Raw genomic sequence first — 144,179 nt, 5'->3', positions numbered from 1 at the left:
CTGGTAATGGTGTTACCTTTAAGGAAATGGTGCAGTTAAGGATGTCCTAAAGCTGTAACTCCTGAGCAGCATTTCTGGGAGGTGATGGCAGAAACAATGCACGCGCGTGTGCGCGCGCGCGCGCACACACACACACACACACAGGGTTCCAAAGAGAAATAAGTTGAGAAGTCCATCTTTACTGAGTACTTAGTAAATATCACCCCCCTCGGATATTTACTAAATACATTTACGTATGAAAGACTCTGAGAAGTCCACCTAGCTGACTTGCTCCGCAAAGTCATCGGCAACCTCTCATCCTACTTGACACTAGTTTCTTCCATAACTCTATTTCTTGGTCTGTTCGTTTAACAAATTTGCATTGACTGAGACTGTGCTAGACACCAAGGTGTAGGTCACAGCCCCTGTCTTCAGCAGCTTGTGGTCTTTTGGGGAAGGAGATAAGTAAATGGTGGATATGCAAGATTGACAGAAGCACCCACTGGGAGCTGTGAAACAGCCACCCTCTGCAAGGAGGTGGGGGAGGAGGAACTCTGAGCCAAGTTCTTCAAAATTGGTGGTGGAGAAAAGGAGATTCATTCCAGGCAACAGGAGGCACGTGAGAGCCATCACATCAGGATAAACAAGAAGCTTGGCCTGGTCAGGATCCTGGGTTTACATAGGGGGCTAGAGGGAGATGACATGAAAGAAGCAAGATGAGAGTGTGAAAAACTTTATTTCTTACCTGGTTTTGTGTCTTGTTTTTCCAGAACTGGGCCTGGCAGTGTTACTTTGGCTTTGCAAACCCTCTTCCCAGCAGCAGGGAGGGGAAGTGCATTGGGATGATTCAGAATATGGGAAACCGGGTTGCAGACTTGTAGGAGTTGGTCAGAAGAGGAGGCAGCTATAGATGGCTCTGGAAACTCCCCAAAGAATGATGAGCACCCTTGATAACACATTTTTCCCCTTTATCGGTGATTTGTTACATAACAAAACAATACACATTCTTATTCCTATAACACCCTGTTTTCCTTCAGATGTGGGCTTTATGCTCATCGTGACTCTGCTTGGAAATTATTGTGTAAAATGATTCCGTATCATTGACTGTCATTATTGACAAGTGGTGAAGTTGTACCCCAGGTTCTTTTTCTCATTTTAGATCCTGGCTGCATAACAATATTTCTTCCAAAATAATTTTAATTTTTTTCCCTCAGCTATGTGTGTATGTATGTATTTTTAGATTATTAGTGAAATGAACTATTATTTGTAAATAGTATTATGTCTTCTCAAGTCCAGAAAAGAACATACCATAGAAAAATGATCTGGAAAAAAGAAAATTTCTACAAGTTCTTTCTTTCCTTCATCTGTAAAATGATGGGGCTGGACTAGTTGGTCTCTGAGGTCCCTCTAGCATTAATGTAATGTTCTGGGGTTCTGTGGGAGTTGTAGACAATTGCAGACAACAGATGTGGAGTGTAATTGCCTCAATAGGGTATTTGTCTCTCACTGGCTCTTTGGGAGATGGTGGGTATGTATTATATTTGTTATTATGACTGGAAAATGTGAGCAATAATTATAGTAACATCCATAGAATTTCCCCTGTGGTGTAAAATAGAGATAAGGCTCTTATAATGTTATCCCTTGGTAACTCATATTCATGATGGCTGGAATTGTCTACAGGGTGACTGAAATTGGGACTATGCTTCTTGCCCTACTTATCTGTGGGCTGCCCAAGCCTTGGGGCTGATTCCAACAATCAGTTCATTCATCCATCTGACAAATATTTATTGAGTACCAGTCATAAGCTGAGCAGTAGCTAGGGGCTGGGGACACAGATACCTAGTCCATTCAGCAGATATGTATTAGGTGCCTAGAATGTGCTTGGTTCTTAACAAACAGACAAATAGGAATGAGAAAAATGACAGCTGGAGCATGTGCTCAAGTTCTGAAGTTACTAATCCATGGTATCCAAGACCCAGAAACTTCACAGGGGAGAAAGCATTTATTTGAGTAAGAGATGACCAAGTAGCTAAGAAGGTCATTCCAAGCAGGCAGGATGGCATTCCTGAAACACAGGGGCATGAAGAACACGGTGTGGTGAGGGAGTTGCAGGTTGCTGTGGTGGCCTCAGTGTGGCTGGAGAGATGACTTAGAGGCTGGAGTGAGCCTCATATGCCAGTGAAAGAAATCTGGAGGAGATCGAAAGGGTGTGGCAGGAGAATGACTGCTCCAGATGATCACCAGTAACGCAGGGATCATATTGCCAGCACTTGTGCACTGGCTATGAGCATGGATAATAATAGGAGAAACTGCTTCAAGGGTGCCTGTTAACCAGGTATTGCTTGAAACACTGTACATGTCTTACCACATTTCAATGTGCAATATTCATGTGAAGTAGGGAGTATTTTTGTCCCCTGGTTACAGATGAGGAAACAGAGAAATCAAGCACATAAGTATTAAAGTAATTGACTACAAGAGTCCAGAATTGAGTCCAGAATCCTGCCCTTTTTCACAGTTTGTTCATTACATTTTAAACTTTAAAAAATTAAACAGTGAAATGCATGGGAAGAAGTGCACAAATCATAAATATGTAGTTCAATAAATTATCACAGGGGTCGGCAAACTTATGGCCCACAGGCTGATTTCAACCTGCCACCTGCTTTTGTAAATGATGTTATATTAAAATATAGAAATACCTGTCATTTATGAATTGTTGATAGCTGCTTTCACACTTTGACACGAGACTTGAGTAGTTGAGACACACATTATGGACCCCCAAACCTGAAATACTTCCTATGTGGTCCTTTATGGAATAAACTTGCTTATCCCTGTGTTACCACATTGTAAGGAGAGTTGTGACCCAGGTCAGGAAATAGAACATAACCAGGACTCAGAGCCACCACATGTCTCTCCCAAACCTACTGCTCCCTGAAGATAACCCCCACTCTGACTTCTGACATCATGGATTAGTTTTACCTGTTTTAACTATAAATGCAATCATATACTATAGGAGTTGTCCACTCAACTATTGTGCTATGCTTAAGTGCCTAGCATAAAACCACAAAAATTGGGAGACCAGTCTCATTTTCTTTGACTGCACAGTACGGGCACCTCTAGGAGAGAAGGCATGCTGCCTTTGCCCTGCTTCTTCTGGGAAGAGGAATTTGGGGTTCATTTTTAGTTCCGACTTGAATTATTGTCCTCTGTGACTACCTGTATTAGTTGCTGCTGTAACAAACTATCACAAACTTAGTGCCTTAAATAACACAAATTTATTCTCTCATAATTCTGGAGGTGAGACATCTGAAGAAGTCTCACTGAGCTAAATTCGGTGTGTCAGTAGGGTTGTGTTCCTCTGGAGGGTCCCTAATTTCTCATTCTCCTCTCTTTCCCTGGATGATACCTTTTACTATCATGACCTCAGTTACCATCTCTATGCCAGTGACTTCAAATCTCTACCTCTGGCCTTCGCCCTCTTCTGAACCTTAGACCTGCCTCTCCAACACCTCACTAGCTGATCTGACATCTCCTCTGGAATAGTCCCACACTCTTACACCTGTATTCACCCATCTCACACCACTTTCTAATTAATTGGTGAAAGTTAATTTATTAAAATCTCTCTTGGTTTTTATTTCTTATTTAACCTTTCCATTCAATCATTTATCTCATTCTGTCCTTCTGTATCTTAGTATTTTCTCAGGGTCTCTACTTCTCCCCATCTCCACTGCCATTGCTCTAGATCAGGCTGGCTGATTTTTGCCTAGATGACTCTACCTATGTACCAGGCATGGTTTTGCCCCTTCCACGTGGTAGCCAGAATGGTCTTTTCTAAAGCAAAATCTGATCCTCTCTTCCCCAACACAGAGTTAATGCTTAGAGGACAGGCTTGGGACTTTATTCACTATTATGTTCCTCACTCCTAACAAAGAGCCCATAACAGGAAGGTCTCAAAAACACATGTAATTAAATGCAAGGCTTACCTCTCTACCTGTTGCAGACTCTTCTTTCACAGCCATCTACCTCCTCAGGATTTCTCCAAATCTAAAACCCTCAGTCCTGAGCTGGGCTTGTCTTCTCTTCTCTCTCCATGATTTAAGATCATCTTCTTTTCAAGAGAGCAGATCTCTGCCTTAATCACAGTGCCTGGACCACAGCAGATTTCTAATACATGTTTGATGAATAAATGAGTCCTTACATGAGTAAGTTAATGGAGTTGCAAGGCTGTCAGAGAGCATTTCCCAGAGTATGCAAACATGCTCAAGCCTATTTGTAGCTCCAGATTGAATTTTGTCAGGCAAAAAAAGGAACAGGTGATTTGGGCCAGAGGGATTTGGAATATTTATCGAGTCCATTCCCCTGACTTCAGGTAACATTTCTCAAAGTCTGGCAAGTTCTATAAGATACTCTAGAAATCCAGTGAATTTGGGCTCTGGCTCACCGTTGTTACAGACCAACGATGCATGGGAGTATATTAAGGATGAAAGAACAGTAAAAAGAGCCTTCAACTTTTGCTATACTTGCTAGTTTCACTGTAACCTTTCCCAAACCTAAGTGCCATGGAGCTCTTTAGTCCTGGGGACATCTACTGACATCCTGCAGATTCAGTGTGCCAATCAATATACCTTGGGAAATGTTAGCTTAAGGAAACCTTTACTTTTTGTGTGATTCAGCTTTTCCAAGGTGAAGATAATTTATTTCAATGACTATTCCCCCATGCTGTATGAAATGATTGTGTTCATAGGAACCTTAAAATGACATATTTTTTTTAACCAGCTGGAGCAGAAGCAGGTTTTAATATTCCCTTTGTCAAAGTAACCCTTGCCTTTAGGAGGAAGAAAACAGAGCTAATTACACAGTGACGGGAACTGTTCTTTCTTCATTTGAGCACCAATGTCAGTCTTCTCACACAAAGGTACTATTGAAATTGTGAACCATAAAAATTGATTTTTCCAGCTTCTGGACACCATCTGGGCTCAGTAGGAAGGGGTCTCTAGTACAGGGGAAGGCATTTTACCTAGAGGTCCCTGTTGTGTTCTTCAAGGACTTCATGCAGCTATTCTGCATGCCATTTGTTCATTCTGCAAACCTACATAGAGCCTCCATTCTGCTAGGTGCCCGGTAGCATCCAAATGAACAAAAACCCTTTGTGGCCTCCCTGAGTTAGTAAAGATTGAATCAACATACGCCATTCTTGCCCTCATTAGGGCACTCATTATGTACTATGCATCATGCTATGTGCTTTCATTGTCTTGGTAAATCCTCACAGTTACCTGGAAGATGGTTATCACAACCATATTACAATTCTGGAAACTGAGGCTAAAGGACTTGGTCACTTGCAACACTTATTAGGGGTCAGGGTCAAAGTTCAAAACCAGGGCATATCCAGTCTGTGGCTCACTGCTCTCACAATCGTACAGTGTGATGTCATGGTAGAAAGTTAGAGGTTCAATTTTTGCTAAGGGTCCAGGGTGGGCTGGTATGGAGTGAACTACCGCCAAATCCTTTGTGTCTGTTTCTGAGGAGCTATCACTCAGCTGCAGGAGCCGCAGAGGGACTTTTCCACCCTATCTCAGGCCTCGTGCAGATTCCCTCATAGCAACATCGGCTTTGTGAAGAATTACATTTCCTGCTGCACTGATTAGATAGACAGGCTCATTTAAGTCCTATCAGCCAGAACTTAGCCCTGTGTTTTGCTGGTTAGTTTGTGAATAAGCTCTTCATGCCAGCCTTCTCCCTTTCTGCGCTGGGATAATGACTCAGAGTTCTTTGTTTTCATTCCCCCATCTGCGTCATTTCTGCTGGATTGTGTCTACTGCCCCGTGGACAAGACAGGTGGTGGTACTGCCACTGGTGAATGGCAGAACTGAGGGCCGGGAGGGTCTAAGGGCATTGTTGAAGGTCACACAGGTCAGCAATCCCTAAGCACGTCCATCCTAGTACCCACCAAACGGTATGATATCCTTTTCTGTTCATCTGTCTCTTTTTCCCATGGCAGTGAAAGTATTTTGTGGGCAGAGGCTGTGTCTTTCACCTGCACTTTCCTGAGATGCAGCCAAGAATCTGGAGCCTATCAATGTGGAATACATTTAAGACATGGATCCTTGAATCAAATCTGGGATTCTGATTATTCCTTAATTTTTACCTCCAGCCCTGAATACACCCTGGAACTCACATCTAAATGCCAACTTGATTCCTCCACATGGATGCTGTATCATCACAGGACCAACACGGCCAAAGCAGAAGTCTTCATCTCCCTTTATAAGCCTGTTTCCTTGGATTTTGCCACCCCAGTAAGTAGCTTTATAGTTTTTCAGATCAGAAATCTGAGTTATCCTTGATTCTTTTCTTTCTTCCACCCTCCAGGTATAATTGGTTGCCAAGTCCTCTTGACTTTACATTCAAAACACACCCAAACTTGTCTACTTCTTCCAACTCTCTCATTTCTACTCTGGTTCAAGCCACCATTTTCTCTTACTAGAACCATTTCAAGGGTCAGAATTTGAGCTCTTTTCTTTGAACTCTGAAACTCATGCTGGCTTCCCCAACAGTGTTTTGAACTTTCAGTCTCTTTCCTTCTATGTAACTAGGGTGTTCCATGTAAGTAATTTTCCATGCAACCTAGAGAGGTGGTGGGTCATGCATTTCTGCAGTCTGGAGATAAGGAAGATAATATTCCAACTAGGAAGTGTAAGTGATACCCCTTAAAAGGAAGCCAAAGAGGCAGTTTGCTTTGTACTCTGACAGCTGATAAATGGGGCCTTTGAAAGTTCAGGGGAAGAAATGAATTTCATGGTCAGAGTGGGAAAGAGAGTATCCAGGAAGGGCAACCTTCTCCTGTGCTCAAGCCTCTGATGATAATGTGACCCTTTAATGTGGACAGAGGTTTACAGCTTCCCAAGCATTTCACATAGCTTTTCATATGTGAACCCCACCAAACCTGCAAGATGGATGTTTTATTCCTGATAAACAAAAGAGAGAACTGAGGATCAAGAGAATTTTTTGGTTGTCCAAGGTTATAGAGTTATAGGTGAGATGGGACACAATTTTAAAAAGTCTTCAAGCTAAAGGTCCGGGCTTCACATGCGAATCCTCTCACAGAAACCCTGTGGCCACCCTTCTCAGCACCCTGCCGAGGACCGTTTCTCTCTCTCTCCTTTCTACTTATCTCTATCTGGCGTCCACCTCAGTTCTGGAGTTCACTTTCTTGCCAAACTAGCTGCAAAGTTGAGTTTATAAAGCTCTGGGACTTTTGTTGAAGACTTAGCTGCTAGTCAGCTTCCTGAAAGGTTACAGAGAATGGGAATCTGTGGGGGTGGTCTAAAGACAACCTCTAGTAGCTCTGTTCTAAAGCCAGACCTGCTGCCTGTGTAGGTCAGGTGAGGTAGATAATCTCAGATGGTGTTGGTAGAAGATTGGTACAAACTTTCTGGGGGAGCAATTAGCAATTCTAATTAAAATCTCAAAAGTATGCTTTGATCAACAGGTCTGCTTCTGGGAACTTTATGTTAAAGAAGTAGCTAAGAATACAAGCAAAAATTTAGGCACAATGTGCCTGGTATTGTAGAACAACCTTTACCTGCACTCAGGTCTTTGATAACAATGTGACCCCTAATGTGGACAGCGCTTTACAGTTTCCCAAGAATTTTACATAGCTTTTTGTATGTGAACCTTACAACAAGTAATATACACACAACATACAAGTTTGATGAAAGGATGTTTATTGCTAAAGCGTTTATAATAGGGAAACACTGGAAACAATCTAATGTATAAACATCAAAAGGGATTGATTGATAACCTTAACATACATCCATTTAGTTGGAAACCAGGCAGCTTAGAATGTTAGAAAGGATGATGATGATATAACAATATGTGAAGAATATTAGTACAACTTGATTTTGTTATAGATTTTCTAAGACATTAATAATGATGGGCTATCAGTTCATTCTTGTTTGCGATGAATGATGTTTTCTATTTACTGTTTGTAAAAAAATACATTATTCATGTAATTTAAAAATTTGTTTTTATCTTTATCTGAAAGCTCTTTAACTGAAAGCTCAATTCTCTGATTCAGGAACGTTTTCTGGGTCTACCATCTTGGACGATGCAGGAGTTTTTAGGTGTGGAGGGAGGAATGCCCTCACCCTTGAAAAGGCTATTGCAGTCCTAGTTAATGGAAACCAGATGTGTTTGAACCTCAGGTTTCTGGCTGGGTTACTCTTTATCTTGGAGCCCACCTCTAACTCTGGCATGAGCTGTCCTTCCCTGTGAGGCTGATGTGCAAGGCTGGTTTTGAGTGGAGGTGAGCACCTGAGGATGTAAACATTAACTGAATTAAGCATCGTTTCGAAGCCAACTTGGGCAATTATATACATCTCTGAAACTTTTAAATTAACTGGTCAATATTAACCAGCAATGGTTGTTTGATAAACATTTCAAGGGACGTTATTGATTGCTGTTTGATGATTAAAAAAAATAGCAAGTACATTGCTCCCTACATTTTCTATTAAAAGAAATGTTACTACCAATAACCTTGACATTATAAGCAGGAAAATTTATTCATCTGGATGGTTAATATGAATGATGCTGCCTTAGCTGGTTGAATTTTGGGTTAATACATCTTTTCATTTTGCATGTATTTTCATGGAATAGGGATTGATTTTCTACTTGCTAAAAATGTAAAAAGATGTTACTAAGGGAAAGAGGCAATTGGGTAGGTGGAAAACTAAGAATCTTGAGGTGGGCATGTAGAACCTGGCAGTTATTGATAAATTGCTTCAAGGATTTGCCTTAGTCTCTAAATATTTGAACTGTAAGGATTCTGAAGTCAGACATGTAAGTTAGTGTTAACATTTATCGGCCATGTAACCAGAGGAGGGTGGAATCCTCTATCTTGGACTGCAGTTACCTTACTGCAAAAAGAGAACTGGATACTTACATTAAATAGGTGCTTGGTCAGCAAATAGTGTTTATAATAATGATACTGACAGTAATGCAAGATATCAGCAAGCCTGTCACCTGTCACACACATTCAACCTTCTTTACTAACCGACAGGAGTGGAAAATGCATTCATATACATTATTTTCATCACAAGAGTAATAAAATGCCAACCAATTAGAAAGTAGTTGAAAAGAACAAAATAACGCTCTTAATTCCACCATTTTAACAGAATTAGTTAGCAGATACTTTTTATAATGAGTGTCAGCAAGTTAAGAAAAATGAAAAACCTCCAGTTTCAGGCTAGAGGTTGGATAGGAAGACTTTTAATTTGCCTTCAACTCTGAATTGCTTGATTCCCAGGACCTAGAAAATTCAATTTGGAGAGTCCCTATTTTTCAACTATTTTTGAAGTTTAGCTGAAAAAATATGAAATATTAAGACATTCAACCATAGCACTGATTTTTACTAGAAGCCATTGAAGATATAACTTCATTCATTCATTCATATAACAATTCCACAAATACTGAATGACACATGTGTTTGGAACTCAGTACTGGACATAGACACAGTGGTGAACAACAACATGAAATACAATCCCTGCCCTGTGGGCATTATAATCTGATTCGGGAGACAAACTTTAAACAAGCAACCACATATATAAACACAGAGTTCCAAATGGCAATAGAGGATGTAACTGGGAGCTTAATTTAATTGGGGCATCAGAGAAAATCTTCTGTGAGATAGTTGTGATGGAGGATGCATGGAAATTAATCTGTCTAAGGGATGAGATGGTTAGGGGTTAAATTGGAGGACTAGGGGCCATTGGAATGAAGATTCTGAAGTGAGAAATAACTTGGTGTAGTCAAGAATAGGAGGAAGAACAGCACGGTTAGGATGCAGGGAGCTAGAGGGAGTTTAGTATAAGATGAAGCCAGGAACTTTGGCCAGGGTCACGGTCTAGAGGGCTTTGCTGGTTTGGTGAACTATTTGGATTGTATCTGAAGCACAAAGGGAACACTGAAGGGTGTTGCGTGGGCAACTGGCGTGACCCAATTCACATGTTCCAAAACTCTGCTGCAGAATGCAGGGGGGGCAGGATTAAAGAAGCGGGAGGCAGTGGGGAGAAGCAGGGAGGACAGTGCAAAGGCCCTGGAGTGGCCAAGGAAAATGATGTCTGATCTCAGGCTGGGATCAATGGAGATTTGAACAGCACGTGTTTCAAATATTTTGAACCAACTTGATAGGAACTGGTCAAAATTACATATGAAGGTCAGGGACAAGGAGGGTCAAGAAATTCTCTCAGACTTACAGCTTAAGCAACTCAGTTGAGAAAATTGAGGGACAGAGAAATTAAATATTTGAGATAAGGCACAGATTTTGAAACTAGGTAAAATCTTCTAATTACCAGTGGAACAAGGATTCAAACCCAAGTTTCATTCTTTTCTAGATCTATATCTTGTTATGTCATTTTGCTATAGCCTCCCCGTCCCTCCCTCCCTTCCTTCCTTCCTTCCTTCTTTCCCTCTTTCCTTACTTCTGCTGTCTGTCTGTCTATCACCTATCATCCATCTATATCACCTTTATTATCATATAGCATCTGTCTGTGTAACTTGGTTTTTTGTTTTTGCATCTATCCATCCATCCATCTCCCCAGAAATAGATAAATCCCCAAGAACTGAAGTGTACTTAAAAGATTATTAATCTCTTCACTGTATGGATGAGGACGTTGAGGCCCCGTGGAGAGAAATCTCAGTCCAGCATTGCTTGGTGCTGGTCAACATCCCACTTCTGCTCACTGCCACTACCCCTGGTTGTTTTGACCAATACTTTCCATTGAATGACTCTGGAGATGCCTCTGCCAGAAGTTGAAAGAGAACATGTCCAGGCCTCTCTAGGTAGGGTCTGCACCTCTTTCCAGCATTTCTCCCCCATGGTGTTAAGGGGTGTGGGGCTCCCCTCTGAAGTCCTGCAGAGTGAAAGCATCAGTAGGCGGCTTCTTCTGAGGGATCCTCAGTAAGTCTGCCCACATGCAGCTGGTCTCCCCTGGACGGCGACTGGGTTTATAGCAGGGGACAAGATAGCCGTCAAAGGGAGATGCCGAGTAGGGTTTCAGGAAAGCTTGTGTGACTGACGTGGAGGTAGGGAAGGAGGAAGCCGCTGGCCTTGACGCCAGGCAGGTTTGGCCTCCTGGCGGGGTTAACCCTGTGGGGGCTGCTGTGCCGCGCTGCCTCAGAACGGGAGGGAAAGAGCGTCTCCAGGCAGCTGTCAGCAGGCTGATTCCTTCGAACCAGGGCTGCCCATTCCTGACTCATCTCTGCCCTGAATTCACCCCAAACCTCAGTGGTATAGAATGAAGGAGAAAAGAAGGAAAGGGAAAGAAACATCACAGGGACCCTAGGGAATCAGTGATGGAAAAGACAAGGTTCTCTGTGAGGTGGCTCTGGGCTCTGGGTTTGGTCTTAACTTTTCCTATATTTAGGGCCATTCTCCCCGTCACCCGACCATGGCTGGTCTCCTTCTGGGGCCTTGGCACATGCCCTTGCAAGGCCGAGAAGGTCCTGCTGCTCCCTGGTCTGCCATTTGGACCTTCCCCTTGGAAACTTGACCAGAGCTGTCCAGCGCTGCAAAGAGCAGTTCACGGCCCAGGCAGAAGCAGTGCTGGGGGCTCCGGCGGCCTGTGGGCACTGAAAGAAGGCACTTTCGGTGACAGAATGCAGCTCCTTCGCTACCAGCCTTGTGACTGAGGGGAAACCGCTCAGGGCCACCACGCTTACTTTCTTCCTCTGTAAAGCGGGAGTAAAACGCTCCTCCCCTGGTTGCTAGGGTAATAGAATCAGGTGATGATTCTAGGCAGAAGTATTCAGTCGGCGCCCTCTCCCCGCACGCTGTGTCAGCTGGGTTTTCTGGAAAGCAGCCGACAAGACAGAATTAAATGGGCAAGAGGCTTGTTGGGGGAAATGCTGGCATGGAAGAAAAATAAGAGGAGCGGGGTAGGTGGAGGGAGGCAGACTGTGATGTGGGTCTGACTCCTGGGGAGCAGACAGGGCGGAGGAGGGGGCAGGAAGGGCCTGCGGAAGTCCCTGCCGACAGGTGGGGAAGCCCTGAGCACAGCCTGTCTGCCAGAGGTGTCCTGCGCTGGAGGGAAGGGCCTGGCTCCAGCCTGCAGGCTGTGCTCAGTCAGGAGCTGGGAGCAGCCTGCAGAGTGCCGCCCCCGGTGTGGGCACTCGCCAGACGCTCAAGGTGTGGCCGCTGGAGGCTTCTCTGCCCTTCCCAGCAGGTTGTCTGTGGAAGGGACACTGAGCAGCATACTGTCACCATCCATAGCTGTCACCCCACCCGCCTTCTTCCCTTGTCCGTGCTATGGGGCTAAAGATCTCTATTATATGTTGTATTTGTCTGCTAGGACTGCCATAACCCAATACTACAATGTGGTGTCTTAAACACCAGAAATTTATTTTATCACAGTTCTGGAAGCTGTGAAGTCCAAGATCAAGGTGTCAGCAGAGTTGCTTTCTCCTGAGGCGTCCCTCCTTGGCTTGCAGACAGCCATCTTCTCCCCGTGTCCTGGCAAGGTCTTTGCTCTGTGCACATGCACCCCTGGCATCGGTTCCTCTTCTTAGAAGGACACCAGGCCTATTGGATCAGGATCCCACCAGCGGCTCACTTATCCTTGATTCCCTCTGTGAAGGCTCGTCTCCCAGGACAGTCACACTGGGGGTTAGGTTTCAACATATGAACTGGGAGGGACACATTTCCACCCAGAACACTCATACGCTTCATCAGCAGATGTTTCTTTCCTCTCTCTCTCTCTCCTATCTTTCCTTCTCTCCCTCCTTCCTACTTTTCTTAAATTAAGGGTCTGTCCTAATCCACCCAATGTGCTAGGGATGGAGAAATAGAAGATACAATTTCCTCCCTCAAATTGCTGGCATCTGCTAGGAGGGAGATAGCTGGGACTTGGTACCATATTGTAAGAGGTGCTGTGATGAGAGTGAGCCTGCATGTTGCAAGAACCCAAAGGAGAGATCCCTAATCCAGCCTAGGCTTGCTGGGGTGGTCAAAGAGTGCTTCCTGAAGGAGGCGGCATCAAGTGAGCATTAGAGAATAGGTAGAATTTAGCAAGAGAGAAGATGGGACAAAAGTGCATACAGATACAAGGGGTCTTGAGAGATTATAGCCTGTTCTGGCCACTGCTGGTCCAGCATGCCTGGGGCCCGGGGCAAGCCGTGAGGGAATTAGAATATGTGCTATGCACCTGTTACACACAAACACAGTCCAGCCATGCATGCCCCTCTCACCAGGTCTTCACCTCCAGGGGCTGCTGGCCCTGGTCGTGCTGCAGGTGGAGAGCAGATTCTAGAAGTTCTGATGCCCTGCTTGGAGTTTGGGTTTATCCTGAAGGCTTGTGGCAGCATCTCTTTCCCCTCCTCCCTTCTCTCTGGTGATTATTTCAGCAAACCAGCCTCCCAAGCATTCAGGGTGCCTGGACTGGATCTAAGTTCCTAGTGCTTCTCTTGTCTTCACAAAACCACAGATGTAAAGGACATTTGTGTGGAGGGGCACTTTCCCTGTGTTCCTGTGCCCTCCTCTCCCCACCTGCACCCTCCTAAGCAGAGCCTGCAGCTCGCAGAGGCACTGCTGTCCCTGTGCCATGAACAGTGACATGTCCCCATCCCCCTGCTATTAGTGTAGCTGCTGAGCACACCAAGCAAATGCCTTCCTCTTCGGAGTGGCATGTGAAATGGACTAGAAACATATTAAGACCAAAAAGATGCAATTTAAATTTCCTGTGGCTCTGGAGGTGCCACTGACATGGTGATTACATGTGACCAGCAAGTGTGATGTGGCAGGGATCTCAGTCCACGGGCTACAGATGGAGGTGAAGACCTGGTGAGAGAGGCATGCATGGCTGGACTGTGTTTGTGTATAACAGGTGCATAGCACATATTCTAAGGGCTGTTCTTCTGTAGGTGGAAGGGTCTAGGCACGCTGTGAGTCCACAGAGGTTGTTGCTCTGGTGAAGAAGGTTAGGCTTGGACAGAATCTGTGATATGGTCACTGTCAAACTGCTAGTTAGTGCCAAAGTCAGAACTAGAATTCAGGACACCTAGGTGCAAGTCCAAATTCCACTCATTTGTTCATGGGGCATATTTTGATTGCCTATGAAGTTTCAGACTCTGGGCAAGGAAATTGGATACACAAGAAATAAGAAAATGGAAATTTATAATCTGACTATATTGGAGAAGCATCCTGGTATTTAATAAAAACATACCAAAGCCTGGTCATAGCCTCAGAAATTCTGATTTAATGGATCTCAGGAGGGGCCCGGGTATCAGGGTTTTCTAAATGTGCCATGATGTGGGGCTGTTCACCTAGAGCTATGCCGCCTAACTGGTAGCCACGGAGCAGTTGAAGTGTGGCTGTTCCCTGCAGTGATGTGCAGAGAGGCCTGGTGTGAGCAGGGGGGTTGCTGCACCAGCACGAGTAGTGGTCTCATGTGAAATGCATCACGTGGCTGTGCTAGATTCCTGTGTGGGCTGCCCACTGGCTTATGAATGGTTGGAACATGTTGGACACTTCAGGCCTGGGTTACATATAAACATCTTCTAGAGTTTCTTTTCTGGCCTCTGGCTTTTTGGAGCCAGGACATCCTTCATCCGCCATGCATCTTTTATAACGTGCTTTGTCATATTGACATGTGGCCGAGAAGTCAGTTGGATTTAGACATGTTCCTGATTCCAAAGGTGAGGTGAAGTAGTGGAGTAGCAAAGAGAAGTGTGTGTGCTTATGTGTGTGTAAGAGGGAGAGGGACAGAGAGATTGAGTAAGCAGAAAAGTATGAAAGATAGAGAAAAGCAAAGGAAGACAGGAAGAGAGAGAAACACAGAAAGAAAATCAGGGACACAACATGAAGAACGGATGGGGAAAAAGAGAAGACAGAAAGAAAGAGGGAGAGAAACAGAAAAGGTTGCTTGAATGGCAGAGACAGAGTGGATGCAGGGGAGACAGAAACAGTCCTTACTACTGAATGATTAATACAGGATCTAAATGAAATATTCATGAAAGGAAACTGGAGCTATAGACAAATCCAAATGCCGCTTTCCTGATGCCCTCCTCCCCCTTTCCACTGCACCCCAAGCTCTTTGGAGATTCTTGCCCTCTATTGTCATTACATGGAAATGATGTAACCGGGAGGGAAGCTTGTCCCTTTGATGGTATTTGGCTCCATTAAGAACATGTCCGCTGGTCTGCTTGGGTGGTTTCTGGGCTTCAGGGAGAGTGAGGCATGTTAGAGGAGGCTCTTGGCACCTTGGGGCTGACCCAGACAGTTTCTTCCTTCTTCTGTTTTTGATCTGTGGTCAGATTCCAAGTGTTCCCTGAACCAGGGTCTTCCCCTCCTAAGTGGGACAGCCAGAAACATCCTCCAGGTTAGCGGCCGCCCCCCATGTGGCCTTACAGAGCTCAGGACTGTAAGTAACAGAAACAGGAAGTCAGGGGAACTGCTACGGCCATCTGCCCAGCCCAGGGCAAACAAGGAAGCCATGCCGCGTCTCCAAGCCTCCACTGTCTCATCCCTATGTGTGTCCTAATGCCTGTCATGCTGATAGTAATACCCACGGGGTCAGAAGTGATGTGAGGGCACTTCCCGGGGCTTGGCATGGGACAGAGGACTGATGCGCGCTTCCTCCCACCGCCCTTGTCTCTCGTCAGCACCGGTGCATTTCGTCCCTGGGGAAGGTGTGTGGGTGCCCTGCTTTGCACACTTCCCCCCACACCTTCACCAACTGCCAGAAGAACTTTTTGTTTCCATGCTGGATTTAGGTACAGGACACATTGCTGCTTTTCTGGGTTTTAGAATACCGTATTTTCCCAGTGCCAGAGGGACTGGGAGGCCAATACTTTTACTCAACAAATAACTTGAGCTGTCAATTTCCCATTACTGTGATGTTTTAACTGGTTTTCCTTACCTTCTGTCTTTCCTTACTTAGTCTCTGGAACTCAGTTTCTTCATTTAAAATGGCGATGACATTATTTATTTCTATGGGGCCACTGAGCATGAGATGAGGCTTTCTGAAGTGCTGAAGCCCTTCAAATGTGAAACATCGTTGCAACAGTAGATGTCATCCGGCCTCAGTCCCAAAGCTATGGAAAGATTGGAAGCATCTCCTTATTCCCACTGCTGCATGCTCAGTGCCTGTGCAAACTGCCAGCAGCATAGATGGGGCTCAGTTAATATTTTCTGAACAAATAATTGACGTTAAATCTTCGGAGTTGAACCTTTACTGCCTCATACCTGTTCTCATTTCCCTGTTTTTATATTAGAGGTTGTGGCTGCTGACATTCATGCTCCAGATCCTCAACCCACAGCTCCCAGAGCCCAACCTAGGTTTAGGGGTAGAGTTCAAGGGTAGTTCACAGCTCAGGGGATAATGTGGGTCAGTCAACACTGAACCATTGGACTTCAAGAGACAAACACAATGAGATTGGACCACTGCAGGCTGATCCAATGCAGATGAAACACCTGTGCTGCCCACAGGAACAGGAGGTTTCTATCTAGGTTTAAGGAAAAGATAAGAGGTGATTCCAAAGCACCATGGTCTAAAAATGGCATCCATATCTATAGGAAGATGCATGTGTGACAGGCCATGGATGGCTGGGCGTAGTTTGACCTTTCTAGGCACAACCTCAGATGATTCAACCACTGCTGGTCCCATCTTAACACAGTGGTGCTGTGCACATGATGACATACATTTTTGTTTAAAAAGCCAGGACAGGCCTGTCTTCACAAGGGTGATTAGTAGGGTTGATTGAGGAAATGATTGCATTCAGGAGCTGTCCTGTCCCCTGTCCTTGCATTGCCTTTTCTGTCTGGCCCTTACTACTGTCTAACATGACACCCATTTCCTTACTGATCTTGGTTATTCCATGTTCTCCCCCAAACTTGAAAGCTCCGTGAGAGCAGAGATGTTTATCTTTTTGTTTGTTCCTTTATCTTTGATTTTTCTTTCGCTGTATGCTCAGGCTCAAAACACTGTGTGGCACATATTGAACATGGGTATTGTTATTTTCTGATTGACACACGGATCACTGGGTACTGTAGTTTTCTCATTGACATTCCTTCTCTTTCACTGTTAGCTGTTACTGGGTGATGTAATCAGGACTTTTCTGGGTGTCCTGCTGCAATGATGCTTCTGGTCTGCTATATCCAAGGAGAAACCAGATCATGAAGGCCTTGTCTTACATCCCAAGGGGATTAACCTACTAAATTCTACTCTATAAATTATAGAAAAATCAATAACCTCTGAAGTGCAACCTGTCCACAGACTGAAGCTATTGCGAAGCTGGTCCCCACAGCCTCGGAGGATAGAAGTGTCCTAGTGTTGGGAGGCAAGTGGCCTCCTTAACACTGATATCGTGGCACATGGCCCTTTATCCGGCAGCTGTGCTAATGTGTGTCTGGTGAACATTGACTGTGTGCCTTAATCATCACTGCTCCTCTAGTCACACTGTGTTCCAAAAGGAAAGTGCTAGGTCAGAGCAAATTGGGGCAACACTTGCATCTTATTTATGAGGCACAAAGCCCTCTGCACCCCCTTGGTGAACCAGAAGAGAATTTTCCATCTTGGAGATATGTCACATCCTAAGAATGCTGTAAGTGTGAATTCTTCTGTACTAAAGCAATAATATAGACATTGAAGCACTCGGTACAGTTTGTTGATGTGAATTAAAGGTGGTAATGTGTGGGCTCTGTGACAGCCGGGAAGCATTATCCCTGCATCTGAGTTTGTGGCTGGGGGTGGCGGAAGCCTGTCATTTCTATACTTTATGCGAGTTTGTGTGAACCTGTTCACTGTCTTGACTTTATAAAGTCCATTCTCCAGTCAACAAGTAAAGGACCAACTACATAAAATCTAGGTCAAAACAGATATAGGGCCATATATTCCTCTCCTAAGCATAGGTTTTTTTCCTTGTAAGAAATGAGTATTGACCATAAAGGAAGAATTCGGTGATCATCAGTATTTTCATTAGTCAGAATCAAAGATCCATCCTGTGGGTAACATTTTTCACATTGGCTGTAGTACTAAATGCTTGATTGGATTGACACATTGAATCCTCCCCATATGGATATGGAAACCCTTTAAGATAATCTTCTTCCTTATTCAGTATTGGAGAGGCCAGCCTTGGGGAAACCTATGAATGTCCCGTCTGAGTGGGAATCTCACTCCTGATTGCCACTTTAAGCCCTCTAGTTCATCAAACACTTCCTTTTCCGTGAGTCTTTCTGATTTCTCCTAGAACTTGTGATTTCCCCCCTCATTCACATCCAAAAGCCACCTGGCTTCATTTTCCTGTGTCACTGAGCCTACTCTGCTAGGCACTGTGGTTCTCAGATGATGTGCAGTGTGCTATGAGCAAGAGATTTGGAGTCAAAAGACATCACTTTGGCTTCTCCCAGGCTCACTGACAAGTGGTACTATAGAGGCATTGTGTTCCTCAGGGATCTTATGAGACCAAGAAGAAATGATACAGACAGTACTTTTTTAACAGGATATAGTTATTATCATCAGTGTGTAAACACACTGAAACAAATGCTGGGCTGGCATCACTTTTGTGTGTTCTATGGCATCTTGAGCATTGCCTGCCAGCTAGTCTTGCTTGATTTGTATTGAAGGAATATTTTTAGGGAACAATGAAATGCTTCTGAGTCACCAAAGAGCTCTGAAACATCTCAGGAACACCTTCCCCCAGACTCAGAAGCAAGCTGGACAGGTCCTTAGCTGGGGCTTTGTTTTTCTGAGGCCTATGAAGTACCATGCATCCTTGTGAAGGCTGAGAGAACACAAGACCAATGGAGATGCTTTTAGGGGAATTGCTTTTTAAAAAAAAATGTATGCCTTAGTATGACAAAATCCTTCATCATGAGGCCAGAAGACTCAAAGTCAGAGATGTGAGAGGTATAGTCTATATGAGACAGAATGACAACCCTTGGCCAAGTTTGATTCTCAAATAAGACTCGGTTGGAGTTTCTGCACTTCGGGAAAGGACCCTATATTTGTGAAGTGACAGAACAATTTCCATAGCAACAGACTGTGTTGTCAGAAGAGTAGAAATAAAAGCTCCATGTGTCAACTCTGTGTTTATGTGATGCTTATCTCATAAGCCCTGCAATGCAAAGAAGGCTTGATCCCTCATAGACATCCTTCTCTGTCCAAATGATGCAGTGTAGAAATCATGCCATTTATATCAGTATTTTCACGTCTGAAGGTTGAATGTACTATTTTTATCTTGCAAAGTTCTTAGTAGTCTGAATGGAGCTGTCCAGGTCCTTGTAACAGATCATGCTGGACCTTCAGGGAGTCCAGAAAAAGGGATGCTGAAGGAGGCAGCTAGGGTTTGGGTCTTGATCTCTAAGGAATATGACACTAACACCTACCCAGCACCTTGCTTCAGGATGAGGAGAGTGAGGAAGTGCAGGCACAGGACTTGAATGGACCCTACACTCTAGAAGGCAGGCCAGACAGGGCGGGCCTGAGCATGAAACCTGAGCTGCCCTGCTTGAGTCTTTTGTTCCCAGAAGATGCTACTATAGGCATCTTCCTGCCACTGATAGCCCCTCAGAGAAGCTCTGCTCTTACCATTGGGTCCTAACCTCTGAGGCTTCCCAAAACTTTCTCACCACGATCTGTGTGCTGGAGATCTCAAACCAAAGACTTTGCTCTCATCTCCTTTCCTTACCTAGGCTTCTCCACAAACCACAAACCCTATGCTGTTGCTCCTCAGGACTTAGTCCTTTCTTACTCATTCCTGTCTGGTCCAAGTACATCAGGAGAAGCCTGAGCACCCCCACCTTGTTCTCTACCTCAGATACTGGGTGTTAAACAGTGTGTCCAAAAGGGAGGTACTTTCTAGCACTGTTGGTCAGCAAGATGCCCTCATGGCGCATGTAGATGAGCATCTTTAAAAGTGAGTTAGCAGTGATTAGAATATTCTTAACTTGCCTATCGTAATGGTTGCATATATTTGTGATACACTAAAAACTGTTCAATTGCACACTTTAAATGGGTGAATTGTATGGTATCTGAATTACTTCTTAATAAAGCTGTTTTAAAAAAAGTGAGTCCCAGGGGAAAAAAGTCATAAAATAGCAAGATCAAAAAATTTAAATAAATGTATTTAGAGTCAAACCTGAGTGGATAAAGAAAAAAATATCATATGTATCATAGAAGAGTCAGTATGTGGACATGAAAATGAAAGTTTAAGGAAGACTGGAATGATGAGAAAAGCTGGGGTGTCCCCCCCAGTAATCTTTATTATTGGGTTGTGTACATATTCTCAGGGTTCCATTTACTGTGGACCTACCCTAGGTAAGTCACTTATCACACACAGTGGTCCCTGTCTGTTTATACTGTCTTCTCTGTGTCAAGCACTGACCAGTCCTGTGGGATCCTTGGTCTTCCATATGGCATCTGGTAGGCAACTGATGGGCTGAAAGCCATTTTCTCAACCTCAACACCATGGGTGTTTCCAGTTCAATCATTCCTCATTGTTCTGCATGTTGTGAGATGTTTAGCAGCATCCCTGGTCTCTTCTCACTAGATGCCAATAGTACCCACCTCAGATGTGACAATATAAAATATCTCTAGACACTGATGACTATCTTGCGGGGGAAAAATTACTCCCATTGGAGAACTTCTGCTCTAAGTCAATGCTCACTGAACCCTCAATAGATGTTTATGGTGACCTTCCATGGGCCAGGTGCTATTCTAGGCCGTGGGGACAGAGCGGTGAACAAGACGGACGGAAGTGCTCTTCTCAAGAAGTCTACATTCAACAGAGAGACAGACAGAAACCATGTGAGCAAGTGAGTAAACATGCCATTCAGACAGTGATGAGCCCTTAGAAGAAACTTAAACAGGGTGATGGCATTGAAAGCACCTGATGGTCAAAGACAGGCTTTCTGAGGAGGTGACATCTGAGAGTGCAGAAGGGGCCAGAGGAAGTGGGAGGGCTTGCCTCGTAGGCAGAGGGGCTGCCTGAAGGGGAGTCCCAGAGGCAGGAATGAGCCGAGTGTGTCTGGGAGCATAAAGGAGGCCCGTGTGACAGAGCCTGAGGACAGAGGAGGGAGGGGGCCCAGGCCATGTTAGGCTTTCAGAGGCCAGGGCAAGATACATGGGTTTTGTTCCCAGTGAGGTGGGAAGTCACTGGGGGACTTTGAGTGGACCTGGAATAATTTATGTTTTTAGAAGTTCATTCATCTTGGCTGCTGCATGCAAATGTTCTCCAGGGGTGCACAGCTGGGGAGAATAAGGTCAGTGAGGACACTGCAGCTATCATCCGGGGTGGAGTGTTGGGGGGCCGGAACTGGACGGTTGTGGCGGAAATGAGAGAGAAATGACAATGGGTGGTACTCGTGGAAGGAGGGAGCAGGAGAGGAATGTAGGCCCTGAGAGGTGGAGAGGAAGAAAGAGGGGGTGGGTTTCCCCCCGACATCGGAAGGTCTTAACCAATGGCGGGCTGAGCTAGACTAGCGCTTACTAAGAAACATGACCGGCTCATCCAATTAGACTCTGTTCTCACTGGATTTTCCAGCTTGTGGCTCAAGTGGGGTTTCTTTTATGGAAAGGCCATTGGTTTGTTCCTATAAAGGGAGTTAATAGACTGTAACACCAGCTTAATTACACCTGTTTCCTTGACCACTTTCTTTAGTTTAAGATTTACTCAGCTTCGCATTTATCCTTCCACCTCAGTGTATGGGGAGGACATTGAAAAACATCCCTGAATGCAAACTTTCAGTAGTTCAAATCCTGCATCAAAAACAGGCCCTTCTTTCATAGCACAGAAAATAGTCCCCAAGTCCTCCCAGGCCTCTGATTATTACTTCCCTTCCATTTTTGTAAAACTGGTAGCATTAATGACAATCATGTGATCACTACAGCTACTGTTTATTGAGCACCTGTTAAGCATCAGGTTGCTTCTCCTTTTTGCCCTGTGTCTTTTATAAGGACACTTGTCGCTGGACGTAAAGCTGATCTAGATAATCCAGGATGGTATCATCTTGCAATATTTAAGTTAATTACATCTGCAGAGACCCCTTTTCCAGCTAAGGTCACATTCACAGGCTCCAGGAGTGAGGACACGGACATATCTTTTGGCAGGAGGCACTGTTCCATCCACTCCAGCTGGTTACTTAGAAACAGCTGGCTTCCCCCTATGCTGAAGAGCCTTGAACACATGAAACTGCATCATAAAAGAAATTGATGTTCCCAGCCTTTTCTTCTTTAGTCTCCATAGCCTCATACATTCTTACAGCCTGTTTTGAGGCACTATGACCAAAGAGCCAAAGGGTGTTTCACCTAAAATAAATGTAGCAGCCCTATTACAGTAAAACTTCTAATTACAGGTTTCACAGGGGTGGAAGCCTTCAAGATGGTGGCAGCTATTTAAAGAACACTCTCGTGTTAAAAGATGCCAGTCTTGCTAACTCTAATTACAAAGGAGGGTAAATAATGTCAAAATACTTCTTGGGAGTTTTCAGGGCAATAAAAAGTAAGTTTTAACAACTAAACAGCAACTGACATCTGGATGGATTGATGATACAGCTTTTTCCTTTCTTTCTTTCTTTTTTTCCTAGTGTTAATTAAAAGTTAGTTGTCACCATTAGAAAGTCAGGCCAAATTTTTAATCCTTGACAACTTCTCAACCTGCCCCCCAATTCACGTTAAATCTTGTCTGATGAAAACCTACAGCAACTGGACGTGTGCATCGTGGAGGGAGGCAGAGAACAAATGAGTCACTTTGTGAAATGGTGGGGCATCTGGGCATTGCCACCCATTTGTGGGGGTGGAAACTCCAGGCAGTTGGTTGCATAAAGCTGGCTGGATCAATTTATCCATAGTTTGAGTTGGTAATCTCTAAGAGAGTTGCTTGCTCTGCAGGACTCTGCTCTCTCTCTCGGCAATGTGAGCAGGTCTGTCTTGGATGATGGATGGCCTGGAATTTTCAGGCAGGGGAGAACCATCCTCCCCTTGACAGCATCCCCTGTCCTGTGTAATGTTCAAATGAGAAAGGAAGGGAGGCACTGAGCACGGGTAAGAGAAACCTAAACTCTAGAAGTGAGTGATCTCCAAGCCCAATGGTCCAAACTAGTTCCTGATTGGGGGAAAAAATTACACACACACACACACACATACACACATATGTGTCATTATGAAACACGTTAGAGAATAAGAGGATATCTGGAAGATGTAGAAAACTAAGGAGAAATCTGGCTTCCTGACCATATGACTTGTTCAATTTTATAGTCCGCTTAAAAAATGTAACTTTGTATTATAAGTATCTTTTTAAAAAATGATGCTACATAACCCTAAAATGCATCATTTATATTGCTCTCCACACTTCTGTAGAGGAGATCTGCCCCAATTTTATTTTACTTATCTAAGTATAATATGTTGGTTGTTTGGATTGTTTGCTCTTTGCTCTTTTAAGTGGCGTCAGCATGAACATCTTTGTGCCTGAAACCTTAAAAGAAACCTATCTGTTCATCCATACATCCATCCATTAATCTACCCATCCATCTTCTATTATCTATCATCTATCTATCTATCATCTATCTATCTATCTATATCTATCTATCTATCTATCTATCTATCTATCTATCTATCTATCTATCTATCTATATCTATCTATCTATATCTATCTCTTATCTATCTATCTATCTATATCTATCTCTTATCTATCTATTATCTATCCACCTATCATCTATCTATATATCATCTATCATCCATCTATCATCTATCATCTATCTATCTATCTATCTATCCATCTATATCTATCTATCTATCTATCTATCTATCTATCTATCTATCTATCTATCTATTATCTATCTATCTATCTATCAATCATCTATCTATCTGTCTATCTATCTATCTATTGTCTAGCTATCCATCCACCTATCATCCATCTTCTGTTATCTAGGTAGCTGTCCTCTATCTCCCTATGGTAGATTCCCAGGTCAAAGGGGACAAATCGACCTTACAGGGCCAGCTGGATAGAGCTGGCTCCATCCCTCTCCTTCCTCCATTCTTCTCTTCCTTCTCTCTCCCTTTCCTTCTCTTTCCTTATCACTTCCTTTTCTCTCACTTCACAAATTATGGAGACAGTCTCTCCCCAGAATCGTGGAGCTTTGACTGTTAGGAACTTTCTAGGAGATGAATGTAAAAATCACGAGAAGGATTTATTTTTCTGTATCAGCACCCAAGAACTTACGCATGCAAGTGATTCAAAGAGCCTTAGAGCTGGATCTAGTTCTGTGCTTTCTTCTCTTTTTCAGAAGGTAAGTGAAGACAGGGGGTAAAGAAACGTTACCTGGGGCACACCTGGATGTGGACTCACAGTCCCAGGCCAGCATCCTCTCCTGCAGGACCGCCTCTGTCCCAGGCACACCCTCTGCTCTGAGTTTTGAGTGCATCAATGCATTTACCCTCTCAGGGCCTTCCAGTAGGGGTTCTGTTAGTATACCCACTTTCCACAGTGACAGGGAGATTAAGTTGAGTCACGTGCCCGGTAGGCCAGGCCTTTATCTATCACACTGCATGTCTGTCTTGGGACCTGGATGAAAATCAGATGGTCAGGAGAGGAGAGGGGTGAAGTGTTCCTAAGGGGGCAGGTGAGTGTGCTCTGGCTTCCCAGGACAAACAACACTTCTAAGCAAGTATGTGCAATTTTTCATGAGAACAGGAAACAACCCTTTCCCACACCCTACAAAAATCCATGTCCCCTGTTTAGGTCTGTAGGTAGGGGTGGTAACACTTGATCTAATTTCTCCTCCAAACAAATGAACATCCAGACAGTTGGGAACCAGTCCCACTTCCTGGTTCTCCAAACAAGCCAGGGCCACTACACACAGCAAGGTCCTCACTCCTGTTCTCTGTGCAGAGTCTGTCACACTTCTCCTCCAGAGCCCTCTTCATTCTCATAGCTTCTCAGTTCCCACATGGGTTTTAGGATCTACTAAGTAGTGTCTTCTCTTCAGGACTTGCCAGTTCTTGCTCCCTCCCAGCCAACAGGATCTATTTGCTCAGCCAGTGGAGCATGGTGCCTGCTGTGTGGCAGACCCTGCATGTGGCCCCGGGGCTCAGCAGGGAACAAGCCATGCCTGCACCCCCTCTGATACCGCTGTTCTCCTGCACCAGCGGGATGGAGGAGGAGGATTGTAGGATGTATCCCTGCCTTATGTGGCGAAGCAACTCATTTAGAGGGAATACAGCATCAAACTTGGAAAATAACTTTGGAACAGCTACAGTCAAGCCAATGCCAGGGTGCTAGCTATTGAGGGGAGGCTCCTATATACAGCTTTGCTTCCATTGTCTCACTTAATCCTTCCAATAACCTTCATGGCCATTCTGCAGAAGAGAAAAACAAGGTGCTAAGAAGGACCACAGAGCTGATGTTCACAGGAGCTCTGTGTGGCACTATAGCCCAGGCCCCTCCACTACAGAATTCTCCATTCCTCTGTCACTCATTCATATATTCTAAAGTTCCGTGTGTGTGTGTGTGTGTGTGTGTGTAGGAACAAGCATACTAACAGGCATTAGGGTCTGTGCCAAGACTTGAGAATAAAGAGATGAATAAAAAGAGTTCCTGGTATCATGAAACTCATGCTGAGAGGGAAGATAGACACGAAACAGAAGGATTAATAAGTGTGTGATTTCACAGGGAAAATTCAGGCAAATAGGGGCTAGAGAGCAAGGGGACAGGGCAGGAGGACTCCGTTAACACAGGGGCACCATGGGGAGGCATCCGGAAAGGCGGCTGCCGTTGTGTGTGTGCACGGTATTCTCAGGTCCCAAGATTCACGGCCCAGTAAAATTACAGAAAAAATGGATGGGCAGACAGAGGGCTGACAACAGTTTAATTTGGCAATTAGAAAATACATAAACACATTAAAGAACCCAAACTGCCAGATCCCATCACCGCGAATTCATAAAGGAAAGTATAATGTCAAGAAAAGTCTATATATTTAACTTCATGAAAAATTAACTACACGGAACTGATGTTTCTCATTTTGCTGCAGATTGGCAAATGCTTGATCAGAGCCTGGCACTGGGAGAGCATTAGTTTGCCAGTAGGTGTTCTGTGTTCAGAGGAGGGACTGCAATTATGTCCTAGCAGTTTAGTGGTAGTAGGTAGCCCTGGTAGGCATAGGAACAGCAGGTATTTATGGAGCTCTTGTAATGCTGTGCATGCTGTGCTGAAAGTTCTTCCTGTATATACGGAACCGAATCCTTGCAGCAAGCCTGTAAGCTAGCTGTGTGGCTGGGTGCAAGACCTTTTTACTAGAGGAGAAACTAGGACTTTAAGAGGTATAGGAAATTCCTAAAGACACCCAGCTAATACACAGGAGAACAAGATGCTAATGCCAATCCAAGCCAGAACCAGTCTCATTTAACAAAGGAGGGGCTTGAGTTGGGGCTTAGCTGAGTGCAGTGAAGAGATACAAACCCATTTTGGCATTGTGTTCGACCTATAGCTCTTGGTAGATTGGGAGTAAGCCATACGTTCCTGATCATTCTGCTGCAGGGGAATCTGTGGTTCAGTCTTTCCGGTGCCCATTCCACTATTTCTAGTAACAGCACCCTCATTTTCACCTTGGGGAACACCACTATAGTTTTGATGGGACTATGACTCGCGGTGCCCCACTACCCCCAGCCAAGGAGTGGGTAGGTGTCATGAGGGAGGCTGGTCAGAGTCTTGCATCAGAATCTGACTCCTGAGCACAGTAACGCAGATGCTGAAACACATGGAGGTGGCGCATCTCAGTTTTAATGCCCTCTCTGAACAGGCTGTTTGCCATTCCTCACTTCCTGGATTCAAGGATCTGCTTTAATCTCTGGCTGCTCATTTTTAGCTCTTTGTTTTTCTGTTTTTCTCTTACACTCATCTTTAATCCTCCTAATACATTTCTTTTTGTACTTCAGTTAATCAGACAGAGTCTGTCTGTTGCTTGCAACCAGGTGGCAGAGCCTGGAGATTAGAAACCCAGGCTCTTAAACCGTAGACCTCTGGTCTTATCCCAACTCTGCTATTTACCAAGTGTGTGACATTGGACGAGCTGCTTAATCTCTCTAAGTATGTTTTCTTACCTATGAAATGGGGGTAATAGGGTTTTGAAAAAAATGAGCCACTGCATGTAATTTGCTTAGCAGAGTGCCTGGATATAATCATGCAATTTGCTTAGTAGAGTGCCTTTTCTTATCAACTCCTCAGTAAATATTAGCTGCTCTGATTTGTCTTGGCAAACCAAAGAGAAGTATGTTCTCCCCATCTCAAACCAGGACCAGATAGTTTGTACAACACTAAATATAGATATCAGGGGAAAAAAACCACAAGAATGGAATTTTACAAAATCAGAGCCAAGGATAAACAGAAAACATACCAAAGCAGAATAAGGAGGACTTATTGAACTAGAGATTTTACACATTTAAGAGCATTAAGAACTCAAAAAATCATATTATTCAATATCTTGATTTCAAGTATTTAAAAGATTCTGATATCCAGTTTACAGCTGAGGTAACTGTTAACCTTTCATTCAATGTGTAGTTATTGAATGCCCACCACAGTCTGGCTTTGTGCTAGTTCTTGGGATACAGGAGGGAAAGATAAAGCCAAGAGTAGAATCCAAGTTGTATCCAGAGACACAAGGATGCGTGAATGCTGTTAACATATATGAATAATGGCATGAATACTGGATGGGCAATCAGGAAATCTTATTTTTAGTTTGGGATCTGGTACTCATGATCTGCATTATTTAAGGTAACACTAGTAGCCACAGAAGCAAGCAATATCCCCAGCTTTTCAGTGGTTCAGCGTAAAGTTGGTTTCTTGTGCACAGTGTGGGTATTTCTGGTTCAGAGTGAGTGTTTTTCATCTGGTTATTCAGTGATGCGTGCTTTCTCCACGTTGTGGCATCACCATCCTCAAGGACCTCCAGATCCTCTGTGAGAGGACAGCTGTTTCTTACCTAAGACGCTTAAGGAGGCTGAAATGTCGGGAAGCACACGCATGTCTTGCCCGGCCGGCCCATTGATGTGTTTGCATGGCTTGAGATGCAGAAGCACTGAGAAATGTGTAGCCCCTTCCCAGCAACACTCCCTGGTGTGAAGGGGAGTGGAAACTGTTGCTGAAGGCTGAGCTCTCTCCGCCCCTCTGAAGACAGAGTTCTCTGGGCTTCAGTTCTCTGATACTAAAATGATGGCTTTGACCTCATGATGACACATTCTATGATTCTAAAAGTCTCTGAGAATTAAGGTATTGTAAGTCTTTATTTGACTCACCAAATTTATAGTTCTTTTTACCCATGAATGTAGACACACACACACACACACACACACACATTTGAAAGCTCTATGCGAATCATATTACATTAGTTCGGTCATTCTTTGCAGCCTTTATCTAAGAAAGCTGTATGTGCCTTAGTTCGGTAGGATGCACACCATACCTTGAAAGACAAATATCTTAATTTTTTATACATTAGTATGTGTTGGAGGATGTTTAAATTTTGTTGTATCTAAGGAAATTCCAGCCTTATTAATATTGAGGAACAAAAGATTCAGATATGTTTTCTATCATTAAAATTGTAACAATTCTGAGGTTAATTTTTCCCCTTTCTTCCATTTCCTATTCTCATTCTCTTTTCCTCCTCTTATTTCTCCTCCTCTTCTCCTTTATTTTCTCCAGTAGCTGAAGAGAGACCTGAATTAACGGGTTTTGTGAAGATCAGTTCACACAATGTAAATCAAGAGAAGATGTGGATTTTAATTGTGGGTCTTCCACTGTGAAAATGAACCTGCTTTTCAGATAATGTCAAATATCTAGCAAAAATATTAAAGAGAAATTAAATCTTATTTCCAAAATCTACTTCTGACATTTATCTATGTTTGTCCTTTTATGAACTGGAACTGAACACTTTGGTTTTTACTAGTGTTTTTTGTGCTCTGTGGACTTGACCTCTGTATCCTGCCAATATGTTCAACCACAGTTTGTATAAACCTTGCATTGCCCCCCGTCTTAGTCCACATCAAACTTGAATGAAAAATCATGATGGTGAGCAGTTACTCCCTCCTATGGCAGCTGGTTCATTCAGTCATTGACCCAAAGGTTAAAGAAAGAGCTGACAGTACTACCTCTGAGTCCTTAAGTCTCTATCTCTATCACTACCCTCTCTCTATCTTTATCTATCTCTGCTTATCGATACCTATCTATCAATCAACTAGGATTGTTTCATAAAATAATACACAATGACTTGGTAAAATCTGCAAACCAATTTCCTTTCCATCTCACCACCATGCCTACCAGGTACAAAACACTGTAGGCACTAGGCAGTTAAACAGTAATATGTCAGTTCTCTTTCCAGTAGTGGAGACAGACATCAAAACTGCGGTACCAAGAAGTTAAGTAACATCCAAGATATCATGTTGCTTGGAAGTCAAATTCAAGACTTCAGAGTCTGCAATTAATGACTACTCTGTATTGTCATTTACTCCATTGAGACAGAAATGATGAGAAGCAGGCTGCCTCAACAGGCAGAGGCACAGTGAGTGAAGTCCTCTGTTGGCATCACAGAACACAAACATCTAATCTTTGGAGGGCTTCTGAGTCCAGTCACCCATTGCTTTTATTTAATAGATGAAGTGACTGAGGTCAAAGGGCAGGTCACCCATCTAGACACTAGAATTCAGTTCTCCTGGTCCTCAAGGTAGTGCATGCTCTATTATTCCAGAATTAACTCATGACACAGGAGGTAAGAGATTCTACCAAATTTTAGGTTTTATTTATTAGCTCTTCACCTTCTTTTGAACACATGACAATGTGGGTTTCAGTCTCAATCTGTTTATATCCCCACTCAGATCTCTGTTTCCTTCCCTGGGCAGAATCATTCGTTCATTCAGTTTTTACTGAATAGCTGTCAGCCTCATCCTGGGCCCAGGACAGGGGGTGGGGAGGTTCTAGCCTGTAGTTGACAGGGCTGGCTCTGTGTTTTACCAGCTATTTGATCATGGGAGAATCAGCTAGTTTATCTTTTGTTTCTCCCACTTCTAAAATGGGCTGAGAATACTCATCCGCTAGTAGTGTTGTAATAATAAAATGAGTTATATATGGGAAGAGCTTAGAACAGTGACTGGTGAGTATAAAGAATATAATCCCTTTTTGAGGAAGTTATAATCTAATAGAGGAAGCTGACATTAAAGGTATTTACCACACTAAGGGATGAGTGTTATGTTAGAGGGAAGCCCAGGGTCCTGGGACCAGGCAGCCACTTTATCCAGGCTGCAGGACAGGGGGTTCCCACTTCTAGGATGGTAACTCATCTGAACCAAATCCTGGGGAGGGCATCTGGAGTGGGAAGGCCTGCAGGTGAGAAGAGCATGACACTTTCTGAGCACAGGTAATTCCATAGGCTCACCTAGAAGCAGAGTAATGAGTAGGGAAAAGGGCAGGGGCTGGATGAGGCAGGAGACACATAGAGGTTAGATCACATGACGCCTTATGGGTCATGTTAAGGAGTTCAGACTTGGTCTTCAAGCCAAGACAGTCCAATTATCTGCAAAATCATTCTAGACAACTGTTGTGAAGGGAGCATGGGAAAAAGAATCAAGATCCACTGAATGCTGGCTATGTCCTATGTACTTTCTCAAAGTTGTCTAACTTAATCTTCTTGACAGCCCTACATAGGAAGTATTATTACAGACAAGTAAACTGAGGCTCAGAAAGATCAGCTTCCAGGAGGTTATGTGATTGGTGGCAGAGCTGTGATATGTTTAATTATGCCAGACTGTGGGCATTTCTTCTGCCCTGCAAAATAAATTAACCTTTGAAAAAATGGAAAAGAAGAATGAATAGAACTGAAAAAAACAAAGCAAAACAAGACTTTGTGATATGGAGGAGTTATGTTCCATGGAATCCAAAAGCAGAACTGGAATTTTTAATTATGAAATGATTATTTAAAACCTTCAAGTTATTTTGAACATCAAATGCAAATACTAGAAATCATGCTCTTACGTAATTTCTTATTTCAAAAACCTTATTTTTAAGCTTCTTTAAAGTGACATTTGGTAAGTGGAAGAAATTTATTTAAAATGTAGGCGAATGACTGGCTAATAGTGATTCTGCAAGAGACTGGTTAAGGAATTCAGCATCGGACTGCAAGGGTGGCTTCAGTAGGATTTTACAGGATTTCTTGAAACGCTCCTCAGATGAGGCTTGAGTAGAGGAAGGACCATTTCGCCTCTTGACAAGGGAATACAAAGCACACTCGTCCCTGAGAACTGCTCTTTGGTTCCAGGAACCTCCCTGCCTTTGGAATTCTGAAGGGTTTTTGGTGCCAATTTTCATAATTCCCATACTTTCAAAAATCTCTCCATATCTTTCAATAAGGGTCATCTTCCAATACAGATCAGATCATCTATTTCCAGAATTTACTAGATATTCTTTACTTTGGTACTTGTTCTTTACAATTGAACACACAGATGACCAGCTCAGTCCACTGAGCATTCCGATATAACCCCAAATTCCTCGCTTTCAGCACACCAAGTGGTTTTTAGCTTTGTCTCAATTATTGAACTGTTAATGCCAGCGTTTCCACTTTTCCATCCCCCCCCCAATATCTTTATAAGACATTAGGACAAATTGCAATAAAACGTTGAAATAATTGCATAAACATGGCTGCAAAAGCCAGTGATGAGGTTGGTTAAGGGTGTCAATGTGAAAAGCAAATGTGTGGAAATCAAGAATTGCTTTAGTGAATGTATTCAGCACATGAGCTGTCTTAGGGTGACTTCCCTAGAAACAGATTCTAACACAAGGACTTGTATGAAAGTAATTTATTAGGAATTGTTCCTGTAAAAACCTGCAGGGGATTGGGGGTGTGGGTGGAATAGGGAAGGTAGGAAACCAGTCAAGTTTACAACACACTTACCCAGGACGCAATGAAGAAAATAAGCAAAAAAGACACCAGAAAGGCAAAGGAACCTTGCTTGCTGCAGCAGGTGAGCACTGCAGACAGTGCGGACCACATCTCAGAGCTGTCCTGAGGAGCAGAAAGGGCACTAGAGTGTCTATACTCACCGCCCTGCTCCTTGGTCACAGCTGTGCAAATTACCAGGCTTTTGTTCTCTGTGTTTGGGTGCAGGCAGCTCCATCTAGGCTCCAGCAGTGTGGGGACAGCCCCCCGAAAAGAGAAGCAAGTGTTGGAGGTTGGGAGAGAGAACCCTGGGGCAGAGCGATGCATAAAAATTGTTAAGGGATCCAAACGGATGTGGATGGGACCCTCTGTAATGCACTGTCGTATGATGCGATGGAGCAGAGGACACACATTGGCTCTACCTGCTGTCGTGGAGCTTACATTTGGGTAGGAGGAAGGCAGGAGATAACAAACGAAGTCAGGATTGTTATATGTGCAGTGAAAATAATAGGCAAGGGCTGATGTGGAAAATAATAAATCTACTATATGTATATCATCAGTAAAGGATTCTCTTTGGAGGTGACTTTTACACTGTGGCCTGAATGATGAAAGGAATAAACCATTTGACAAGTCAGGAGGGGGACATTTTCCATGCATAGGGCACACATATGCAGAGTCCCTGAGGTGAAAAAGAGAGAGGTGTGTTCCACAAACTGACAGAAGATTGGAGAGGCTGGGGCCCAGGGCCTGGAGGGGGAAGGGGTGTTTCAGTTATCTCTTGCTGTCCCTCAAACCAGCCCCAAACCTAGTGGCTTAAAACACAAGTCCTACAAGGGTAGTCCTTCTGGCGACTGAAGTGGGACTGCAAGGTCAAAGAGGACCTCACCCTGGCAGCTGCTGCTGGTTCTTAGATGGGCTGCATCTCCCACAGGCTCGTTTGGGGTCCTTCACATGGAGACAATATCTGAGGCAGTGGAGACAGAAGCTACAAGGCCCCTTGAGACCTTGTTTCTGGAGGCACACAGGATCATTCCCACCAAATCTTACCGGTCCAAGCTAATCACAAGACCAGCTGAGATTCAGGGGGTCAGGAAAATGACTTCACGTCAGTAGGAGGCACTGAAAAGTATTTGTAGCCATTTTTTAAAAACTCTACCACAGGAAGAGGCTATGGTTTGGTACGTGCCAGGGGTCAGATTAATCAAGTCATTGTGGACCATGGTAAGGTGTTTGGATCTGTGTCTAGTAACCAGTATCCATAGTCATCCTTGATCAAGGTCTTAACCAACATAGAATAAGCTAAACATACAAGATGAGTAGAAATAAAATTTGTCCTTTATTTCATAGGATGTGGTTTATATCTGTGGACAGGTATAATAGGGAACCACAGCGTTAGGCAGAATTACCCACCCCGTCACCAGCCAGGCTCCTCAATAACTAGGTGCATAGTCTTGAGCAAAATGCTTAACTTCCTTGTGCAACTGAGAATAAAATGAAACCATGCTTGCTAAGTGTTTAGTCCAACTCATGGCAGGGAATGGGTGTGCAATAAGGTTTGCAATTATTAATAAAGGCGAGTAGCTCTGGGTGACTGATTTTTGCATAGAGTCCACAGAGGATAGCATACTCTCTGTTTTCTTCTCTTATCCCTTTTTGGAGAGAGCACCCACATTCCTCCTTTTCTCAAAACTTCTCTTTCCTTTTGCCCCAACCTTTTTGGCATTTGTCTACAGCATAAGAATGAAGGGAACAGCAGCAGAGAAGAAAGTTGCAGACCTTGACAACGAATAGACCTTCAGGGTTTATTATCTTAGTGAAATCTCAAGTGACTTTCAATAGCAATAACCAACAAATCTCTTTTATGCCATTGTGATGTAAAAACTATGCGCAGTGGTTCTTGGTGTCATCTAGTCTGACTGTTTCTAAGGAGACAGACAATGAAATATTTCCTTTCAGGAAGCCTCCATTAAAACACACATATGCATGTAAGTGCAGGCTCTCACACTCACACATCTAAACAGCTAATTGTTTCTGTCTTTAGCACTTTGTCTAGAGTCGCAGGCAATTCCATAATTTATCCACAAAGTCCATAATTTATTGGATGTCACTGTTCATACAGAAAGCATGGTCATTATCGCAGACATATTTATGGACCTGGTTAACACTAAGTATTAAAAACGTTATTGGAGATTTAAATCTAAGCAAGTGACTTCCACCCAGCACCCAGGGATATGCAGTTTGCTGGCCCCACTACTAGAGTGAGCTTGTCAGATATGGAAAGATTATCACATGGTTGAACGAAAAGGAAACAGGATAGCAGAAATAGCCTCCATCCCTAAAGAGCAATGGCCTATGAAACAGCTACAGGGAGTTGACGAAATGAAGTTTCTCAGTTGAAAATGAGAATGAGAGAGAAAGCATACAAAGAGAGGCAGGTGGCAGACCTAGGCATGGAGAGACTCCCCCAGCACTCCTGGAATTCAGCTTCCCTTGGACACTTGCTCCATTTACATCTCATGCTTAATATCCTCGAACTGCTTCCTGTGAGAATAATCGCTTACTTTAAAGTATCCTTTTATATTGTACAGAATACCTTCACATTATTTGATTTGATGTCCAAAGTCTCATTAGTTTGGCCCTATTTGAAGCTCCAGCTTGTGTATAAAGACCCTGAGACTCTGAATAGGTAAATGACTGGCCTCTGCCATGTGACTGCTAACAGGCAAAGCTCGGACTCCATTTCAGAGCATCCAACTCAAGACCTGGTATACTTCTTACTAAGCCAAAGTGCCTGTACATCAATTGCTCCCCTTCAACGACAGATCATATGTTCTTTGGTGGAAGATCTGTGTCTTACACTTTCACTAGTATTCTTGGGAGAATCTTGCATCCTCTGAGCTCTGGTGAGGAACTCAATATATGTTGATTAATGGAAAGTTTTGTTGGCTTGAGTATAAAAGGACCCTCTTTCCTGCTTTCCTCCTCCTAGGTCTACAGTTTTTCGTACCCTCATCTTAATCTTAGAAAATCTCTTCTTAAAAAGTGAGCTTGTAGCTCGTGTTGTAGCAGGGCCATTATTCACTTCCAGGTAGGCTGGGTGCAAAGCCCCTGCTTTCACCACTTTGTTCATGCTGTATGCTCTTAGTCACTAAACCTCTCTGAGCTGCAGAGCTGTTCATTCTTTTAACTTGTGGCCACTTTGTTTATCTCAAAGATTGTTGTTGTAAGGTTGACAACCAATGATAATCTAGCCGCTTAGGAAAATCCCAGGAATGTGGTGGGCACTACACTCAAAGGTAGCCTACTCTAATTGTTGACATTGTTTGCCCCTAGCTTTGGGCTTCTTCAGAAACCCCCTTGTTTGGGAAATTCACAAAATAATGTGTTGTGGGTAAAATTGTAATATTTCCAGAATATCTCACCTGGTTTTGGTACATCTGCATACCAACAGGCATGCAGAGGTGAAAAGAAGTATGGCTTTAGTGCATTTACATTTTCCTCAGGCGTAGAGAGAAGTTCATCTCCATATCAATGGGTAGTTACCTGGGCAAAGGAGGGCTTATCTGTATCTGAGAGGTGAGGGGGAGGGCCGGGTTTGCTTCTGCTGGAGCTGGAGAGAGAGAAGGCTCTGGACTGAAGATTGTGAGCAATAAACGGGTTTTAAACTGTATTTCTCCCTTTGACTGATTTTGGTTTTTAGAGCTATTTTGCCCCGTGTTTCCTCTCGCTGGACTTACATGCGTCAAACAGCTTCCTTCCCGGACTCTCTCGCTTTAGACCATTTCTGCTTTCATCTGTCTTGTCCATGCCCATTTGATCGTGTCAAGGCATAAGCATGTGGCTCAGAATTCACGTCTTTCCTCACTTCTCATTCTTAGTCATTGTCTCCTACCTTTCTGCTGGCCAGACAACACTTAGAGCTAGTTCAGCCACAATTTTTATCATCCAAGCCATGACATTTTTGAGGCTGAAACGAAAATCCAGACTGCGGAGCAAACCAGATCATGTGATCACCCTACCCATAATCCTTGTAGGACTTGGAACTCAGAGATTGCCTCCTTTAGATTTCCCTATTGATTCCTTGTGGGAAGCACATGTCAATCCAAATGATGCCTTGCAGTTACAAAATTTTTTTAAGTCTATAAAAAAATAAATAAAATGAAAAAAAACCCCAGCACAAAACAGGATTTCTAGCCATTCCCTCTGGAAGGTCTTACATCACTGAATTGAGCCTTTATCTTCAAAATCTGTTGTCCTTTATAGCCAAGGTGGGTTGCTGTGTACAGCTTTAATGATTATTCAAGTTTTAAAATATGTGCATGCTGTTCGGTAAGTGGCTGCTGGCCTGAGCACCCCACATGCCCACCCCACACCCCTAGGTGCTCTCCCCACTCCTGCAGGATTCTTAGACTTCTTGCTATCTAGCAGCTAAAGAACTGATACCCTTCCCAGCCCAACACAGTTACACAAAGTGTTCATCATAATTGGTTGATGCTCATGCCAGTGAGCCCCTCAAAACTTAGTTTCACAAGCACTGCCATTGGCCTCTCCAGGTTCTTGGGAGGTCAGGCCTGTTACCCCACCAGGGCTCCAGGAGGGTAGATCTGTTGCCCACTTCCCTCCAACCTGCCAATCAGTGGGCAACAGCTCTCACACACCATCCTTCATCCCACTGGGCTCCTCGTCCAAAGGATGCCCAGATATTAGCAGAGAAAATGGTCCCTGTTGTATGTTTGTTACCCTGCTAGAAAAATACTCCTCCATCCCTTCTTAAACACCATTCTTCAGTCCTGGTTTTGCAGTTAACCTGCCATGGAATTTCATACCAGTCTTTGCACATTCCTTGGATTTCAATTTCCCCAATATTTTCCTTAGCTCATAGGGCTGTTATAAAAATTAGAAGACAAAATAGGCACCAAAGTGATTGGCAAGTGGTTGTCATGTGTATTTAAGATGTTAATGTAACCACTGCAATTTTTACCACTCAGTGCTCCTCATGATCTAATACTTATCTGTTTTCAGCCAGTACTCCTATAACAATGTGCATCTTATAGCATCTTAGAATGTCAAAGCAGTAAAAGAAGTTACAGATCATCTAGTCCAAAGGTGGAAAGCTGCCAGATATTTAGACTAGACCCAATATTTTTTAATCACCCAGAGTTTTATCTCAATTTTTTTAGTTAGCATTTAAAAATGAATATTCTTTTTTTTATATGACAATACATATTTTGAGCATCTTTTACAGAAAATGGCCTCTGTTGTGCACAAATTGTTCAGGGCAGATATCAGCAGGAGCTGAGTACACATGGACCTCAGTGTGCTGGCTCTCCCCTCATGCCACCACACAGGCCCCCCATTTCCTGACGTCACATGGCTTCTCAGGACAGGTATCCTGTGGGTACTTGAGCTGACGTCCTTGCTTCTTCTGCCTTTTCTTCCCCAACTAAGTTTGACTTCTCATATACTGATGAGGAAAGTGAGACCTTTAGTCTCACTTTTACGTTATATATCCTTTTGTACTCCATTGCATCTTGTTAGTTTTCACTCACTTTTACGTTATATATCCTTATGTACTCCATTACATCTTGTTAGTTTTCTGGGCCCAAATCTATATTGTCAACCACATAAGAGAGACCATATCTTATTTTATTTTATTTCACTTCCTTGAATTTTATCTTATTTTAATCTGAGTCAACTCTATGAAGAACAATTTGAAATAAAGCACTGACAGACTTTTCTGCCTCTTCTTTTACCTTAGCCTGTCTTCTAGCAAAAGGCTTTTAACCACTCTTGAAATCAGGCTGTCAGGTCTATGGAAAAATAGTATCAGTGCAGAGGGCAGTTGATTCTACTATATTGCTGCAATTGGTAATTGCCGGAGTTCTTACATATTCATGATCTCATTTGATCTGCAAAAGACCTGTAAGATAGGGCAGACAGATAGCTTGCACTGCCTTTTATTTGTTTGTGTATTTATTTCCTCCCCTGGGTAGACATGCAATATAAAGGAAGGCCTCAAATACCAAAGCTTTATTCAAATGTTATGCATTTTATTTCAACTTATAAGAGCAGGAAATAAGGAAGAGAGACAAAAGAGGTGAGCCCAAAGTTAAGACAAAGAGTTGGGAGCAGAACCAGGTCTCCTGTTTTTGTCTAGAACCCTGGAAATATAGAAAGAGCCTTAAGAAGAACTGATCCCAAATTTTTCCCATGATGCCAGCGGAACCTGAAGCCCTGAGGAAGGGGAGTCACTGCCTCACCTTTCTGTTTCAGATTAAAGAAGTAAGTGTAGAATATGGAATTTCTAGAACTTTGCCAAGAGTTCTTTCTGGTTCTCAAACCAATTTCTGAAATGCACACTGAGATTTTTGTGTGAGAAAATGTGAAGGAAAAAGAAAGAGCTAAAACTAGTAAATTTTTGAAAGACTAAGGCCATTGGTCTTTCTCAATGCATTTTAATGATGCATTGATTAATGCACAGCAGTTTTTCTCTGTTGCTGAAATCTGGTTTTTTTTTTTTAAGGGAATCAATAAGCATTTGTGTATTCTGACTTTCCACCTTCCTCTGTCCTTCCTTTGTTTTCTAAACCTCTTATTCTCTCTTTATCCAGATATTTTCTTAGATTTCCTGGCTGACTTCATCTCTGCAGTGAGGTGTGGGGGAAAGCATACAGACCTGGAATGAGAGGGAGTTGGATTTAAACACCTTACTAGCCTCTTACAGGGTGTGTCCAATCGGACAAATCACTCATCTTTGGCATGCTGACTTTTCCAGAAGTATCACTCTTACCTTAATAATTGCAGTCCCCTTTTTTGTTTGTGGGCTGATATATACTCACTGATCCACTCTTCATGCCTTCTTTGCCTAGTTTCAGTATTTGTATGATGTGACTATCTGAGCAGGTTACCCCCAATGTCTAGGGGACGCAAATGGAAGTGGAATAGTTGTACAATTTAGAAGCTGTGCAAAATAAACACTTTTTAAAACCTCACTGAGCCTCCTTCATTCACTCATTCATGCCTGTAATGTGGCAAGCAGTGTGCTGGGCAGAGGGGATACAGCACAGGATAGCAGGTTTCTTGAAGCTTACATTCTAGAAAGGGAAGATAGACAAACAAGCTAGGAAAATATCAGATTGCCATGAGCATTATACAGATATGATGGAGTGTGTCCTCCTGATATTCTTCCACTGGGTCTTGTACATTGTTTCCAGTTTTCTCTGCTGCCTTGTAATTATTTGATTGTGTATTTATTTCCTCCACTAGAATCTGAGCTTATGAAGAGAAGAGATCCTGTCATTTTATATCTAAATTCCCAATTCCTATATGGTGTTAGATGAAGTGAATGTACTCAGTAAAAGCTTATTAACATTTTGAATGCTAACTTCATCTTTGGCTTCATCTTATTTTTCCCTATTCTTCTTTCCTTTCTTCCTAATTTTTTAATACATCTTTAAAAAATGCATGCATTTTTATAAACTACTGTAAATTTTTCTGGAATGAGATGAGTTTGTATAAGTAAACAGTAAATAAATAAATACATATATGAAACACCTAACGGGTGTTCATTGGATAACTGAATAAGTTAACAAGCATGTAAACCTCCATTAGACAAAGCATTTCAACTTTTCTTCAGCTAACACTAATGTAGGATTTACAACATGAGGCAGTAAAAACAGTTGAGTGAGGTCTTCTGTCAGATGACTTTGAATACAAAGTTTCCAACTTCTAATAGTTCCGTGACCTCAGGAAAGTAGTTTGTCTTTGCTTAGTCTCAGTGTTCTCATCTAAAAAGTTGAGTTAATGATGCTTGCTTCTTCCAGCTCCTCAAAGGATTAGACGCAGTTATGATGTAGAGAACTCTGCATACAATGGGAGTAATTCACCCCTTTTGAGAGAGCTACCTTGTACAGGTGCTTTCTGTTTATTAAAGCCTGAGGAACAGAGTGGCGATGATCCTACCAGATTGTCATAAGCAATCCAGTGTTCTTAATCATTACTCTAGACCTGTAGGGTCACAGACTAGGCACCCAAGAAAAGGTGGCCACTGAAAGTATTAAGTGTATTACCTTTTATTGCATTATCTCTTTGGCAATATTGAGCAAAACACAGAAAAGCATTTTATGAGGTGGAAGAGAAGACCGGGCACCCCTGATACACGGCAAAAGTAGGATAAACTTGTGCCATTGTTTGCCAGGGACTGTCTCTGTTTGGTCTAATTGTTCTAGTGTAAGAGAACCCCCTTTCACAGCAATGTCCTGATTTATGTAGTCACCGTATTCTAAGTGATTCATATCCACAGCCAAGAGTGCACAGGAGGCAAAAAGACAGAGAGGAAGGATGAGAAGCACATTCTGTGAACATGTCTTCTCCCCATGAACATAGCCTCAAAAGAGGCTCTGATTTATGTGTTCTGATTTATGGCAGTTGGAGGCATGGAAGATTTGTCACCTTAGATTTTGAGGGTCTAATTATTTATACGCTAAAACTATGTTTCACCTCTAAGTAATGATAGAGGGATGGTATGTGAAGTATCGTGTTAATGGGAGGGCTACAAAAATCAATGGCAGGATTGGAGACAGGAGCCATTTAATCTCATTTCTGCAGCTCGAGATGCCAGCACATTCGTCTTTCTCAAGAGTGTGCACACAACTCTATTAGGTTCTCGGCGTGCCATAATTCTACTGTAATTGCAATAGCATTATAAATTATTGTCATAACACAATGGAATGAGTGTGCCAGAGCTCTAGTTCATGGCTCTGTGTTTTCTCTATGTGTGACCATTTATTTCTGGAGATGGTACAAGAAGCTATGAGCATAAATATGCCTGCATCCTCATGCCACATGATTAGTCTGTTGTCTGCTTGTCTGATCAACTTTGTCAGGTCCTGCAGTGAACTGAGAGCAGGTAGCTCTGTGTTCTGTACTTAGCATTACTACTAACTAGCTATGTGACCTTGTGAAAATCGTGTTCCCTTCTTCACCTTTATGGTATGTAAACTAAGTGCATTGAATTGAGTCAGAGATTTCCAATTTCTTGCCTCCTCATTTTCTGGGCCCTTTTTGCATATGACATGCATTATTAAAAAAAAGAAAAGTTTGCCTATGTACAATGCAAAATCAATGCAATCACAGGGTTATGCAAACAGCATGCATGTTGGTATCTGGAGGGAAAGTACTTTTCTCCAGTTTTGATTATTTGGGTAATAGATGGAGACAGAAAACACAAGTCTTTCTTTTTATCAGATGTAGTTGAGTCTTTTCTTTGGGTTTCCAAAATGCCTGTTCTGGCTTATTTTCCCTGTTGTGAGGTTTGGTGCCATGCCTGGGTAGACATGCAGTTACTGTCAAGAAAGTTCCTCTGATATCTTCTCCTCCTTGTGTCCATCTCCATACACATCTCCCTACAGAAATCAGTTCATATCACTTCTCTAATTCAAACTCTTCAACATCTCTGTTTTAGAGGCTCCTGGGAGAACCTCCAACACCACCGCCAACCCCTGGTTTCTTTTACCTTCCATGGTTAACTCTTGAGACTGCAGGCATGCTTGGGATTCAACTTCCCTACCTTTTGAAACTAGTTTAGAAACAGAGCTGTCTTGTGTCCCTCGTCAACTCCTGACTAGGTTCCCTCTTCCCATTCCTCTATTCCTCCTTTCTGGTAGTACAAGGGAAATTCTAGAAGCCTACAGTTAGGCAGGTACAAATCAGAGAATGGAAAACTCTACTTCAAAGTATCCCCTCCCTGTTGTTTGTACAACAATGTTGAAGTCTTCCTCCCTTGACTTTGAGGAAGGGTGACATACCTTCTCATCATAACCACTATACTTCCCAAAGACAATCTCCTTCTATTTGAGTCTCCTCTTTGTATTGACAGCATTGGGGTGGCAGGGAGTAGAGAGGCTTGATTTTGGAGGGACCAATTGTCTAAACTTTGAACTTGGCATAAACTTTTGAGACTGTGGCAAGCCCCAACCACTAGTGGTTACCTTAATGTAAAGCATTTAGCACTTTTGGTGTTATGTTAAGTAGTAGCTAACTTAGCACAGCACCCAGAATGATGCTTTAAAATAAAATAGAAATCAGTTCAGTTCATATCACTTCTGTGCTATAAACTCTTCAACATCTCATCTCACTCAGAGAAAAAGAGAAAATCCTTAAAATGATATGCAAAGCCATATATACACTGGCCTCGGCTACCTCTCTGTTTCAATTTCCTCCCACTCCCTCTGTCTTCCTGCAGTCTGGCCATTCTGGAAGCCATACAGTTTCTGAACAGCCAAGACATTTCTGCCCCAAGGCTTTGAGTACTGCCTGGGATATTTGAAAGTTTCTCTCCCTCACTTCCTCTAGGTCTCTGCCCAAATGTAACCTCAGCTGGGAGGCCTTTCCTGACTTCCCTAACCAACTAGCAAGTCTTCTTTTCTTTGGCATGCTCTATCTCTGTACTGTGTTTTATTCTTCTCCACTTATTAACTTTTAATATACAGTATATTCTCATTTGTTTATTTCCCATTTCCCCTTTAGAATGAAAGTTCACTAGATCAGAAATTTCTGTCTGCTTTCTTTATTGTCACGTGCTCAGTACCCAGAGCAGTACCTGACATATAAAGGCATTCATTAAGTATTTGCTGAGTACATCTGAATACATAAATGGTTAAATTAAACCTGTTGAATCAAACCTGTTACTTTTCCCTCCTTCCTCTACCTTGTATCTCTATCTTGTTCTCTTTTATTCTATGCTTTTAAAAAAATTTACAAGCAATAATCAATGTTGTCCAACCACTTTTAAATAAATATATAAAATGCTATATGGTGAAGTCTTCCTTCAAATCTTACGACTCTTACCCAAATTTCTTTATACATATACAAGCATTATATGTATGTTGGCTCTTCTTTGCCCTTTCTCTAGTGCTACGGATTTCTCAGATTTTTAAAAATTCTTCCTTTTCTTTTCTTCCTCCCTCCCTCTGTCCCTTTCTTTCTCTTCCTTTCACTTCCTTTCTTTTTCTTTGTTTTACTTCTTTTTTTGCTTTCCTTATTTTTATCCTTTATGACTCCTGTTCAGTTTTCTTTAATACCTAGTTCCTTTATTTTCCTTCCAATTTTATCTCTCTGTGTATGTAAGACGGCTTTGCTTTTTCTACATCTCTCCTCAACTATGTCAGCTCATCTTTAATCTCTCCCTGTTGTCTTGTTTTATCTTTCCAAGCCACTGTATTTCTGCTTGTGGTCTTCTTTAATAACAGCAATTGCTCTGTTAATGTGTTTTGATTCATAACATGCTTGTTCACAGTTTTCTTCTGATGAGAAGTCTTCATTTCATGGTAGATTTCGCTTCTTTTCTATTTGTCAATAAAATATGTGAGTGATTTTCCTGTTCCTGTTTTTTTACTCATCTCTTAATGAAATGAGATTTTTGAGACCAGCTCTTTTCAGCAGATTTATGTGGGTGGGAGAATAGCTTCAAAGGTTTCACACCCCAGAGGCTCTCTCCATATCTGTTGTTAGAATAAGCCTGCAATATTGCTGATGTGTGTGATTCTTTGTCAGTGGAGTTTTCTATGCCTCTTCACCAGAGCTGCTCACTTAGTTCTTTTACCTGTTGTCAGTTGTCTTACCTGGGTGAGAGCTTTTGTACCTTAAGTCCTGAACCTCACATTTAGGAAGTGTATTTTTGCTGATGCTTCCTGAGATTTGATAGGGTCCAAGACTCTTTCTCATCTTTTATTCCTATTTTCCTTCTACCAATTTCAGTTTTGGTTAGTCTTTTATGTATATTTTGGATTTTATAGATCATAGGGGCCCCAATGTCAGCTCTGCCTTTTATTGGGAATGCAGGTGGCAGGGTTTAAAACATTGTTCTTAAAATGTTAAAACATGATTTCATGGAAAAGAAGTGAAAAAATGCTGCCATCCCATTATGTTCACATGGGAAATTCTTGTCCCTTGTTTTTGACTACTTTGATTCTCATTAGAATTGTCTAGAGAACTGACTGGTTAAATTTCCTAATTTTTTACACACTGAGCTTTCTTAAATAGGGCATTTGGGAGCTTTTATTCCAGGAGTGGGGATAGATTGTTTGTGAAGTCAATCACCTTTTCTCATTCAGTCTCCTACAAAAGAGTTGCTTAGGGATCAGAGTGTAAAAGCTATGAAAATGAAATTTACATCCAAAAGAAATTCATTTGCTATTGGGAGAAGTGCTGGATTTCACAAATCCTCTTGGTTTATAAAAGGCAATGTTTATTATGGTCTTATAACCTTACACCAGAGCTGGGAAGAACCACAGATGCATCTTGCATAACACATTACTTGAGAAATTATGTGTCTAGAGTCTAGAAAGGACTTGTTCTATGGCTTCAAGGACAGAGAGTTGACTTAGAATGTCATATATAAAAGTAAGTTGGAGAGTATGGGAAAGTGGAATTCTGGAACACTATCAAGACTACATATTCTATCGAACAGGGTAACTGTGTTATAAATATGTGTTGCTCACATAGCTGTGATCCTCTCTCTTGGTCTTATGCTTGTTAAAGTCAAAAGCACCAACCTGAGTGAGGTATTAATTCTACTGGGAGGAGCTCCACATGTCTTGGCTGTTTGGAAACTGTATGGCTTCCAGAATGGCCAGACTGCAGGAAGATAGAAAGAGTGGGAGGAAATTGAAACAGAGAGGTAACAGAGGCCAGTTATTTATGGCTTTGCATAACATTTTAAGGATTTTCTCTTTTTCTCTGAGTGAGACGAGATGTTGAAGAGTTTATAGCACAGAAGTGATATGAACTGAACTGATTTCTATTTTATTTTAAAGCATCATTCTGGGTGCTGTGCTAAGTTAGCTACTACTTAACATAACGCCAAAAGATCTAAATGCTTTACATTAAGGTAACCACTAGTGGTTGGGGCTTGCCACAGTCTCAAAAGTTTATGCCGAGTTCAAAGTTTAGACAATTGACCCCTCCAAAAACAAGCCTCTCTACTCCCTGCCACCCCAACGCTGTCAATACAAAGAGGAGACTCAAATAGGAGATTATCTTGGGGACGTATAGTGGTTATGATGAGAAGGTATGTCACCCTTCCTCTATGCTTCTCAAATTCCTGCCCTAGTGTATTAATCTCTTAAATCTTTTTACCTTGGGGCCACCCAGAGGACCACAGATTTGATTTGTCTCTGGGCCTGGAGGGTAAGAAAAGCTCCTTAGGCTTTTGTGTAGACTGTGTGTCTCAAGCCATGTCTCCAGTGCAGCTAACCACAGAACTTGTAACTGCAGTCTTAAGTGAAAGCCCACCTAATCAGATTGAAGTGGCCCTTGATTTATTATTTGTCATTTTCTCTTGTGCATATATCTCCCTCAGGGACTTTATAAGAGGAAGGGGTGGCTGAACTTTGGCAGGGTGAGGTATTTATAAGTCATATTAACACCATCTGCAATGTCCCCAATTTTACCATAATCAAGAACAGAAACTGTCATTCCATTTCAGCTGTCTGTTCTTTTCCTCACTTACCAAAGCTAATTGAGAAGTAGCTATCTAATTGCCTATGTGTACAAATACAGTTTAGCAGGGCACTAGGAGAAATTATCTTCAACTTTAATTGCAGCCATGTAACTACTTACGCAGAATCATATGTTTATCATTTCCCAATATTCTTTAAGTGTTGGTTCAGTGTGTGCTGCAGATGTTTTTTAAGATGTATTGTAAATTGGTCAGGCTGACTTTGGGACTGCTTGAATTACGACTACATTAACAGTGCAAGCAAATAGGCCACAGTAGGAATGAGCAGAGAGCAGAGCTCATGAGTTCATAGTGGGTCCTCTCTTTGGTAAACAAATTGACGCCTGCTCTTCTTTGAGCATTATTGGAGCCGATTCCTTTCCCCTTCTTCTGTGCCTGGGTAAAACTGGGGTTTCTTGCTTTAAGAAAGAAAACCCTGCATTGAACTAAACTTTTGATAAGAAAGGAAAGAAAATTCTAGGCAGAGAAGTACAAACACAAGGGTGCAAGTAAATGGAAGGAAATTTTCAGGATTATCAAATGGTTCTGTGTGGCTGGAGGTTCAGAGCAGGGACAGGAAATAGGGAGACGGAGGGGAGGGATGAGAGAAGATGCTAGAGAGGGAAGCAAGAGCTTTGAAAGACTGGGCTGTCACTTTAGGGATCATGGACACTATTGTATGGACAATGGGACAACATTACATGATGTTACATGTGGAAGTGATATGATCAAGTTTATATTTTAGAAAATTCATTCTAGCTGCAATTTGGAAATGGATTTAAGGAGGCCAGAATGGACAAATGGTTAATTTTGAAGCTTTTGTGGTAAAAGATGACAGCATTGATAGGAATAGCATGGCCGACCCTGTGCTAAGCACTGTCATACATTATGTGACTTACTTCTCATCACAACTCAGAGGTAGAGAATGTAAGTTCCCTGTTTTTATGAATGAGGGAATAGAGGAAACAGAAACAGGAACAGTGGGATTCCACCCTGGAGGTCCTCCTCTAGAAGTTGAATCTATTATGCAGTGCAAAACATTGAGCATCTGAAACAAGCCAGTCCTGTAGATCACAGATCATAGATTACCAGATTAAAAAGGCACCTATTCATTGGATTATTTTATTTCATCTATGGACTCTTCCCAAATTTATGAGCTTGAAGAGTATCATTTTTTTTTTTTTTTTACAAGGATAGTGTAGAGATGAATGCGACATGCGATTTACTTGGTGCTAAAACTTTTCTCATCTGTCCCTGGGAGGTTTCCTGTGGGGCTATAAAGGAGAAGGTGAAAATTTAATCCAGTATTTATAAAGTTTTTCAAATGAAGGGAGTTATTCCTTTTATTTTTGTAGACTTATGGGGAGTATTGTCCCAGAAGTGCTCTGAAATCCTTGAAGGCAAATGTAAGTGAAGCAAATTATGCTTAATAGTAGGGCTGACATTCTACAAATAAATGAAATTTGGCCTGTTTTCCATTTCCATCAGAAAAAAGCAGTGCCCTGTGCTAGATCTATTATCTAAAAATAAGTCTCCTACATGTTAGGTTCAGAAAGAGACACACTTTAGATTATGAAATTGGAATAACAGTTAGGCATCCAATTACATAAAAATTGAATTTTTTAAACCTTTCAAAAACTCTAAGTTTATGCTTTAAGATGAAAATAAGGAATGGATTAATTTCCCAAAACATCTTAAAATAAATTTAGTAGCTCTTTTCCCTCCTTCTCTTTCTCCCTCCCTCCCTTCATCTCCTCCCTACTTCTAACCTTCCTTCCCCCCTCCCCTTCTCTTTTTAATTAAGCATTAACCAAAAGCCAGGGAAATCCATTTGAAGGAAAAATGAGCTCTTCTTTCTTCCTCCTTACATTGTCAAATCTGCACATCGTTGACAGAATGTTGATTTAGAATTACACTAACTGACAGTGAAAGACTTCATATAATCCTGTTTATATGACCTCCAATAATGTTGAAAGATCAAATAAAAAACCTACCCTGGCAATTTTCAGAAGCCGTCATAGACTATAACAGCAGTGATTTAGATGAATGAACTTCCAGTTTCCACAAAATGTGAATTTGCATTTTACACAAAACCCACTTCATCAGTCACCAGGTCTGCTCCAAAAGGCCGACTTCCCATGGGGACCAAGTGCCTGCTTTTCTTTATAGGCACATTCAAAAAACCCTTACTCACTGTTCTTAATAAACTGCAAATACTGGTAATTTCTCCAGAAGAATTATCACCAGGTTTTTTTGTGTCCTTGCTCCAGAGGGACATTGGTTTTCAATATCTGTGCCAAGGTCCATCAATAACATAATAAGCAATAGCTCTTGATTTTAGCAAGGGTCATCATAACCATTTAACATGAGATATTAAGAGAAAGGATAAAATAGACAAAGAATGGACAAAAAAATACTTAACACAATTTGAGAGCATTCATTCTTTCCTAAAGGCACATCTTTTTTTCATTTTGCTAAAAAATAGTGACTTAACTATTTCTCATGTAACCTTCAACATACTATGTTTTCTTTATAACCCTCAACATTTTTTTCTCACCTACTCTTGAAACATGGTTTTGAGGGACAACTAGAACCCACTGTGTCATCAGTTAAGAAGTACTCTGTCCACCAGGGACTGGGATCTGGTCAGCAAGGCACTAACATTGCTAAGAATGAACAGCAAAATATGTGAGTTAGAGAAGAATGGAGGCTGGTGATGTGCATGGCAGAGGAGCGTTGTTTTGACAGTGTTGCCAGCAACGTGAACAAACCTAGGGTTTGAGCCCTTCAGATCTCTGGAGCAAGAGCATTCCTGGAAGAATGTGAGCTCCCGGAGGTGGGAGTGGGCATGTTTGGAATAATAGTTATCTCACACTCTTATAGGGCTAATGTCAGGATAGCATGTGGCAACAGATGTAATAGTACCTAGAACAATGTCTGGAGCTGAGTAATCACTTAACAAAAGAATGTTTGAACTCCCCTCCATTGCTGATTTTTGACAAATTAAAATGCTATGGACATAGCTAGATTATGAGGACCACAGTTAAATTTTTCAGTGATTCACAACTGAAGGCTTCAGAATCTGATGGTGTCTCTCATCAGAGTTGCATTTTGCCATCAGTGTATTGTGAAAAGAAGTCTAATTATAAGAAACTGTAGCTTGTGTAGATTCTGAATAAAGTGAAATTATGCCATTTATAATAGCTGTCATTTAATGAGTGTTTATTAGTCAGAATAAGCAACAATAGCTACTATGACAACTCTCCAAAATATAGTTTAACACAAAAAATGATTCTTCTCTCTCACAGAATTCAATGCTTTGATCGGTCAGGTGACTGTCTTCCACATGGTGACTCAAGGATCCAACCCCTTGATATTCTGTGATGCTGTTGTCTTCAACGTACAATTATTGTAGAAAGAGAGCAGAAAGTGTTGCATATGGGACTTCTGGGAGCAGACACATCACTTCTGGCTACATTCCACCCAGAACTAGTCAATGGTCCTGCCCAGGTCCAAAGAGCCTGGAAAACATTGTTGGCCTCAATATCCAGAAGGAGGCAAAATATTTGATGAACACATAGGCACACAACTTCTGTGCACAAACTTTGTAATCATTATCTCAATCATATCTACAAGACCGGTGCTATTATTCCCACTTACTTCCTGTGAAGAAGCCTATAAAGGTCATAGATCTGGTGAATCTTGCAGAGATTCCATCCCAAGTCTGTATGATGATCAGATGTCCTTAACCACTATCTTATAAGTAATGACAAGGTATGGTATTAGAAAAAGGATGAACAGAGTGGAGTCTGGTTACCTGGGGCGTCTCTCTACGGTGTCTTTTAATAGCTTGCTAAATCGAAAAGTCACTCCAGATCTTTGTCTGTTGGCTTCCTCGTAAGAAATGGGGCTATTCAATTACTAAGTTCTCTTCTAGCTCTAAATTCATTTAATTTTATTGCTTTTACACTTTTATAAGTATGCTATTGGAGAATTACTTCTATGTCCCTTTCAATGGTCCTTACAAGGGTCACAGGGTATTGGGAGGCATGCTCTGCTGGAATCATATCCATCTGGAATACTCAGAGCCTTCTTAGGTCCCTCTATCTCCGTTCCTCTTGAAGAATTTTCCATCTGTTAGCAGACCCCACTGTCAAAGAGCAGCTGATTCCTGTTGGTTTAGGAAAGTGTCCAGCATGGCTTGTGTTCAATAGCCCCTGGTCCCTTTTCTGGAGCACCCTGGGAATGGAACCTGCCAAATGGCTTTCACCCTAAACTCGGCATGAAATGCGTCTGTCTGGGCTTCAGAGCAGCTTAGCTAATAAAGCAGGAGATGGCTGAGGAAAAGCGGATGTTTGTGCTGCTCAGGAGCTCTGTGTGCCAAGAGCCCGCCCCTACTGGCTCCCCTGGGGATGCTGAGGTTTCACAGGTTTGAAGTCAAGACTACAAATATGGCCAACAGCCAGCTTCCTGAAAAGGGGATGAAAGTCCCCATCAGAATTCCTGCCCCTTCCCGTTTCTGGTTGGAGCAGAACCTGCATTTTTTTTTTTTTGCCAAAAACAGGAGGCTGTTTTCTGTTCATAGATATGAAGAACAGTGGCAAGAAATGATGTCAAACTTGATAAAATGTTACAAGGACAAGATGGTGATTTTTGCAGGCCTGAGATGGGAAATCTGGGCCTGAGATGAATAAGGAATTTCCAGAATATTCTTTTTAAACATTTTCAGAATAAGTCACATGCCATGGGTGATAAGGGGGAGGGGACACATAATCACAGCCAGCTGGGAAAGCACTGGCAGCTCACAATTCTTCTGTAAGCCCTACAGTGATCTAACCCACTCATTCATTCTCTTGAGCACCTCTGCCATATCACACACTGTAGTTGGCATAAAACAGCACCCCCCCCACCCCGGCCTGTCCATTTCTTTTCTTGCTCCTGCTAAGTTCTCAATCCATCTTCTTCCCATACAGAAGTCAGAGGGCCCTATAAAAAACATTAATCAAATAATACCCCTTCTGCACTAACTGTATTTTAATAGCTTCCCACTGCATTCAGAATGACCAAAACTCTTTCCTGTGGCCCGCACAGTCTAGCCTGATCTGGCCCGGCCCCGCGTCTCTTCTGTACTTACTTACCTCTTTCCTGTCTCCTGGTTTCCTTCCTTCTTTCCATCACACTGGCCTCCGGTTCCTCACATACATCAAGCTCTTGCTAGGCCTCCTGTGGAATTGTTCCTGGCCCAGTTCTCTGTGGGCCTCCATCTTCCTTTTCCTTCAGGTCTTAGCTTACATTCTACCTCTTCTGAGAGCCCTTTCCTGTTCATCCAAAATTGGTAGACACTCCCCTTTATTTTCTACTGTCTCACCCATTTATTTTCCTTCACAGAAGTTATCTCAATCTGTAATATTTTGCTTCTTTATTTGTTTGATTTGTCATTCATTGACTGTCTCCCCTACTAGAATGTGCAGTTTTTTTTTTTAACCTGTAAATAGGGCAACAAAAAAGATCTAGATAAATCCCTGTTTGTAAGACTGCTGACTTAGTGGGAGAGAGAAATGTTCCAGACACGACCCAAATAGGTGTGATAATGGCTATGTCAGAGGGGGGCAGGGCACAAGGAGAGAAGTCCATATGAGCCTCCCAGACCAGGTCAAGGGAGGTTTCACCAATAAGGTGAATTCTGAGCTGGACCTTGAACTTGACCTTGAAGTGGTTTGCCGGTGGGGAATATGGGATAGAGCTTTTCAGCATTTTGAATAAAGAAGGGATCTTTTTTGGCAGTTGAAGTACAGTGTGTATAAGATGAAGGAGGGAGACATGAATTCCTAGGGAGCTGTGGCCAGATCTGAGAGAGTTTAGGAAGACGGAAGGTGGATAAAGTGTCAACCACCACAAATGCCTTAAGTCCAGTGAAAATAAATATCCCTCCCATGCTGACTCTCAGCAAGAGTGTGATGCTTCTGCTAAGAAGCATCTCCTTGCTGTGCTTTTGAGGGGGAAGAAGCCATTTAACTACAGTTGATTTCCTGCCTGCAATATTGTCCCCAGTTATATCCTTCTCTTGACTTCAAGACTATCTGTGTTTGGCTTGGATATCTAGAAGCAGCGTGGAAGCACAGGATGAGAGTGACATGACATTACTATTTTCTTCTTCATTAATGTCTTTCAAATATCTCTTTAGAAGAATCAAATTATCACTATTGTTTGATTCAGGGCCGTTTAAAGTGATAGGAGGGCAGATCTGTTTTTAGGTGGGAAGGACCTCATCTGTTGTCACAGAATGGGCTGGAATAAGTTGCAAGTACAAAGGCTTGTGGGAGCTGCAGAGGGAACGTGGAGCTGCTGATGCAAGATGTTCAGGACCAGACACAGTAAGTAGGCTCTCATGAACATGTGCCAAAATAGGAAACTGGAAGGTCCAAAAGGCAGTCACAGGATTTTGCTTGGGATTTTTCCCTATAAGCACTAATGGGTATAATTCTGCTTTTTATTAAAGCCACTTAGTCAAACTAGTTTGTTTTTTCAGTTGCAAATAGAGAGACCAGTTAGGGAGTGAGTATAGCACAGTAATTTGGGGGTGAATTTGGGTCAGACAAACCTGGGTCGGCTTCTTGGTTCTGTCCCACTTCCAAATTATATAATTTTGGTCACATTACACAACCTCTCTGAGCTTGGGTCTCTCCTCCATACAACTGAAGTAATAATTCCCATCACAGAGGATTATTTAAAATGTTAAAGAGCCGATGCATGCAGGATGCTGATTACCATGTCTGCAATATAGTACTCATCAATACAGGCTAGGATATTATTTTATTGCTATCATTATTATGATTATTATTTGTTATTCCTGCTATCATTAGAGTGATTTCTTCATGTTTGCTGGACTATAAAGTAGGCAGGCAGAATTTGTATCTATTTTCTTTTTATCTTTCATAGCAGCACAATAACTAGCACATAAATAGCCCTTGATAAATATTTATGGAATGATTTCTAATTATTAATACATGATTTTGATTTATTAATAACTTCTTAATAATTTCAATCATCATTAAATTATTTGTTCAAGAAACATGTGACTAAATTCTTTCTTCCTCCTGTACTCTTTTTTCAGCTAACCCTATGGAAGAAGGAAGACACAAGCAAGCACTATTTTGACAGAACTAAGAAGAGGGGCTCCGGAGCCAGGCAGGGCTGGGATAAAATACTTGCTATACAGCTTCTGAGACTCAGGTTTCTCATCTATGAAGAGCTAATAGTCACAGTGATGATAGTTCTGACAATAGAACCTCAAGGTTCGTGGTGCCAGGCATTTATCTACATTATTTGATTGATCTCACAACCACATCAGGAGGGAGGTGTTATGGTCACATGTTCAACAGCCTTCCCGGCCACTAATGAGGATGGAGCCCAAGGAGGTGAGTGAAGCTAGAGGTCGTACAAGAGGTCCGGAGGCAATCTGCTCCCTCTGCTTCTCCGTCCTCCACACCACAGGGCGCTGAGGTGCAGACAGTCCCCAGCCGGCCATACAGCTGGTAAAGGGGCGTGTTGGCTTCTGAGTCCAACCAGCTGGTTCTTAAGCCCTTGCCCTTCCAGCTGGGCCCAGAGGCACTTGGAAGCAGTCTTCGCATTTACAGGACACCCTCCCTCCATCTCAGCTCAAAGCCATCTTCACTGAGCTGTTAGGGGTCAAGCGGAATGAGTTATCCGGTTACATGCCCGCTCCCAGGGACACCTTCCAGGTTACAGAGAGAAATGCTTTATTTGACCAGGACATAAAGCCTTGCTGAGACCAGCAGGCCTTATGCTCACACCTGTGGAAGCCCTCTGCCATTCGCCCATAAAGAGCCAGCACTGTCTGCCCGCAGCTCCTCAGCAGGCAGAGGCACACTGCGGAATCAGTCTGAGGTCTCCTTGAAGCTGCCTGTGTCTTTCTGAATAGCTGACAGCACGCCGCTGTCACATTGCTGAGAAGGCCGGAGTTGAATCACCCTTGACACGAGCTTCTTTTGTGTGTGCTGCCAAGTGCCAGAGAGGCCCTCTGCTTTGCTGATGCAAGGAACAGCAAGCTTCCATCGCTGCCCCGACGTTACCCTGCCAGTTGGCTCTGTTCACAGTTCAGCAAAACGGGTCAGCCTGGAGCAGGTGGGGCAGAAAGACTGACAGAGACAGAGGTGGGGGCAGTGGGGAGAGGGAGAAGTAGGCAAGGAGAGACTCTTTAGGCTCTGCCACGAAACCTGAGTCCTCCGGGTCACAGAGCTGGCACATCTCATGCGGGATCAACCTCTGTGCCTTCTGAGCTTGCTGTTGCCACCCATGAACCCTGCCTCAAGGAAGTCTGACTCCTTATCCTAAGCCTTTGTTTCTGCACCTGGTAAAAGATGGCCAATATTGCCTATCTCAGAAGACTGAAGGGGGACTGACTTACCTAATATGAAAGAGAAACTACCCCCACCCTGACCGCAGCTCCAGACTGTGGGACTGTCCTGTTCGCCACTTTCACAGGTCACTAAATACCTCCTGTCTTCATTCTAATGATGTTATTAATTGTGCCTACTAGTTAATATCTGTCACCCTACTGCAGCAGGAGCTCTACGCCTGCAGGGACAGTGTGCGGCTTGTCGCCACTCCAGTATGGCTGTCTAGCTGAGTGTCTGGCAGAAAGGGGAGGTGCTAAATTAATATTTGCTGAATGATTAAACTGAACAAATTCCTACCGAGTTGCTACCCATCCTTTGCATTCAGTTTTGTCTCCCTCTAAACCGTACTGCTCAGAGATACAGAGTAACGCCTGTGAAGTACAAATCCAACTTTAACTGCCTTTCCTGAAAGCCCTGCTCATTCCTTTACCACAGCTCTCCAACCTCGATCCCTGGTCTTTCCACTTTGAAATTCATCCTCTTGTCATCCCTGGTATATCTGGGGTCAGGACACTGCTGCGCCTATAAGAGCACCTCTTGTCTTCTCACATAAGGCCCTGAAGTGTCCTCTCCTGCATGAAAATCCTCTTCCTGCTTGTCCTTGGAGAACCTGCACATGTCTGCCTCCTCTGTGAAGCCTTCCTTGACTGGTCACCCATGCTTCCAGGTAGAATCAGCCACTCCCTCGTTTGCATCTCCAGCTCTGTTCTGCCCTTTACTTCCTAAATGCCAGCTGCATATGCATCTCTCCCCACCAAGAGATGTAAATTCAGAAGGGGACAGGGTGGGTGAGGATAGTAGGCTGTTGGAAATGGGGCAGGGAGGCAAAAGTCATAATGGCACCTGGCAAAAAGAAGAAGGGGGCAAGGGCAAGTGTGGCCCAGAAGCAGTGGCGGCCCTAACTGAGGACGAATGCAGGGCATGCATCTGTTAGGGCACCTGCAGCCGCGGCAGCTGACAACGTGCCTGGAAACAGACTGCACACCAGGTGAGAGAGTGTGGGCCCAGTTAGTGTGCCCAAACCTGGCACACAGCCCAGAGTCAGGCGTGGATCCAAATTAGGCTTGACTTCCCTCTATAAGCAAGCAACAGGGCAGGCCACAGAGGCGCCCGTGAATTTTGAGCGGAACAATGCTTTCCATGCCGTTGATGGCCTAGCTCAGCCCAGGGATGGAGACAGCAGATCCCTTGCTGAATCAGCGGGGCCTCGGGGTGCCAGAGCTATGTGATGGCACTTTTGCCTCTGACTTCAGGAAACTGGTGATTTGGCCCAGGATGTCTATCTAGATTTTGGACATCTTGAAATAGAAAATAGAAATCAAGGGCATGGTAGGCTTTGCAGTCAGACAAATCTGGGTTTTTTCTACTGAGTGACCATGGGAAATCATTTAATTCTCTGAGCCTCAGTTTACGTATCTATAAAATGAAATGATTATAGTGCCCGCCTTATGCCCTACTGAGGATTTTAGATATACTATGCTATATACCAGTGTTTAGTGCTTAGCATAGAGCAGCAGTTCTCAGCTGGGGGCCGTTTGGTCCTCCAGGGGACATGTGGCAATCTTAGGAGACATTTTTGATGGCCACAACTAGGGGTTGTGCCACTGGCATGAGGAAGTCAAGATGCTGCTCAACATTCTATAGGATACAGGACAGCACCCTCCCCCCAATAAGGAGTCATCCAGTCCAAACAGCGCTAAGGTTGAGAAAATCTCCCTTTGAAAAAGCTTGGCCATCTGGAGGCCGTAAAAATGGTAGCTATTAAAATGTAATTATTATCTCTTTCCACTTACATTTATGGGATATACATTTAGCAAATCTGGAAGGAGCTGTGGCACATTAAGAAGGGTTATACTTTTTTGGCACTCCCCCTTTGAGAGCTGGGATCTCTGTCGCCTCCCTTTGAACCTAGACAGACCCTGTAACTGCTTTGAAAACATCTTATGGTGTTAGTGATGATGTCCCTGCTTGGGAAACTAGCAGCTTTTCCTTCCTGCCTCTTAGAAACATCCTCTTTGGGAATCCTGAAATATAATGTAGGAAGACTGACTTCTGCAGATTACCATACTGGAATGTCCAAGGCAGGTAAGCCTGTAGCGAAGGCCAGGCTTTCTCTACAAGCTATAGTAAAATGGTTATTGTTTTAAGCTACAGTGTGTTGGGGTAATCTGTTTTGCACCAATATATGACCAAACATAAGGACGGGGTGTCCTTTGGTATTTTATAATATGTTGATAAGAAAAGGCCCTAGAAATTAAAAAGAAAAATGCAAAACCAAATATTTCTAAATATGTTCATTAAATGGAAACCACTGGACTGACCTTGAAGATCATTGGATTTGAATCATAAAGATCAAAAGTCTTACCACCTGAATGACTTTGGGACACTTTCTTAAACTCTTAAGTATCAGGGTCTTTAACAGCATATGTGAATAATAATAATGCCTATGATATGGAATTTTTCTGAATATTCGATGGGGAAGAATATATGAAGATGTCTAATACAGTTATTGTCATAAAACAGATGCTTGCTAATGTTTGTTGGACTTTAATGTTTGTAGAAGTTAGGATGGAAAAGATTAGCAAGAACTGTGTTATGGGGAATAATTCATGGGAGTCATGAATTTTGAGGAAAATAAAAAATATTATAATTTCAAAAGGCTTCCTGAAATAAAATAGGTAACTTTTTGACTTGCCATTGTTTATAGGTGGGATGGAGATGAGCTCTATACATAGTTGTCTGGCAAGTGGCTTCAGGTGATTATTCCTAAGAATCCAGGTGAGTATGTGTCAGAAGCATTCTGAGAAAGAACTCCATTAACTTGCATATTGGACTTCAGTCACAGAGAGTCATGAAGAGAGGGTAACTGGGAAATGCAAAAGAAACTAAATCTCAAAGACAAACTATTGGTTTCCTGGGGGAAGGTCTCTTATACATAAGTAGCAAAGCCCAGTAAGCGGGATTTAGGAACTCCACCCAAGGCTGGAGGGGAGTGGGCCTTGGTGCTGGCTTCAGTGCCGTGACTATACTGTTTAAGACGCTGGTGGCAAATCATGCTCAGAATCTGAGCAATGCTGCTGTGGGATCCCTTTTGAAAAGGAGAACATAAATGTGAAAAGAGACAGAAAATGAGCCCGGAGCCTGGAGCAGAGGGTGAGCAGCGTTGTCTGATCGGAAGCAGCAGGGCCGTGTGTACATGGAGCATGGAGGCCTGAGGCGATCATTGAGAATGGCCTCCCCAGAAGAATTAGACAGCTGGAAGTCCATCTTAGGAACTCCCAGGGAGCCAAAACTCAAGGCAGAGGGACCCCGGAAGGTAGTGATAATGTCATGAACTTAACAAAATGAATGCAACGGGGGCAGCAAAATTTAGGTTTAAATTTGAGCCCATTGGTTAATGTAGCTTGGAGATATTTGGTTTACAAGCCATAATGAGAAAATAAGCTTGAATTGTGCATCTCTTTACCTTGCAGGACTTCCATTTGCATAGTCAAAATCTGTCAAAAGGAGTGGTTTGAAAGGGATTCTTCAGAGAACTCATACTCTTTCCACTCTCCCTATCACTCCAGCTGCACGGTTTGTATATTTTATTTCTCTAAGGGTAATAACTTGTCTGTGAAATGGGGCAGGTGGTGGCTCCATGGGTCTCCAGAAAGTTCTAGAATAGGTCATGAAACTGTCACCAAGCAAGACACAATCATTGTAGGGACACAGATAGAACACACCAACCAAGTCATGGCTCCATGAAAGGTGGGCTCTGCTGCGAGCTGGTTTTACGCCCCGCCTCATGCGTTCCTCAGAGAGGAGCTCCTTGCCCTGACTGTGCCTGTACTTTAGCCTCTGCTCCTCTCTCCCCACCTGGCAGGCAGCTCTCTCCTTCATGCTTCACCTGGATGCTCATATCATTTCTATTCTCCCACAGGAGCAAGGGGCAGTGTGTTTTAGGGATCAAACGTAGGCTTTGTAACAAACAAACTTTCTTAGTGCAACGATTGAACTACTCTGTGACTTGAGGGGGTCTGTAAATCTTTCTGAACCTCGCTCCTTCCATCTGTGGAATACGAATCACGAAGCAGCCTTCCCCGCAGGCATGCTGAGGAGATGGGTGTTAAGTGCTCCGCAGCGTCATTTGGATGGTCTTTCCATGATTGCCTCATTATCTGCTCATCAGTCCAAACCGGAATGGTCTTGTTTAGAGCTAAACACATCCACAGAAGTCAACTGTCAATTGCACTTGAAGTTATACCCTTCGGTTGATGAATTGTGTTAGGTTACCTCAGGGCTGAGAAACTTCAAGATTTTGAGGAGCATAAATAAAGAAGATGAATATGAAACACGATGGTTGGATTACATGGTCTTTCTCGACACCTACCAGGGACTGCCAAATGGGAGTGAAAATAAGAGTACAGGGAGCTCTTTACTTCTTTCCAAAGCATCATTATCTGATATGAGCCTTAAAACTACTCTGTGAAGTAGGAACAGAAGAGATGATTGTTGTTAGCCTCAGATCACAGGTGAAGGCACTAAGCCTCAGACAAGTCCTGTGTTCAGCATCTGCTTAATACAGAAACTTTGAGGCATAACTCTTGCTAGTATGTACTCGATTTGTCTTTGTCTCCTGATTTTTATTGTATTGACACAAGTGTAGGATTGGAGGACAGGGCTAATATTTTCGAAAATGATAAATATGTTCCATGGAAACAAAAATGTTTCCATGTAATCCTTACAACAACTTCAAAGAAGCGATTGCCGTCTCCATTTTATTGACAATAAACATGAGGCTCGGTGAAACTGAGGAACTGTACCCAGTGATGCAACAAGAAAGTGGCAAAGTCAGGATCTGAATTCAGCTCTTCTGATTCAAAATAAGAAGCTCCTTCCTCCCAGTGGGCCTCCTCTGTGTCCAATATTTCATGGCAACAGAGTGTTATTGCATATCTAAAATGACCTCCCAGAAAGAATTCTCTCCACTAAAATGACAAGTCTCCTGCTCTGCAGAAAGAGGTTTCACTTACTGGCAAGTTACATATCCACTGGCATTTTTCTGTTAACTTAGTTCTTGCCAAAAAAAAATTGTACTCTCAGCAATTTTGCCACAAGAATGGAACTGACACCTATGACCAAAGGGTCCATGATTCACACAGCACCCTGACTCCCTCATTCCTCACTGCCCCTCTTGCCTGCAATGCTCTTCTTTCCACCAGTCCTTTCAGAATATTTTCTAATTGTGTCCGTGCAGAGCAAGCCCATCAGTCTAGTTACAACCAGTTACACTAGCTTCACCAGAAGAAAAAAAAAGCTTGTCTATTTCAATGTCATATAAAAAAAATTGATTGCTGCTGTTATTAACTGAAGACATTTCTCCCTGTAACCCACAGAGTATTCTTTGGCGTAGTTTTAAGCAGTACATAAGCAAGTAACAGTAGAAGAAGACACCTTAGCAAGGGAGCAAGTGACTGTTCTAAATTCCAGCCATGTGTCAGAGACGACTTGTTGAGGCACACATGTAGGGACTCTAGAGAGAAGGTCTTCTCACAAAAGGAGAATTTTGTAAGTAACATTAAGTATGGAAGTTGTTCTTTTTCTGCCTACAGCCATGGAAATGTACAAAATCTTATTGTGTAGCCTCAAGCAAACAACAACAATAACAGACTATTTACTGAGTATGTATTATTTATAAGATTCTGAGTTTGGGCTGTCTGTACATGCCTTCCTCTTTAATTCCACAACAATTCTTTTCTAAAGATTAGATGGGTGAAGTGATTTGATTGAGGTCTCACAGCTAAAAAATGGGGAGAGCCTGGAATCTATACTGAAACTTCCTGCTCCAAGTCTAGTGCACTTTTTGCTACACAAAGTGGGTTCACCGACACTCACAGCAGGTCTGAAGAGCTGTTATGCAGAAAGTACTGGCAGCACCTGTTAGCACTGGAGGATGATAATATCCTGGGCACCTGTCAGAGTAGCGCAGGCCAGGGTGCTGAGTAATTAAAAATAGTAAGAACTGGAACAACAAAAATAAAGTCTGTTTAGTTTAAGGCAAATGATCTTCGAGCTTAGTGACTGAATGCACAGTTTTAAGCAATATGATTACAGACAGGCAGCCTGAGGAGTCTTGTAATAAGCTCTCATGGGAGCAAGAGATGCCTCATCTGTGGACATAGGCTGAGCCTGGTGTGGCAAAGAAACCAATCAAAGGAGGAAGACAGAATCAGGGAACAGCAGAAGGGGAAGGGGACCCAGAATAAAGACAAAAAGGAATGATCTCAGCAATTCCTTGCTGAAGTTTTTAGCAATGCCAAGTGAGGAAGGCTGAGAGAGGTAAGGCTATAGCAGACTTCATTTACTCATTTAATAGCTGTTCCTTAGCACTGACTTTATTCCAGACTCCACAAATACCAAATAAACAAACAGCTTAAAGTCTTTGTCCTTAATACATGCAATGTCCAGGTGTGTATTTGAAGTATAATTATATGCATATAAGTATTGGGGTTTTAGTTTATGTAAAACTTCATACAATTTTACATAATATGTGTATATATGGATATACTTATGTATTTAAGGTATGTGTAAGCATTATGTACATAATTGTGTGTGTGTGTGTGTCTGTGAGGGGAGGTGGTGATTTCTCTTAGTCAACCCTTCTGTTAGGCTTTTTAAGCCCTGAGTTGGAGAATCCACTGAGTTACTGACTAGGGGAGGAACCTGAATCACATGGATTCAACCTTCACATTAACTCAACTCATTGGTGACAAGAGTGGGTCAGCAGCAGTCTCTCCCCATAGAGAGTTATTATTTGGATATGTCATCCCTTACATGGTCATTTGACAGAGCGGGTCATCAGTCCATCTGAGATTGTTTGGTTCAGCTGGTTAAAGATTAATGGTGAGACCAGATTGGAGGTTTCAGGACCTGGGCGGGTCTGCAGCCCTATCACTTGTTTGATAAGGACAGCAGGGTTCAGGGTAAGGGAATGTGAGCGGATCCCAACAACAATTGATTTTTGGTCTTGAAAGACATCACAGCACCGCAGCACAGAATATTCCAAAATTCTGGCGTCAGATAATTGTGAGTTCAAGCCTGGTTTAGCTTCTTCCTTGTTTAGCGATCTTTAGTAAATTAATTTTTTCCTAGCTCACTATTCTAATCAACGGCAAGTGAATAACGATATTCATTTATCTGGCATGGTAGTGGACAGTAAATTAGCTTATATGCCTAAAGCGTATGGTAATTATCTCATTCATAGGAGTTATTAATGAGAGGTTTCTCTCCTCTATGTAACCATCCATCCATCCATCCACCCACCTCACAGTTATGTGTGGTCAGGCAAGGTTCAATCTGCTGTGTTTTCCAGATGACCTTGAAGCAATGGACAAGGAAGTTTCTAGTTGACACATTAATACTATGATTATTGATCCATAGTTTGACAATAGTAAGTGCAAGATGGGTAATGACTGGATAAAATTGTATTTATTTTTGAGAATTTATTTGCTTAGCATTTTGAAATTAAACAGAGCACCTATAACATGTATTATTAATACATCACATATTTTGAACTTAATGGAATTCACAAGAGCATTTATAAGAACTGTGTGTACCTTCCAGGCTCATTATATTTTTAAAAATCAGCTTATAATTTCTGAAAACTTGTTAACTTATAACTATTAATTGATCTCTCAAAGACTTGATCATTAGTCTCATTAAGTGTTGCCTTAGGAAAGAATAATATTGTTAATTATGATCACAGCAAAATATGTTAAAAGTATAGAAGATAGGTTAAATTATTATTAGCAACAATTGAGGCCATTTGGAATGCGTGTACAATTGGTTGTAATTGCTCTTCATTGACCAGCCCTATTTCTGGACTCCTGTTGAACCTACAGTATAGCCACCATTCACATACAAATGACCATATGTTCTTCTCTAGTTATATCTTTAAATTTTTACATATCTAAACATTCAGTTCATTCAGTAAGATATTGAATGCCTACCTCATTGTTTCCTTCATTTGTTCATACACTCTTTCATTCAACTTCTAATAGGAATTTGATCTATTACAAGTATTAAATTTAGGCTCTGGGGACACAATGTAAGACATAATCTTCATCTTAAAGAAGTTCGTAATACCATGTGAAAGGGTGGGGAGGCTGTGTAAACACTCAAGCCATGATAATATGGTTGGCATAGGCAAGTACTATGAGCCAGGGATCATTTTGGAGGTCCACATAACCCAGCATTAACCTGGGGTCTGGGAAGGTTTCCTGGAGGAAATGACACTTAAGCTAAACATTTTTAGACTATCACCAGATGAAATTGGGGATTAACATTTTAGGTAGAAGAATAGCATACACAAATACCTAGAAGCAGAAGAAACAGCAGCATTTTGAGAAACAAAGGCAGTTCAGTGTGGATTTATTAGACATTGGGCTAGAAAGATGAATAAGGCAATTCTTTCTCTTGGGGATTGTTCTGTCTGCTATAAAGAAACGAAATATGTCAGAGGATCAGAGGAGAATGTGTTAACCTAGTGTATTAATACATGGAAAACCCTAAGAAAGTGAAGGAGAGAGTAGGTACCTCAGTCTGCCTGGCAGTATCAGGGGAGGGTTCACAGAGGAGGTGACTTCTTTCCTTTTTCTGATCAGAAGCTCCCTGAAGGCAAAAACCCTGTCTTTTTAAAACTACCTGTTTTGCCTAGCACAGTAACAGGTGCCTAATAAGTGCTGGATAAATCCCTGGTTTAATGTTATTTGTCACACTGACCCCTGGGAGGCTGGAGTAACGGCTGGTAGGTTAGAATGTGGGGCGAGGTGCTGATAGGTCATGTCAACACAAGGATGCCGCCATGCTGCATGACTGTGGCTCCTGCCATGGGGCTACATAGTTTCTATTAATTCACATTTACATCTTCATTGTCCAGCCATGTTGTTGGATGTTGATTCAACACTCGTGAATGTAAAGATTAATTGCTCATGGTCTTGCCCTTCACAAAGTTGAGTATAGAGCTGGGAAACTGTGTCAATATATTATTAGGTCAGTGTGATATGAGAAATGCTCCAAAACAGCAGAAGGCACTAAGAACCACAGAAAGAGAAGGATGACCTTTGGCCTTTGGGGGCTGGGTGATTGTCCTTGGTTTCTAGGTCCTTCCCCTTAGTCGCCCACCCAGTGTCACATCTTCCACTAACCTCAGTGTGGCTGACTCCTGAATCTATTTCCCCAGCATGGCCTTTTCCCAAAACTTCATCCATATCTAGCTAATTACTGTGTGACATCTCCTCCTAATGTCCTGCTGACAGCTCTAACTCAATTTCTTCAATGCTGAGTTCATCTTTTCCCTACAAAGCCTGTTGATCATCCTGCTCCCTCTTTTGTTAATACTTCCCTGCTAGACCCAGTGATGCAGGCTCTAATGCTCAATGCTGTTGGATTCAACCCTTAGAATTTAACTTTCTAGTGATTCTTCCTCTGTGAGAGCACCCATAGCATTTTCTGTCATTCCTACCACTGTTACCTTCTTCATTCACATCCTCATTTCTTCTCTCATGAAAGTAGCATACTTTCAGCTATAAGAAAAACAACATGGCATTTATAAAGAAAAAGGAGACCTCTGAAGTTTATCTCTGGATGGAAACTTTCCAGGGGAGAAGGGAGATTCTGGACTAAGATTCTAGACCTTGGTTGCTATTGGAATTACCAGAGAGTTTGGAAAACACTGATGCCTGAGTTCTACTATTGGAGAGTCCAATTTAATTGATCTGGGGTGTGGCTGGGGACATTGAGGGCTTTAAAAATCTCTCTAAGTATTATTCAAATGTGAATTTAAGCTTGAGAACCACCCAGCTACACTGACTCAATCCTCTGTTCTTTGATTGACATTCCCACCACCACTAGTTTAATTGGAAGAGTGGGCAAAACTCTCGTACATCAACACAGGATGAATTTCTAAAGACTTTAAAAAATGTTAAACAGAAAGGAAATAAATACATGAAACACAAAAACACAGTTCTTATACTGAGAAGGTCTGCTTTCTCCAGTCTGACAGATAAATATGTCAATATAGCACAGTAACTATAGCATCTGTATAAAAAATAATATTAAACAGAGGTCTGGGAACAAATTTTCTCATACTTCTTTTTTATGCTTCTTATTGTTCTCCACTTTAATCAGTCTCAAGCATTACTGCCAAAACTAATTTTCCTGAAAAACAGTTCTGAAAATATCCATCCCTTTCTCAAAATCTAATACTTCCTCATTACTTACAGGAAAAAAATATTAAAAGTTCTTTCCCAATTTGACCTACAATTCACTGTTCCAACTTTATTTACTATGATTCTCTTTCATGCATTCCTGACTTCAGGGCTTTGCTTATGCTGTTCTGTATCATTGGTTCCTTCTAATGCCACATACATAAAGTCCCCTCATCCTTAAAGATTCTAGTCACACATCTTCTCCACAAAGCTTTTCATGACTATTTTGGCAGGAAGTCATTTTTCTATCATCTTAAATAGCATAGTCTTATTTATAACTTGAGTCTATAAAGATAATTTATTATTAATAAAAAACTTTTCATATTAAGATTTGTTGGTTCATAAAATTAATTATTTTAACCATTCAAGATTCATGGAGTGCCTCCTGTATGGGCTTCATGCTAGAGGTATACATAGACCACAGCTGACGTGGTTCCTGTCCATAGTGAGAGGCTGAATAGGGTACAGGAACTTTAATTGGGCAAGGGATAGTATTATTTGTGATTATGTCTAGAAATTTTAGTGAAAAAAGCAAATGAGTGTCAGAGTAAACTTCCACCCTCTAATAAGGAAGTGAATCGTCTCTCTAAATGAAACAAATAGTTGAGAAATGATGATTAGGATATTAATTTTAAAAGATGGCCTTAGAAGTAAGCGCTGAAAGTAAGGTCCTGATTTTGGTGAAACTATGTTGGAGGAGATGGGCCAGTGGGCGTCAGTCTTTTGCTACTGGCAACAGAAGGTTTTGGGAAGCCAGGGAATCTGAGAAGGTTTGGCTTTGGTCATAACCAGGATTTCTGTAGTACTTGACTGGATGATACAATTTTTTGGGTCTTGCTAAGACTAGCAGTTGGTGTGAACCCACTAGCTGCCAGGTTGTGGACTGAGTGAAATCACTAACATGGTGTGGGTAAAATTGCAATACTTTCAGAATCTCTCACTTGGCCTTAGTGCATCTCTGTATCAATAGATGTTTCTAAGGGGTGTAGAGAAGTAGTCTGTCTCCATATCAATAGGTAATTACAAGGGCAAGCAAGGGCATATCTGGATCAGAGGGGTTAGGTGGGGTCCCTTTTTCCTGCAGCTGGGTCACGAGAGACATGGGAGAGCAGAAGTGGATGGCTGCTGGTGAGCAATAGACAGGTTTCTCCCACTTTATTTCTCCCTTTTACAGATTTTGGTTTCAGAAGTATTTTTCCCCAGGATTTTCCCCTGGAGTTACATCTGGAAGTAGTCGGCAGGACTTCTGAACCTGAAATCTGTCTACATGGATGCAACCCTTGGATGGGATGCCCCTAGAGATGGTGGGGAGAGGCCCCAGTGATTGCAGCTGTAGAGGGCGCATCCCTGTGGGGCTTCCAACTGGGGAGCCCCTAGTGGGGAATTGGTCTAGGATAAAGCACCTCCTAGAGGGGTGGGGCCTTCCCCAGAATTGGGGAAGGGTGGAGACACTGGGAGCTGTGGAATTAGCCTCTGTGAGATAGAAGACTTCTTAGAAGCTCTGAGTGGCTGTGTAGTGGTCGGGATTGTGGAATGCCTTTTTCGTGAGATAGTGGAAAGGGTTATCAAGGAGAGAGAGGGGGTTATTGAGAGAGAGACTTTGGCAAGAGAGAGACACACTTCAGCATATCTTGGAGGAGTTGGGTGGTGACATTTGGGATGCCCTTAAGAAAGGGAGACAGTTATTGAGAAGACAGGTCATGCTCTTGGAAGGTAAGTTAGCAATGAGGGAAGAGGCGGCTGGAGAATCTGCATTGTAGGAGGCCACGGGAGAGGGGAAGAAAGCGTGGTCGGTGCCTTCAGCCCCAGAGACGGTGGAGGAGATGCTGGCAGGGGATGAAGAGGAGGAGCCAAGGGCTGATCTGTTACCAAGGCCACCGCCTGAGGCACCAGCCTCTTCTGCATTAAAGGTCCACCCAGTTGTAATTAAGAAAATAAAAACAACAACCACAGGCTCCTCAGAGGGAGGAGCTGCACCTTCCCCAGGTTGTGAAGCACCCCATGCTCTGCCCCTATACCCTGGATGAGCTGGTGGACATGAGAATTCAGTTTTGGCAGAGGCCGTGGGAACCTCTGCCTACATGCCTTTTGTGTCTCTGGGATATGGGGGTGGAAAACATTGTTATGTCAGCTTCTGAAAGGGGTAAGCTGGCTTCTCTGATGACTCCACCCTTCCCTCCAGCAGTGATTGCAAAGTGCCTTTCATACCTCAGGGAATTGGGGGCTTCTGGATTGGCTGACAGCAGCCATCAGGGCAGTTTGGCCTAATCAGGGTGACTTACCATATTTACCCACTTGTTGGAAAATGTATGCAGAGCTCCAGCAGGTGTTATGGGAGCTGGGCATCAAAAATATCATCTGTAGTACAGACCCCCAGGGCCCTGATGAACAGTTGTTCACTGTAGGAATGAGATATCTGGTGTTCCATATAGCTCCCCGTCTCTCTTTGGGTCCCTGGTGACTATTCTTGTCCTCCACATATGACAACCCATAAGTGAGGCTACTCGTGCTTTAGCAGGTCTGGGGGAGGTTGAAACTATTAGAGCATGGAAGGAAGTATGGGCTACAACTGAAAGGAGAGGTGTGAAGGGCCCCATGAAGGTCTCAAGGACCCAGATGTGGGTTGATTTGATAAAGGCAGGTGTAGTGAAAGAAAAACTAGATGGGAAAACCAATATGTTCTTGTTAGAACTGTGGCACCAATTAAAGCCAGACAGCAGTTGCAGCTGCTGAGGCCTCCTGTGTATTACTGGGGTAACAGCAGAGCTGCCCCCTAAAATCACAGTGGTGTACCCAAAATGTCCAGGAGGCAAGAACATCTTATGGGGAAGTTTTGTTTTATCTTTATGGCCAGTGCATATACCTCCCATAGCCCTATCTATTGACCCATCTGTAACTCCCACAGGGAGGGGAGGTGAAAGTTTGGTAGACTAGACCAGGATGAGACCCCATTCCTGCCACAGTCCTATCACAGGACCACTGTCTTGCATGCATCCTACCTGATGGACAAGATTTGCCTATGCTGGTGTCATTAAAACATGTATCTTATTACCCTTAAGGTTATTTTCTTCTATAGTCCCTGTGGCCTGGACCTGCCCCCTGGATGCAGCGGCCATGGGATGATTGCTTTGAACTCTCTACCTGCTCAGCTACTGACTACCTGTGGAATAGACAAGCTATGGACTTAAACTGCATATACTGTGAACCTACCTGAATCCTCGTGCTTGAGGATTATCATGATTTTATTGGTGTTGCTATTGTATGTTATTAGTCTGGTTACAATGCTCCAGTTCTCTCACATAGAGGCCATTGTGGAAGATGGGGAATGAGTAGATTGTGAGGTGAGATTTCTGGAGTGGTAAACTGTGGGTAAAATTGCAATATTTCCAGAATCTCTCACCTGGCCTTAATGTATCTCCATATCAACAGGTGTTTCCAAGGGGTGGAGAGAAGTAGTCCATCTCCATATAAATAGATAATTACAAGGGCAAGCAAGGGTATATCTGGATCGGAGGGGTTGGGTGGGGTCCCTTTTATCTGCAGCTGGGTTGCAAGAGCAGAAGTGGATGACTGCCTGTAAGCAATAAAGGGGTTTCTCCCACTTTATTTCTCCCTTTGACTGATTTTGGTTTGAAAGGCATTTTGCCCTGGGATTTTGCCCCTGGAGTTATACATGGCATCTGTCACCGGTTGCATACACTGTGTAGGAACTTGTTAGGCAATGAGGGGTCCCATGGCTTGTGACCAGAGATGGGCGATCAGGGTGGGGAGGAAGGTGCACTACTATTTCCTGCTTTGTCCACTAAAGCAAATTATAAGTTTCTCTCTTACTTTTAAAAGCTTAATACTGAGCCCTCATTGTAATGAACCTTTGTAGCAGGTATGGGGAAATTGGTATCCTCTTAATGTCCCTAGATAATTTCAAGGAGCAACCAGACCTTTCCAAGGATTTTATCACTTTCCATTTTAATTATAATCATTTAAATTGTGCTTTTATCACTCCATACTAGGCTTTAAGTCTCTTAGAGGGAAGATAAAATTATCTTGATATTCTTTAAAATGCCCTCTGCCATTTTTAGTATGTGACAAGTGTTTGACAGCCATTATTTTAGTCAACAAATGAATGAAATATGAGTGTATTAGTTTTCTAAATCTGTTGCAACAAAGTACCACAGACTAGGTGGCTTAAAGAATAGAAATGCATTGTTTCCCAGTTCTCAAGGCTGGAAGTCCAAAATCAAGGCTCTGCAGCATATTTTTCCTGAGTTTCTGTTCCAGGCCTCTTTCTCTGGCTCCTGAATGGTTATCTTCTCTCTGTTTCTCTTCAAATCATCTTCCCTCTATGTGTCTCTCTGTGTTCAAATTTACATGTTTAATGAGGTACCAGTAATACTGGACTAGCGCCCACCCTAATGACCACACGTGATGATCTCTGGAAAGGCCCTGTCACCAAAAAATGTCACATTCTGAGGTACTGGGGTTAGGAATTGAACCTATGAATTCTTGAGGGGACATAATTCAACTCATAACAGTGAGCAAATTCTCTGAAACTCCATATATTCTTCTACTTTTACCATGTATCAGAAATATGTGAGAGCAATCCTGCTCAATAGAACTTTCTGTGATGAGGGGAATATTTCTACCCAAGCTCCTCAAAATAGTAGCCACTAGCCACATGGGTCTATTGAGCACTAGAAATGTGGTTACTGAGGCTGAGGAGTTTAATTTGAAATTTAACTTGATTTAAATTAAATTAATTTAAATTTACATAGCCCCATATGACTAGTGACTACCACACTGAGGACACAGGTCTAAAGACTGGGAGGTTCAGACTAATTATTCATTTGTATGTCTGTGATTTGAAGTATCTATATCCTATGTGATTTCATACTTGCTTGATGTTTAATACCAGAGATAAGTGAGGAATAAGTACATTTCAAAGAGATCAGAATGAAGCACGGCAGAAAATAAAGGCTGTAAAGCTGCAAGTGTGTAAGGGCCAAGTGGAAATACGCAGATGCTTATTAATGGCTTAAGTAGAACTGGAAAGCTAATTCTATTAGATGGCAGCAATTAGATTCCAGTCCAGCTAAATGTTGCCATGAGGGATGATAGTCCCAGTATTGTTGTATCTTCTGATTTTCTATAAAAAGCTGGAAATCTAGGTTTTCATATGAAATCTTATAGTATTACAACTGAATTGAATCTCCAGGCAGTCTCAATCTGGTTAAAATAAATACCAATACAACATCCTATTGGCTTGATATAACCTTGAGTCTCCCTTGATATAACCTTGAGGTTCTGTGACCTTTGTTTTGAAACAAAAATTTCAGAGAATTTCTTAGAAGGATTGTCCATGTTCTTATTAATGAAATGTAATAGGACTCTTGGAAAATGTCAAGTATTAGATAATGCTCCTGAACAGTGAGTTCTTTTTGCACAATCCAATTTAGGGAGAACCAAATGATGGGCATTCGAAATGAATGTATTGTGAATTTCAGGAGCAGTTCAGTTCTAGAAGCTTCCAAAACTTGTGCTGTGATATTCCCAGGACTAGCAGATGTGTTCCTGTCTCTGAGCTTTTCCCTTCAATCCAATTTAGTGACTAAAAGGAGGAGCTGACGCAAGGAAGATTGGTAATTGTCAGCTTTGCAGATGCTCAACTTTGTCTTTGACACATAGGAACTCTTTACAAAGACAAAGTGATAAGTATAGTAAGTTCTTTATCTCCTATCAAGACATTTGTTTTTCCTTTAATATTTTTTTCTCATAAAATTAGTTTTTCAACCATTTAGCATTCACTAAGCACCTGCTTCGCACCATGTCATGGGCAACATGCTGGGGATACTGCAAAGGCCAAGGCAGACATGGCCCCTGCCTATAGCAAGGTTCAAAATTGAGCAGGGCTAAGTGGATTTTAGCAAACAGTCCTCAAGGCACTAATTCCACTTATAAGAAGTGCTACAAAATGGAAGTATGGGGTACCATGAGATTCTGCACTGGGGAGTCTTGTGGTCTTCTAGAGGAGTGTATGGGAACGTAAGAGTGAGCACAGGAAAGGAGGAAGGTAGGAGCAGGGCAGGGCGTGTGTAGTCCTGGGGAAGGAGATGAGCTTGGCACTGTCCAGGAGCTGAAAGCATGTGCCTGTGGCTGGCAGGTAGCTGAAGGTAAGGAGGAGAGTGCACACGGTGAGGCTGGTCAGGTTGTATGGCGGTTTGTAGCTCATGTTCAAAGACGGTGGTCTAAGATTCACTCTATGCCAAAAGTCAGTAGGCTCAAGAGAGGCACCCTGTGATAAAAATTATCAGGATTCACTCAGCAAAATCACGATTTGTCTCTTGGAGCTGAGCACATTGAAGCCTAAACAGAACGGGGTTCGGTTCTTTGTTTTTTCTTTTCTCTTCTGTTCTTTCTTCTTCTTTTCTTTTTCCTTTTTAAATATGGGGAGACTGTGGGGCAGAAGGGCCAGTGGTTATAGGAGAGGAAACTCATTGTGCTTGCCATAGGCAAGGATTGTCTCTGATTTATTTTGTTTAATTGAAGTATAGTTGATGCACAGTATTCTTAGTGATTTGATATTTTTACATATGATCTCCATGATAGATCTAGTCACCATCTGTTATCATCCAGAAGTACTACAGTATTACTAACTATATTCCTTATGTGTTGTGCATTGCATCCCCATGACTTACTTGTTTTATGACTGGAAGTTTGTACCTCTGAATTCCCATCACCTGTTTCACCTACCTTCTAGCTCCTTCCTGCTCTGGTAACCAAGTTCATAATTAACAGTTTGTTTTCTGTACCTCTGAGTCTGTTTCTCTTTTGCTTTGTTCATTTGTTTTGTTTTTGAGATTCCACATATAAGTGAAATCATATGGCATTAGTCTTTCTCTTTGTGACCTATTTCATTTAGCATAATGCTCTCCAGGTCCATCCATGTTGTTGCACATAGCAAGATTTCATTCTTTTTTATGCCTGAGTAATATTCTATTGTATGTATCTACCACCTCTTCTTTATCCATTCATCTGTCTGTGGACACTTATGTTGCTTCCATATCTGGGTTATTGTGAATTCTGCTGTAATAAGCATAGGGATACATGTAAAAAAAAAAGAAAGCACCCTGTAGAGGCTGTGGGGGAAGAACTGTCCTTATACAGCTAAGCAACCCGAGAGTTCGAGCTGGTCCTCAGTAAAAGTTTAACTTCAGGGCAAAGCTTGCACCCCAGTGCAAACATCGTCTTTGGGCAGTTTAATTCTCATTGTGCTGATTTTCAATGGGGGCGGTTTTGTCCTCCCCCACACCCCCATGAATATTTGGCCATGTCTGTAGACGTATTTTATTGCCGTCATTTAGTGGGAAGGTGCTACTGGCGTCTAGTGGGCAGAGGCCAGGGGTGCTGCTGACATCCTATAATGCACAGGACACCCCTCCAACAGAGTTATCAGCTTCCAAAACATCAGTGACACCAAGGTTGTGAAACCACAGGTTAAAGTGAACATCAAAGGAAGCTGTAATTAATGGAGTTGGGAGATAAACAGGAGCAACAGCAGGTAGAAGTGACAAATGTGGGGACAGAGCAACACCTGTAGTTTTATAGTTGTTTGCAAACATGAATTTGTATTAAGATATAAAAATTAGGTTTTGGCTATTTGTTTCTTCCCAGTCTACCAACTGCCAATGGCATCACCCAAAATGTCTGGCCTAGGTCAATCAGCCTTATTTGCCATAATAATACTGATTGTAATTTTGTCTGTTCTGCATCAGAATAAGTTTTTAAAATATTGACAAAATAAGTAAACAAACATCCATTTATTTCCAGAAAATGAAGTTTCGTATAATTACAATAACTATTGAGTTACTAATTTGTACAAGTCACATTCTATACTTTGACCTAATCCTTACAAAAGCCCAGCAAAGGAATTATTAACTATAATTCACAGAGGAAAAAACAGAAGCATGGGGATGATAGACACCTCTCCCGAAGGTCAAACAACAAGCAAATCTCTTTGGTACCACTATCTGTCCTCTGTCATTGCTCTGAAAGTGATTTTGCATTGAGAGTAAGATGTGAGCAAAATTTTATTTCCCTCCATGCATCAATTCAAATCAAGTATGGCTGCATATATGAAAAACCCTCAAACAATGAACCAATATGTAATGTTTTCATTTCAATGCAAATAAATGAAATCCAAGGTAGATAAAGTGACTCCAAGGATAACAGAGGTTCAGACTCCTAATCTCCCTAACCTTCCTTAGCACCTGGTTTCCATTCTCAAGACTGCCTCACGGTCCATCACATCAGCTGGAGCTCCAACCATTCATCACACCAGTCAGAAAGAATGAGGAAGGGGTAAGGAAGAGCAACAGATCCCACCTCCTGCTTGATTCAGTTCATGTTTACATAGCTTCCTGGGGATTTCCACCTAAATGCTTTGCCTTACATGTGGCTGACCGCTCCTCCACAAAGGAGCCTAGGAAGTGTGATATTGTTAGCTAGAGCATTACTGTTATCAGGGAAGAAGGAGGGATGCACACCAAAAAGACAAGCAGCCATCTCTGTCAGACCACAGCAGCAGGCAGCACACTTGAAGCAAACTTCAGAGGTTTCTCAAGTGGTTGGAAAATTCCAATAGAAACAGCAGTCTGACAATTTAGTTGCCATGAGTTGAGTGTGTTCGGGCTATGAAGCCTTTAAGGCTCTACTCTACTCTAATGAAACACCATCTTTTAATAGATTTTGAAACAAAGAGCCTTTCATTCCTTTCTGTCCTATCCACCTCTTCTCTCCAACTTGGACCTGTTCTCCTTCCGTGATTCTCCAGTGTGACACACCTTTCCATCTCTTCTATGTCCTTTATCTTTTGCTTCTGGCCTTCTGCTTTGGTCTCTTTTCCACCTGGGGAGATCCTACAGAGGCTGGCACAGGTGGCTGTCATACCCACGCCACACCATCTTCGTTCACTTGGTCTCCTTCGCCCTTCCTCTTGCTACTTTGTAGAAAACCTGACTTTTGTCCTTCTGAAAACTATCCTTCCTGACAGTCTCCACTCTAACGACTGCAGTTTAAGATTTAAGGTATGGGGAGGCAGTCTCCACACTACTTAATGAACATGCCTCCTCTAATCTCATTCTCTTATTCATTCTTTATTCATTTCCATGTTTATTGAACGTCTACTATATTCCAGCCCATTGATAGTCCCAGGAAGTTCTCCATGGGATACAGCAGACATATTTCCTTTCTTGGGGTGCTCTCTTTCTACTGGAGGAATCACATGCCAATCATAGGCCATCACTCATCCCTAGTTACCGATTTTAATAAGAACTGTTAGATAAGGGGTGATCTGAGGATGTAAAACAGGAGCTGCCTAGGCAGGAGGAGCCAGATAAGGTCTCCAAAAAAGGTGGCATTTAAGAAGAAATCGGAAGGATGAATGGCAGTTAGCCAAACAAAGATGAGGAAGAGTTCCAGCAGACTGGACAGCATATACAGACCATCCCAGGTGGGAAACCTGCCAGTGGAGAGTGACTTTCTTCTCTGTGCTACACACTATTCTTAGATCATGAGTAGAGTCTTTGTCCTCAAGGAACTTCTATTTGAGTGAGCTGTACTGAGAATAAACACAAAAGGTACTTTCTGGTACTGATCAATATTATGGAGAAAAAACATTTGGTTGGAAGAGGGTATGTGTGAGTAATGGGGAGAAGGTCAGTGTCACCGGAGAGTGCTGAGCAAGGGGCAGGGGGGAGGAAGATGTGTCCAGTGAGGGATGGAGTAGCCAGGTCACCGTGTGAGCAATGGGAAGGTTATGGAGAGGCACTAGGGAACCTTTGAGCTTTTTCAAGTAGGAAGATGACACACTATGATTCACATTTTGGAAAAATCACTGAGAACTGGAGAGTGAGCAATGTGGAAAGTGGAATAGGTGGAATGCAAGACCACAGACTGGATGAGGTCCTTAGGGATGAAGGCCAGAGGTCCAGTCATGAGCTTAGAGAGAACCTGCTTTACTCCATGACCTGGGCAAGTTACTTAATCTCTCTAAGCCTCGCTTTCCCACCATAAAATGATGAGACATTAAGTTTACATAGAAACCTGACAGATTATATGATACTTTATGGTCTCAACAATTGTGCAATATCTTGAATCTTTCTTAAGTTAAAAGTGAGAAATGTGCTGGTGATCCATTTACACTTGGGAGTTACAAAACATTTTGCAAAGAATCTCAAAGCAGCTTTCTAGAGCTTCAAAACCCCCAGAAACCCTTGCTTTCTGCAAGTATGTGAGAGGCAGGGTTGAGGGAGCTGGGAACAAAAAAGGGCTCATAGGGTTACTGTGGTGGATGAGGAGCGAGATAAAGAATTTCTTCAGGAAGAGTCCCCTTAAAGGGTTCATAAAGTCAGTTACCTTTTTGATCCTCTAATATCTCAGCTAAATCTGATTGGCCAACATGGGCTGGGACACCCACTTAGCTCCCCATCCTTAGCTTTGGCCCCTGGCCCTATCATTCTGTCTTGCTTGGGATTCTTGGTCTAGCCTACAATGACCTCCTGCCTTGAACAACCCATAAAACCCAATGAGCAAAGCAACATGAAAGAAATAAACCGCACTGCATAAAAGCTGCATATGCTCTCTACTTGGCCAAAATTCATTTTTTAACACTTGAAAGAAATATATAAGATTTGTCCCCTATATGAGAGAATATGGGTTCTAGGCGATCAAAACAAGTTATAAAAACTGCTGGGCTCTTGTTCCCATAAAAAGCACCCGGAGTGGTAATGAGACATTGTTAAATAAAGGAGGGATGATTAGAAGATAGTGGGGACATAAAAACTCATTGCCAAGGCAATTTTTTTCTCCATTGGAACAAGACTATCCTTGAGGGTTTTTTTTTTTTTTCCTTGCTGGACCCCAAAGAACATTCCATAACTCAAGGTTCTTACGTGAAATTATATTCTGTCCATGGAGTCGAAGCAGTAAAAAGTTGCAAGCAGAAAAGACAGATTTTTCAGTTCATAAAAGAAAGAGAGCTCTATGGGACTGCTAGAAAAATTTCTCCTCTCTGTTGGGTTGTTCATAGTCAGATTGAGACACAGGTTGAAATTCATGGAATACAGGGACTTCTATGATCTCAAGCATTGCTCAAGGAACTAGACTAGGCCGGTTTAGATAGATGGGTCTGCATAGGAAAGTAGAGGTTGTTTACCAAACAAAACCTGAATTGTATGAAGAATAAATGAGATAATGCAGGAATCAAAGCTAGATTAAGCTATGATTGCTGATAATTGAAGTTTAGTACAGGGAAAAATTACCAGGCTGTATCTAAGTGTTCATATTTCTATAAATCTTGCTCTAAATCGTGATATATCATCTATGTATTCTAGTAATGAACAGACAAATAATTTATTATCATTCCTGTAATACAAAGGTATATTTTGTAGGGGAACAATCAGAGATTTGCTCGTGTGCTCATCTACTTTCTTCTGTTCAGTCTTACCTTTGAGCTTGGGAAATCTGACTAAAACACCACAATTCATCTGCTGGCAATTTTCCAGCTTGAGTCTTGGGAAAATATAGTATGTTTCTTCCAGATAGGTCATGTAAACCTAAAACCTATTAACCATTATAGCTATCTTGAGCAATAGAAAACAGTAGGTTAGAGCAGTACTGCTCAAAGTATGGTCTGTGGACAGATGCTGATGGGAAAATTACAGAAATTGAAAGTAAGCATTTAAACTTCTACAGCAATTTGATGTTGCCCTGATACCTAAACTAGTCACACAAAATGAAACCATGTATCTTCTGTGACGGCTTGAAAACTAAAGAACAAAACAAAATACCCAAGCAAACAAATGAAGCAACTGGTCCTTCATCACTGGAGTATAAAAAGCACCAAGTTAAAGAAATCATCACAAGTTCCTTAGGCACTTTGCTTCTGACACATGGACTTGGCTGATGAGACAGGTCACCTACTTGCCTGAGTTGGAGTCATCTGACCTCCACTTGGGGACCTGCTCTAGACTCTCAAAACAAGTCCTTTTCTCAAGAATTGGGAAAGGAGTAGAAGCTTGGGAGCCCAAGCTCAACACTTAGCCTTCTAATGGCGTTTTATTGATTACTATGTGCCAGCTACTGTAGGTTCTAGGGTCATAAATCTAAATAAAAAACTGTCCCTTAATCAAAGGGCTTAAAGTCCAGTTGGAAAGACTAATAAACAAATGATTACAATAGAACTTGATTAAGTCAATAAACCTTTGTTCTCTCCTTCCTTCCCTCCCTTCTTATCCTCCAGAAATAGTTATTGATCACTATTTTAAACACCATGCTTTACACTGAAGAACAAGTGCTAAAAAAAGATGCTACCTTCCTTCCCTGTGGGGATTTCAGCATTCTCAGAAAGACAGCTGTAAACTAAATAACCACACAGTATAATTAATTGATTTATTCAATGAGCAGCAGTTACTGAAAACTAAACTAAAGAGAATGGTGAAAACATGTGCTAGAAAGACCTAAATTTGACCTAACAGACAGTGAGGATGGGTGAGTCAAGTGGGGAAGGTATCCCTGCAGGTGGAATTTTTGAGCTGAGCTGTAAAGGGTGAGTGGGAGTTAACCCAGTGAAGAGGACACACAGCGTTGTAGGCAGAGTAGCAGCATGTGCAAAGGTCCTGTGGCAGGAAGGAAGCCAGCGGAGCTCAGGTGCTATGAGAGAAGACTTGTATTGCCATTTGCATCTTACTTACACCTGTTAGTCTAGCTCTCACCTCATGCCTTTTTTCTTCCCCATAAAACAGGAAGTTCAAATAATTGGATTCATGCCTGCCTCCTTATCCAGGAGATCCTATGTCTTAATGCCTTGCATTCACAAATGGAAGCTCTTTCTTTCTTCTAGGAACTTCCCTCCTCCTAGTCCAAGGCTGAGAACTCAGTGATGAATTTTCTTACCTCATTCTTGATCATTGGACTAAAACCACCCATCCAGAGAGGCACCACCTCCTCTGCCCTGTGTTTGCTTTGGCCAAACAACGCTCCTGGTTGGTTGTCCCTAATACTAACTGATGCTGACTGCTTACCTAGCCTCCCATTTTGTACACCGCCCCCGACCCCCCAGAGCTCTGCTGAATGAAGTAAGACTCTTCTCATTGCTGCAAGAAGTACAGCTCACTTCCTTGGCATTTTCCCCAACTTATGAGTTTATTTAAAGCAATGGGAACTTTTCTGGTCTCCCCTAACACCCTTCATCACTTCTCTGTTAAAATCTTGTCTGTATAGTGTGTTCCCATAAAATATGGGGCAGCAAGAAAAGAGTAGACTTTGGGGCCAGATCAACTAGGATTTAAATACAACTCTGATATTGGCTACCTGTGTGACCCTGGAAAAGCAAGTAACCCTCTCTGAGCTTCAGTGTCTGGCCTAGCAGAAAGGTTTACAAAATGCTTATCCTCTGGGCTTGAGGGTATGAACTGTGGCTTTGTATTTAAAGTACCTAATTCTTTTCTCACTGAATCATTCTTTTTAGTTATCTAGTTTGTATTTTAAAGTGTATTTGATCATGACAAAAACTAACTCAGACAGCTAAAGGGGATTAAGAGGTACAAACTTCCAGTTATAAAATAAACTTGTTACAGAGATGAAAGTACAGCATAGGGAATATAGTCAATAATATTGTAATAACTTTGTGTGATGACAGATGGTAACTACACTTATTGTGATGAGCATTACATAACATATATAAATGTTGACTCAGTATGTAGTATACCTGAAGCTAATATAATGTCAACTTCAATAAAACATTAAAAAAGAAAAAAACTAGCTCAGATAGAAAAGACAGTGCAGCCACACACCAGACAATGAGTAGAAACTCACATTGTTGGTTACAATCTCAGCCTTCCTCACGGAGGAATCTGACACAGACACATGTTGTGTTTTTATTAATATTTCATTTAGCCAACATACTATCACAAAAGCCAGTCTATCTCCAAGAACTTCTCTTTAGCTTTTCTTTATGAGCTTATTAATGGGATTGGGAAGATATATATATATATAATTTAATGAAACATTCTCCCTTCCTCTGAAAAGCATGACATTATTCCTCTGAAAAGCATGACATTCATAAATTAAGGAGGTCATACGTTGGCTTCTGGCCAAGGGGGTCATCTGGCAGCCTCTGGTGAGATGACTTGTGATCCTACATCCTGCACTACAGTGAAGTCTGGGAAGTGAGGCAGAGAGAAAGGAAGATGAGCAGAGATGGGTAGGGAACCAGTGGGGTGGGGGAGAGAAAGCAGAGGCAAAGCTGACCCTGATATAGGGAGATAAACTTCATGGGATGTGATTACATGAGCCCACATTATGGGGAACGAAGGTTGGGAGATCAGACAGAGCAACAATTAAGGGGCCTCTGGATCGGGGGCTTCCAGACTGATAGGCAGGAGGGCAGGATGGAGAGTTTCAATTGAGCTGGGAAGTATGGAGAGCCTCCTGAACCCCTGTCACTGTGTGAAGGTATAGGGGTTCAAAAGGCATAATCCCTGACCTAGAAGAACTGATGATCTATGGAGGAGAGGGACTTTGGACTTTCAATGAAACTTCAGAACAATGGGTTAAGTGTTATAATGGAAATATGTTCTATGAGCTTTGACAATGAAGAGGTAGAGCCTTTCTGGAAAGGTATTGCAGAGAAAGTGCCTGTCTGAGGTCAGTTCACTAGGAGCAGAGGAGATGGGCATTTATGTAGGATGCGCTCCCAGAGGAGCCAAGCAGTAAGGGAAGCAGCACAGGGCAGGGGACGCACCCATGCAAATTGTACCACCGAGATTGTCCCACCTGAGGCAAGAGGCCTGAGCTTTTATTCCCCCTCATCAACTCATCATTCGCCCTGAGAAGGTGAGTATGTGGTCACATCCTGGACATTTCTAGGGGAGGTGGCTCCTGAAAGCCAAGGGAGATGGGTGCTATGAAGGCCAGTACCTGCAGCCACTGGTAGACGGGTGCACCAGGGCTGTGCATGGAGATGGAGGTCACTCACTGCATGTAGCAGGGTGACGTGTGAAGGGGCTCCTTTGTCACAAAGGACGGTAGAATACCCCAGCCTTCAGTGAAGGAGAAAAATCATGTGCAAATGCCAAAAAGAGTTGGCGGGATTGGTTTTCCTTAGAGTGCCAGCAGTTGGGTGTAAGGGAGACGGGAGTCTGGGCGAGATGGTGGGAGATGAGGCTGAGAAGATGGTTGCTAACGATCTGGGTTTGAGAGTGAAATAAATCTGGGTCTGAATTCTGATAGCTGCTTATTGATTATGTGACACTGTGCAAGATACATTACTTTCTTAGCCTCAGTTTCCTCATCTGTTGAGTGAGTGTGATAAGACTACCTGTCAGGATTGTTGTGGGAATGAAATGAGAATGAAAGTAAACCACCGAGCACAGGACCTGGGACATCTTACCTCTCAGCAAATGGTAGTCACTTGGTTTTAAAGCTATTTTGAAGATCTGGAATTTTATTCCTGGGAGTTTGGATTTTATCCAGGAACAAGAACGATGGTGATAATAATAATAATAATAACAGCAACAGCAACAGGAACAGCTGAAAGAGTTAAGAGATTAATTGGTGAACCAGGGGTTGTCTTTAAAAAAGTGGGGAATTTACAAGTCTGTACTTAAGAAAGATACTTTGGGCAGCCCTATGGAGAAAGGATTGGTGATAGGAAGAGAGAATGGGCAGGAGAACAAGCCGAGAGGCTGTCTCGATAATCTAGGCAAGAAACAATAAGGGTTTGAGTTTGGTCAAAAGTGTGGGCCACAGAGTTGCTGGGCGCACACCAGAGCACAGCCGGTGAAGTCCCCCAGTAACAGAGCTCACACTGCACACTTGGGGCTCTGCCACACTCAGATGAGCCTCTCCTCCTGCTCAGAGTACCAGCTCAGTCCAGAGTGGCATCCTGCTCTGGGTAAGGCCTTTTATTAGTGGAAACTGGGCTTTGTGAAGTGCAGGGGGCACCTGGTGAGGATGATTTCAGTGATGCTTGTGGGCTTCCTCTCTCACTTTTATTGAGTTTCTCTATACTCTAATTCATGAATAAAGGGACAGAGGAAGAACAAGGGCATATTTTATTCTCATCCTTATCTGGAAGAGTTTTTCGATGAAACTCCCTGAGCTTAATGAAATCACTGCTTCTGCTGAAAGCCCATCTCTCTCTCTATGTATATATATTGACCTTGCTTACAGTCCCTGATGAAAACAGGGAAATGTGCTGCATGAAGTTGGTCTTAAAACAACCCTCTAGTGTGGTCCTGCCATGAGGAAATCAATAGTCATATCTCAATAGATACATACAAATATAAAAGTCTTGTTTAACTTAGCTCAATTTCCACCTGTCCTCAGAAATAAGATGTTTAGAAGAAAGCTCATTACCTCTAGGTTATACTGATTAGATTTAATGGTGTGTCATCTCTTCCAGCTCTAAGATTCTGACTCTGACTTCCCGAATTATGTTTACAATAAAGAGAAGTTAATAGTTCTAGCATTTACTGAGTGATTCCTCTCTGACAGGCACTGTGTTGACCATTTACATATGGTATCTTATTTAGATATCATGATATCTAAATGGTATCTATATGCAGTATCTACTATTATAATCCCCATTTTACACACGGGGATACTCAGGATGATGACATCAAACAGAAAGGGAGGGAGGGGATGGAGATGAGGGGTCCAGTATTCCTGGTTCCAAACTGTCAATTCTGATTTCTGTCCCTTGCCACCTCTTCTTCACTCAGTTTTGATGATATTAATCTTCTGACATTCAGGACAAACCACCCATCTGGTTATGTAACAGGTACCCCTTTAAAGCCCTGGCTTCGGGTGATCACAGTGCTTGCCCTTCCCATGGCACAATCCCTCGCCAGCCTGCACTATCCTCTGCTTGTCTAGTAGACGGGACTCATGACCCCAATCACAGTGACATTCTGAATGGTGGGATCTGTTTCTGGCTTTTGTTTTCACCTCACACTGTCCATCAATAAGTTGATGCAGCAAGGACTCAGAAAGAGACATTTTTCTATTGAATTTAATTTTTCTGTAGCTTTACAGATTTACTTGTACTTTCCTCGCTATTAAATGTAGAGACTGGATAAATTCCAAGGATTTATCATAGAGGAATGCTTGGCCTATTGAGAAATGGCTACAGACATTTGGCAGAATAGCATCACATATCACATGGTATGTGTATATGTAGACTTGTATATAAGTAAGCTATTTAGATGTATGTTCCTTGGTTAGTATAGATGTACATTTATGTTGTAATTCAGACACCATGTAATGAGTTGAGCTGAGCACTTTGCCAGGAGCTGTCATGCAGGAGTAACTAGACACAGTATTGTCTTTATATAGTTTATCATCTAGTAGGAGAAAGAATAAGTAGTCACCTATATGTACCTTTTCAGAATTTACATTTGGCATATTTGCATATCATCACATGCATTTTGATAGATAAATATGAACATATCTGGATGTGTAAAACATATAACACACTTTATTTACTCATTCAACAACAGTTACTGAGTATTGCTACAGTACAAGACAGTCCTTAGAAATGACATATTCTCCTGTTCCTAGGGCAAGAGGCTTTTTATTATAGACACTGTGTCAGAATAAATATAGAAAGACATGCATTATTTCCCAAGACTGAACTTCCACACATCTTATTTGCATCATAGCTCCAAGCGGCTACTAAATAAGTGACTTTAGGCACATTATTTAGCCTCTATTTAATATCACCTGTAAAATAGAAGTGATAATGATACTCACCTCTTAGAGTTTCTGTAAGTACTGAAAAATATATTGTATATTAAAGGCTTAGCTCAGGCACATCAGAATCCCTACCAGCTATTCAAAATGTGCAAAGTTGGATTTGGGGGAAAGGAGTAGATGCCTACCAGTAATCACTGTCTGATGGTTTTCTGCTTCAGAACTTTTATAGACAACGTCTGGGTTCTTCATGTCATTCTCACTCAGGAGGGGTGCAGAGCACCAGCAAATGGGATTAGGAAAGGTTCTATCTGTTCTATGTTACCACAGAGCTACTAGTCACCTATTAGCTCAAAGCCAGAGCTCCAAGTGGGTGAAAAAATCTGTTTCCAGGGAGCTAGAAATTTCCTTTTCCCTAAGCACTTTCTGCATCAGGCTTTCAGAGCTAAAGTCATGGCAAGATGCTAAGGAGGGTCCTGGATGACAGGTAAGTGGAGTGACAACAACTTCCAGAGCATGGATGGGGTAAATGTGCTTATCTGGGTCATTGGCCTGTTGGTTTCTGAGACATGATATGAAAAATGAACAACCAGAATTTTCTAGTTGAGCTTAGATAATCAATCAAAACTGCTTGCTACAACCAGAGAGGTGAATTGAGTTCACTCTAGTGAAAGTTTTAAATCTTGACATTCACATGTATGCTTTCTTTCCTGCTGTCCAAAGGTATCTGAACCTCTGAAGGGGTGTTTGTGCCTCTCTTAATGCAATTCCAACTTTATAGGTAGTAGATGTGTGTGTGTGTGTGTGTGTCTTAGCCCCCAACAGTTCCTTAGAAGGAAGTCCTGTCCATCTCTATGTTCTATTGCTTATAACACAGGACTGGCACACAGTAGGCATTGAATGCAATTTTGTTGTTATTATTGTTGAGTTAAAGAAAGTGCTACTGTTTGACCTACAGTAGCACTATGTTGCCTAGAAGAAAGTTGACGACCTCAGTGTGGAGGTCATATTTCCTCCTGGATTAGGAATGGGAGGATCACACCTTGAATACTCAGCCATCTCCTGTCCTGACTCCTGTGAATCTCCTCTATGAGCTTCCCCCATCTCATGCACCTGGTTCACAGCCACCTCTAGGCCATTTTCTTAGACTTGTCAACTCAAGGATGCAATCTCTGACCTCCATCCCCACTATCTAGCTGTATTTCAAATTTGGGGGGAAATCCATACCCTATGTTATGCTCGTCATGATCTTTTAGCTCACATTGATCAACTCTCTTCTGAACTTCAACTACTTAACATCTTCTGTCCGTATCTGATGTTTCAGCACTTTTTAATACAGGCCATTTTCTTCCAGTTTATTCATACTTGAAATTATATTTACCCATCTAGATTGTAGCCTTCCTGAGGGCCAGAACCAATAATTATTTTTCCTAGAACTTTCCTCTACCTTCTCTAATAGCACCTATCATAGTATCAGGCCTGCAGAAGCACGGTAATTATACATTTACCATAGATTTCTTCTTGTGTAGAAATAAGATGGTGAAGATAGATAGATAGACATTTCCTGGAAAAGAAGATATCCTATTTCCTGTGCCAAGTAGTTTTCTTGTTAATAGTATTTTACTCTTGAAGCTCCCTCCTCAAGAATGGAGTACCTATTATGACTGTCTGCATAAATAATATATGCTAAAATGCTTCTTTGTGCCACAAATATTGACCTTGTTTAATAATTGATGATGGACTCCCTTACTACCCTGGAACCATGCTGACACAGGTTTGCGCCCTTGCCAAAGGCTTATATTTATAGTTCGTTTTCTTAGCCTGATATTTACCTGAATTTCCTTACAGAAAACTACTTTTTCCCCTGTGGCTCTCTACATGATCCTAAAAACTGAATTCAGTTGAGTATTGAAAGTATGTGGCGATGAAAGGGAGGAATGTCATTCCATCATTATAAAGAAAGCTATGCTCTTTTTTCCTTTAACTGACATGTCTGATATGCCCCTCTTTTTGTCATAATTTTTCAAAACCTTATGTTTCCAAAAAATAACGTGAAACAATAGGATTTAGTGCACTGTTACTAAGTACCAGGTTCTCTTTTAAATACTTTAGTAGTATTGTCTCATTTAATCCTCAAAAGAATTCCATGAGGGAAGAATTGTGATTATTTCTATCTTACAGATGAGAAAACTGGGGTACAGAATGCTAAGTAATGTGTTAAACACACCTCGTAAGTGCAGTGTGATTCCAACAGGAACATTCTGACTCAAAGCCTTTTGCTCTAAATCACAATGGTGAACTGACTTCCTCCTTGTATGCCCACATAGTGGGAAATAGCTGTTTTTGCTTTCTAGTCTTCTCTTCTTATGGTAACAGCACTTCATTTTCCCCTTAGAAACCATCACTTCTAACCTTTTTGTCCACACTTGGTTTGTAGTGACTGATTAAATCATGGGACTTTGATGTAACTCGAGTATGAGATTGATTGCAAAAATGATCTCAATTTCCACCCCTTCCTTGTATCCATACCCTTCACAATGTGTCTTTAAAACCCTTCCAAATAAGTTCCTCCCAACGCTTTCAATATGGAAAGGTCTTGTGACTTAGTGTAGCCAACGGAATGCAGCAGAAGTGGTGCTTTAATCTGGCATCTGGACCTCAAGCGATCCTGTGAATTTCCACCCTTTCTGTTAGAAACACGCCACTGCCTGGAGGAAAGTTTGAGCTAAGCTGCTGGTGGTTGAGGGACGCATGGAGGAAAGCCTGGTTGTTGTACTAGAGTTACTCTAGAACCGCCAGCCTGCCCTCCCACCGCTGACTTCAGATCCATCAAAGAGCTCAGCAGAGACTGACAGAACACAAAATCCCATCTGTAGAATCATGATCAATAATGAATTATTGTTGACATAAAAAGATGAGTTTTAGGGTGATTTGTTATGAAGTAATAGTCAGCTATTACATTTTCCCAGCAGAGACTTTCTGAAATTGTTGCTATAGCTATTAAGAAAGAAATGATATCTTTTTACTGATATTGCTCAGTTATTTGGATTTAACCTGAAATTATCCACGGTCATTTCTATGTGAGAAGAGATTGCTTGAAAAAGTGCCAGTGCAGGGGAAATAGTTATGAAGATTAATGAAACACATTTCTGATAACACTCTTTGATCACTTAGAGCCACCAATACCTGAAGCCAGTGTATTCTTAAGTTTTCTTGTAACATAGCTAATAAATTTCCCCTTTTTTTGCTTCAGGTAGTTTGGTTTGGCTCTCGGTTCCTTATAAACAAAACAATTTTGATTAATATGATCACTGTAGACTTCACTATAGCTAATGATGAACATCATCAAATCCCTTACTTTTCTCTGTCCTTTTGTCACACACATTCTCCATCTGAGAATACCCTGTGCTCATATCTTTATTCACACATTTATCATTTGTTGCCTAAGCTTTGCTTCAAAATTTTATGAAAAGAAAGTCAAGGAGTAAAAATGAGGCTAATTAGCAAAAACCAGAATGGAAGTTACTAAGAATAGAGTAGGAGGAATACCACACTTTGGAATCACACAGATATGAGCTGAAGTCAGTCATCAATTCATTCATTGTACAGGTAGGTGTTGCGTACTCCATATCCCTATGCTAAGTGTAGGACTGTGCTAGGTCTTGGGAATATAAAGGAGAAGGCAGACAATTTCCTGCTCCCAAGAAGCTTATTTTTTAGTGGAGAAGCCAGGTACACACAATAAATGCATAAGTGAATGTGCAAGATAATTTCAGACAAGGAAACATTTTAGCTTCAATAGAGCAAGGTAGTACCAGGAAAGTGACTCGTGGAATTGGAGTGGTGGTGAGGGTCTTGGAGACCTCTCTAGGAAATTATACTGATCAGAGACCTGGAAAATGAGAAGCAGCCAGTTTGAAATAATCTGAGGAAGGGGCATTTCAGGCAGAGGTAAGTGTACTACAAAAGTCTGAGGGAAGCCCAAGAGTGTATGTTTTCAGGACAATGGAAAAAGTGTAGTAGAGTGAGGTGAGTGTGGGAGGGCGTGGCAAGATATGAGGCTTGAAAAGTTGTCCAGAGGCCATGGTTAGTGAGTTTGGATTTTATTCTGAGTGTGAAGGAAAGCTGTTGAGAGTTTTTAGTAGGGGGATGGCAGGGTAAATTTTACAGTTTTAAAATATAGAAGCTATATGAACAGTAGATTATAGGATGAAGAGTAATCACAGAGAGACCTGTTAAAAGGCTTTATGGCACTTCAAGATGATGTTGGACACTTACAGTACATAAGAAGTAATGGAAATGAAGAAAATTAGAAAGATTCAGGGCTACCACACAATGGAAAGAAGAGACCAAGAATTGTCAACATAGCCTTGTTACACACACACACACACACACACACACACAACTAAATCTTACTGATAATCATATTTAGTTTAGATCCAAATAAAGTCACTTAAATTTTAAAAATTGAGCATCTGTTTCATACCTCTGTTATACTTCTGCATTTCAAGGTGTAATAAATTCATAATAAATATCCAAGACACACTCAGACTCATATACATATATACATTTAGCTTTATAAAATTAGAATCACCATGCTATACATCTAATTTTTTTTAACGTGAATTTTTTTTGGGGGGGCATCATTAATATACAATTGAATGAGCAAAATTGTGGTTACTAGAATCCCCCCATTATTAAGTCCCCACCACATACCCCATTACAGTCACTGTCCATCAGCGTAAGATGCTATAGAGTCACTACTTGTCTTCTCTGTGTATATATCTAATTTAATCTGCTTTTCCACTTGACATCAAATGTACTCATTCAGTAAATACTTATTGAATGCTTATTATCTGCCAAGTATTTTTCTAGGAAATTGGGATTAAAGCAGGATACAAGTGACACTCATTGAGCATACATTCCAGCTTGGAGAGACAAAAATAAACATAATAAATAGAACATATTGATTTCAGATATTGATAGGAGCTAAGGGGAAATATAAGAGAGCATTGAGGGGGGATGGCATTCTTAGAGATGGAAGCCATGGTCTATTTTCATTAATTTAAGTAGTTGACCTATTATTTTAATGATTCCTCAATATCCATTATGTTAACTAAACTTTATAAACCCTACTTTTTGTGACAGCATATATTCATTGTACTTAATATTCCTATTGAATTTGGATATTTTGACTGTTTTTAGATCTCTCTATTATACATTATTATATGTACTTCTCTACAGACACCTAGGTTTCTTGTATCCCTTCAGCATGAACTTACTTAAGGTTCTTTGAAACCTGTACCAAGCTACCTTCCACAAAGGAGTTACAATCTATAGTCTCAGCATCAGTGTTTGAGAATGCCTTATTGCTAAACACTCACTTGGGGCTCTTTCTTCATGAGGCTACAGAAGCAAGAAAACACTTTCAACTCCAGTAGGCCTTACCACACATTTGTTTTTAAACTAGGGAAGCTTACAAGACTAAATGAGCTCATTATGAGCATTTTAAAGGGAAAAAGTAGGACCCAGAGGAAAGAAGTGACTTGGCTAGATCATCAGAGAATCAGTGACAAAATCTGTACTACATTCCATATTATCTCACTCCAAGGCTGTTTTTACGCCTTCATTCAAACATTCCCATCAAGTAGAAAAACCTGAAAGTGTTCAAGGGAATTTCCTATGAGAAGCAAACTTAACTTTTTATATAGCACCTCAAGGTCTATGTACAATGGTGCTTCTTACCCTTTTCTGCCATAATCTTACTTATGTTGGAATGATCCAGCCAGTGCTCTAGTGCTCAGCACCAAGGACAGCTCCGGAAAACTTGTGGTTTATGTTCTTCAGACTTTGAAAGTTATATCCTGAATAATTTAGTATTATCTCTTTTAGAGGAAGAACTTTCTAAGCCTTAAGAGATCTGGAATATTAGCATTAGTCCTGACCCTTTAGAATAGAGTAATAGATTTCACAGAGACTGCTAACTGTTCACACACATCAGGGTGGGCCATGAACTGGATTTGAGCTAATGGAATATGAGCAGATGTGATGTGGACCACCTCCAAGACTGGGACATAAAACCTTGCATGTACATTATTCTAAGCTCATTTCCACCTGGGTGGTGACACTCAGAACAGACTTGAAAGCTACATGCGGGGCAATGCAGATCCATCACAAACCTGGCTCTAAAAGCAGCTGAGTGGGGAAGGGTCACTGACCTAGGTATCTCACCCTGGGCATGAGAAAGAAAAATCTTGTTCTGTAAGTTTTTGAATTCTGGAGTTCTTTTTAGTACAGTAGTTTACTAAGTTGACCCTTCCCTGCTCTAATATGGTCCTTCCTTTCATCAACACAAAAGCTTTCTGCATTTGTTTGAAGTTTGCTAGAGTTGCTCTTCACAATTGATTCTATATTCCTTAAACCCCTCCTTCTTATATGCAGTTCTTTTCCTTCCTACATGTTTATGTGTGTGAAATAGATCAACACCTCATTTGGTCTCTTTCTTTTTTATTTTTTTAATCACGGTGGGCCAACAGTCCCCATGATCAACTTATATTGTGATTGCAAATTATTGTGCCCTTTTATCCCTTTCTCCTGCTTCCTGCACCAGCCCCAATCCCTCCCCATTGATAACCACCAGCCTCTTCTCAGTGTCTATGAGTCTAATGCTCTTTTGTTCCTTCTGTTTTGCTTTGTTTTTCCACAAATAAGTGAAATCATAGAGTATTTGTTGTTTGGCCTTTTTCATCTCTCCCTCATACACTCACCATCACACGTATCTTAAAATTTCTTATCTTTTACTTATTTCTTCTCCCAGAAGAGACAATTTATACCCATGATCTCAATTTTGCCTCCTCTCACTCCTCCCAAGAGAACTTGTTATAAAAATTATCTGCTATTTTTATTAGAGCATCAATCTCTCATTTACGTTACACCTAACCCTTCTTCCTACCACAATGTTTTGCTTTGCATGATCAAATCAATCTTTTCCCTTCTCTTTTTCTTCCCTCTTTCTTTGCTTCTATCTTTGTCTCCATCTTTTGTCCATTCCCCACCAAACTATGAGAAAAGTCAACCCACACCTACTGTGTTGACTTTCAGTACAGATTCTCTTCCTTTCTCTTGAGATAGGCTGTGTTCCATGGTTTCTCAGGCTGGAATTGCTTTTACAATCACATTACCAGTGCTTGATCAGGTCTACTCTCCTTCATATCTCTCTACCTCTTTGACATTGTTTTTCACTTTTCCCTAATGAAATCTTTCCTTTGGTCTTTAAACTAATGGTACCTTTCAGTTTTTCTACATATTTTTGTTTCTTCTTGGTTGATTATTCTTCCTCTGGCTTTATGCTAAACACATACGCTTTCTCAGGGCCAGCACCCATGAATGTCCTCTCTTTCCAAGACTATTACCAAGACACTCTGGTCATGTTGAAGTAATTGCTGCACTTCAGAACTGCACAAATTCTGTGACATTGCTGTTATTTTCTCTTGCCTTAATTTTCAAACTATTTACTGCAATCATACCCCTTCTCTCAGTTACTAATCAAAGGTTACATCCTCTGTGAAGCTTTCTCTGAACCACTCAAATGAAAATCCTGTCTCTATCTGAAACCTTTTTACATTTCACTTATACCTCTACTGTGAAATATTTTATAATGTGGTTATTTCAATAGAACTAGACACATAGTTAGCCCTCACTAAGTATCTTCTTCTTGAAAGGATGAATAATAGAATAAAATAAAGATCCAAAGATACTTTTTTCCTGGATAATTTTGTGGAACTGCAACCAAATACCACATTCACTATCTGTGACCACCAGGATCCTGAGTATAAATTGCAGTTTACCTTCATGAGGCCTCATGCATCAAGCTCTGGGTGTGTTCTGTGCCATTTTCCCTTTTTTGGAGAATGATGAATCAGACTCATCATGATATTCAATTAATTTCACACAGCTGACTCCTGAGGGAGTTTGTACCCAATGTCCTCCAACTGATGATCAATCATACTATTGAGGTTGGTACCCAAGGCAACAGGCAGCAGGCCTGTGACATGCTCCAGGTTGTTGAACAGAATGTGTCCCCATCCAAGCAGGAAAGGTTCTGGTGACCTTTGATGGCATTTTAGAGAAGTCATTTGCTCTGGCTTTTCTGAGGCCATATTGATCTGTGCCCAGGATTCAATTTTAGACAAACAGGCAACATAATTTATGTAAACTGGGCAGGTAATTAAACTCTCCTCCCAGGCAAAAAGGTCAGAGCAGAATATTTAAAGTTTCATTTCTAAGTGGAGGCAGTTAGCTAAAAAAAGAGAAAGAAATCTCACTGCGATTGTCATGTTGCCAACTGTTACCCTATAAATTAAATGACCCAGATTATCTTCCTAAGAATAGGTCTCAGTTCTCTTTGCTGAAGGAGCTATAAAAGGCAAGAATACTCATTAGGTACTAAGTTTGCATATTCAAAGCGACTGAGAGTTGCTAGTGCTAGATTGTGATGAAACGTTCAATAAGCTTTTCAGAATGATTTCTAAACAATATCAGATTTAAATGAAAGTTGCAAGTACAGCATCAAGAATTTCTTTTTCTTTTACCTGAACTATTCGAAAGTAATTTGCTAACACGATGGACACTTCAACCTCAAATAATTCAGTGTTCATTTTCTGTAAACAAGAGCATTCTCCTGTATAATCAGAAAACAACTAAAATCAGAAATTAACATTGATACATTACTTCCATGTAATCCTCAGATACAATTCAAATTTCTCTAAGTGTCCTAATAATAGCAAAAGGATGCTGCAGTGTTGTATTTCGATACTATGTCTCTTTAGTTCCCTTCTGTATGGAAAATTCCTAGACTTACTTTGACTTTCATGACCTTGATATTCTTAAAGAGTACAGGCCAGGTATTTTGTAGAACTTCCCCTGACTTGGGTTTGCCTACTGTTTATTCACTATTAGATTTTTGATACGCACCTTTGGTGGGAATATCACTGAAGTGATGCTGTGTCTTTCTTGTCCCCTGTCAGGTCACACATGATTGCCACTTGTCCCATTACTGGTGACATTTGACCACTCAATTAAGTGAATTCTTCCAGGCCTCTCCATTGTGAAATTATTCCTTTTCCCTTTCTGGTTAGTAAGTATTGTGAAGGGAAGTATTATGTATGAAACTATGTAAATATCTCATTACTCATTAACCTTTCAATTTATTCATTTATATATTTATGTCAGTATAGACACTGGATTCTTCAGTACATTTCCTACACTTTTTGGGCTCTGATATCCAATGCCTGATGCTGATACCATCAACCTCTGGCTGTGTGCCTGGTCCCCTTACCCTGCTCAGGCTCCAAACCCTGTGCTAGACCCCCCTTGCTCTGCCCTTCCACCCAACCACCTTTCTCAGCCCCATCGAATCACATTGCATTGAATTATTTGGGAAGGGAGCAGGAAAAAAAACAGTTTTATACATTTTAGAGATTATTATTTTTTAACGTTTAACGTAAAAGTGAATGTAACTTTTTTTTTCAGTTAAAAAATTCTGGGATATTCATTAGACCTCAGTCCTCAAGAAACTAGAATATTCTGGCATGCATTTCTATTTTTCAAAATAATTCTTACTTTTTTATTATCTCCTGGTCTAATAAAAGCATCTGGTTTCCATAATCTTCCTAGGTAAGTGGGATTTTCTGCTATTATGATATTAACATTTGTAAAATCAGTGTTCCCAGCAGAAAACAGATGGCACATGAAAATTAGGATAATTTAAGAAGAGTCTAATAAAGGAACTACCTTTATTTAGGTGAGGCAAAAATAGCTACAAGGGATCCTGCCAGATCTTCAAGGTAGTGACCATAGAGAGATATCTCCATCATTGGCTTTTATCTTTGGCCGTATCTCACAATCCTGTGGTTCTGTCGCTTATACCCAGGTCCCAGCAAGGTCACGTTGTGCTTGCTCCCTTCTGAGTTAGGCCTTGAGTATATGATCTTATCTACACTAAACCTTTCCAAGTTACTTTCTGATACAAGGTTTCCTTTTCTTATAGAGTGACTTCCTGTCAGTCTTATCCTTTATCTTCTCCTGATCTTTGATTTCCTCTATTCAGTCTTCCAATTTCTAGTTCTCCTTATATTAAAACAAATAAGTAAGACATAGAAGAAAAAAAAAAGAAAAACAACAGTGGAAGTTCTGAGAAATTGTTCTCTCTTTCTTGAGTCGGTCTGTTTATCAAGGTCATTATCTCCCTGTAGACTTAAGCAAACAACATTCTGTCTTGAAAATCAGAGTTTGATGGTGATGTCTTTCCTCTGAGCATCCCTGGGGAGAGAAGAACTGCACAGCAGTCAGGATCATGGAAGGGTCATTATGAATCAATACATGTTTGCTTAACATTTTGTATAGATTCTCTCACAATATGCATATACTTCAAGAGAGGTATTATTATCTCTATTTTACAGATGAGGAAACGGGCTCAAAAAAGCCACATACTTTGCCTGAAGACATGGAGCTTGTCAGTGGCAGGTCTGGGATTCAAACCTAGCCTTGTCTGACTCTAAATAAATTCTTTTTTCACCATAGCTTCCTGTTGTCCCATTTCCCATAAATACAGGACATGATATAATAAGCTGTAATATACTCACGAGATAAATGCTCTCATCGTTTCTAAAACAGATCTCAAAATAATAGTTTATTGTGAAAACTCTGATCTTTTGTATCTGTGCATACAAACGAATCACATTTTATTATCATAGTCCTTTTTTGGCATCTTAACTGATTTCAGCTGTTTAAAATGTAGAGCAGTTAAGGTTACACACAAACTGTTTTCCAAGTTACAGATAGACTTGGAGTCAAATTAAATAACTGTGAAACATATCCTCCATATGCTAACTCAGTGGTCAACAGAGAGGAGATGGCATTATAGCAAGCACTGGAGAATTGGTGGCCAGCATTGAGGCACATCACTGAGATAACTGTTCAAATTTGGTGTTCAGTTATGAGGAGTGAAGTCAACAGTATCCTCCAGCTACAGTGGCTATGACAGCCATGGTACGGCTGCAGTCTTTGTGTGACAGCACGATTTCTGGGGCATTAGGACATGGCCATTTTTGCCCAATAGTGGAGGGTGTGGATGTGGGGAGAGCTCCCCTAACAGGTGGTCTTTGCTCTGGAGCTCTGTATGGAGATGGCTGAAACTTTGTCAGGTCTGCACAGCCGTCCGAGGCCCTTCCTGCCCTCTCCTGCATCCTCCTCTTTTTATCTTTCTTAGGTTTGCCTCCCACTCCCCATCCCACAAACCTCTTGTGCTTGTGACAGCATCTCATTCCTGGAGAGCTCCGAGCACAGAACTACTGAAGATAACTTAATAATTTCCAGGTTCCCGATAACAAATATTGCTTCGTTTATTGAGCATATGTATGTTTCAGGAATTGTTCTAAGTCCTGGGGACTGCAGGATGGAGGGGACATAGTACCTGCCCTCAAGGCTCTCACATTCTAACAAAGAAGATCAATGTGTACTCACGAAACAATTATAATGTAAGAAACAGCAATGGAGTTAGGCTCAAATTACAGTGATAAGCTGAAGAATGAATACCCAACCCTCTTTGGGAGGAATGATTAGAAAATTTTGCCAAGAATTCAGTGCTAAAATTTTGAATTTGCCTTATTTTGCTACATGGCGTTCCTTTATTGTTTATACAGTGAAGAATTTCTTATTCATATTAATTTCATTTTTAAGATCTTAAGCTTTTTATTTACTAGAAGTTTAGACACTAAGATACAAAATTGAGACAATTCACAAATGTATGAATAACTCACTCTTGTAAGACTATATTCAATAGGCTCATTAAAATCCTAATATATGGATAATGCTTTATGGAATGCAGTAGAACTGGGATTGGAACACAAATCTTTGGGGAAAATGTACTGATTTTGTCACCTGAGTTCAGCCCAAGTGACCTGCACCTGCTGCACCCTAGTTTTCTCATTGAAATGGGAATAAGATGCTAAACAATCATATCACCCAGTTGTTAAGGTGTCCACAAAGGGTTCTATTCATAAGGGAATAGCACCCACATGAATAATATGAAGCCATAGCCAATCAGATCATGTTTTAAATGCATTTCCCCAATGACTGACTCATGAAAAGAGGTTTAAAAACCATCAATTATATTTATCCTGAGAAAATGTATTGATTGATAGGAACACTTGTTCCCCCCTGAGAAAATAGGTTTGTTTATGACTATATTTCAATGAGAAAAGGTGACAGTAGAAGAGAGGCAGAAGTGTTTGTATCTTGAGACGAGTGACACGGTGGTCAGTCCAGAAGCACAATAATGATATCCTAATAAAAAGGATTTTGCAGAGGTTTTTCACCTCAAACAATTAATGTTTTATTTTGGAATAACTGTAAATGTACAGAAATGTTGCAAAGATACTACAGAGTTCCATAGACTCCCTTACCTGATTCCCCTGATATTAATATTTGACATTATGTGGTATATTTGTCAGAATCTGTAAACTACTATTAGCTAAATTCCAGACTCCTTTTTCCCCAAAAATGCCTTTTTCCTCTCCCAGGATCCATCTACCCAGGTGACTACATTGTATTTAGTTGCCCTGTGTCCTTAGTCTCCTCTGGCCTGTGACAGTTACTCAGTCTTCCCTTGTTTATTGTGAGCATGGCAGTCGTGGCCATGACCGTACTGGCCAAGTATTTTGTAGGAAATCCTTCAACTTGCGTTAGACTGAACTTTTTTCATTATTAGATTTGGGTGATGGGTCTTGGACAAACATAACACAGATGTGAAATGCCCTTCATAAACATCGACATGCCCCTGCTGAGATGTCTGTCACAGTCAATCGTTTAAGGTGGTGTTTTGCCTAATTTCTCCACTCTAAGTACTACTTTTCCCCTTTCTACTCTGTTCTTTGGATGTGAGTCACTATGGTCCAATTCACAATGAGGGAAGAGGCAGTTAGAAATCAAACTTCATTTCCTGGAGGCAGGAGAGTGTTTACTTAGCCACTCACTTTTAAATATTTCCCATATTTGCTATTTTAGAACCACAAAGATACAAGTCAAGGATATCAAACAGGACCCTGTGGTCAGGACTGTAGCCTACAGGGACCTGACATGGGGACCTAAGTGAGCCTGGCTTACTTCCTACCCTGAGATCCAGGTCCTCTAAGCCTGTGTCAGTGGAGCCACCTGAGCCCTACAGGCTATCTTCCTGGGCTGGGGGTATCCCACTGCACTCCTGATACAAAGGAGAGAAGGTCATTTGAGTCAGATGCCTTATGGACCTGTGCTGTGACGATACACAGGGACTCTGTGAGAGTCAGGTCTCGAGTTTTCCATCAGTGGAATTCCTGGCTATGCCACGGATGGTGAGGTGAAGGATCTCCTTGAGGTCTGGCTTCACGGGAAAAGGCAACTGTGTTTTGGAGTAAGTAGACCTTGGCATAGCTATGAGCATCACAGAAGTCCTTGTGGGGGGCTGGTCCACCCCCACAAGTTCCAGAGCCACAGAACCATCCCAGGTTGCCTGGATGGGGAGTCACTCCCACCCACCAGTCCCCAGGCGTCAGGCCCTCTTGGCCCCTCAGTAGGGCCTGCCTTCATCCACCAGGACATCTCCCTGGAACAGCTTTTCCCAGCACTGTGCCATTGATGAGGTCATTTAAATGGCAGTTATTGTCACTTGACCCTTCTGTCCTCATGCCTGTCTGGTAATCATAACAAAACAAAAAACAAAACAAAAGATATCAAAGTAGAACTGGGAGCATGTTGAAAGATTTGAAAGGTTTGAGAATAAGAACCATAATAAGTTAGACTAAAGGCTTTCACTCACTGGGGGTAACTTCATTTCCTAGGCTCTGTGCCATGTACTTATTTTCTCTAATTTTAACCACACCCTGCATGTTTCTAATTATCTGTGGATGTGCAGACTCAGGGAGGTCTAGGCATTTGGGCCATGGCCATATAGGTAATGATATAAACAAGGGTCAAACGTGAGACTGTTCAGGTTTGATCCATCATTCTGCCTTTTAGTATCTGAAGATATGAAGAGTCAGTATGATAGCAGTGTGTCAGGAATTCAGAAAACCCAGCAAGATCAGGATGGAGGAAGGTTGAAAGAAGGTACTGAAAACTAGAGTAAGCAAAGGGTTGAGCTCAAGTAGTCAATTTAGGCCAGAAGCAATGGCTTATCTAGGAGGAAAGTTAAGGCAGGCCACACCTGGTGCTCCCTTTTCCATGTCCCATCTTCCTACGTGCACAGGCCTATCACAGCACTTGTCATGTTGTTCAAAGCCACGTCTCTTTCACTAACATAAGCCCATGCGTGCTAGAGGAGCAATGTCCATGCCTTGCAGCTCTCCACAGCCTGCCTCAGCATGGAGTTTCTAGTCCTGATATTGGAGTTTCTAATCATGTGTTCTAATTACATCAAATTATTTCTTTAAAAGAGATTTCACATCGAGTGTTTTTCACAATGAACTGACATTAAGGTCATATAAGAGGGAACACTCTGCCTTGTCTGTACGAGTTCTTTTGCAAATCCACAGTGCTGCAATGGAGCCACCAGTAAACAAGAGACCTCAACTGGCATGGATGACTGTAAGTTAGGAAGGATTTGCCACTGGGAGAGTCCATGACAGCTTTATCATCTTGCTATGCATCAAATGGGTTGCACTGTGCTTATCACTTACGAAAACTGTTCCCTCCTCACTAACCACCCCACTAGCCCCTGTTCCTATTAATTTAATCTTCTTACCAGAGATTGTTCTTCAGATATTTGGTTGTAATATAACTTTGGATTTTCAGACTTAAATCTACACAGATTTATAATACTCTGTTCAAAAACGTTTTATTAACATTGATGTAATTATTGGACATTATTCTATTCCCAACACTGGTATTCTTAAGTAGTTCAAATGCATTTAATTTATTTTTGTTTGTCTTAAACCTGTTGGTAGAATATTTTTTTGATCTGAAATTGGAATCACAGAAACAGTAATGATAATCACATGCATGTGTAGAAGACTATATTTTGCAAAGAACTATCATATATGTCAAGTCCCAGGGGTAAGAACAGTTGTAGTAACAATCTGTGTGCATTAAGAGATTTCAATGAATTCATTACCAAAGTCCTTTGATCTATATAAGAATGGGTAATTATACTTTTTTATACAAACATATTTTGATGATAGTGATTATGAGGCCTTTTTGAACATTCTCAATATGCTAAGGGATGGGAAAAATGTATCCCTGATGGAACTCATTCCTGAAAATAATTTTTTTCTGTAGTGGTTGTCACATACCCCAGCTGTCCAGTCATCTCTGGGAGGTGCCAATGCAGTGTCAGCCTGGCAGGCTGTGGACCGGAGTTCTGGCAGGTGCCACACGGAATGCTTCTTATCTTTGGAGATAAAGGCCGAAACCAAGGGGTCACTGTTAAGTACATTCAAGGGAAATTCAGATACATTACAAAACAAAACTTTCATGCTCTGGGGGCCAAGTCACCTGGAGTGACTAGAATGATCACTAATGCAGAATCAATGGAAGTAGAGGCCAAGATGAGAGGAATCTGTAGGTGGTTAGAGAGTCTGGGAGCAATTCCAGGGTGAGAATGCAAATGAGCATGACAGCATTTTCTCCTGTGCTTCTGGCTTCTGCTTTGGACTCTCCAGGAATATTTAAAGCCCTCGTTCTCAGCCTGGCTTCACATTAGAATTGCCTGGGTTGTTTTGTGAATATACGGATGCCTGAGCTCCATCTCCTAAGGCTCCATCAAATGGTCTAGGATTGGCCTACGCATGGGGATTTTTGAAAGTTCCTCAGGAGACTCGATCAATTCAGAACCACTGTTGAAAAAGAAGTAACCTTTAAAATACAGCACTTCTGGATTCTGTCTGCTGTTTCATAAACACCCAGATGTTTTGGGTGGCTCCTTGTGGACAGTGGGTAGTGAATGAAGCCAGTATACTCCGCTGAATCGGTGCCCATGTGGTGGGTGCATTGGCAGTGAAGACCTCTTTGGTCCTTGCTGTATTAACGACTTCTGGTGGGACAAATTCTTAGCATGGAGCTCCGTAGGGGCAGGAGACTTTTCATTCAGGCAGAGTCTGGTTAGGGAACAGATGGTGCAGTAAAACTGGATACTTCAAGGGAAGTTTAAATACATATTTACAAGCATGGAAACCCCAAAGAATAATGACCACCAGGGGAGACTTGAGCACTCCTGAGCCTACAAGGGCAAGGGGAGGAGCAGGTTCTGGGGATCCGTCAGGAGGGGGCTTTGGCTCCAGGTTGAAGAGGCACTTAGCCCTCATCTACCCCGAAGAGATGGAGTCAGGGGAGTAAGGTCCCTGGGCACAGTCTCCACCTTCTCTCCAATCTCCTGCTGATGCTCCATGGCTCAAACCCAACCAGAATCCAGAAGGCAAGAAAACCTTTCGATATGGCCCACACAGGTCTACCTTACAGGATACAGATCAGGGACCAAGTGGGGAAAGGGGCTGAGTGAATCTGGAAGAGCAGGTGGGAGATAGCTGCACAGGGACCCAGAGCTTTTCATTTACACGATCCCTTCCCCTAAGTACCTATGGTGGCTGCCACCTGTACTATGCTCAGCAAGAACTGTGTAAATAGTAATCATTCACAAATGAGGTTACAAGAGATAGAGAAGTGACAGTGACATTTATCGGATACCTTCCATGTGTCGGGGTCCTTTTAGTTTTATTGAATCTCCCAAGAACTTGGTGAAATGAGTTGTTATTATTGCCATTTACAGTTCAGAAAACAGCAAGTCGAGGAGGCTGAATAAGTTAATGCAGGGACACATGGCCTGTAAGTGACGGAGCAGCAGTTCCAGCCCAGGCTCGACTGGCTTCGGATCCAGGCTCTTTCCCGAGCACTGGGCAGCTGTCTTACTCCAAACAAAAGTGTTAAGTCATAACTACAAGAAACCTTGAGCAGTGTTTTCCCTGTGATGAGAAAGACGTAAACACTCCTTCCATTCATTTTGTCAGGTCCCAGAGCTCCCGAAGTTCAGGTCTTGTTTCTGTCTTCACAGCGTTAGTAACCTCCTGTATATTACAATCATCTGTGGCAACGTTACTGTACAAATGACCCAAGCTTTAAAATAAAAGCCATAATTCATCATTAATTCATTCATTAATTCATTTATTTTCCATTTATTTATTCACTCAACAGGGCCTGGCTTTGTTCTAGGCCTGGACAGTGTAGCTGTAAATAATCTAAAGTCCCGGATTGCATAGAACTTACTTCATTGTGAGAACAACGAACCACATAAAACAAGAAAAATGATGGGTGGTGGTGAGTGTTATGCAGAGAACTAAGAGAGATGGTATGGTAAAGAATGACGGGTTGCTATGTCAATTTGGGTGGCCAGGAAGGGCTCTTTTGAGGGGTTTATATCTAGTTGAAATCTTCATGGTCTGAAGGAACCAGTTCTGAATAATAAGGGCCATAGGATTTCCCACAGAGGGAGCAGCTAGTGGAAAATCTCTAGGGCAGGAATTCTAGGAAACAAAAGAAGGCTTGAGAAGCCTCGGGAAGCATGGTGAGTGAGGAGAACAGCTGCAAAATACAAAATGGGAAAAGTGCGCAGGGACACGATCACACCGGGCTTAGTAACCCAACCAAGGATGATGCGAAGCCACTGTAAGGCTTGGACCAGAGAAGTGGGGGATTGGACGTATGGTTTTGAGGCATTATACTAGCTGCTGTCTTGATGACAGGTCACAGAGGGAGGGAGGGATCTTCAAGCTGCCTTAAAGGACTATTGCAGGAACGGTGGAGGGGTGCAGAGGGTCGGCCTGGGTGGTGGTCGTGGAGGTGGGGGGAAGAGGATAGACTCCATCTGTGATTCACAGGTAGATGGGCTAAAAGGGACTTGTTGATTTCTCAGATGTGAACTGCAGGAAACAGTGATTAAGGATAAATCACTGAGATGAGAAAGATTAGGGAAGGAGTCAGTTGGAAGGAGAGACTGAGGTTGGAAGTCTGGGATGTTGCTTTAGCCGCGTTCATTTTGAAATGCCTGTTAGAAGCCTGTGGACCTGACACACTGGTAGTTGTCTGCAGATGACCTGGAAGGTCAGGGCTGGAGACACACTTGGGGGTTTACTGGCCCAGAGACCACATGAAAGGCATAGGACTGGATGAGATCACCTAGGAAGAGGGAGCACAGAGAGAAAAGCCAGAGTCTTGGACAGAACCTTGAGGCATTCTAACACTTTGAAGGCAAGCAGAAGGTGAGCCGGCCGTGCATGACGAGGAGTCACTTTTATGATATGTATTAAGACCCTGCCATTTCAGGACAGAGAAGATACTATAAATGTAAAGGGAATTAATCATCAAAATCAAATTCACAAACATGGATGCATCCTTCCCTGCCCAGCACAGCACTGTGAGAGCTATAAGGGGGAATATAACTCCCTTCTCATTTTCATAACAGCAGTTTATACTTGTAAGTACATGATAGTTTACAAGACATTTTAGAGTATATCAGTTTCTTTTAATGGGCTCCAGTGTGTGGGAGTGAGGTGCTATTATCCTTTATTTCTCATTTGAGAGAGGTTTCATGACTCTCTGTTCTCACTACAGATAAGAAGGGCAGCAGAAATGCGAGTAGAGCCTCTGATGCTAGTTTCTTCCCATCCTGCTGTCCTTTCCGCCAATGCCCATTCTTTGATTCTTCCTTTGAACTAGCTTCATGGATGGCATGCAGTGTAGATGAACGGCACTATAGATGGCACACTTTCTAGCTCTATCACAAACAAAGTGGACATCTGAGACCTGCCTTTCTAAGGCTCAGTTAGGTATGCTGTTCTCTTATAGGCACCTGGCTACCATTGTGCTGCGCCTCAGACTGCAGTGACTATCACCTTTGCGGGAGAGGGGCTTTGGTTCAATTTCTCTCCCAGCCATTCACTGGATGTGTATATCCCATAGGTCACTTAACTTCTTGAGCCTCTGTTCCCACGTGGGTGAAATGAAGATAATGCCAATCCATAAAGGGTATTTATTGATATTGTTGTCTTGCACCCATTCTTCCCCCTCCATTCCATTCTTATGGCAACAAATCACTTTTGCTTTGATTGCCCCAAGCAACTTTGACCTTGATTTTTGGGCTCTGGATGAACTTGTCTCTAACCTTCCCCCCAGGGTACACCTGATGCCCCAGGTTAAAGCTAAGCCGAGTAGCACCAAACCAGGACACTCATCTCTCAGGCTTTGATGATTGGCTTAATGCTGGTCACATGATCTAAATTAGGCCAATCAGGACCAATACAGTTTAATACTAGTGTATCTTTTCTGAGCTGATGGGAAAAAAGATTCTCTTCTCTGCTGGACTGCGTGCTATGTTTGTACATTTGAGCTAATAATGGCAGTCACCAAAAGAACCCCAAAACGCAGTCTATCTAAAAAATGCAAGCTGAGAAAAAAATTCTGGGGATATCACTTGAGCCCTTGGCTGAGCTGTGTCTGAGGTCCCTGGATTCTACCCTGGACTTGATTCAGGTTAATAAATCCTCTTTCTTATTTGAGCTAGTCCAAACTGGATGTTCTGTCACTCCTAAGCATAAGAGTTTAAATTCATAAAATCACCTTAAGGGCTTTGTAGTGAGGGTAAAATTAATAATTATGAAAAGCACTAATCCAAAGGAGACTCTCAATAAATAGAAGCAATTATTGTGATTTCATCTTCAGTTTCCTTTAAATTGTATATTCTCTCCATGATAACGATTGGAGTGGTCTCAAAAATTGAAAGCTATAAAGGATCTAAGTAGAACCAGGTGCTGCAGGTTTGTGTATATTTTCAAAAAGTTCAGAGCATTGAGTTAAAATGCCAGTTACTCTGACGCAAGCTGAATATTCATCATCAGAAGGGCATACACAGAGAACAGACACACACGCACAAACGCCTGAGACTCTATAAACATTCATCCTCATATCCAGCCAATATATGGGTCTCCCTAGGGTGAACAAGAAAAGAACCAAACTTGGCATATCCTAGCAGATTAATTCAGTGGAGTGTCCAAAGTAGATTATGTTAATTCCAAGAGTAATTTTTAATATTTGTAATGTAATATATTGCTTGATAAGATTGTGAAAGCTTCTGACAGCTTATTAGCTGGTGCCATTAAAACCAAATGTCAACTTTATCAACTGCTGTCAGGGAAATTAGCAATGAAACAGTCTCCCAGGGATGGAGGTTCAATTTGTGTTGGATAATGATATGGATAATCACTTGGATTTATATAGCACCTTTTCTCTAAAGGGTTTAGAGAGTTTATATACATCTATTCTCTCAATACCCCTGATAGAAAGAAGGGACCAAGTTTATCGGCCCTATGTGGCTTGTGATCACTTTACAGCTTTGAGTTTGTGAAGCCAGTGCTCACAATAGGGTTTACATCCCACCTAGTTGCTTTGCCTGCATTTACGAGATCATGTCATTAGGTGTGGAGAGATGACCACATAGAAAATAATAGGAAAAAAAAAAAGTGGTGTGCTTTTCCACTTCATTATACCTGAAAATTAAATTTGAACTATCATTAAGCACAGTTAATCACAGAGTAACTAATGGCCATGTTTGTAAAATAAATGTACATTTAGAACACATTTTGAAGAAATGGAAAGCAGAGACATAGACTTTTAAAACTGGATGAGATCTTAGAGAAAATCAAGTTCAGTGCCCTTAGTCAAGCATTACAAAATTTAGTGACTATTTTTGTGTGTCCTCCCAAGCACCCACATGCATCTTTCTGGTTATGGCATTCCAATTTTCCTTTGAGAAATCTCAGTGGTTTACAACTAGACTTGTTTTTCTAGTTATACACAAGTCTATAGTGGGTGGACTACAGGCTCTGCTGCGTGTGTTCTTACTTAGGGTCCCAGGCTGAGCAGCAGTCATCGTGCAAACTATTTGTGATTCTTTATAGTAGAGGAACAGAAAGAGACAGAGAGGGAGAGGCACAGAGGTTGAGGCAGATAGTGCAGAGGATTTGAAAGCTTCTACTTGAAAGGAGAAAAAATTACTTGGAATAAGTTATTAAATGTCTAGGTATTAATGCATAAAACCCTAGAATTTCAGAGTCCATTCAATTTTAAATCTCTATAACCATGAAACAGTCCCTGGACACAAAGGCACCTAAGGAGTGTTATTGACCTATGTCTTTAACTGTTCACATCATTAATAAGAGACTCTCTCTGGCTACTGAGTTACCGATTTTCCAGCTGTCCTTTGCAATCCCCCTACCTAAACCACTCAGTTTTCTCTATGACCTAGTGAAATAAAGAAGTTTCTCTTTGTATCCCCACATCTCAATAAAAAGAAGTGGGGTAGCTCTATAACAGCATTTCATACTGGACTCAGCATGGAATCCTCAATTACCTTTTCCCAAATCAGAAAGACATCACCTTCCTCTTTTCAACAGAGAAATCTCTCTATTTCCCTCAGGTATTTGCCTGAAGTTTGTGGTACGGTGCTGAAATCTGCTCATATATGAAGAGGCAATTCCCTCCTAATTCATATCCTGGATTCTATGCTAGATAAGAAAATTTCCTTTTGTAGTTTCAAATCCCACGCTATTTGTAGCATAACTTTAAAAGGCACTTAAACACTGGATCAGAGGGAAAATAATCTCACATGGAAAATTTGTGAATAATCTTTATGCAACATTTGGCCATTTCCTAAAGAGAGAGGCAATGGAGATGAAGAATTAGCAGGATGTAATCTTTCAGCAGATTGTTAATGCTTTGTGGAGTTTGCATATAGAAACTAACCAGTAATTATCATAATCTGCCAATGAAAACTTAATTGAAGATGGAAACTAAGGGAAAGGAATATGAACCCATTTTAATTTTAAGTCAATTTGGTCAGAGATTGGCTAGATGCCTACCTACCCTGCTTCTGTTTCAGAATCCTCAGAAGATAGACTTCCCATCCTCCCTCACAGTTAAATTGGGGCCAGGTGACTGCTTTCTGAACAAGGGAATGTGAACAGAATTGGTGTACACTATTTCGGAACTTGACCATAAAACTCCCTGACTATTCACCCATTCTATTTTCCCTCCAATGTTGATGGTAGAAGTCATATTTTTTTTTAAATGGTGGCATTACAAGTTGCAAGTAGCTGGGATCACTCAGTCATTGTTCAAAGGAAAGCCACCCAGGACAGCTGCAGATCTCCGTAGACCCATGCAGTGAGGAAGAAAGAAGCCTATGTGTTAAGCCACCATGTTTTTATTCTTTTATAGCTAGTGTGGCTTTTTTCTCTACAATATCAGATCATATAGAAACTGTCAAGTGTTTCACAGCAATTGCTACCCTGGATTGAGATGACATTTGTGTACCAAAAAGGGCACTTAAGTCTGAGTAAGTGGTCAGAAAAGTCTTTCTAGATAAGGTGACAGGTGAAAGTTTTTGTAGAAGGAGAAGGCACACAGCGTATGTCATGCAGAAGGTGTGGCATATAGGAGGACTTACCGGCATCAGCTAGCACAAAACAATTTGGGGAATTGCTAGTTGACCTATGTGAAGAGAGAATGCATTGTCTCTCTTCCTATATAGGGATGTAATGATGCTGGTAAGGAAATGACTATCTCACCCTTGTTGCAAATAAGGAAATAGAGACATTTAAAAGAGCAGCAGGCTAACATATGATGGAGCCAGAGCCTGGACCCATGTGTAGAAGATTCGTGATGAAAGGAGTGTCTGAGACATCACCAGCAGGAAGGCCCCTAGAGTCTTTACCGCTGGTACAGAGTATTTTCTGTTAGTCTCTATCCCAGGGACAAGCTGTTCCTTCTTTTCAGACTATTTTCTTGAGATTTCACCCTAGGAAGAGTGAGCTTCTCTTTTACATCTAGGTTAGAGTCTGTATTGGTTTCCTATTGCTGCTATAACAAGCTACCACAAACTTAGTAACTTAAAACAACAGAAATTTATTATCGTACAGTTCTTGAGGTCAGAAGTTCAACCCAAGTGTCATTGTTCTAAAATCAAGGTATCGGTGGGCAGAGCTAGTCCTTCCTTGAGGCTCTATGGGAGAATCTGTTTCCTTTCCTTTTCCCACTTCCAAAGGTTACCCACATTCTTTGACTCATTACCTTATTTCCTCCATGATCAAAGCCAGCGATGTTGCGTCTCCCTGACCATCCTTCCATGACCACATCGCTCATTGACTACAGCTGGGAAAGGTTCTCTTACAATTCCATATGACTAGATTGGCTCTATCTAGAGAACTCAGGATAATCTTTCCTTTTTAAGGTTCTGGGAATGAAGCATCTTTGGGAATGGGTGGACACCATTCTGCCTACCACAGAGGCTAAAAGTCAGTGTTTCTGATTTGTGTATAGAATCAAATTGCCCTGGAAGTCCTTAATAAGGACGAGATTAGGTCATTTTAGTAATGGACATACTAATTCTCAGTGGGTCCACCACCCAGTTTTCACTCTACTGTTGCCACAGAGTCATTTCTTCAGTTGGCACTGGACAAAGCCATTGGTTGGTACTAGGGGCCATAATGTTTGAAAAAAATATGTATTTCCAAACATTAGAAGTACACAGAGCGTGTGAAGGAATTCTCATGAGATGAGACACCTTTGCAAACGGAGCTCACCAATCAAGCAGCCTCCTGACTCATGCTCGGTCTAGTGTTCATGTGGCACAGTGGATAGAACTACCAGCACTCTTTCAATGATCATATTTCTCTGCCTGATATGCAAGTATGGTGTATCTTCACTGAATAAGCATCGTTTTCACCCTGTAAATAACAGTACACAAATTGGAGATGGAAGGGGAAAAATATGGCAGGAATATGGAATCCTTCCATGAAGTGGCTGAAACTACTTCCTTCTTTCATCTCAAAAACCCTGAATAAAGCCTTCACCTTTGCTTCTAATTCTTGAGATGAATTCTTTCCTATCCAGCAGTGTTTCTTCTTTCTACCCTCTTTCCAAATACTTCCTTTAGGAACAGTGAGTTCATATCACTCCTGCAAGTTAGAATCCAGAGTCAGTGTTAAAATGAAATTGTGTGTATAATCAAAATTAATCTGAGAAATTCTAAAAGAGCAAGAGTTCGATCCCTTGAGCCCCGACACTGACTCAAGCTGTGACAGTTTCTTCACAGTTTGCCATCCACTGCTACCCTATTCATCTCCCAAAACATAGTATTTCTTTCCTGGGCACCCAAATGCCTTATATAAATAGTCCCAGTGACTAACCTAGGGGCTAGTCTTGCTAAGTACACCCCTGATCCAGAAACAGTTCATTTACAGTTTTACCTACTTTCTCAAAACAAATCTTCCACATTTCTTCATTACTGTCCTCATGATTCATGTTCAGTTAAAAAAGTCCTCTTCCCATAAACAATAGGTATCAGAAGACTAATTCTAAGGAAGGAGTTGAGATTGTCTCAAGAATTTTTCATTTATGTTAAATGCAATTTTTAGAGGTGTTGATATGAATATGTGCCACTGTTTCAAAACATAGTAATCCATGTATGTATAAGCACCATCCATCTGTCTATCTTGGGTCATAAGAAAGGATGGAGAATGAGAGTGGGATTTCAGGAGCCTTGCTGCATATCACAAATAGAAAATATGATGTTGGGAATAGGACAAGCTTAAATTTAATGCATCTTTAGTTAGACTTAATTTCATTCAATAGTAGTATTTCAGTATAGGATTCTTTTGAGCTGGGGACATATTCACATCACCATAACACACTGCCTGGATTCCAGGGAAATCATAATTTTTTAAGTCCACCACATGGATTTCTATGAGCTGAGAACTTCTGATCTAGTCTACCTTAACACCTGGGCTGGGATTTGTTTCAGAACTCTAGGTTGCAATATATAAAAATACTTTCCCAAGATTCTAAGACTTATAAATATTAAATTCTGAGAACGCAGGACTGGTTACATGATAATTCAATAAAAAATGCAATCCACATACCTTTTACTTGAATAAGTGAAAAAAAATCTCATAAACCCTCTTTTGATATCCTCATACATGAAACTTTAACAAAGTGTTGCCCAGGATGACATTATCAGCAGATGAACTGTGGAATGAGTAGAGTGGTCATACTTAAAGAATACTAATGATGGCTTCATGTCACAGAAGAGAAATGTCTGAATGGAGATAGAAGACTATTGGACTATTTAATAGTTTTTTCAGTTACTTAGGAGATGCCACAGAAGGGATGCATATGGAATATAAGATTATATGATCCAAAATGACTTCAACAAATTAAAATGTTGGAAGAAACCAATGAGGCAAATTTGAAAATTTAAGCCCAGCATCTAGGATGATGACACAAATGACATTAATGGAAATGTATTGAATAGGTCACAGTCTTCCACATTGGCTAGACCATTTCTGAGGATACTGTTGGTAATTCTGTCTAAAATACATCAATGAATTGGAACAAGTACAAATGTGAACATCCAGGATGGTTAGTGATCTGGGGTTAAGGTGGAGTTGGTCTAGAAATCATGAAGGTTGGCTTTCAGAAATGAGGAGACTTTTCCAAGAAAGTAGACTAAGGAGAGATAAATCTGCTCTTAAATACTTGCAGGAAATCTGTGTTCTGGATGGTTCCTGATGGTGAACCTCCAGCTTATGCATGGAAGTAGAAAGGGCATAGTTTTCATCTGTACTGAGGGAATAAGTCTACACTAGGTTCTTCACTATGTACTAACCTATCTGGTTGCCTAGTAGGCTTTCATTATAGTTTACATGTACTTAATGGATAACCGGATAACCATTGACCAGGTTTGCTAAGAAATAATGTTAACACTCTGTGGGTAGTTAGATTGAGGATCTCTAAAGTCCTTCGGTCCTTACAACCGTAATGGTTTGTATCTGTGATTTATCATAAGCCTTAAACCTTTAGTCAAGAAAAATAGACTTGTATTTAATGTTTCTTATGGTTGATAAATGGTAAGTTAATATGATTTTAGTAACTATTGTTCTGTGGTCTTAGTATAGGACATATTAGCCTTATTGAGAACCAAGTATTTATTTCTAATTAATAACTATTATTTGTTGAATGCTTATATATGCCAGATGTTTGCATAGCACCTATGAGTAGACATGATATTGCTTTTGATGTATAGGACTTAAATAAAAGGGCCAACTGTGTACAAGTACATAGTAGGGTTAATAGTCAAAACTGGGTGCTTGACCAATTTGCCAGGCTGACGACTCTTAAATTTTTTCTGGGACCCTGATTTCCTGGAGCTTACAACATGTTGGGCTTTGCATACATAGTCTTCAGGAGTCACTATTGTTGTCCATTTATTATGGGTCTTTTTCAGGGTTTGATTCCTTTAAACTTCAATAGGACCAATATAAATACCTGCCCTTGAAAAGCAAACATCAATGAGAAACATATAAAACCCTTTAGTGGGCTCTCAGGAATTTTCCTAAGTGAATCAGAGGAAGCTGAGACACAGACATCTAGCTGACCATTAGCACACACTTTGAAAAGACTCACAGATGTGACGCTTTATGAAGTAGATTTGCATTCGTTAAAGGTCGCTCTCCGCCGAGTATTTGCACTTATGTCTGAGATAGAAGAAGGCCGCTCTGCTTCATTCCTCCAATTTGTCTGTTCCATGATCAATATCAGAGTCTAGACTAAGACAACTACAGAATCTTACTGCTGCTTAATTTCCCATAAGATCAACTGGACTTCCTGAAACATCTGGGGTGGGCAGCAGAGGGAAATGCACGGTAGTGACAAATATCTTTATGCCACATTAAGATGCACAATTAACAGAGCTGAGTGCTTCCTGTTATTTTTAATGCTATTCTACTGGGATCTCCAAGCAAATGTTTATGTCTTATTTACCAAATAAAGGAAATGCTGCAAGAGTGAGTCACAGAGCCCTGCATTTGAGGAAAAGTCAATGATGCACTTGGCATTTCACCCTCTGGCAATGGTCTAGAAGCGTCCCGCTCCTGCCAGCCTTCCTAGGTCTGGTATAGCCTCTTGTCCTCCATCTGAAGACTCTGTTCAGACCCAGCCTGGAGCACCGAAGTCATCTTCCTTCCAGGGGCGTGAAAGTCCCCAGGTCAGTCCCTCTAGGGATATAGAACACTATGTTCCTCTTGCTGCGAATCCCACCCTAGCTTCTTTCATCAGGCCCAGTTATGGGGCCTCTGCCTTGCCTGATACCGTTCTCTAATATATGCCTCGGTTTTAGGCACTTAGTTCTCTTCTTTTTCCTGTGTCTGAATCTTTGTGTCTTTGAAGACTAGATCCTGGAGGCCTCACATCTAGCTGCATAGGGCTATTTCTTCCATTTAACAAGAAATATTGAATGCCTATATGACCTAAGGTGCTGGAAACATAGTGATGAACAAGACATTTTCTGATCTCAGGGAGCTTATAATCTAATGGAAGGGAACAAATTAAAAATATAGATTAAATAAGGATAAACTAAATGGTTATGATAGGCCTCTTTTAAGGGAATAGAGTTTAATAGACACCTGATAAGCCAAGGGTACAAATGTGCCAATGATAGCAAGTTTTCAAGGTGAAAGACAATGTGAAAACAAAATGAATGAGGAAGTCTATGCTTGATGTGTTTGAGAAAATACATAAGGCCATTGTGGCATAAATAGAGGCAGAATGAGGCATGAGATGCAGCCTGATTCGGTAAGTCTTGGGTAAATCTAATTCCTCTTATACGTTGACCTATAAGCCTCTGTGAAGTCTGCACCCTTTACTGTTTTATGACCTCTAAAAATAACCTTGATTATAAGATTAGCCTCATCGGGGTCTGGCAAGTTTTTTTTCCCCTCCATCTACACCCAATAGTCTGCTCTCAGCATGGCATCCATTTATTAAGACTGAGTTGATTAAAACTCCCTGGGTTTTGCCCAAGGTCACACAACTGGGAAACAGGACAGGCCACTTGCAAATTCAGTTAGAGTTTCAATCCCAGCTCCATTATTTTCAACGTTACTAGAGTAACTACTTTACCTTTGTTAGTATGAAATAGAGATGTATCATTGGCAGCTGAGAAGAGTGAGTTAAAATATGCTAAGTAACTGTAACGGGTCCTTGCATATAGATGGTACTTGGATGTTCACTATAATTAATAATATATCAGATGTATCTGTTGGTTCAGTTGACTATTTGACATCTACACTTGGGCACATATCTTAAACTCAACTTACTATCTCCTCTCTCTTCTTATATCTACTCTTTATTCAATATCATCTATCTCAAAAATTGGTACCACCATCCATTCAATTGTCAAGAGTGACTCAACCCTCTCCCTCAATTCCCATACCTAGTCAGTCACTAAGCTCGCATATGTCATCTAGAGTGAATGGTTCATCCTGGTTTGTGCAAAACTGTACCAATTTTAACACTGACAGTTCCCTGTCCTTTCTATGTCTAACTGCTAAACATTTCTCAAATAATTTTTCTTTTCCCCAATCCTAAGCCAATCTACTATTTTTCTCTCATCTGGATACTGCCATAACTTTCCAACTGGTCTCAGCATCTCCTACTTTCAGCATCTCCATTTGACAATCTACCATGGCCAGATTAATCCTTTAAATGACAAAAATCTGATTCTATCATTCACTTCACATAAAATACTAGAAAGGCTTCCCATTGCCCTTATGATAAAACCCTAGATCCTTAGGTGGTTCATACTTCTCTACCTGGTCTGGGTCCCATCTGCCTTTCAAAACTCTACCTTACCACCAACATGTCTTCTTGCCTTCACCCTAAATACTATACTCCAGACACCCTCGACTCCTTTTCTTTCTCTGAATTAACTAAGTTGTTAAGGTTCTCTGTACTTTCCCATATGCTGCCAGCCATTCTGAGTTCAGCCTTCTGTTCATCTAGTTAACTTTAAATTCCTACTCAAACAGCCCTTTCTTGGTGGAATAGTTTCAGAATCTCTAGGTTAGTTTCCATAAATTATCTTATTATATCATTTTAAAGCAGCCTATATCTTTCAACAACAGTTTTAGTTACATCTTGAGTAACTTCTTCTCTGGCTAAATTTTCAAACCCATGAGGTTGAGCATCATAAGTATCCTCAATGGTATCTTCAGCCCCTAGCAGTGCCTGGTGTACGGTAAACATTCAACTAATTGTTCTTAAATGAATAGATGAGTGAATTAGTAGAATTGCTGACAGGACTATTGTTTATGTTTTGCCAGTTGTGTATTACTCAACTCCAGGAGCTGCCCTCCATCTTGTAGTCACTGTTGAATTGTATGCTTTTTATGACACTTATATGGCAAGTAAGTACCTTGAGGAAGGAGTCCTATACCCACAATGCATAGGCTAAATTAGGCTATTGTAACAAACAACTCCTACATTTCTGTGGCTTAACCAAAAGTTTATTTCCTGCTCATCTACAATAAATTGCAGGTCCAGAGTGACTCTCCAAAGTAGCAGTCCTCCATTCTTTGTGATCCTAGGATGGTTTGATTTTTGCTGCTGCCATTTGATGCTCCCATAATATTGAGTCACACAAAGCATATCCTGGAGGGTCTTATGTTAAAATTTAATTAGGGTGACATGGAGGAGACACAGAGATCTTTTCTTCAGCACCATAAGCCAGAGTGATCACATGGCCCTGCCCAATGATAAGTGGGGTGGGAAGGTGTAATCCTTCCAGTGTTCACAGAAAGAGGGGGAAACTGGGAATGAATGAACACTCAGTATCTCTAACATAGGTATTTTAATATAAATTGTACAAATTTGCTCTTTGGGCTAGTGCTCTGAAGACTTAAGCCACTGCTATGACTACATGATAATTTTCTTGGGGTCAGGAAAGACATCTGAACCTGGGATGGGTATGTGGGGGGACATGGCATTCTAGGCAATGGGTACCCATGGGGATATCAAAGTTGGGGGAAGCCTTAAAGGGAATAAGTAACATTTTACCAGGTGGCAGCAGGCTAGAGCTTTGTAGAAGGCTGGTCTGGGGGTTTTCTATAGTAAGTGAAGGCATGGTATATTTGGCGAAAAGATCACTGGACTTGGTATCATTGAACTGGGATCAAATGTTTAGCTCCACTGACTGGCTGTAGGCCTTAGTTACTGAATAACCTTGAGCTTTTTCCACATCTGTAAAAAAAGGAATCTTATACCTGCCCTCTCAGCTTTCACAGGCTCATTTGGTGAATCACAAGATGAAGTGTTTTCATAAAGAGCGGACTCTTTGTTATAGTAAGTTGAATAGATGTGAAAGCACTATGTAAACTTTAAAATACTATATAAAAATATAATGCAGCATTATTACAAAAGTTATTAAGGAAAATGAAAATGAATACAGAGCACAAGAGAGGATTATAGTGTTTCCCTGTTGAGTATTCACCTGAGTGTATCTCCCTTGATTTGTATTCCTGGAAGGAAGAATGTGAAGGCCTGTGTGTTTAAGACATATTGGCTCCATTCTGCATTTGCATATTATGGATTGCCCCAAACATGCATTGAGTGAAAATCTTTGTGAAAAAAATGGTGCTGTTGTAGCAGAATACACCATGGTCGCTTTTATCACCCTTTCTTAGGTTCAACCTTTTAGCCTTGAGCTAGGAGGGAAAAAAAAAAAAGAGTAAATATTTCAAGTAAATGACTTAAAATGCCATATTAAAAAAAATGTAATGTCTGGACCTTGTTTAGTCCTGAGATGCATAAACCAACTGTAAAATGATGTCTTCTAGATAATTAGAGAAATCTGAATATAGACTGTGTATAAGGTGAAATTAAGTGATTGCTGTTGGTTCTATTAGGTACATTACTGTCATGGTGTTAGGGAAACTATATAAACAAAACATGACCTTATCATTCAGAAATTCATACTGAAGCATTTACACATGAAATGACATGGCATCTGGGATTTCCTTCAAACTAATCCAGCAAGCAAACAAATAAACAAACAAAATTAGGACAGACACTGAGAGGTGAGAGGTAATGTTGGCAGACTTATGATTATTATTGAAGTTGAGGGATGGATGCAAGGAAATTTGTTGAAGTTCTTTTTTTTTTTTAAAGAAACTTGCTATATTAAAAGAACTTCAAAAATTTCCATGTAAGAGGATGGAGTCATTCCTGGGGAAGTAGAAGAGCTTCTAGAAAACCTTTGTGAACAATGAATATTTCCAGAAAATTATCATAAGCAACTTATGCCAAGAAGGGGATTGATGTATGCCACTCTGGAACCCAATCCTTTTGTATGACTAAGAGATAAAATCCAAACATGTGATCACAGCAGAAGTGATGTATTAGAAAAATACAGTTGGTTCTAATTCTTAGAAGTGATGAGAAACAGACAATCGGCCCTTAATCACTAAAAATAATCTGAAAGTCAAGCTTTGCTCTCTTTCTCTCCTATGCTGGCCCCTATGAATGATGCTTGAATGTTTTGTCATGTTGTAGGTCTGTTTATTTAAATATGTGTGAGTATGCGCATTTGTATGATTGACCCACAAATATCCCTGTGTCAGGGGATGCAGACAAATGGTTCATCCAAAGCTGTACAGAAATCTAAAGGTTCTAGCAATGGCAAACAGCTGGAAAAGATATTAGTGATAATCACCTGACTCATTCATTTATTGGTTCATTTATTTTTTTGAACCAAATTTGAGTGTTTATATACAGTGCCTGGCACTGTACTAGGCACTGGGACTCAAATGGTGAATTCCTCATGGAGTTCATAATTTAATGAACCAGGGGCTGTAAGTCTTGTCATAAATGAAGAAATGGAGGACCAAAAAAGGCAAATGATGACGCTGTGTGCGTGTGTGTGTGTCTGAAATTACACACTGGGAAAAAACAGATATTCACACCACAACCACAAAAAAACAAAAACAAAAACAAAACTATTATGATCTATACATGCACGCGGTCTTATAACCAGGCTAAGTTACTTTTCCATTCCGTAGATGTGTCAGCCAATTTGATGTCCCCACATCTACTCCTCTGCCTGACTTGGCTTCCCTCTTTCCTAGTCAAGAAGGCTAACTCCTCTTCCTTCTTCAGAACCTAGAGTACATGTCACCATCACTCAACCTTGCTGGGATGTTCCTGCCCTGCTACACAGAAATCACACAGTGTGCTCTCACAGCACTCTGTTCAGACATGTGACGTAACACTTGAGACCTGGGTGGGCATTTTGTTGTTACGCGTCTGGCTTCCCTGGGGAACTCTGAAACTCTCGAGGCAGGGTCTCTATCTCATGCAACATTGTAACAGCAGTGCTTAAAACAGTGCCTGATTCATAGTAGATGATCAACAGGTGTATATTAAATAAATGAATGTATGAATTAATGAATCATGTTAAATAAATGAATGGATTAAAAAATATCAGATGAGCCTCTTTGCCATAAAGGGTTAGGCTCCCAAGAGCAGCAAAGGGGCATTCTTTCAGCCAAAGTCATAAGGTTTCCAAGTTGGAGGAGGTCTTAAAGGTCAGCCACTTCCAGCCCATATTTTAGCTTTGGAGTACATGTTATGATGGACTGGGCTTTCCTGGTTGGCAGAATGAATTGCCTTGCTATGCTTTGATTACTCTAATGATTCTGTGTTAATAGATTCCAGAGAAAATAGGAGAGCCAGTAGGTATGAGAGGGAGGAGCAGGGAATAGCAGAGGCAAAGTTAAACATTTACAAAGGGGCTTATCTGCCTCGAGAAAATGCTCACATACTGTCCTAATGACCTACCTATTTAACACTGCAGGCCCCTCCCCAGATTCCTAATTCCCTTACCCTGCTTTACTCTTTAAGTTTTTCCATGGCACTTATAAACTTCTAACATAATACAACTCATTTACTGATCATGCCCGTCGTTTAGTACCATCTACCTCCCGATTTGGTATTCCTTTCTCCACACACACTTACCTCTCACAGGTTTATTATATTCATAGCAAGTACTCAGTTTTTGGAGGCCGTATAGCATAATGCTTCAGAGAGGTGCTTATCAAGCCATCTGCGGTGAAGGACTTGTTACATTTCCACTCCATCATGGATCTAGGTGGGATCGTGCTGTGCATAAGTAGCATGCAGCCTGCACCATACTCACTGTGTCGGTTCACCACCACCAGAACTGCTCTTTATCCTGTTCATTCAGATGAATCTGTTGATCACTCTTAGATGCCAGGCTAAGAGCAAATTGCTCTAGTTTACATAGTGCTTACTCTCAATGTCCATATTTATCTCATCTCTCGCTGGTAACAGGTCATGGACAGGCACCAGTCTCCTGACTATAGTTTAAGGAGCAATGAACTTCAGAGTCCATTGCCTGGGTCTGAATTCTAGCTCTACAGCAGAATAAAGCATTGTGATTTTGTATGTGATTTCTTAGCCTTTCTGGGTCTCAGTTTCCTCCTCTGCAAAATGGGGATAATTGTAGTGGTCCCCATAGAGGGTTATTGTAAAGATGACACAAGTTCATACATGTAAACAGCTGAGAACAGTGCCTGACACAGAGTCAGGATTCAATAAACATCAGCTCTTATTGTTACTCCTTGACCTTTTCTCAATCAGCAACACTCCCTCATTCATAGACAAGAGTCATGCTGGGAGTACAGGTGAAGGGGGCTGTTTGTGGGAACTTGGGAAGCTGGACGCGTATTTAGGGACTCTTTCCCTCTAAGCAGCAGTGGGCTTCATTTAGTGCCTCCAGCAGGAGAAGGAAAGAGGATGCATATGGCTGAAGATAAAAGAGATATTTTTCTTGGCCTAGAGGTTCCTAGTGATTTTTTCCATTTTGCAATAAAGTTTTCACTTCTGGGTAAAACTCAGCTTCTCCTAGAAGAGGTGAGAATGTACGATGAGAGCTGTATCATTTTCTGGAAAGTTTTGCACTCCTTGATGAAGTTTGCTTTCAGCCTAACTTCATGGTCCTTGCCTGCTTCGAGCCAGCACCTCCTCGGGGAGACCCTGTTTTGACTTGTCAGTAACACTCTGAGAGGTGGTCTTGTAGAAGTGTCCCAGGACAGTACTTCTCCAACCTTGATAAACATTTATTTGTTGAATGGATTTGTGTATATAAGCCCAGCCCACTTTCTAAAGAATATTTAATAAACACACCACTTTCACATATGCACATTTAGAAAAGATAAAAGAGACCAGTCAATTAATTAATGAGGAGAAAATAGATTCTGTTTACTAAGCTGCTTTGCTTAATTTAGCTAATATTTGAGGGATGACTGGACTGAAACTATGTATACATACCACAAACTCTTGCATAACACATACTATATTCTAGGCACCATACTAAGGTTTTTATATGATTTAACTAATTTAACCCTCTTAAAAGCCACATCTAGTTACCAAGATTATCTCTATTTAGAGATGAAAGAACTGGGATGCAAATAGGTTCAGTGATTTCCCAAGGTCATACAATTAGTGAGTGACAGAGCTGGGATTGGAACTCAACCTGTCTGGCTTAACACCCTTGTCCTTAACCACCATGCCACACAGGATGGTTAAAACTCTGTTTTAAAGAAAAGCATATCAGCAGAAGTGTAACTATTTCACTGTCAGGTAAAAAGAGGTTGCTGTTTGGTACCTATGATGTGTGAATATGGGAGAGTTACTTCCTGTCTCTGGACCTTAGTGTACCAATTTTGTAAGTGGGGGCGATTTGATAAGACAGTTCCTTGGGAGGGAGTCTTCTAGTCATCACCCACTAGGTTTTTCTGCCTCTGATCACTACCACCACTTCTTTATCAGGGGCTGTGCTTGGTTTCTCTATCTCTCCTTCTCCTTAGCACCTTCTACCTTTCCTGGTTGCCCCTATTTATTGCCCCAATTCGGCTGCAACTGGCCAGAAGGAATTTTCTGAGTTGTTTCTGCATGAAAGACAATAATCTACCAGGCACAGTCCTGGGAGATCAAAAAGCATTAAGGATTCACAAATGGAGCATAATTGAGGGCCATCTACCTCTTCGGTCGCACAAACCCTCCAGTTCTCCTCCTCGTCTTCTTCCTCTCCCCTCAACCAAAACAGATGTCAAGGGGAAGTCCAGAAACAGAGAATGATGGACAGATGACTTAAAAATAAACCCTAAATTATAGGATCCTTCAAAAAACTGAGATTCTGTTTGATTCACTGATACATTCCCAGTGCTCAGCATAGTACCTGCTACATCCTAAGAACTCAGTATTTGTAGTATAAGGAAGGTTACCTAGATCCACTTCTATCCAATGCATAATCCCACCTTTATAATTACTGTCTATATCTGTAAAGCTATGCAGAGTTTAAAAGCCCCATTCATGTCCATTATTTCATATATTTGCAATTATCCCACATAATTCTTCCTGGGCTCTAGTGCACCAAACTCTGTTCATATCCATTTTTTTTTTTTTAGAGGACTTCCCTTTGCAACAGCAAAAACGTCTTTCCCCCACACCCCTCCAATTCTGCTCTCCAGAAGTTGGTCAGGGATTCAATTCAAGAAACTTCTTTTCTGAGAGCCTAGTGGGTATCAGGCAGTCTTCCTAGGCACTACAAAGCAAAGGAGAACAGAATAGCCAACAGCCTCAGCAGGTAGCAATGACTTGTAGGGCAGGGAAGGGAGGACACCATATGATTTTCTTTTTTCCTTAGTCAACACAGCACTCAGACTGCAGAAATAGATGTGACTCACATGGGGCGTGACCACACAGCGGAGAGGAATCCACAAGATGGTCTGTCTTGGTATCAATAGTAGGAGAGAAGGAACCTTGGCTACTTCCTATGGCACAAACCAGAAATAAATATTTTGGTTCATTCAGGAAAATATTGGTCATGTCCTCCTTTCCACTAACAATGGCTGACAGTGGATAATGGTGCATGCTGTAGGTGAGCACGAAGATTTCTAGTTCATTACTTTATATGATTAGTCATGGGAACTTAATCATTAAAAGCCTTGCTTTAGAAGGACTTGCCTGCCTTTCAGTGTTTGAAGCTGTGGTTCATTAGAAGTATGAGTTAGATAATCTCTAAGAACCCCTTTTTTAAGCCAGTGATTTGGATTGGCCACCAACTTCAGTAGGCAGCTGCAGGCTTAACTTACTCTGTTCCTTCTTGGAATAAAGAGAGTGGGTATAGCAGTATTGTGTGGTGGCATGAAGTCATGTAGACACTCATGCTGAACCAAGGCCCTGAAAAGGTGGGGTGGGCATTACTTCTTTTTTAAAGAATCATCTAAGTTCTTCATGGTTGAATCAACTTGGTGGAGAAGAGGTCTGTATTTCTCCAAGTGAATTGCTCTGTCATAATGGACGTTCAACTATGAAAAAGTAATTCCTTTTTACTTTTACAAGGATCCACTTTTACAAGGGATATTTCCTTGTGTGGTATTGCTAATGAATAAAGGAAGAAACATTTTCTGATGCCTTCTTCATGAACCAGAGGCCATATGGGTATAAGCTTACCTAGTGTTTAAAATTCTTTTGTGAATGATGAGATGGGTGTTCAAACAGACTATGTAACTTACCCTAGGGCCAAGTAGCTAGCGCTATGAGATGCGGTCAGAGTTTGAATCCTAGGATTATTAGGCAGTTTCATCACAGCACCCTGCATCTCCAATACCTCCACATGATAGAGTTTGCATCTCTCTTTTTCTTGTAAAGATAGTTAGCTAAATAAAGACAATGGACACCAAGAGAGAATAGAGATGAAAAGAAGGGAAGTAGATGTCCTGTTCTTCTGTCTTTCTACCCAGCGAAGAACCAGCTTTGGAACCAAATTACAATCTGTCTTCTCAGCAACTAAACCTGGGGAAGTGAGCCCACCAACCCAAACCCTGTGAACCTCTGCCTCTTCCATCTTTTGCCGTTCTCATCCTCAGTCATCATAAAAATACGGTCCCTTGGTACTGCGCCCTTAGTCTTTCCAGTCTCTCTTGTTCCATCTCATTCACTCTCTCTGTCACCTCTAATCCATTCACTCTCTATTGACTGCAGTCTGAGTTTACTTTCTCCATGTTTTTGTTAGAAATGCTCTCAGTAGAGTATTAATAATCATCCCCTTTATTTTTTTTTAACCAAATATAATAGGTTTTTCAATCCTTAGCTTGCCAGACTTCTTTTCTTTTCTGCATTTCAACCATTGGTCATTATTTGCAAAAGTTTCTGTTCTCCAAATTCTTCAAATGTCTTAGACTTTCTTTCTGGATTCCCATTCCCTTGTCCATTTGTTAATTGTTGGCATTTCTCAATGCTCCACCTGGGCTTATAGCTTCAGGGGTGACCTACAGGTAGAGACACCTTCTTCCTCATTTCTAGATAGCACAGCCTGTGACACATCTCCGTCTGGGTGTCCTTTGGTCATTCAAACTCAGTATATCCAAAGCAGAACATAGCCTCCTACCCTCTGGTATTTTCTTTCTCAATAAGTGATAGCACTATTCACATGCATTCCTAAGCAATTAGCCTGATAATCAATAAAGTAATTCTTGCCTTCTTTCCCCAATTGCCTGCTCAAATCCAATGTCAAATCCAAAATGTTACTTTCTAAATCTTTCTTGAATCTCTCCCTTCTTCTCTCTCCCCACTACTCTTGTCTCAGCTATAGAATTGTTACTCTTTGGCCTCGACAATGGTAGCAGCCTCTTGACTGGACTCTCAGTTTACACTTTCTCTTCCTTCCTATTCTTACCACGAACACCAGTGTGACTCATCTGAAATTAAAAGCTAGCTTTCCTATTAAATTTTTCAGTGACTTCCCGTTTTATTATTACAGGTCAAATGTTCAGCTCCTTTGCATGGTACATAACACCCTATGTCATCTGTCACGCGTGACTTGACCCTTGCAGCATTTGGAAAAGTGTTTGGCACATGGGAAACTTTCAGTTATGCTGGTTTCTTTGGTGGTGATGAAGCTGGAGGTAACCACGGCCCAGTACTTCTCCCCACTGCCTTAGCTGCACTCCTGTCATTCGTTCTCCAGCAACTGCCTGTGGCTTACACTTTCTCAAAAAAATATGTCAACATTTTGCTTCTGTCCTTTTGACCCACACGGGCCCTGGCGCCTGATATGTTTTGCCCCCTGAACTGCTTTCCCTCTGGTTAAATTATCTTCCTTTCTTTCTCTTTCAGGTGTTACTTCTACCTGGAAACCTCCTCCTGAAGACTCCTGGTCGGGAGAGAGTCTTTTCTTCCTCCGTACTTTCCTCACCCCTTGTGAATACTGTGTGTTATGGCTGCCTATTTAGCTAAGTTTGTCTGCCCACTAGTTGGCGGGCTTAAGGACCGAGATGTTCTTGTTCAGTGAATCATCCCAGGCGTTGGCGTAGTGTCTGTCACTAAACACCTGTGAAACGAATGAGCAGCAGAATGGAAAATCCAAGGATGAGGATACAGACTGGAAAAGTGCCAGGACTCTGGAAAGAAGAGGCAAAGGTCAGCCTCAGACCTCCCTGCAGGTACACAAAGGCCTGGTTTTGTGTTTTGAAACCATTCTACCATCTTCTGGTTTTGTGTCCTTGGTGTCTGCTTCAAGGACATGCTTTATTGAAACCTGCTTTATTCAAGCTTCATTTTTTAGTTTGGGTTTTATCGGGAATCAGCTATCTTTAGGAGATACATTCTAAAAAGTCTTTAGGCACAAACACCTGAATAGAAATAAGAATTAAAGGTATTGAAAGCTGGTTTTGATGGACGTGAGATGGATACTGTGAAACCTGTAGTCCCCCGGGGAGGGGTGTGGGTGAAGGGGCTCCCTGTAAGGGAGTGAACCGTTTTCTTCCACTCCATGGCCAATGCAAAACTGCATTCTTCACCATTTCAGGGAGGATTGGCCTTGACACTGCCTAGCTCTTAAATTACCCTCAAGTTGAGGGGAGATAGCAAATCTCTAGGCGTGATTAAGAACCTTTTAAAAGGGCAAAGTTCAGAGGGAACAAAAACTTCCTGCACAAAAGCATAAACAGTTACAGTTCTTCGGCCTTCTTTATTCCCGATTGGTAATCAGCAACTTGCCCAAGGATAGAAGGTGTGATATTTGTGCACATGCTAATCAAACTGTTCCAAAAGTCAGACTCACACAAGACTTATCCTTCCACAAAGTAAACACTAGCTGCTGTTATTGTTTATCACCTCAACTATAAAGAGCTCTAAGTCAAGTACTATTGATCCAAGTAGAAGAGATAAAACCTGAAGGACGCAGTGTGCGTTGTTCTTTTGCTTGCGGCCACTTCCGTCTCTCCAGTTTCACATTTCACAGGATCATAAAATGCACCACGCGGTGGTCCACGTGAACACAGCTGCCACCAACCCTGCCAGTTACAACAGCGTCTGAGAAGCTGAGGGTGACGAGTGGGTACAGTATTGGCACTGTAAAAAGAGCACAGGCAATGGAGCCAGAAAGGTCTATTTCTGCAAATATTACTAGAGTTCTATTGCCTCTTTTACACTCTGGTTCCTGTCTACTGCCAAGATCTTCATATATTTTGAAGTTTTTACTTAGGTGCATACAAATTTAGGATTGTTATTTCTTCTTGTTGAACTGAATCTTTTATCATTTTTTTTTTTTAAGTTCCTCATGATACTTCTTGCCTTCAAGTCAATTCTCTCTCTCTGAGACTCATATGGCCACATCACTCTCTTTTGGTATGGCATTCTTGGGGTACAGTTTTTCCTGTCTTTTGACTTCCAACTTCTAACTTCGTCTTAATTCTAAGAGTGTTTCATTAGCAACATATCACTGGATTTTTAAAAATCGAGGCGGACAGGTTTTGTTATTGAACTGTAAATGAATCATCCATTTACATTTAACATAATTACTAGTAAATTGGGGCTTCTGTTTACATCTTCATATTTGTTTTCTACTGGTCCTACCTTTTTGTCCTTCATTCATCTTTTCCTACCTTCCTCTGGATTCATCATGTCATATAAAAAATGACTGCATTTTATCTCCACTATTTTTTGGAGGAATTACCTCTAGCCCTCAGAATTTCTCTCTTTAGCCTCCTACCTCAGAAAGCATCAAAATACAGCAAACGTCTTGAGAGGAAAGCCTGTTGGATGCTTGATGCAGGTTCCTGTTTCTACAGGGACTTTGTATACTAAGTATCTCAAGACTACAGTCTTAGGTTTCAAACTTTCCCAGTGCTCAGCTCAGGGGCCCAGGGCTCCTCCAGGTCCCAATATGCTCTATGAGCCCATGTGAATGTCAAACTTCTGCAGGTTTCTCTTTCCCCCACTGGTGGCCACTGACCCAGGTCAAGTTCAATCCTTAGCATATGTCCAGAATTGGTAAACAGCCTCAGGGAAGGAAATTATGGGCAATCTCGGCTCACCTGAGAAAGACTTCTCTCTGTAGTTCCAGCTCAGAGAATGATCTTTGCTCCCTCAGATTGCTAATGCACTTAAAATTATGATTTTGGGGGTAACATCATTTTTATATTTTTTTCTAGTCAGTTTAGTAGGAACAATGGCCTACTACTACCTTCCTAGAAATGGAAGTCCCCTTTATCATTATAATTACACATCTGAGATGCAGAGGCATATGTAAGCAGGCAGGGCTGGATTCAGAGTGCTTGGTGTGGATTCCTGTTCTGCCATGCAGGCTTCACTGGGCCTTGGGAAAGTCATTTAACCACTGGGCCTCTATTTCTTCTCTTCTAAGTGAAAATAATGGTGGAACTCATCCCAGAGGGTCATTATGAGGATCTGCATAATGAGTGGTGTAATATTTCACATGATGCTTTGTACATAATAAGTGATCACATTGTTAGTTATTATTAGATTGTATTGATTGTATTAGTTAGGAGCCCAGAAATCACTGATTTTAAATCAGATACTGCTTAGGAATGGTGTGGCTTTGGATGACTTATTTCATTTCTTTGTGGCTCCTTTGCATCATTGTGAAACATTGGACTAGTAATAATATCTCATAAGGGCTTAATTTCTAATTTTGTAGAGGCTCAGGTTTGAATCATGGGAGTTGTGAGCCAGGAACATCAATCATTGAGATCACAGTGGTTCTCAGATGCTGGTTTCCAAAGCAGTGTTGTTCATGACCAACACCCATGTCACGGGTCTAAAGCTTAGCTAAGGTCTCAGATAAATTTGTACCCGAACTGCATGAATAGCATTCAGGGCATTGTTCTCATGTTCATCACATGAGAAAAGACTTCAAACAATGGTGTTCCAGAGTAAGCTGAGTATTCTAGTTCTACCTTAAGTGATAGTATTGAATATAGATGCTCAATTTTCAAATTAGCATAAAAAAATTATATACTCTTTAATCCTATCATCTATCAAAGCATGCTGGGAGTTTTCTATATTTTCAAATAATTTTATTAGTTTACCAACTGTATTTTGAGAAACACTGTCTTTTATTCTAAGATTATGTTCTTTCAACTTTTCTTCTTAATTACTACAGTGATTGCTTTCTGAAATGATGTTGGATTGTTGTGTTGGCTTATTTGAGATGATTTTATTTAGCTACAATAAAATCCTTTTGAATTTAGGATAGTCTCTCAGTTAAACAAACCAACAAACAAAACTTTACTCAGCTATAAAATCCAGGAGTCTGAGAACCACTCACTTGGGTTTATCATAATTCAGACTCTTCCCAATCTTTGTTTTTCTTTTCTCAACTTCAGATATGTTGTAACACTTGCCAAATATCTACAAGTCATGGATATATCAATTTTTCATTTGTACTCACTGCATTTTATGAGGGAAATTATGTGTGAGTGGTACTCATAGTTTCAGGAATTTTCATAAATCAGAGCTATATTAAACTTGAGTTCCAAGGATTCATTTCTGAACTTTTAAATATCAGCTCTCACATCGTCAACATTCTAAATCTTTTTAACAAATGGGAGAAACTGAGGCACAGAAGTTTTGAACAATTTGCTTCAACTTGCATGATCAGTGTTGGAGTCTGATAAAGCAGCCAGTTCCATGAATACCTAATGTTTTCCAGGCAAATATAGTCCCCTTTCTGTTTTCCACGCAGGGCAAATATAAAGGAAGATAATAAATCTCCTCCCCTCCGGCACACGTGTCCTCTCCCCAGAAACTCTGTCACAAGGCTGCGCAGTTCCTTATTGACTCCTGAATCCAAATCATGGTCCTGTTCCATCTCTTGGCCTGGAGGAGACCAGCCACTCTCCTGCCTTTCTGGAGGCTGCCAATCAAAGGTCCGGCTTCTAGCACCTAGTTCTCACTGATGGTTCCAGGAGGTGCACACAGGACGTTCTGTCAGGCTTGCCCTGCATCTCAATGGCCTTCTATTTTTTTCTGTCATCAGCAGAGACTGTTCATCTGGTTCTCACATACTTTGTGGTTTTTCTCCTGTAGAACTTGGAGCCATGGTAATAAAGTCAGTTTTCAAGGAAGCGGTGGATTGAATGTGACTCTTTCAAAAGCTTAGAATCACAGCACTTACTTGTCTCTTGATGTTGACAGCTGCGTTTTTCTGGAAGGACTCTATGGCTTCCATGTGTTTTATTTATGTGGGCCTCACACGATGATACAGTTCTGATCATTGGAAGTCAACTACCCCACACTAGGTCCTAGAGGGTCCCCTTCTCAGCACTGTATGAATTTAGAATCATTAATTTTCAAACAGGAGTGTCAACATTTATTTAGGTCGATTCCTTGTCTTTGAGGCAGTAACCTATTATTAACACCGTCTGGTTGACGAGCCAAGTGAGGTAGACCAAGATAAACTTTTCTCAAAAGATCCAAATAAGTGGTGGGAAGAAAGGAAGGGATGCTCTCTTGTTTTCACATATTTTAACCATGAACCCTTTTCACAAAGAAAATTTTATGTGGAAACCCAATTTTCAAACCCATTAAAGCAATTGGCATGCCACCATTTCAGAAGTTCTAAGAAATTACATCTATTTTTACTACCAATAAATGAAAAAAATCTTCAGGCTGTTTTGATGAAATAAATATGTGGATTTGCAGATATGAGATGACAATTATTTCATACTAGCATCAGTGCTCAATTTGCATTTGTCTTTGTGCCATCAAGTAAGCCTCTACGTACATGGGAACATAGATGCAAAAGTTATAGGAAGAAGGGGCTGCCTGGCAATCACTGTACATTCTTTGGTTAAATCGACTAAGAAGTTTCAAGAGCACTGGGTTTTATTCTAAGTAGAATCACTAATAATGTCTAGCTCCTGCCCATATTATTTATTACAAATACAATAATTAGAGGACCCAAAACATATAAATAAAAATACAATAAAAGTGTGATGCTCTGTTGTTTCATGCAATGCACACACTTTTTACAGGACCACCTACAGTATTCTGTGTTGAAAGCATTCTCTGCATACATTGAACCCTGCCTGACATTTAGTTGAATGCAGTCTGTGTGTGTTCATTTGTGCCACTTTATGCAACCAGATGTGTACAGGCTTGAATTTCAAGAAAAAGGAACTTCAAGTAAAAACTTTCTAAATAATGCCATAATTCCACAAAGTTTAACGATATGCACAGAGATGGGATAGAAGCTTTAAGTTGTTAACAAAAACTGGTTAATGTAGCCCAAGATAACACATTAGAGGGGCTCTGAGATTTTAAAATTTAAGGAACATGTTTGAGTGTGCTTTTGTTAAAAATAGTATACATGTTATGGATATTTGAGTTAGATATTGTGAAACTTCTGGAAAACCCCAGGGAATTTTCTTGCTATACTCTATGGTCTATATCTCTCTCCATGTTCTAGTGTTGACTGTCCCCCCTTCCATATCTACTGTACTATCTTCTCTGTATCTTCAGCATAGTAAGCTCTTTGTCACCTGAAGGCCTTTGCATTAACTGTTGTTTCCTCCACTTGAAACACTCCTTGACATCGTGATGGCTTCATTTTTAATCTTTTGTTCTCCACTCAAGTAACACTGCTTCAGGATGAGAAACCTTCCTGCTAACAGATGGCTCCTTCCAAAAGAGCCCTCTCTCTACCTCCTACACCCCATCATGTCATCCTATTAAATCCTAAGACCCATTACATACCTTTCTTTTTTACTTACTTGTTCCTTGTCTTCCCCAACCAGAAAGAATAATCTGGAAGGACAGGAACCTATCTGGCTGACTAACCTCAGTTTACCTGGACAGTCCTGATACATGTCTATTGTTCCAAGTGCTTCTTAGTACTGCCCTTTCATTCTCTAAAGTGTGTCATTTTGGACAACAAATTATATGGTCACTTTCACCATGCCTGCCTTAGTTAAAGCCTCATCTCCTGATCCTAACATAATACTCGGTACATGATAGATGCCTACTATGCGTTTGCTGAAATTAACATGTCCTGGATTGGAAATCATGAGTGCGGGGTTGTAGTTCCAGGTCCAGCCAGGGCCTAAAGCACCTAAATAATCAGCAGTAAAGCAGGTGTGAGCTTTAGCCAGCAGCATCCCCAGTGATTTCCATTAGCATGTGCTCTGTCATATCAGGCCGATAACAGAGTACTTCCAGACAAAATGGTTCTGTCTCCAGAGATTTACATAGAAGTTCAAAATTAATTAATGGTCCAAAGCTTACACTGGCACAGGGGCTGAATTTGACTTGTAGTAGCAAAGAATTATCAGAGCCAGGCGAACCTCCTGGGGCACTGAGTGCCTGTTGCTGGGAACGCTCCATCAATTCCCCAGGGCAGTGTATTCCCACGGAAAGAATGCTGGGTTGTACATTCTAATCCTGGCCTGTCAATTAATAGCTGTGACATTTAATCTCTCTGAGGCCAAGATTACTTCTGTGTAAAATGTAGAATGTGATTTTGATCCTCCTGATCAGATTCTCACATTTTTTTTTCTCTCAAGTTTGCTGCTAATTATTGCTGCTAACTTTTGCTGCAAAAGCTGATGAAGTATTTTCTTGCAATGTGTAAGTGACAAGACTGCCTTTTGAGATATCAATAAGAAGGAAGCCCAACATCATATAATTCATCCTGGCTGGCTGGCTGGATTTCAGGTCCAGGGATTGAAGGTTGGGTGAACTATACAAGGAGCTGAGATGAATCCTTCAAGTGCCCCTTAGAAAGATACAAGTCTGTTCCAGTCTCTTATGTCTCAATTTTGGACTTCCTAAAATAAGTGTAATAATTGCTGTTTTGTTTCCATCCCAAGATCAAAAGAGGATTCCATGTGCAAATGTTGCGTTCAGGTGAGGAAGTTCTATATAAATACAGAACCTTGAGGTATGGCACAAAGTCCAGGTAGGGGCTCTTACATGTCCAGGCAGGAGTCCAGTGAGAAACACTCAGGAGTGAATGAATTTCCCTTTCTGCAATGTGATAAAGATGGACACACAATTGTTTATATGGACCTGGGAGACTGGAAAGGTAAGAATGTAAGGATGCCCATATGTGGAGATGGTGGGAATAAAGGCAGAGTGGAACGGGAGGTGATGTGTTTTAGCACCTGCTTTGGGCCAAGTTGCTTTACATGGGTGATCTCATTTAACTTAACCCTGAGTACAAAGCCAACAAGAGAGGTCATTATCCGACTGCAGATGAAGAAACAAAGGGTCAGAGAGCTTGAGTAACTTGCCCTAGAAATTGTAGGTCATGGTCAGGCCTGCTGAAGTCCCCAGGATGCAGAGACACAATTAGAAATTGGAAGTATGTGAATTACGGCACCATAAGAATTTGCCTTATTTGTGGGTTCAACCTTGAAGACTGGTCTGCCCCTTCTCCAACCAGGTGGTGAATGTGCCCTCCCTTCTCTTACTCCTCTGACCCCCACCTCGCATGGGTCCACTCAACTTCAGGTCCACTTGTGTGGCAAACAGAGAAAGCAGGAGGAATTATGTCCATTCCTCTGCATCCTTATTTTGTGCACCATTCACAAAGCTTGTTTACTTGTTTAGTAATGGAAGTAACCTTCAACTAAGTCCCAGTGAACATTCTCAGCAATCTTGGAACCCAAACCAGCCTCTGGTTTTGCTTAGGCATGAGGACACATGGGCTGGAATTAATAGAACCCGAATTCAACCTCATTTCTGTCTACCTCACCCACCCATGCTCTAGCTGCTCTACCATTCAGGGCTCTCAGAGGGATGTGAACAAAGATAGACTCCACCCTGTACATGATCCTTTTTATAAAGTATGGAAGAATAGTGACAGGGATTTTCATTTCTTTAAAATTCATTCAAAACCATAGAAATTTAGGTCATTTTAGTAGATAGAAGGTTTGCAGATCTGGCTCCAAAGAAGAGTTGAATATGAATTAAATACAAATGAGTAGTGCTCTTTAAATATTGTCTCTCTCTCTTTTTTTTTTTTTTTGGCAAAGGGGGATGGAATTGATGACTAACTACTTCTTTTATCGTCAAGGTCTATTATTTTTTCATGATGACCTCAGAGTAGCCATGACATTTATGATCTTATTCATATGGGCTCCCAGCCCAGAAACACAGGGGAATAAATCTTTCCCTAAAATGAATAGTTCTGATGACTCTCAAGTACCATACTGCCTCCTAAAACAATTCAAACATTTTTGTTAATAAAGATACCTTTTATGTACATCCTTGTTTCATTTCTTCATTCTCTGACACTTAAGAGCCTTAAAAAGAATTTCTTCCCATGGTATCTCCGAGAGTGGAAAATACTGATTTTCAAAGTACTTATGGAATTATTACTGGCAGCATGGTGGAAAGAGCAAGCCTTTGAGCATGAGACAGAGCTAGTGTTAAAGCTCAGATGTGAAGTTCTAGCTGTGCATCCTTGGGCATCTTCCTTAACCTTTTAGGACTTCTGCAGCCTCATCTATAAAATGCATATCATTATATCCACCTCTTGGGTGAAGAAAGCAATGCCATCCTGCCTGACTTCTGTAAGTGCTCAGTAAGCCTTATCTTTATTTCCTCATATCTTCATGGGCTTCTACGTGATCTGTGGCACATTTTCCTATATCGTTATTCTTTACTCTGACCAGGTCAAATATTTATTTAATATATTATTTAATTAAATAAAATGTATACATTTAAAATTTAATTTTTAAATAAAATTGTATTTTATTGTACAATATATCTTCATGTTTAAGATATTCAAACTGCACAGACATGCATATGATGACAGTAAATCCCTTTCACCTCCCCTGAAAACTGAAGTGCTACTTCTCGAAAGCAACCACAAATAATTGTTTCATATAGAATTAAAAAAAAAAATTACATTGTATATAGGTGTATAAATATGGGTATAATATATTTTTAGAGAAATATAATCATTTACTATAGCTGATCTCCAATTTTTTCACTTAATTCATCTACCTGAATTACTTTTTATTTACTTATTTGTTTTTTGATAAGCTCACAAGGGTCCATCATATAATTGACTCTTTAATGAATAACATATATTTTACATTTTGCATAAATTAGCAATAATGTTTAATATTTATTTTTGAGGCATGTGTGCTGGTTTTGGAAACAAATTTTGCTTTAAATTCTGATTCTGCTTCTAGCCTAGTAAACTTAGACTTACTGAACCTTGATTTTTTAAATCTGTGTAATCAAGACAAGACTAACACTATCTCAAAGAATCATAAGCATTCCATTAAGCAATACTAAAGGGGACCTAGCATTGCACCAACTTACAGTAAGTTTCCAATAAATGCTAACACTAATAATGATAACACCATCACCTCTGGTTTAAGGACGAACCTTATGATTTGATGATTTTGAGATATGAAAGGAAGCAATGACTTCCTCAGGATGTTGTGTTGTCACTATTGTTCTTTTTTGGTGGTCAGTAGGAGATGGCTGGGTAAGTAAGCCATGGGCCTTGACCACTCTGAGGAAATCTGCAGACGGAACCATTTTTAGGTCTCTTATCACACTGTAGTTTTCACTGCAAGAAATTATTTTACTCCCTTGCTAGCTGTGAGCTCCAACAGATTCTTTTCCTATCCTGATCCCTGTCAGAGAGTGGGGAATATTGTAGTAAGCTGCACTTTTGGTACGGGTGGTAGAGGAAAAAGAAATTTCAGTAGGAGAAGGTAATATTTATTGAAAACTACTTTGTTTTAGCGCTTAACCTTAATTATCTGATTTAACACTCTCACAGTAGGTGTGGTGTATGGTTTTCTGCACATCTCCTAATTTCTGGGTGTCTCTTTTCTGAGTGTCTGATCCCTTGACTTTGGACCTGAACACAAAAATCATCTTGACTGCTGAAGATAACTGGCAAGTGAAAGTGGGAGAAGATGGGGTTAATTATGAAAAGTGGAGATAATTATGGCACCATCCCAGGGCTTGGTGATAAGGTTTTGATGAAATAATACATGCAAAGGGTTGAGAACAGGTCTTAGCACACATTGAGCACCCAAAAAGCACCCTGAAGCTCAGCAAGGTTTAGACATACTCCCAAGGGAACCCACAGTGTGGACATGGCTATCTGATTACAGAGTCTCTGCTCTTCACCTCTGAGGCTTACTGCTTCTCCGGGCATTTTATGAATGTGAATTGAATGAGTCACTGAGAAGTCCTGCCTTTGTAGAGAAAGGAAATTATATCTGGGGTAGAGGAATGATGCAACTCTATCTGTTATTGAAAAATTTCAATATCCTTCAAATTCTGTGCCCTGGGGTGCTCTCCACAACTACGCACAGTAGCTGGATTCTGACTTGGGTATACATTTGTACCTTCCACTTTTTGCACAAGTCTGGGAGGCTGGGTAGTGTAAGCATCAAGAGTCCAATGTCCAATATTCCACCTGTGCTATCTGTGTTATTTTGAACCAGTGAATTATCCTATCTGTGCCTGAGTTACCTCATTTGTAATATTAAGGACTTGGTTTTTATCATCTCTAAATTCCTTACGAGGTTTACTCAGCTTTGTGTCATGAGTTACATGCATCTTACCTCCTATCCAGTGAGAGCTAAAAACCTATAAACCCCATCTTCTCCCACTCTCACTTGCCAGTTATCTTCAGCAGTCAAGATGATTTTTGTGTTCAAGTTAACCTGAACCAAGATACGTTGGTTAAGTGGAATTCCTTCTCCCCATGGGCCTGGGATTGGAAATTGGAATTGTTTCTGAGTGTCTGATCCCTTGACTTAGGACCTGAGGAAGGGGCCAAGCCCTCTTGTAATGTGTAGTCTTAGAGCAGTCTGTCCCAGTGACATCAACTTTAATTTTTTGTACTGTGATGCAGCCATCTTTAAATGGTTCGCACCTGTTGTTACTATCTGGGTAGCTAAGACTTGGATGCTTTGACATCAAAACACGAGTGGTTGCCTGGAGACAGAACAAAGACGCAACATTCAAGAATGTTTGTGTCAGTATTGTAGAGTGTTCAGCAGCATGTCAATACAGACAGCCTATATTTGAATGAAATACAGATATCAAAATGCATTTGAGAGAAAGTCCAATTCTTACAGTCAAAGGAAAGCAAAAAAATGATCAGCCAATTTCAAGTGCCATATAAATGTTTAAATTCCCTCTACCATATTCTAGCTAAAGATATGGCAAAGCTCCTGCTGGAATATCCCCTAGGATGGGAACCTCATCACAAGGTTCTTCTAAAGACTAGACAATTCTATTAGCTAGAATGTGTGTCCCTATAATGACATGAAGTCTTTATGACCTTCACACAGAAATTCCAGATGCATCCCCATTGACAAGGAACTCAAATCCAATCATTCTTCCACCTGGAAGCTCTAAATTCTTCTCAACTGCCTTCTTTACCCTATAGCATTTCTCCTCTTATCCAAACATATTCTTCCATCAGTTTTCTTGGGACACAATTTCAATACTTGTGCAAGTTAGGACAGAAACCATAGGTGATTAAGAAGACTAAATCTTGTATACTTGTTCATTAATTCAGCCAATCATTAAACATAAATATCTTATGTCTATGCTTAAGCAAGGCATTCTACAAGATAAAGAGATAAACATATCCCTTTTTTCAAGAGGTCACAACTTTGTTAGTGTTGTACTTGCCTGTGTGACTGTGGGTAAGTCATTTAACCATTCTGAATCTCAGTTTTCTCACTCTAAAATGTGGATCAATTGAGCAACCTCACAGAGTTGTAAGGATGAAGTATATTAATATATGTGACATTTTTAGCACACTATGATGCACTACAAGAACACTGGGCATCCTCCACTCTCACCACTTTTATTCAACATAGTACTGGAGGTCCTAGCCATGGCAATCAGACAATACAAAGAAATAAAAGTCATCCAGATTGGCAAGGAAGAAGTTAAACTGTTACTGTTTGCAGATGACATGATGTTGTACATTAAAAACCCTAAAGAATCCACTCCAAAACTACTAGAACTAATAATTGAATTCAGCAAAGTTGCAGGATACAAAATTAATACACAGAAATCTGTTGTATTCCTATATACTAATGATTAACTAGCCGAAAGAGAAATGAAGAAAACAATTCAATTTACAATTGCATCTAAAAGAATAAAATATCTAGGAATAAAGCTAACCAAGGAGGTGAAAGACCTATACCCTGAAAACTACAAGACACTCATGAGAGAAATTAAAGAAGACACCAATAAATGGATATACATCCCATGCTCATGAATAGGAAGAATTAATATTGTCAAAATGACCATTCTTCTAAAGCAATCTACAGATTTAAGGCAATCCGTACCAAAATACCAACAGCATTCTTCAACAAACTAGAACAAATGGTTCTAAAATTCATATGGAATCACAAAAGACCCCAAATAGCCAAAGCAATCCTGAGAAGGAAGAATAAAGTGGGGAGGATTATGCTCCCCATCGTCAAGCTCTACTACAAAGCCACAGTAATCAAGACAACTTGGTACTTTCACAAGAATAAACACATAGAACAATGGAACAGAATAGACAGTCCAGATATAAACCCACACACATATGGCCAATTAATATACAATAAAGGAACCATGGTTATACAATGGAGGAATGACAGCCTCTTCAACAACTGGTGTTGGCAAAACTGGACAGCTACATGCGAGAGAATAAAACAGTATTATTGTCTAATTCCAGACACAAAAGTAAACTCAAAATGGATCAAAGACCTGATGCAAGTCATGAAACCATTAAAGTCTTAGAAGAAAACACAGGCAAAAATCTCTTGAATATGAACATGAGCAACTTTTTCTGAACACATCTCCTTGGGCAAGGGAAACAAAAGAAAAAATAAACAAATAGGACTACATCAAACTAAAAAGCTTCTGTACAACAAAGGACATTATCAGGAGAACAAAAAGGCATCCTACAGTATGGGAGAATATATCCATAAATAACTTACCAATAAGGAGTTAACATCCAAAATATATAAAGAGCTCATATGCCTCAACACCCAATAAGCAAATAACCCAATTAAAAAATGGGCATAGAATCTGAACAACACTTCTCCAAAGAAGAAATTCAGATGGTCAAAAGGCACATGAAAAGATGCTCCACATTGCTAGTTATCAGGGAAATACAAATTAAAACCACAACGAGATATCACCTCACACCAGTTAGAATGGCCAACATCCAAAAGACAAGGGACAACAAATTCTGGTGAGGATGTGGAGAAAGGGGAACCCTCCTACACTGCTGGTGGGAATATAAATTAGTTCAGCCATTGTGAAAAGCAATATGGAGTTTCCTCAAAAAACTAAAAATAGAAATACCATTTGACCCGGGAATTCCACTTCTAGAAATTTACCCAAAGAAAACAAGTCCTCAGATTCAAAAAGACATATGCACCCCTATGTTTATTGCTGCACTATTTACAATAACCAAGATACAGAAGCAACCTAAGTGTCCATCAGTAGATGAATGGATAAAGAAGATGTGGTACATAAACAAAATGGAATATTATTCAGCCATAAGAAGAAAACAAATCCTACCATTTGCAACAACATGGATGGAGTTAGAGGGTTTTATGCTCAATGAAATAAGCCAGGTGGAGAAAGACAAGCACCAAATGATTTCACTCATTTGTGGAGTCTAACAAAGCAAAACTGAAGGAACAAAACAGCAGCAGATTCACAGACTGCAAGAAGGGACTAGTGGTTACCAAAGGGAAGGGGATGTGAAGGGTGGGTGGGAGGGAGGGGAAAGGGGATTAAGGACTATTATAATTAGCACACATAATGTAGGTGGGTCATGGGGGAAGGCAGTATAGCCCAGAGAAGACAAGTAGTGACTCTATAGCATCTTACTATGCTGATGGACAGTTACTGCAATGGGGTCAGGGAGGACTTGATAATATGGGTCAATGTTGTAACTACAATGTTGCTCATGTGAAACCTTCATAAGGTTGTATATCAATGATGCCTTAATAATAATAAAAAAAGAACATTGGCATCCTGACTGGAGAAGAGGAAGATCACAAAACTAATTGTCATGTTGGATAGAAAGTGATCAGTATCATAAAATAATTACCAACAGTGTGCTAAAATTGATACACTGAATGAAGAAAGAATTTACTAAGTCAAGTCCAAATTAAGAATCTGCTATGTGCACTTCCAAATAGATAGAATTAACCTACAACAGAAGGACTAATGATGACTCCAGAGGAAAAAATCAGAAACTTTTATTGTATGAGAATCCAAGTGCAGAAATGACTGCATTCAAAATTCTTTCCATGAGGCAATGGAAGCAAAATACTTTGGAGGGTGGCTTAAAAATAAATGCATCTGTACATACCTATCTCCATCTATGTGGACCTTTGTGCCTTTTTGTTGACATCTGTGTTACATGCTTTGCTCCCAGCACATGTATGATATAATACTGAGTGGCCTGGCCAGAGCTCCACAGATTATTTTGGGCTATGATGGTCTCCTTGTTGAATGCCCTGGACCCTGGGTTAAGATCATAACCATGCCTTTTGATTGAATTTGTGTCTATGGAAGGAAACAGAACTATCCCCAGGGAGATAGAATATTATAGGCAGAGGATTAGAGAATGTATTTTCTAAAATAGGACACTTTGAGAGTATAAAAGATGAATTTAATAATTGTGTCAGGACAACTGGTGGATTCTGGGACTGTCCCAGGCAAACTAGAATGTATGGTTTAGGAAATGAGCTTTAGAGTCTAGAATCAGTATAGACCAGGTTTCTCCTTCATCTCTCCCTCAATTAACTGTGTCACTTTGGGAAAGTCATGGAACCTCTCTAAGACTCCTTTCTCATTGCAAAATAGAGTCAGTAGTACCCATTTTAAAGTTGTGTTCTAAGCATTGAATAACATACCGTGTATAGGGTGTGTAGCTCAGTCATGACACCTTGTAGGCTTGCGAAATATTTTGGTATCCCCTCTTCCCTTCTTTAATTCCCAACAGTCTGCCCTCCTCAAGTCTCCAGGCAGCAAAGATAAGGCCAAAAGTGAGCACACCCATGCTGAATCCATTGGGGCCATTATTAAAATGATTCTCATCTTCAGGCTCAGGTGTAGATTGCGGGACGGGAGAGAAGAGAGATCCCATGGGAAGGAAGTCAGTCATAGTCAGGACGCCTCATTTATTGGAAAGTGGACATTGGGAGAGATACAGCAGAGATAATGGAAAAAAAGAAGGAAAACATAAACATAGCATTTTGGGATTCATTCAATTATACACCCATTCATTCAAAAATATTGGGTGCATATGGGGTCTCTGACCCTGTGCTAGGCATGGGAAACATGGTGGTAGGTGTACAGGGAGGGCACAGATTCAACCCTCATGAAATTAGTAATGTGCAATTTCAAGAATCCTGAGTGACTCTAAAGTCCGCCATGAATCTAAACAAGGAAGAAAAACAATGATATTTCAGCAAACGTGCTTAAAGCATTTTCTTTTGTTTACATCTTTGCATTTATTGACAAAATCTCGGATGCATATATGGCAGCATTTCACTCTGTTCAGTGACAAAGAGTTGTTATTGTTAAACACTATCAGCTATTTCATGTTTTCTAATCCAGGGGTTGGCAAAATGTAGTTTTTGAAAATAACATTTTACTGGGACAGAATGCCACTAATTTGTGTGTGGGTGGTCTGTGGCTGCTCCCATGCAGCAGAGTTAAATGACTGGGATAGAGACCCTCAGCCTGCACAAATGTAAAAAATTCATTATCTGGCTCTCTAAGAGAAAGTGTTCTGACCCCTGCTCAAATGACCTTTTGGAACAATCCACAAACACATTCATACACTAAAAGCTCTGAAAAGTTTTGTACTCCAGAAATGTTTTAACATTGTTTACTTCTTTACGAGGCAGTTCCTAAAATGGTTCTCAATGATTCACACCTCCTGGTATTCATGCCCTTATGCAATCTTCTCCCTCTGAGTATAAGCTGGATTTTGATTTGCTTTTAATGAACAGAATATGGCAGAAGTGAGGAGATGCCCCTTTTGAGTCTTGGTTATAGGAAGACTATGATTTTTATAAGGGGCATTCCCTGGTTCTCTCTCACTCTAGGGTCACTGGCTGCCATGTCATGAATATACTCAGGAAGTCTCTGGTGAGCCCCATGTGGTGACCTACAAACAGCTATGTGAGTACACTTGAAAATGAACCTTCTGAGGCTGCCAGTAGTCATGCAACTGAGGTTGGAAGTGAATTTTCCTGCCCCAGCAGGGCCTTGAGATGATCTCAGCCATCCCTGACAGCCTCACTGCCCCTTCATGAGGGACCTGAGGCCAGAAGAATCATGCTAAGCAGAGGCCAAATTCCTGATCTGAGAAATTGTGAGGCAATACGTGTGTGTGGTCTTAAGTTGCTAATCACTGGAGTGCTTTGTTACACGGTAATAGATGACTGATACAACTTCCTAAAATATTTGGCCATAGAAAACATTCTATACTCTCCTTTTCTAACTCTTCCCCATAGATCACCCGCTGCCTTCTCTCAGGATGCCAAATGGCCAGAATAAAGTTCAAGACATGATAGTAAAATATAAAAAAATAATAGAATCTTCTAAGTATTTGAAACTAAATAAGAATAAGGGTAAACTTTGTTTCTATTCTGGCTTGGACTAAAACTCAGAAGAGCTTGGCTTACTGTCTTTTATTTGATTTAATATTAATAGATAATCCTCAGACAAGAGACTTATTCAGATCAAGGTTCTCATAGCACTATAAACAAGAAATACAATTGTGAAAAATCATCAGAAATAAATGCTGTTTCAGAAAAGAGTCTACCATCTCCTGCCCTCTGAACTTTGTGCTTTCCAGGTTATAGAAAAAATGAAGATGGTCTGCTATAGAGACATGTTATTAAGCAGTAACGTCTTCCTTGCATCCTCACCCACAGACATAAGGCCACGCCTCATTATTGTTTATTAGCTCTGGGAAATATCTTGATTGTCCTGGAACTGCTTTGGCTTCTGATTTAGCCCACAGCTGATTCAGTTTCATGATGTTGGTTTTGCTGACTCATTAATCACATGGCTCAGTGATTTATTTTTCCCTCATAAATGACCATAAAGACTTTTAAGTGAGCTAGTCAACAACTGAAGAGACAAAGACTCAAAATAAATAATTCTGGAGAGTTTAAATATTCAGCTCCACCTTTCACTGCCAGTAGAATTTGAACAAAAATGTCATGAACTCAATGATGGCTTTATAATAAACTTGTCTGTAGTATCCATTCTGTGCTCAGGGCTGGGGATACACAAAAACTTGCATTCCTATTAATGAGGGAGGTTAACTCCTTCCTAAGCAGGTCTCATGCCAACTCAAAAGAATGAGCAGTTTGGGATTGGACAAGAGTGAGTTTGAATTCTAATTTCATCACTTGCTAGTTGTTTGAACTTGAGCAAGATGCTCAGTAGCCCAAAGCTGTTTCTCCACCTATAAATGGTGGAAAAAAAATGGTTTGAGAATTATGAAACATATAAATTGTCTTGCACAGTTGTTAGCTCATAATAAGTACTTAAAAATGAAAATTCATTTTACTTACTTTACTCCTTGACATCCTAGACTTACTCTTCACAGAAAAGCCTTATGAGGTCCTTTTTCTACGCCGCACCCTGAATGAGCGGAACTACTATTCTGCTTGTGTGTTGGTAGTCGTGTATCATGTCATCTTTTGAACCCTTGCTGTGTAGCTGTTTTCCCTCTAATTGACATGTGTTTACTTTGACATAACGAGTAGAAAACTTCATCTTTTTCCATAAATGACTAGGACATTCAGCAGTTGATAAGAATCTTTGAGGCTTTTTACTAGTGAAGAGGATACCAGAAAGCAATATAGATCTAAAGCAGAGGTCAGCAAACTACGGTCCTTGGACCAAATCTGATCCATTGCCAGTTTTTGTAAATAGAATTTTATTGGAACACAGCCATACATTTGTTTATGTATTGTCCATAGCTGCTTTTCCAAGACAATGGCAAAGTTGAGCTGTTATGACAGAGACTGTAAGGGCCACAAAGCTTAACATATTTGCTATCTGGCCTTATATAAGAAATAGTTGATGACCCCTGATCTAAACAGTTGCTCTCTGGAGGCATCTTTAAGGGCTAGACTCCTGAAGGTCTGAACTGATATTTTTGTGGAAATGAATTAGACTTGAGGAAATAATAAACACAAGAATGTGGGAAATAAGAACCTGGAAGATCTAGAACTAAATTGCAATTTCAGTGAGTTTAGTTAAGGTAGGGGGAGTAGTTAGGCATGCATTCAGAGATATGGGATCAAAAGACAAATTCCTTCCATAGCACCATTATTTTCAAGCTATGTAGCCTTGAACAAATTATCTTGTTTTTGTAGTATCCATTCCTTTACTTGTAAAATGAGTATTGTAGAAATTCCTTCAGAGAATTTTTGTAAGAGTCATTGAGATGAAGTACTCTATAAACTTTGAAGCTTTATGTAAATATTATTTTTATATAATAGTAGTTAAGGCACTTAAAATATGTTTACTGAATGAATTAAATTAATACAAGAGTTATAGCTCTAAGGTTGTTGACAAATTTCTAGTATTGCACATAACTGTACATGTTACTTTAACAGTCAAGTATGGGTTAAGTTCATCCTTGCCTGAAGCCCCAATTATATTTTCTTTCTAACTCAAATGGTATTTTAGGCTTTTAAATTTCAGGTGAACTTCCAGCACAGAGACTTTCTAATCCCTGCAGACAATATTTTGTGTATAAAATGTTGAAACTCATGAAATGCCATTACACTCCCTCCATACTGATCAATGGCAGCAGGATTAAACCTCCTTTACTCTCCAGAAGGGATTATTCCATCACTGGGCCTGGAACAACCAGCCTGTCTCAGAACCATTAGGGCCGTATTGCATGAAACCTTCTCCGTTCTTCCTTAGGCCATGGCGCCTGGTGACACCCTGACAGCTTAGGGAAAACTCTTCATACTCCTAACCCCATTCTGGCCTTGAAGCAGATGCGCGATGCCAGCCATATTGATTTGTAGGTTATCTACTTATAACATCTCTGGGAAGGTCCATGAGGAATCCAGTTGCTTTTACCACAGGGTTGGGAGGAAAGGAAGAGTTGGGAAGTTAAGATGATGATAGAGAGGGAGGTCTGCTTGGAGGGATAGAAGTGGGGTGAATTTCAATGAAAAATTACTATTCTGGAAAGATGCTGGCAGGATTCCCAGTTTTCCCTTTGCGTGAATGGCATTAGGTTCAATTAGGTTTGCAGCCTGTGGTGCGCTCCAGTTGTGATTTGTGCCTGCCATGCCAGTGATTTGCTCTGTGCCACTTTCAATCCACACATCCTCAGGGCTGGTGACAATACATACCAGCACCTCGTTTGCAGTGACTGGTGCCGTTCTGACATCCAAATGTCATAAAGTGGAAAATGCCCGCGGGGAAAATTCTTTGTGAGTGTGGGGTATGGAGGAGGTGGGGAGCCCAGGGAGAAACACCTCAGGAAGACCTCTGACCAGGTTCCAGGCATGCATGTTCTCTCCTCTTTGCCTCACATCCATTTATCTCAAATACCAGGTACAGGTGAATATTCTCACCATATTACAGATGAGGAAACTGAGACTCGGGTAAGTGACTCGTCCATGGTCACTCAGGTAGTTAAGTATTAAAACTAAGCAGGAAATCCACATCCATCCACGTTCTTTTCACTCTTACAGGCTGTTCCACAAGCCCTAGGTTGATCTCTTAGTGTCAGGAGTGTCTGATTGCCTCTTCCTTCTTCCTTCCTTCCTTCTTCCTTATTTTCCTTGAATTTAGAATTTTTTGAGTTCCTCCAGACAGTGAAGCCAGTGCTGCCGGAGTTGTTCTCTTGCTGATGTCAGAATCTGGAGTAGCTGTGAAGTCAAGCCTGGAGGCACACGCACCACCAAACCCAGAGTCAAGCACTCTGTCAGAGAGCTGCTCAACTGACATACATCTTGATTAATTTATAAAGGAGAATTTGGTTAACTTTTCCTGTAAAGGGCCAGAGAGTAAGTAAAATAGACTTTGTGGCGTTAGGTCTCTGTCACAACTTCTTAAGTCTGCAGCTGTAGCACAATAGCAGCTATGGACAATCTGTACCCCAATGAGCAGGGCTATGTTCCAAAAGAAAAAATTTACAAATGCAAGCAAGCAGGCTAGATATGGCCTGTGGGCCACAGTTCGCTGACCTCTGTACTAAATGCCTTCAGCTTTAAGCAGCTGATTGGAAATTCTCTGCAGTCGATGGCTGATAGACACGACAAAAGCCAGGGGAGTGTCAAGGGGAACATCTTGGAATTAGTGTCCCCGCAGAGGCTCACCTTGCCTGGTCTCTGTGTTATGATGTGGAAAGGATGCTTACTGGTGACCACAACAGCCAAAGCCAAGAGCAACTGCCCCTGTGAGGCCAAATATGGAGAGGTGAACTGATGGCCCTCAGTGATCTGGTCCAGAACCGAGACTGAACTTGAGTACTTGAAGAGACACTAGAGAGAAGGTAACATAAACAAGAGGCTGTCCGTGGTGATGACGGCAGAGGAGGAGGGCTTTAGCGGTCAAGCCACTCCAACGTCTGCACTGACATCAAAGTCAAACTTACTTTGAAAGATGGTGTGCTTCTTCGCCCTGTGTTAAAGCAGGCAGGATACATTCGTCCGTCTATCCAATCACCCACCCACTTACTGTCTCATTCCTTTAGACATTCACCCTAGTCCTATTAATTACATGTGAAAGACTTGCATTGCAGGTTTCTGTCCTTGAGGGGCTTAGAGTCGAATGGGACGGGACTGACAAGTAACTCACAAATGCAGTAACATCTTGCGGGTACCCTGAGAGAAGTTTATATAACATGCACAAAGGAGGCACAGAGGAGTGGGGGGATATTTGCCTGAGGTCCCAATAAATATAGGGCTGATCCACATCCAAACACTGGGGAGGATGACAGTGCCTCCGATTCAGTTTATGCTGCTTTCTACTGAAGTTAATCCTTCAACCAGTAGATAAGCAAGTAAAGGCTTCCTTGGTTCCTATGGAGGTGTCAGGAAGGTCAGGGGCAAATATCTCCTGCAAAGAGTAAGTGCACCCCCAGGTTGGAAAAGTGAAAGGCTTGCTGGCCCTTGACCCTCAGACTGTAGGAGGTGGTCATGCTCTTAGACTTCCATGTGTTTTGTGCCTCTGGCACCACAGGCTATCATCAAACACAGTCACACTCTCCCACACTATTCCATAAGTTTATCATGAGGAATAAATAAAGTTCATTTTGGTGCTTTTGGCAGACACAGTTCACAATAAGTGTTAATATTTTTTATTATCACTATTAATATTAATTAATCTCACTGCCAGCCAATGCTTGTACAGGACTTGAGAATTTTAAAAATATTTTCACAAAATATTTTCACATCTGTCATCTCTTTTTTCTGATCCTCACAGTAACCTTATGAAACTGGACAAAGAAATTCACTCAATACAGGGTGCGTAAGTGGCTTAGCCAACTTTTTACAGCTTATTCCTGGCGGGAGCTGTATCTTAAATCTGTATCTTAAAACCCGGTTCCCTAATTCCAAATTCTAGTTCTGAATTCTTGAGAACCCATCCTGCCGATTTCAGTTCTGTTGTCTCCTTCAGTTACAGATATTAAGTGAGCATAAGGAAGTATTATTTTGTACGATAACACAGAGGGGTGGGGAAGGTCGAGCGCTGTGAACTTAAAGTCGGGAGGGAAATCAATTGCGAGGGATTTGCTCTATCAGCTTCAGCCCTCCAAATGGGCAGGGTGCATTAGTGGTCATAAATGCAAGATAATCCTCCTTAGGTCCTGAGAGGTTGTAAAAGGAAGGATTGAAGTGGAAGAGAGACTTTGAAATATCTAAGGAGAGAAAATGGACCCAGTGATTTCACTCTTTGGGGCTGGAGACAAGCATTAGAATTATGAAGAAAGAATGTCAATTAAAGATTTCTAAGTTGACTGAGTCAGATTTATATTCTGTGCTCAGGATCAGGGAAAGAAGGAGCGGATATAAAGAAAAAGGATTTTCAGACTTCTTTACAGTCTAACAAGTGTTTTCTCATTGATTACCTCCTTGAATCTTTTCAAACACTTTTGGAAATATTCTTTCTATTTTTAAGTAGTTTTATCACTGCCTTCATAGAGTAGGTGGGAAAGCATGCTCAGTGAGATGCAAAATGTGTTCGCATTCACTCAGTAAGTGATGGAGCTGAGATTTGCCTCATTCCTAGTTCTATACAAGGAACACTCTTCTTGAGTTATTTCTTTTCCCACTGAAAAGCTTATTTGTATTTTATCCAGATGGTCCTTCCTGGTCCCGGACATTTTCATTGCAGTAGGGTAGCACACTGGATTGCCAATGTCTGCACACAGTCCGTCTCCCTGAGTTGCCTGAATGCTCCCTGACGCCTGACCAACGGCACAGAGGAGATGATTGGTGCATGTCAGCCAGGGGGCTGTGAGAGTGAGGAACTGGTTAATGGATTAATGGATGGAAGGCACGGATGTGCCATTGACCCAGACCACAGTACTAATGCGTGATGGCTTTCATTCTCCCCTGAAGACCGTTTTTTAAATCCTCAAATGTTAGAGCTGGAAGAAGTCTGAGGTCACCTAGTCCAACCTCATGATACTGCAGACAAGGAAAATGGATAGAGAACCATTTTGCCTCAGTCCACACAACATTGCTCAGCTCTGTAGTCATTGATCATCCCTTTGTAAACCTGCACAAAGGTACACATGGTCATGAGGTGGGCCAGTTCAGAGGGGGAAACTATTCATGGTGCCTGAAACATGCATTTGGCCTAATAATACATGGGAAGATTGACTGAATGAGTAAATCCATTCCTGTTCCTGGCAAATGATTCTAAGTGCATGCTTTACTGAGAGTGAGTCATTCTATCATTATATGCCAAGGAAGGCAAGATGTACCTGGATGTCTATTCTAGAAAGGGATAGCTTTAGAGCCCATTCATCTCTAACTTTTAATGATTCATTGGCTTCTGGGTCCACTAAGTGCTGGCTGACAGGTACAAGTCTCTCTTACATGGATTTTAAAATCTTCCCAGGGCCACCTCATTTGGTGCGATGTTAAAAACCTCTTGTCTCTTTATTCGCAGTGATAGAGGTGGGCTCTACTGTCCTTTTCTGCATTTTGGTCCCTGCAGAATTCTTGAGGACCCACCTTCCCCCTTCAGAAAATTATCTGCCTTCTCACAGATAAATGCAATCATAATGGCTATTCACGTTTCTAGGGATTTATCTGGAACAAAGGTATCTCTGTGTAAGCTAAGTAAATAAGGAAAATCTCTCTTTTTCCTGATTTTTTTCTGAGTATTTTAGTGCTACAGGGTCACAATTTAGTTCCCATGACCCTGAAACTGCCACAGGGGTGATTCAGAGAAATCTGGGTCCAGGACGGTCTGGAGACTTACTTCCCTGGTGCTTGTGAAAAACCTACCTGCACAAATGACATCGATCTGTATATGCTTTCAAAGTGAGTAGGTATCTGTTCTGGAAACCAAACAATCAAACTTTTATGAATAAGGGGTCATTTGTGTTCACATAATAGAGCTGGACAGGACAAACGCTAGGAGATTGACAAAGCAGATTTGCTCTGTCACCATCATTTCCTATTTGTGTGACCTTGGGAAAGCAGGTCCCTTATGACCTCCCTAAGACTCGGTTCCCTTATTTGTAAAATGGAGATAATACTTATCTTCAGAGGTTAATTGTGAACAGGACTCCACCGTCTGAGGGGCCTAGTTGGTTCATGGTTTGATTTCAACTTTGGTGTGAGACTTTTGGAAATTAAATTTCAGTTCAATGAACTGTGAGCAAGTATGATACCGGGCAGGTTACTGTGCCTCTGGGCCTCAGGTCCTGCACCTGTATGCAGAGGAGTTTCCATGCAATGACTTCTGAAAGCCCTTCAAATAGTAGTAACTATATGCACATATTATTACATGAAAAGCATTTATACACACACACACACACACACACACACACACACACACACATATATATATATATGTACATATTGATTAGATGTGCTATAAATATATATATATAC

At 41.3% G+C, this 144,179-nt stretch overlaps 2 long non-coding RNA genes across 2 annotated transcripts; both read left to right on the top strand.

Moving 5' to 3' along the window:
- The first annotated feature begins 54,276 nt into the window (after positions 1-54,276).
- On the top strand, positions 54,277-56,712 carry LOC130683147 (uncharacterized). Its single transcript, XR_008996757.1, has 3 exons — positions 54,277-54,461; positions 55,799-55,879; positions 56,502-56,712. It is a non-coding gene; the product is annotated as an uncharacterized LOC130683147 (long non-coding RNA).
- A 3,825-nt stretch (positions 56,713-60,537) lies between these two features.
- On the top strand, positions 60,538-124,157 carry LOC118915107 (uncharacterized). Its single transcript, XR_005025937.2, has 4 exons — positions 60,538-60,862; positions 108,700-108,913; positions 111,990-112,047; positions 119,905-124,157. It is a non-coding gene; the product is annotated as an uncharacterized LOC118915107 (long non-coding RNA).
- The last annotated feature ends 20,022 nt before the right edge of the window (positions 124,158-144,179 follow it).

This window comes from Manis pentadactyla, chromosome 3 (genome assembly GCF_030020395.1).
Source record: "Manis pentadactyla isolate mManPen7 chromosome 3, mManPen7.hap1, whole genome shotgun sequence".
Taxonomy (NCBI): Eukaryota; Metazoa; Chordata; class Mammalia; order Pholidota; family Manidae; genus Manis; species Manis pentadactyla.
Note: the sequence above shows the minus strand (reverse complement) of the source record. Positions and strands in the feature narration are given on the sequence as shown.